A 102,559-nucleotide genomic window follows, 5' to 3' on the forward strand; every position below is an offset into this window, starting at 1 on the left:
ACACTGGAAGTACTTTGGAAGAGGAACAGATGTCTATAAATAAATCATAAATCAATAAGTTTTAATGAATCAAATCATGTTAAAATGTACTTACACACAATTCCATTAATTAGAAATACTCAATAATGTTACAGTATTAAAGTCATTGGGAAATATTTCACAAAACAGATCTTTCATTTCAGCTCTTGAATCATATTTATTATTAGCAAGGCTACGTTACATACAGAGTTAACATCATTCAGACCAACAAGAACACACCTGAAGGGGCAAAGGTAAATCAGCAAAGTAAATGCACTTTGTTACAAGTACAAGTTCTAAAGTACTATAAGTGAAAGTGCATACTTACACCAAAATACTTACCTTGAAAGTCAAAGCATTATGCGAAAAAGCTGCTGTCAGAGTTAGAGTTTGAAAGTTTTTGTTTTAAATAAAAAAAACAATAGTAACTCCAGATAACAGATTGATGTTATGTAGTAAAAAGTAAAATTTTCTCTGACATGTAGTGGAGTGTAAAGTGACCCAAAGTTTAGTACTTGAGTAATATTTTAGGCTCCTTACTTTCCACCACTGATATAAAAAGTTCTCCATAGAGTATTTTAACCATGTTTCTATCCTTCCGCGAAAAAGCCCAAAAATATTATGTAATTTTTACCTGTTTCTTTATCATTATGCAAATAAAAACATTGGTATTTATGCATTGAAATAAGATTGCATTAGCTGAAGTTAATAAGAAGATTGTATATAGCAGTACTGCTGTGATCGAATGCAAAATTTACATTAAGTGTTTTGCATTGCATCAGGAATAAAAAAGGTGACACACATGCAAAAAAAATACTATAGCAACATATGTTGTTACATTATACAATTTTGTACAATAGGAATCATTACATAGAAGTAATATATCTTTAGCTTTCCTCTAAAATGCAATAAAAGATATTAATTCAGTAATCAGTCTTATTGTAACCCTGTGGACTGCAGCTCACTGTTTCTAATGCAGGCATGATCCCTGTACTCTTAAAGTTTATATTGACAAAATAGGAGATAATATGTAAGCTAAAACGATATAAAACACAAAGCAGCACAATGAACAATGGACGTTTTGCAGTGTTTCTCAGTGTAAACATGTTAGGCCTGTTTTCCATTTGGCACTTGAGAAAATTATCCTTCTTCTGCAGCAAAGGGGAGAGAAAGATGACAATTTGATGGCATAGCAGGGATTTCAACTCATCAACTATGCCAACATCTTGCCTTCCTTCCCAGACCCACGTTCAATTTCTGTTAAGATGGATTTCATGACCCGCTGAATGTATTTTGGCAGAGGGGACCTTCATCCAGGAGGGTTCACGATCAGCACATGGCTCTTCGTGCTGAAATAACGTGGAGAGGAAGCGTGAATTCAGCTGCCCTGTGTGTAACTCACCATCGCCATCACCACATTTTAAAATTGTAAATGATATTAAATAATGGGGAGTTGTCTGATAGACACATCATCAACAAAAATGGCTACAGTTTACAAATTACAAAATATACATAAATAAATGTAGGGAGCGTTTATAAAATAGACAACTGTAACTGCCTGCTGTCTGCCTTCACCCTGTAGGTTTATCATTACGTTACCTGTTGAGGTGTGTGACCTCTCTCACATCCTGTCCTGGGTCGTGCGTCCTGGATCCGTGCGTCCTGGCGTCGGGCGTCAGCTCAAATGAAAGCAGGCTGACCGAGTGCGGAGGAGATAAGTTTCCCCTTCCACCGCCCACTTCTGCTCAGCCGGAGTCACACGCTACATGTGCAGTAGGTGTGTCCTGGGGTTCGGCAGCTGGGCCAGAAGCAGCTGGGCCGCGGCTTCCTGCACCTTTGGGCGCTGACGAGGAATATTGACGTAAATTCAACAGGAGGAGGAAGAGGCACATCCCCTGTATCCTACTATTACGTAACAATTAAACAGAACTCATAAATGATTATTCAGAATTTTTACTTCATAATTTTTATGTTCAAATGTACCATGCCTAATTGAACGATGTATAAATAACTTTTTAAATGGTTACAAAATGAAAGTATTGTTTTATTAAAAATGTAATTGTTTCATAAAATATATCTATATTATGATATTATACACAAACATGTTAATATAATATAGTATAATATATAATGTTATAATATACAGTTTAACACCAATATTAAACTATATATTTTCTAATTAGTAAGTGTTATTTATTTTATATGAATTTAGTATACATTTATATATTGTAAAGAGTGTAATTGTAAACATTTAATATAGTTATTTATACATTATTTTAAATAAAAGTGAGGATAATATCCTATAAATATCATAGAAAACCCCCCAGAATTATAAATAAAGGAATGGTATATTTACCCACAGAAATATGTTTCTTAAATATTATCTAGTCCATGAAATCAGTCATTATCCTAGTTGTTTTTTTGTATATTTTTATTGCTTAAAATGCCCCAAAAAACCTCTGTCCAGACTAAGCGAGTGATGTCCACAAAAACATGTAAAATGTAAAGTGCCAGTGTATCAGAAATCAGACTTGCTGATCCACACACACAATTAACCATGACTACAGGATCCAGTTCATTAATGAATCACACAGAATGATTCAAAATGTGTCTAGACCAGAAAGTGCTGGGCTGCGGAAACATCTCTGAATGAGAGGATTCTTTATGACCCTTAACCACGACCAGCTCCACCAGGCTGCCACTTTCTGCCTTGTATAGATACCATCACTGAATTACAGCTGCTGCACTGATTCATGATGGTGAAGAGTCACCGGCCCAAAGAAACTACACATGTGTCCTTCCACCACAGTGAGCAACTACTCAGTCAGAAGTTTTTAGGAACTTAAGCTGTACTTGAATGTTTCCATTTTTAGACAAATTTATACTTTTATTTCATCACATTTCAGGGATAAATATTACACTTTGTACTCCATGTATGTGTTAGTGGGCAGCTACTTTTAAAATTTAGAGTTTTGTTAAAAAACATCCATTAATAAATATTCATCTTGGCTTGTGATTGTGTTTAAACTTCTCATATTGTTTTATTTGAATAAAATCCCAAAGTAAAATGTTACTTACGTGTTATAATGTCACATGTAATAATAGATCACTCATAATGGTCTTTGTCAAACAGAATAAATACTTTTACTTTACTTTTGATGCTAAATCTTCTGTATTGAAGGTAATTTAGTTTTTATACATTGTTGTGTGGGTACGTTTACTTGCAGGACCTGAATGAAACAGGTTCCCCTCACACTATCTACCTTTATTTGTCATTCTATTTTTAAACGTCAACTAAATAGTCTGTCCTGCATAGTATTTATATAAACATTACTGCATTGTGGTTTTTGTAGATCCTTTCAGTCTTTAGGGAAACGTTTAATGATCAGACCGTTTTCAGCCGACCCACATATCAATCTTCCTTAGGAGAAGACACCCAGATTATAGATCTGAGCTGATGAACAAGGCATATTTCTTTTTCTCTCAAAACAATTTGACAATCCCAAACTTGATTTAGGCCCATTCGGCATTTATGACTAACTTCCTAAGGTGTCGACACAGGCCACACCTGTTAACTCCCTCAGAGCAAATACGCAGAAGTAAAAACAATAACAGGACCTGACAGGGTTAGCATTTCCATTACGTACATTAAGCATTTGTTTATCATGGTAACCGCTTTGTAAACAGAAAACAAGGGGCTGTAATCAATGTGACGGAGTTTGGCCCAGTTTTCATTCAAACAGGTAGGCCCACATCGGTGAAGACACGCCTTTCTAAGAAGAAGTAACAACTACAAAGCAGAAAGTTCAGTTCCAAGACATATTCATGACAGTGCAGTTATAACAAAAAAACACCAATTAAATCTGTCAACGTTATTGAATTTGTTCTCCTGGGAGTTGTGTGTCATAATCCTGTACGATACACAGTAAACAATTTCTGAAATGTTATTGTTACACTGAATATGCATTTGAAACTTTGTAAAAATATACTTACATGTCTAAAATAAAAACAATTAAGTGAGTGAAATGACAAAATACAAGCAACCCATATAACACTACTGTAAACACAACAAAAGGGGCCATTTGCCTTTAGGTGATGGCAAAGGAAAGTGGAAAAGACACTTGTAAACACAACAACAGTTGTTTTCGATTTGAAAATGGTACAAAGCTTTATCTTTACTGATCTTTTTTAGAAGTTGTTACTTCTGGAGCAATACGGATATCAAGTGATAAGATATTGTCCAACAGGGCAGATATAATTATATAAAGTTTGCTGTACTAATCAAAGGTGTGTTTTATTGCTGGAGACTTTTAATTCAAAGTCATGACATTTTTATTCACGATCACTTAAAAGTAACAACGGCTTTTTTAACACTGAATTACTTATTTTTATTAAAATAACTGTTCAGAAAAGGTGAGACCAATTGCTGTTGTTCCACAGCGTCTGACTATTCAGTAATATAAACGATCATCATGACATATCAGGGCTAGACAACAGTTATTGTGCTGATTTCCTCTCTCAGACGCTTCCCAGGCTGAATCACACATCGCGAGTGCCACATGTGCAGCACTCGCTCTCCACACTGACCCTCCTATGAGTCACCTTCGGTCTCAGGTCCCACCTCCCTCCAGCCTACCAAAAAACAACCAAACACGGCAGTTTTGGTGATGACTCGCCTGAATCTGAGATATTTTGAAACAGTTCTCTCCCTCTGCAGCCTAAGACGAGCCCTTTCTACAACCCCACACTTGCAACAGGGCCGAGTGAGTGTGCAGGATTTTTTGGGGGGGCCTCCTCTGAGATGTTTTTATACTGATTCAAACTTGAGCACACACCCTGTGACAGCGAGCAGATGAAGTCACCGGGCAAAGTCTGGCCGACAGTGAAGCCGACTGGCTGAGAGAGAGACACCCCTGGTGCTCGGGACCATGTGGAGTTTATTAAGTGCTGGCACTGGAGTTTGAAAGTGTTGTAAAAAGCGAGCTGGTGGAGGGAAAATCCCCACGGACTCTGACAACACTGACACTGACTCACAATTTAAAAAAAGATCTTGGTGGATCAGTATAAATTAAACCTCTTGACTATTAGAGTTGATTCAACTTCACATGAGTCTGTTCAGAATATACTATGATTATCAGTTTATGCATTCAGACGGCATATTGTCTATTGACAAACTTGAACATTTGAAATTCACCTGAACCAACTACAGGTGTGGTGCAAACCATTCGTAGTGAAACTAGCTTTCAAAAGTGAAAATAAACAATTGAGCTCTGAATGAAAATGAACGTATTTTTGTAAAAAATCCACATTACACCCCAATGAGGGAACTTAAATCTTTCACAATAGATATTTTAACATGACACAGAGTTGAATAATCAAATTTGGCCCAAGGCTCAAGGCCCATTAGTCCCTTTTAAATTCAATCAAGCTGCACCAAATTTAACACACTTATCAATATTGATTCCCCAAATGTACGGGATTCGTTCTCATCAAGATCCATGAATTGTTCCCTGGGAAATTAATGGAAATGTCAAAAAAAAAAAAAAAAAATCGAATAAAGAATCCTGGATCTGCCCTCTGATCCCAATCCGCAACAAAATGTTATTGGTTCTTTCGTAACACTTTCCAAATCCTTAAATTAAGCTCAAAGGGATGCCAACAAAATTGTATAATGTTCACCGAAGTATAAACACAAATGTTAGAAGAATAAATCAGATAATTAATACAAGTTTGGAAACATAGAGAGTAAGGATTTAAAAAAGAAACATTTCACAAAATGTAACAGTTTGTAGCTGTTCACTCGAAATTTCAACTGATGGAAATAAGCTGTTTACTTAAGCTGCATCTACAATTTGTATTGATGCCTTTCATATTTTACGTAAAGCACTTTGAATTTTCTTGTTGTTGAAAATCGGCGTAACTCTGAAGTGTAAATCATAATTAAAATCATTTGGTGAAACTTAAAACTTCTCTACAGCTCCTCTTTACATGACGTTTCCAGAAAGAAAAGAAAATCAGATGCCGATTTTTGATGGAAAATAGGAATTCAATCGTCGTCGCGCTGGTCAACAGAAAGCAAACTTTTTTTTTTTGTTTTTTTTTAATATTTTTAATTAAGAGGTTAGGCACAGTAGGTCAGGAATCAATGTCAAATTTACATTGGGTATCACAAAATCTCAGCACGACAATCAGCAATACACAGAGACATTAACACCACAAAAACACTGCGCATCTTGATGGATCAAGAATAGTATATACAGTCTTCCTCCTAGAATGTTTTTCTTATTTTATGGACCACATGAACGTGGTCCAGTGAACAACACATTACACAACTCAATGAAAACAACAACAATAATGATAGATAGATAACTGAAAATTCTATTAAGTAACAATTAAGTATTAAAGCTGCACAATATAAACAAATTAAAAGGAAAAAAACAAAACAAAAGGAAAAACAAAAAAAGAATAAGTAAATGAATGAATGAAAAGGAAGAAGAAAGAGAGAAAAGAGAGAGAGAGGGGGTTGTCCGTCAATCAGGGGGCAGGGACTGGAGAGAGTGGAAGAATGTAAGAAAGGGAAGCCACTTACTATAAAATTTGTTAGAGCTACCTTTCACTGAATATCTGATCTTTTCCAGCTTTAGAAAAGACATGGTGTCGTTGAGCCACTGAGTACTGGAGGGAGCTTTAGTCGACTTCCAGTGGAGAAGAAGGTGGCGTCTTGCCAGTAAGGAAGTGAAAGCTAAAATGTCTAATTGGGTAGAGGTAAACCGGTTATGGTTCTCTGGGAAAGCAATCATGTTTAAACAATCTTTTTTTAATGACATTAGTTTTCAACTCACTGAAACGGGACGTGTACGATACAATGATGTGAATAATAATGTGACTTACCTCACAGCTGTTTGCACCAGAATCAGTTTCAATTCCTGTGAAAAGGGCAGAAAAGCACCTGGCTGAGGGATATAGACTTCTGAGGAAAGCACAGAGATGGCATGGTAGATCATTAAAGGGTTTGTAAAGTCCTTAAAGAACTGGAAATGTGGGAATATCTGTGGGGGCGGCCTAAGTGAGTTTGTTGGAATACTTTGACAGGGCCATCAAAGTTTGTTTAAACAATGTCATGCGTGTCTTGTCGTGTTTTTAAATCTTAACCCTCTGCGACCTCACCCACATGCTGCTGCCCCTCGTTGTCTAAAACCTAAAGTTTACCGGCGCCTTTGCCCCCCCCCCCCGTCCCAGCCGCCTCTTCAGTGTCAGAGAAACATTCTGATGTCTCCTGACTCAAGGCCGGATCACCCAAAGAGTCCTTTACTGGTATCGCCCCTACCTTGGAAACATACCCTGTCTGTTATCTCGCATCGATTGAAAAACAAAACATCAAAAACAGTGAAGGCGGAGAAAAGGTCAGACGACTGACTCACGTTGTGATATGTTTCCCGTTAATTTCAAGGAATTATACAGTTTCATGTTAAACTATGAGACAACAGTTCTGTGGAAAGGGGAAAAAAACACTTGTGGGTGGATTATCTGAACACCACCTCTGGCTCTTCTAAATGTGATCCCAAGATGGCGCCCTACCCCACATAAACTCATCCTCCGACACAGGAACTCCATGGGAAGTGAACAAAAAGCGAATCACTGCCCTTGTAAGGAAACACAACATGGAGGATGCTTCACGTCATCACTGGGGCCACCTGCTTTGGAAATGATGTGTTTTCATTGGAGCTGAGTTTGCTTTCTGTTTTGTTTCTTTGGAAGCAATCATACATGGAAAGTGCAGGAAGAGTCTTTCTTAAAGGAAATTCAAAGAGGACAAAAAGGAAAAAGCTGACTAAAGATTTGGCCAAGTTTGCATCCTGCCGCACAACTTTGCACGACTTGGAAGTGACGACACAGATTCGAGCATTTAAAAGATGCTCTGAATTCTCCAAGATGAGTTGGGCCTGTGTTCTGGAGGAGTTCCTACTTGTGCGTCACTGGATTAATATATGATACGATTAAATAATGCACACATGGAACAGTGCACATTAAACTCACAAGAGACCAATTTTTAAAAAGAATGGTCAGGATTGATACAGCACAGTTGGAAAAATGCTGACTTTTATTTTGTAGTACTAAGTCAATGTTGCTTTTCCTGTAATGCAAAGCAATTTTTGACTGCTTTGTTTCAAAATGGTTTATAAAAAACAATATTTTCCGCAGATGTAACGACATTTGGGTGTTGATTGATTTAACTATCAACTGCTCGAATACAATGAAACATGAGACAAATCATTTCACAATATGAGATAGATTGAAACTCTTCAAAACTTTTACGAAATAAGTCAAAATATATATGTAAATGTGTGCGAGTAGTGATGGTAGTATAAGACCAGCAGACACATTGTTGCATATTTCAATTGTCTTTATTTGATATATTATATACTTTGTGTTTTTACATAAAGAGACATATTTCTTTTACACATATAGATTATATATCGGTTAATTTGTATCTGTATATATGTACACCTTAAATAAATCTTACATTAACACCGAGAAAATAAAACATTTACAGTGCAAGAATGTTCACAAGTGGCCAACTTTCACGGTCGCTTACCCTGGAAACCACAATCAATGCCAAGCTCACGTGCTAAACCGGTTTTAGCTTTTTTTCCTTTTTTAAATTCTCACCATTCATGCTCACACAAAAAACTTCATGGAAACTTTAGAGAAAGAAAGAAAAGTGTTGTCGTGAAAGGGTTTCGTGCACAGATACACAGAATGCATATGTGACCGTAGAAGGTCGACCATACTTGAACAAATGATCTCTTCACTTGTTTCAGCAATAGTTGTGAAAAGTTTATTCACTTTCTCGCCAAAGGTCAGAAGAAAAGACTGAGGCCACTGTCATGTCGGCATGCAGGAAACAGTGAAAGAGCTACTTTGGTTTCCTCCTGTGTCCAGTTCTTCAGCTAAGCTAAGCTAACCAGCTAACTTCGTATTTATATAGACATATTTTATAGACAATAGAGTGCTAATGTCCTTACGACGGAGTATTATGACCTTATTTAAGTATAAAAAAGCCTGGGATTTCAATATTAATGTTGTAGTTGAGTATTTAAGAATGAAGTCTTATAATTACGAAAATAAAGTCGTAATTGAGAATAAAGTAATATTTTACGAGAACAAAGTTGTAGTTTTACTAGAAAAAAGTCATATTATTATAAGAATAGGAAATGAGCAGCAAGGAGAACCCTTGCTAGCCAGAGTTTCACTCATTCTGGATCCAAAATCTTGACTAACCAATCACATTAATTCTTGAGAAACTACAAAAACCCTTGAATAGCACACATGTAATTGTTGATAGCCTTATAGTTGACCACGGCCAAATATTTCATCTTCCACAAAGTCCTGATACTTTTAGTAATATGATACTGATGAGCCGAAAGATGAAGTACTTTATCATTTGAGAAAAGCTATAGTAACTATATTAACTTCGTAATTTCAATGAGTTTACGACTTTATTCTTGTAATATTACATCTTTATTCTCCCTGGGAGTGGCCCTACTACTCCGTCCTACTTCTAACCTAATATTTGGCAAAACAAAGTGAATAAGTGCATTTCCCAAACTATTCCATGTTCGACCGTGTTAAGAAGAGCGTGTGGGCACTCTGAAGGTTTATTGGCGAATGACCACAGGAGAATTTCACAAAGCACATGAGTCATCCTGGAGGCCCTCGGATGAATTGTTAAATCCTGTTGGTGGAAGATGTTTGAGGAAATCTACAAAATGAGAGCACACAGTGAATAACAGTTGAAACATACGAGTTTGCTTTGTGCAGGGATCTCCATTTTGTTTTTCCTGTTCTTTTTGCAAACTGTAGCAAATGTCAGAAAACCACGGTGGCAGCATCACTTCTGAATCCGAGGTATTTTACACACTCCTTTCTCACCAGAAACTGAATGGGCACGTTTACAGTTTTATGTCAATCGGATGTCGAGAAGTCTAAAAAGAAACGCTTGCGTGTTGTGTTTTGCTCACAATAAACAATAAGTGAATTCAATACATGTTGGTTTATATTTACAAAGTAGAACCAATGCGTTTTAGCTGTTCATCTCTGAATGGATGCATAAAAGTGAACATACATAGTTGGATAAGCTCGGCTGTACAGTCGGTGGGTAACCAGCCCAAATTCCTTGCATGCATTTTTTCCTCACGCACTCGGAGAATCTATTTACTAGTATTTTACAGTTACAGTTACAGTATTTCTACGAAGCTGCTGTACAGTGGCTGTGTTGAGGTAAAGCGGGTGTTTCTGGCCACGTAGCTAAAAGGAACGGGGTTGTAGGTCCGATTTAGGAGAAATGGTCGGGGGGGAACAGGGGGGGGGGCCTTGTGGACCACGTCGAACAGCGGGGGACAGACGCATGGGTGAGGGGCCGGGGGGTGCAGTTTTCAACAGGGACACGCACAGTATATTGCTGTTAAATCGGTGTTCTCCACACTCTATGCAGCTTAAAGAGAGATTGTGATTATGGTTTCTAGATTTCTTTTTTTCATGTTTTCTTTGTGCAGGTAGTTGCAGCATCGCGTCTACTCGTAGATACATCGAAGGAATGGTCGTTGTGTGATGACTCCGAACGCACACATGCACACAAAAGCACCTTTGATCCGAGAAAGAAATTGCACAAGTTCGATAGATATCGTTGACCACACGTGTTGACATTTTCTACACAGAGACTGAGCACTGGTTTGCATTAAGATGTCGATTAAAATGTTTGGTATACGACTTCTCAAATGTTGATTGGTTTGCGTGTGTTTTTTCTTTTTTTCATTTTACATGCAGTTGACTCCTTGAAACTACGACCCCAGGAGCTTGAGTTGAGCCCAGTTCTATCGTGAACAAAGCACTAGACATTTACTAATCTAAACCAACCATGACGCTTAAACACTGTTAAGTTCTTCTCAAATATGTTATTTTTGACATCGACTTCATCATGGAGCTTTAATGAGCCTGAATTACTCAAGCTTTTTTTTATTTTCCCCCAAAGGTATCGAAGGCTACTGTATATTTCGAGAGGCTAAACGTCGGTTTTCTCACTGTTATCAGTCGGTGTGTGTGAAGCATGAAAACGTCTGTACAATCAGAATGTGTGTGTCCAGGGCGAAAGAAAAAAAACAACAGAGGAGCAGATTGTCAAGAGGACTCTACACCGTCTAATACTGCTACAGTACAACTACTGCTACTTTTATATATTTCATGAAAATGAATCCAAAAAAATTAAAGGGAATCCTCCGAAGAAACATTCAGCGGTGAAAAACAACATCTGGCGGGGAAGAGGGGAAAGCTGAGACCCGTCACTCAAAAAGAGCACGGATTCATTTAAGGAAGAAAAAAAAAGAAATAAAGAAGAATTTTGTCTGCCAAGCAACAGTCTTTCTTCCCTCAGGTGCGAAGCCCACAGGTGAATCTTGTCGCTGAATACCGTCTGACAGGAAACACAAAATGTTCATCCACGCCGTCCGTCATTCTCCCAAACTCCTCTTCGCTCTTGCAGACAGCATCTCAGTCTTAGTTCCAATATGCTCAGGATTTCAGCTCAATCACGGCATTTAGAATTAAGAGTTTTATTCAGTGGATCTTTAGTTGTTGTTTTTTACCCCCAAAGTTCGCAGGAGGTCGTTCAGGCCTTCTAGTGACACTAATGGCATGCATAATGTTTCTATATTTGGCGGATACACCCATAATCCCCCTCACCGGCCAATTGAATAAATATAGTAAATAAAAGTCCACTCAGGTTCGGCCTATGCTTAATCAGCCAGGCCAAAGTCTTGTGCCCTTTTTGGTTTAACCGCTCCCCGCCACCACCTGCCTCCTGAAAATATCAGTCCGTTCCTTTTTCTTGCTCTATATTCTTATTTGAATCTCTCATCCAGTTCTTCTTTAATTCAGGGGTTAAAGGATCATAAAGGTCAGGTGAGAGTGATTGCAGACAATAAAGATGGCTGTAGTGGTGGTGGTGGTGGTGGTGGTGGTGGTGGTGGTTGTGGCGGCGTGGGAGAGGAAGTCGGCCCCCGCTCGTCCCTCAGACGGACACCGGACAGGCAATGACCTTGTCCTCCAGCATGACACTGACCACCAGGAAGACGAAATACAGCATGAACATGATGAAGCCGAGCAGCTTGCTCATGCGCCACTTGCACGCGGCGATGGAGATGATGACGAAGAGGAGCATGAGGAAGAGGAGCACGATGGCACAGAAGAGGCCGTTGGAGCTGACTTGCACCGGTTGCATGCCGTTGAAGAAGGACCAGAGGAGCCAGGGGAACGGCAGTCTGCAAATACACAAACACACAAACACACACGTGTCACATGTCCCCCTCTCTTCATTCCAAAGCATGATCTTTCACTTTGCAACCAGGACTTTCCTAATTTAATTTGGAATCTAAGTTCATTAAGTTGCTCACATACGCTGTGAGGTATAATATCTAAGCGCTATATAGCAAGATCCTGTACAATACATTTAACTATCTAACTAAACAATGTCTCCATGCTCCCAGGATTCATAATATTACTAAAATAGTTCTTAAATATAAACATTTAGCTTTTATATGTGATGCTGGATTTGTTCTCATAATAGACCTGAGGACAGGCCGCAAGGTAAAAAAGGATCTCATTTCCTTTCATGCTTAACCTCCAGACTCCTTAAAAATAGTAAGACGCTGCACGGACTCGTACCCGACGGTGATGTCGAAGATGTTGGAGCCGACGGAGCTGGAGACGGCCATATCCCCCAGCCCCTTGCGTGCCACAATGACACTAGTGATGAGGTCAGGGATGGAGGTTCCAGCTGCTAATATAGTCAGGCCCATAATCTCTTCTGTAATCCCAATGGTCTCTCCAACCTGTAAAAAAAAAGGAAAAGAAAACAAGGAAACTAAGCTTTGGGGGTAAATAAAATCTAATCTTTTATTGCAGCTATTTTCAATTTCCTTGTGATGCTCGGGAGCGGATGGAGGTGACAAAAGTCTGGGCTCCGCCAACCCATCTGTTTTGAATAGGGCCGTTGCTATTATTTATTAGTGGGTGGATTATAGAATGTGCTTCCATTTTAAATGTCAAAGATAGGAAATTGGGATAAAAGACAGCTGCATCTTTTTTGACTTGGATTTTGTCTAAATGAGAAAACTATTTTTTGCTGTTGGACTGCTGCCATGACCGCACAGTATTAAATCATTTTTACAGTGCCGTGTCCTCAGTGGCACACAGGCCTTGGAGAGCTCAGTACCTGGTGAGCCCACCACACCATTAGATACGAGAAGCCTGCGATCCAGCAGATGGAGCCCACGAAGCTGATGGGGAAGAACTTCTTTGCCGTCTAAAAGACAGGAAGAAAATGCAGAGTCATCCAGATTGTTGGTTCCGAGAATATAATTTGTCTTAATCACACACATGCACACACACGCACCGGTTTCCTGACGTCAGGCAGCGTGAGCCACAGGGGGAGGACGATGGGGATGATTAAGAGGTAGGTGAGGCGCTTGCGGTTGGTGTCGGGCCAGGACAGACTCAGAGGCTGGTCCTCTTCCTCCTCATCCTCGGCCTGAGACGAGACACCAAAGAGAGGGAAACAAAAAGATAATATGCACTTTAGTTTATTTTTGGTCTGGAGCTGTCACACGCCGTCGCCATGTTCACATCATTTTATTTAACAAATGGGAATGTCAGACAAAAATAAGGCTAAGTTTGAGCTTGAGTCGACTTTTTGGGGATCCACCTCACGATAGCAGCTATCCAGTGCGTCAGGAAGTGTGCGGGCAACACAAGCACTTCAACACACAGCACAGGGACCTGCAGAAATAGATGGCAGGACCTCGATGTGCGTTTGCTCTGTAGTAACTCTGAGACAGAGGAGTCTGATGACTGTGATTTGGGAGATTGCACTGAGCCTGAAGGGCTCTGGCTCTCCTGACCCCCGGGGTCTGATTGGACCTGCCACTGGAATGCCAAGTGAGTTCAGGACCCGTCACCTGTGTGCAGATCAGCATCAAGTAAGCTACCACTGTCTGACGCTGAGGGGCAGTCAAGCACTGAGGGGTGCTTTTCATTGACCCGTTTGGCTTTTGTGCCGACTTATGTGAAAGCAAACTTCTCTTTAAAACATTCTGGTACTTGTGAACTTTAATGGTACAACAACAAGGCCCTCTGAGATTGGAAAGATGACTGGCATCCCTTTGAATCCAATTAAATAGGATGCTAGGAGCCGTGGGGACCTGCGGAGAACAGGTCCACACATGCAGATCCAAACAGGACACACTGATGAACTAGAATTTGTCTCTTGCCCTTTTGAGGGAGAGCAAAGAGGGTAAAAAAGCAGAATGGTGCAAAAGACATAAAGGGGATAGGAACACATAAAACAGGACAGATGTTGATAACAGATGTTGCTCAGTTAACAATCATTTTCTCAGGAAAATCATTTAAGTCTTAATAGCTTCAATGGCATCAGCTGAGCGTGCCCAGAGAGTGAAGCAGTCAAAGATCATTGAAGATGGCTTCTGCACAATTCTTGAATCATATGAAGCTTATCCTACTGTGACAGCTACTGCTGTCGAGTATTGCCTGGTAACCTTGGTAATCAGAGCTGCCAAACAAAAGGCCGTGCTTACATTACTTATCCTCAGCCTCCTCATTTCTCCTCTTCTCCATAACCAGATGGCTGCATTGTTTTCTGTTAAAAGGCCTAAAACCAGAAGCCTGAGGCTCGGTGAAGATCACTTCTGAACCTCATCTGTTGCTTTTCAATGATGTCAAGGAACCAGAGGCTTTCATTAGTGTGATGATGCACTGACTGCAGTGTTTGCCAGATAATAGCAATAGAAGCTTCTTATTAGGTCCACACGGGTAAAGCTGCATATATATTGCATTGCAGCTTTTTTGTGGATATGTCGACTGCATGTAGTTGAGTCCAGGTGTTTCTGGCTAATAAAGCCCACTGTGAGACTGTCATTTGTGCGTTTATGATTTTCTTTACCTGCTTTCCGTGCTGAAGTACCCCATAGAGCTGGTGTTCCCTACTCTGACTTGGTTACCAAATGCCAGCCCCTTGGGGGCCTTTCCTGCCCTGCGGTGCCTCAGTTGGCAACACAGCCAACTCCGAGCTTAAAGGGACTGACTTTTACCGCAGCACTGCGAGGGGAGGTGTGACATTTGCTTTATTCTATTTTTTTGCCTACCCGAAAGGGAAGCACTGCCACCGGCAACTGGTGTAAGGCACTTCAGCGACAAGAGGTACAAATGGTTAAAGAAGTGTCGTTAAAGGTAGGGTTGGTAAGATGTTCTTGCAGCATTTTTTATGTTAATATTTAAAATCCTCTTCACGTCACAATCAAAAAATAAAGTTGTCTGAAAGTGTTTATTACCATTAGCAACACCAGCTTTAAGCATCAAACATGATGTATTACCTTGTTGTAACACACAGAATATGGTTAATTAAAATAAAACTCTTGTCTTCCTTTTAACACATGACAGTTTAATCTGTTTGGAGCATGTAGTGCAGAAACAGCTGCCATGGTGAGAATATAAAAATATCTTTTGACACAGAGGCTCAATCTGGATCTGAAATGCTCAGTTTAGAAAGAAAAGGAAATAGATACAAAAAAAATGTTTGATGTAGAATAAGTAGGATGAGTCACAGGATCCTGCTGGTTGTGGTTTCCCTGTAAGTTATTTAAAGGAACGATTACAGGAGATTTACATCCTCATGAATAGTTAAAATGTGAAAATCCATGTTTTTACAGTATTTGCTATGAGTCATATGCAGAATGCGCTCCTCTCAGTACTTTAAGACGATTATAATATAAGATCTTTTCTGTTAGCCTCTCAAGGGTTTTAACAACAAAAAAAAGAGTAGGGAAATTGAGCAGGTTTTAATCTGACCTTAACTATATCCCCTTATTCCCCCATCTTGGTTGCCAAGGCATCCAGGAGGAATTGGACAATTAGTATGACAGGGCCTCTGGCGGCGTGTGAAGGTGGGAGCTGTTTCCAGCTACTTCCTGGCTGACACAGACAGGTGCACTGTGGGACGGACCTCTAAAAATAGCAGCATGTGAGAACCAGGCGTGCCAATAAACGTCCAGCTTCTTTTTCTCATATTCCATCCATCAGCTTACCCACCTTTCCCCTCAAACAAAGTTTTGAGGTGATTCTAGAAATCTGCGGCGCGTTGCCTTTGTCGTTTTTTTACAGACACAAATATTTCAGCCTCGGGAGAGTGATGACAGTTTTATCAGCAAAGACTATTTTTAACCCAAGAGTGAGAGATCAATCTGAAAACAACTCCGTGCAACGGAACAGATCAATACACACCTGGTCATGCTTCAAATAAGAGCTCATGGCCTATTCTGAGATCCTCCTATTTGCATCCACACGAGTTTGTATTTACAGATGAGTGTGTCTATTATCTGCTCCGTCTTACGCAGGAGGGATGTCAAAGTGCTGCAGCATCGACAGTATTTTTCGAGATGCAGAAATATCTTAGTCTTTGAAGAAATTGCTTGGTTCCAACAAGGATCGTGCAAGATAACTATCTGTTACATAAAAACCTTTGTACGGAAAGCTACGGGCCATATTACATTTATTACAGTTCATTTGCAAAACCTTTACAAATCCCTGTTACACACGAGAAAAAAAGAATAATCTCATAGTGGGTGAGTAGCTTGAATCGAGGTTAACTGCACAAGATTAACCCAGAAAGCAACTGGCTGCTGATATCTGAGATGAAAAACGAAAATGGTTTTAAATAGTAAAACTGAGGAATCATTTTGAATGAAAACTGAAGCAGCGTTTGTGTACAAAACAATATAGTAACATTTAAATTTGCATCATATCAAACCTTATTTTGAAGCTATTTATGATGGGTATTTTTATGAGCTCTATAAACAGATGCTGCATGTGAATGGACAGAATCTGAAGCCTCCTGGTCTCTGGTTCTAGCTCCAGTTTGTGTGATGCAATGCAATTCTTTACCGCAGGTGAGAACATATCTTTCACTTTTTAGTTTGTGTATCCGTCACTTAGAATCTGTTGCTCGTGAGGGTGACCTTCCTGCATGTGCACCCCCCGTTAATGAATTGATTGAATTGATTCTGTGGGAATTGTTGTATCCACTGTCTGCACCGGAGGCCCGAGATATTGGCTGCTGCTCCCAGAGGCTAGTTTGTGGTCAGACTGTAGCCAATGATTGATTCTGCTGAAACCTTCAGATGTATTTATACATCTTAGTTCCTTTTAATAGATTAAATGAAGTATCCATGCGTTGTGCTGGCACAAGTATGGCTGCAGCAGTTAATAAACAACACAGTGCATCACAAGTTATTCTGTTGTATTTTTGACAGAGTTCACTTAATTTATAAATTAAACTCCCAGAATGATTGTGATGCACTTAATCACCATAGCATGGAAACAGAAAATAATTAGTTTTAAACTAATACATATTTCCGCCACTAAGATGAGATCAAAATGCAACTTTTTTACTCTGTATTTTACTTTTACTCAACGTAGTCTTGGCAATATAATTACCAAGAATGAGGGGCATGCTATTTCTCCTCTGCCTGCTTCCCTCTCAGTGTGCCCACTTTGAATCGCTGCCCTCTTGCCCCAGGACCGTCTGCTGGCCCGGCGGGTCTCTGTATCCCACCTTCATGGCTCATGCCAGCACAACAGCTGCAGGTGCCATTCCAAGACTCACTCTGTCCGGGCAGTGCGTCAAAAGTCTGTGTGTGTGTGCATGTGTCTTTGCGAGTCGGTGCTGAGGCACATTTGAGAGCAGCGCCCGGTCGCAAAAGCGAACTAAGAGGTTGCTTAGGGCCCCCATGGCCACCAGAGGGACCCCAAGAGGCCTTGAATACTCCCACAAGAAAGATAGAGTGGCTGCAATCATACAAAAACGGACTGACAAGTTAATAATCTGGTTTAATCAATAACTGCGTCCCTGTCAGAGATTGAACATGTTGCGGTCCATCTATCTGAGCGGTTAATGTCCTTACGGGACCTTAAGTGTCTATTACATTTTAAATTGTCTGTCTTTTACATTTGCCTTTATATTTATAAAAGACGCAGTATATCTTAACTTGTTTAAAATAAATGCATTGCTGGTTTATTTTGCTACTTTGCAGTACAACACAGCCAGTAGACCACTCAGTACTTTGAATATTAAAGTGCAATTAACACTAGACCACACTTGGACATTTGCTAGCTATTAAGAATAAAAACCATTGAAGTATAGCGGCTTACTGGTATAAGCAACACAGCAGGAAATAATAAAATTGTCAATGTGTCAATGATCAAGAATTTGCAATGGTCAATAGCGGCAATGAGGCGGGGGGAGGGGGGTCCCAATTCAAATTCTGCTTAGGGCCCCAAAAAGACTAGGGCTGGCTCTGTATGCGAGTTGGTTTCCAGCGACCAGCGGCAGGGAGCAGCTGCTGAGTGAGGAGTGTGATTGCGGAACTCAGTGGGATTGGGCAGGTCTTTGGCAGGTCTGCCTGAAGATGGAAGAACTCGCCCGAGTGCATGCTGGGAAATTATCAGCAGCAGTCACCTGTGCCATAGTGAATGCAACCTTTGCATCAATCACACCCAAGGTGGAACACAGACACAGATGAGAGGCATCAAATATTTATAAATGTCTCTCTGACTTTGATATTAGTCTCTCACTTTTTGTCCCCTCCTCATAACTGGACCCAATTGGCTGGCTCAGGCATATTAGGTTCTTGTGTGTGTATAAAACACGTATGAGTGCTGCGATTACTCACCGTCTCTCCCTCTTGCCCTGCCGTTCCGTTCATGGGGGGTGTCACTTCCACTTCCACGCTGGAGCTGTTCGGAAGGTTCTTATCTGCGGGACATTTGAAGTATAATTAACGTGAAAAAGCATTAAGGAGGAACAAAAGCTATCAGTGCTCGTAATAGATAGTGTTAGTTGTCGTGACGCGCAGAGAGTGGTGGGAGGCAGCATGAGAGCAATGGTAAGGAGATAACCCCTTGAAAATCCTCTGGGTGCCTGTATTGGTGCCTGTTGGATTGGAGGAGTGTCAAAAAGTTTTAATGACAATTTCAGGTCAATATATTATAGGCTCCATTAACATTTTCACTTTGAATTAAGGTTAAAAAAGATAAAAAGTGAGGACAGTGATTTAAATCCATATAAGAATCACATCCTTGTATCGAGACTCATTTTAATATTGAAGCTTTTGAAATCCCCTCTGCACGTTTCTATCCTCGCTCTCCCTCCTCGCTTCCTGGTGGCGGGTAGGACTCCATTTCATTTGAGGCCAGACTTACTTAACAGCGCTTATTAAAATACAAAGAGCCTAAAGCCATGTAATCAGATGATAAAACTATACCAGCTTTAATCCGAGTGTGGTTGTGCCACAGTTAGTACGATTCCTGGATTGTGTAATGCAACCTGCTATCGCCCTCTTCCGACACGTGACCTTGCTCCTTTTCTTGGATGCTGCGATATTAGGTATAAAGTACGATATGAATCTAATCACATGCGTATAGGAAATCCTCTTCTGTTTCAGACACCAGCGACTAGATTTAAGATGTGCTGCGTGAAACACCAGTCATGAATTCTGATTGAGATGGTAATATGTTAATAAGGCCCAGTTAGCATAATTTAGCCTTGTTGATAAACATCTAAGTCTCGCTTTGATTCTGCTGCTCGGACGACATCGAGGGCCATGAAAGCTCTTCGACTGGCCTCCTGTTTATCCTTTGGTCCGGTGCTCTTTCAAGTGAAAAGCGCACATAAATAACACTTGGCAGTGACTGTGATTGATTTAAATACTGCTTGAAGACAACACTTGCAATCAATTTGGCAGTTCTTGATAATGCCATGCTTGTTTAACATCGGATGTGATGCCCGTTAACTCTGTGAGGGAACAATCCAGTAGAAGCAATATAAAGCAACAGCAACAGAAAACTGATGATTCATAATATAATATGCAACTAAAGTAATAGTTGAGAATAAATATATGACGACAATTGACTGGAATTATGCACAGGTGTAGTTGTTTATTTAATCTGAACAAAAAACACAAACTACTGCTTTTATACTTTGCTTTTGTAGGAATAAAACAAACAAGTAGAATGTTTTAATAACGTGACAACACTGAAAAGTATTTTCTTATCGGATATCCCTATTGGCAGAATAACCTCATTTGTCATCACCCTCCAAAACTGCTATAATGCTTGTTTACAGTTATAGATAGATGCACAGAAGCAGACACAACCTTTCTGATCTATGAGCAACATAAATGTAGCTGTGACTCTTTTACCTGAACGGCTTGCCACTCCATTAGCCTTCTCACTGTCTTCCACTTGGCATTTCTTCTTAGCGATCTTGTGAAGGATGGACGCCTTCTCTCGGAATTTACCTGCAAAAGAATCGCCACAGTGGTTATAGAAGAAACACAGCAGCCTCTTCAGGGCGCCCCTCTGTCCCCTTTGACCCCAGGACGGGTCACATTTCCAAAAAGCACCGTTCAAGCAGGGCAGGGGTTCACCCAAAACTGCCATCGAAACAGAAGCAACAGTCAATATAACATAGCATATCATATACTGATGATTCTGCAATGTCCTGGTCCTTGGAGGAGACGCCAGCAGGGTGAGATCTGCCTCCTGGAGGTCAGACACACTCCCGTTCTTGTTCAGTTCTAAAAATCAAAAAGTCAAGTGATGTCAATAGCCGGGGGGCAGCACTTAAGAGAAAAAGGAATACAGTGAAATGATAGCTGTATCAATTTATTAAATCGTTATCAAAGCTATTATGACTTATACTGTTAAGATGGAGAATTTCGAAGAGATACTAAATAAATAACAAACGTATTTCCTGGTAATATTGACGGGTTCCAGAACCTCAGTCATACAGTGCTTAGACGCAGCAGACTGAATTAAAACCAGTCATCAATTGAACAACATGACCTTGTGGGAAGTTGTGGCTTACATAAGCTGCCCTTTTGAGATTATAAATAAAAGCTCCAGGCAATTCTGCTCATGACGTAATGACTAGCGATGACTGACCGCTGGTTTGTGAAACAACTTTCCACGAAATACCCGCAGCCCAAAGTCCCCCTGGCGAGACACTCATGAACAATGAATCTAAAGCTGACACAGGAGGAAACGTGACTCCGAATGGAGCACAACCATGGGATGCAGGTTTTCAGGTTCTCGTGTGATACAAGATAGATTTGCAGGATTGTTTTCATTTGACACCAAAGAACTCTGACGGACCTATCAAGCTATTTTGGTGTAAAACACTCCTGTGCATCCATATTTAATTTCACCGACTTCCTGTGCGTGTCAGTCTTTGCATGCGTGTCCTGCCTCGTCCCAATCAGCCCCGTTGCAATCAATTTGAAAGATTTTTTTTTTCCGTTTTTCATTTTAAGAGGGCACGGCTGATTTGTCAGTGCTTGACACAGTGACGCATCAATACGTACTCCACCCAGCCATGTCAACACTGTCTGTGACCTTCTGGCAAAATCATTAACCACCCCAAGTCACTGCTGGCCTTCCTCCCGTCTCTTCTATCGCACTCCATCGTTTGTGTTTCTCTGCTCATCTATCTCAGGCAAACACTGTCTTTCTCTGCCTTTGTCTCCTGGATGTTTGGCAATGCACAGCGCTTCCCCACCTCCCTGTCTTATTTCAGACGCACACAAAGACACACACACACACACGCACACACACTGTACATCTTCACGAGACGGCAGCACACATTCCTCTGCCTTGACATCACTCACCTTAAGTGCTCATTGACGGTTGGCTGTGTGTGCGGCTGCGAGTGTGGGTTTTGCGTGTTTATTATTACAAATGTGGGTGTGAGGTACGGCTCGATAATTGTCACGGTTGGGCTTTCATTTGTAGGTATTCAAAGGAAATTCTTTATGTTGAAGAACCCTACTCTGGTATGTGGTTTCAGGGCAGGCTGGGGAAATATTTCCACAAAAAAAAACATTTATATATGCTGTGATATCCATTTAGTGGAACAGATTCAGATAGAGTCCGGTCTCAATGCATTTTGACTGAATACTCGGCTTTCCTACGGCATTTAGCCTTTTAAGGGTATATTAAAAATGATTTTATGCTTAAGTTGTACGAGCAAACATCTGTTTGATCTGTTGAAAAATCTTGTCACAACCTCACAGTTCCCTAAAGCAGGGGTTCTCAAGCCAAGGGTCCTCGAGGGGTTGCAGAGGGTCCCTGGCGAAAAGGGGGATCATTTTTTTCCACTATATTAACAATATTTTGTTCATCCATATGTTACACACTGACAGAATGTTCAACTATTTTGGTCCTGAATTTCATACATTTCCTGTAGTCAAACACTGAGAAGCAAAAAAACTAGTTTTGCTCTTTTTTTTCTTTATTAAATGGTTGTCTTCACTCTGTGTCGTACAGTACAGAAAAAACATGGAAGGCCCACTTAAGGTGCACGAGTTGTTTAAACAGCACAATTTGCATAATAATGAAGCAATTTCAAAGGCGTCTTTACAGAATAACTGAGTCCCGGCCCTGCTTGAGTCGTTCGTTTCCCCCGTCAGCTCCGCCTGTTACACAACCGCTGGGTGGATGAGTCACTCCGGTTTGCACAAATTCAGCAATGTGGGTCTTACGTGTGCGCACCCGCTGCTGGTGCAAGTGAAACCTCCGAGTGAGCGCTGAGGCGTGGATGATGTATTTCTCAGCGACGCAGAAGGGTAACAGGGCCAAAGAAAGAATCGGGGAGGGGGGTTGGGGGAGGAAAAAGAAAACCTTGTGCTTCGTGTTTTCTCAGAGTGTGAGGAGAGGTGGCTGGGGTGGTATTACATCGCATTTGAATGTGTGTTGTGCTTTTAACTGCCTGAAAGTACCTTCATTTTCATCGAAATCCACAAAAGCACTACACACAGTAACACACAATATCTATGGGCATAGATTTAAAACAAACCAAAAAAAATTAGAAGAAGGTAAATAAATAAAATTAAAAATGGCATGGCGACCATGATTTGCACTTATGCCAGTGAAATCTCAGAGAGGTTGTGGGAAAAAAAAGAAAAAAAGAGTGCAACTGTACGTCACGAGCAAACTAAAAAAAATGAGGCGGGGCGACGGATGCTTCATGACTGAGATGGAGGAAAAAACTGAACAGAAGCGGACTCACAGAATCAAGTAGTGAAAACTTTCAGGCTTACCTTCCTCAGTCATTGAGTGATAATATTTTAGTTTCCCATAAGTCCCAAGCTCTACAACATCACAGCAAAAGACAAGGGTAAGGCAACGGACACACAGAGAAAAAGGAAAAGAGTGAACATGACAGGAGAAGAAGAAGAAGAAGACAGGTCTGCTGGTTCTACAGTCGCATGCTGTACACTCACACAGGCACAACGTGACACACACAAACACACAGACTCTTCCAGGTCGTCACTGCATAAGTGCAAAAACAAAGCAGCAAAGGATTGAATTACAAGGAAAATACATTACAGCCTTACAGTAATTCAGTCTGATAAAGAGCCTGCCAGTGGCCAGGCTGCGGCTATTAGAGCAGATTTGTGAGAGTAAGGGAGGGAGAAGGGGCGGTCGATATATTACCCTAACAATAATAATAATAATAATAAGAGGTTCATACAATGGTATCATTCAAAAAACAAACAGAACAGGAAAGTCAGAAGAAAATTTACTGGGTCACCATGCAACAAAAAGATGAGTCCTCCTCTCCTCTGCACGCAAGCTTATTCAAAGGCTCGATGATTCAGCGATTTATTTCCACAATGAAACCCGAACAATTAATTTGATTCCCTTGCTGTGGCAGTTTCCCGTGCGACTGTAAATAGACGGTCAGCACATCTGCACATGATGAATTAGCGTGGAATTCAAACCTGCAGCAGAGCAGCTGAACGCGAAGCACAGAAGACACCGGGCCGCAAGGGTCCGCCTCCCACAATGCACTGTGTGGTGGAAAAGTAACCCGCGTTCATAGCACTTCTCTTTCCAGTTTCCCCTCACTCATACCTTGTCGCTACATACTAAAACAATCAAAGTCTCTCTTTTACATTATATTTAATATTATAGGTGGAAAATACAGTGCCCACTGTAAAAGGTCAGTTCATCGAAGCTCTTTTCTTTTCTCAACAGCTATAACCAAGGTTCCACGATAACCTGCTATGAAATCTCTGCTTCCACTTCAAAACAGTGAGGGTGAAGGAAATTATATTTTAGGTGCTCATACCCATAAAAGATTATAACTACATATTTTTAAAGACACTATAGCTGCTTTCAGACATGCACTGAACTCCAGAGCTTATCCGCACTTTCTCTATGGATTAGCTGCGGACTTTCTCCACCTGCCCCCCCTAGTATAAAGTCCGTGGAAGGAACATTTTAAATAAACCAAAAAAAAAACCAAATGTCTGAGTTGAAAGTGGTGCCATACAAGTAGAAGACACAGATGAATGTGTCAGACGAGTTTATGCTGATAAGAGCCGACAGCGGTGTTCATGTGTCTCAAAAAGACGCCGCAGCGGAATGAATACGTGGCTTCCTGCCTCTGTCGGCTGCGACCGGATCCTCTCTCCTGAATAATGCGGAGGATTTGTTGCTGTTGTGAATGCGTCTGTGCAGAGAACCTCCAGCTGCATTGTGCGTGTGTGAAAGGCAAAACACGGGGGAATGTCCGCACCCAATTCTCCGGACTTTACTGGCAGGTCAACTAATGACACATTGCTTTGAGCCATTAACTTTACCACCAAAGAAGTAGTCCCTATAAATATGCCTTGGAATAATTTACAAGATGGACATAATTTTAGCACCCCCCTCGTGGCAAACACCGTGTTCAAAAACCATGTCATGACAAATTTAGCTGTTTTAAATTCTCAAGCTCTCTCCTTCTGCCACTCAGCTTCTGCGTTTATGTGGTGCGTGTGTGACTCTGTGTGTGATTCTGTTGAAACAAACGTGAAGCAATTCCAACGCGTTTTATAATCATAGTCACTGTCTTCTGAAGAGTTTTGTGCGTGTAGTGGGTGTGCAACATGAGTGCTGTATGTATGAGCCCACATGCCCACTCGACTAATACTCGCCTCTGCCCAACAGTGGGCGACCGCCCCACTCACATGTGAGAGGATTATGGTGCCAATCTCAAGCCAAATGCGAGACTTGGCCGCCCTGAAAACACAATCTAATGAGATGAAGAACACAACCCGCTCCCACCGCGGTGTCTTGCTCGGCTCCCAGACAAGAGCCGCAAACCCGTGTGATTAGGTGACTTGGGTTTGAAGTGCACTCTAACTGGTGCTACTCTAAGGGGGAATTAACCCACAGCCCAATCACCACCCGCACAGCCGCCTGTCTGAGAGACAGAGAGAGAGCGAGGGAGACTTGTTGTTGTTGTTTACCACGGGCCCTCTTGTCCTTGTTGCGTGACCTCTAAACCTCTGGTGAGCCGTGTACGAGACAGTGTTTGCGTGTGTGTGCATGCCCGGCCTGTCTGCTGGGGGTTGGTGTGACAGGAAAATTCACAGTCTGTGCTGAGGCAAAAAGGCTTTTAACATTGATTTTTTTTTTCACCCGCCCAGCACAGGGAGGCTCAAAGGGGCTGGGGAGATGTGTGTGTGAGTGTTGGTGTAGAAGTATGGTTGGAGGGATCATGAGTTACTAAGTGTAGTCGGCTGGCCACAGTTACATAACATACCGGAGGTGCGATTATCTATCAAAACAAAATTTAAAAAATGGGAGGGCAAGGTTATCAGGCAATAAGGGAGTCCCCTTGAATATTATTATATATTAGAGGAATGTTTTTTTAAGAAACACACCTTATTTGCGGTCAGAGTTAAACAAGAAGAAGCATTCTTCTTTCATACATGTTCCTTTAATATGAAGTTGGATACAGCAGTGGCTTAGCTACAAGGACCTCTCTATAAAGTATAGCTTTGCAAAAGTTTGTGGAGGTGGTCGGCATAGCTGTTTTCCTTTTTGCCAGTTACAGCTTAATATTTAAAGCACAGATAATATAGTGGTACTGACCTTCAGCTCTATCTCTTAGCAATAAAAGAACATTTCCCATTTATATAGATTCATTGTTTACAGACTCCGACAAACAGAGTATTTAATAAAACTGATATTCTCTTTGTCTTTAAGAATATGCGACAAAAGAAAAACATTATAGATTAACAATGTATGAAACAAGGGCTCATTAATGCCCAATTACAATGCAAATTCAGTATATAATTTTTAAATACAAATGAAGATGCCACCATTTCACACACTTGGTGTCTGGGTCATATTTAATGTACTGTACAAAAGTATGAAGAGAACAGTAAATGGAGCATAAACCTACAGCTGCATATCAATATATCTACATAAATGGAAAATATATATCCGTTGCACAAGGGGTTGGTGGTCAGCGACATTGAGTGCATTATTGAGCTGTGTGATCAATGGGGCCCTGGGTCACAGACAGTACTGCTGGAGAGAGGAGAAGGGAACAGTACGGGGCAAATTGGAAATGCTGGCTGGATTCATAGATTTACTTCTAGCACTAGATGGATATTCAAATAATAAAAAGTCATGGGTGAGAATGCGCAAGCCATCATGTAACGTTGGGTTACATCTCTTTTTGGTGTAAATTACATCATATGAGCAAGATAGAGGCATGTTGTGTTCTTTCTGTTTATTATTAAGTCTGAAGAAGAGGTCGCCATTGATTGTATCAGATTAGGCAACAAAGTTTACCCTTTAAACTCCAGAGATGTTTTGTGAACTTTTGTGGACATCTGCATAGTGCTGCATTTTCTGTGAACTATCCCTTTAAAAAGGTTGGATCATTCGAAAATGACCCGATATCAAAAATGTTCCAAGCTGCATTGGAACGTTGAGCAATCCTTCCAGGACATCTCAGTGAGATAATGATCTGCAGGGAAGCATCCGATGAGATGGCTGCTCGGCTCCGCCATTTTTATAATGCCGCACTGCGTTGTCACAGAGCTGATATCTGAACTCAATAACAGCACCAGCTCATAATGTTATCTCGGTTCTTATTAAATATTTATACATTTCATTTCACACAAACCACTCGCTTTACTTAAAACATTTCATACAAACCACTACGTTGAAAGGTGTATATAATGTACATACTCTGAAATTTCTTATTGAACTCGTATTTTGTATCTTTAATCTACTGCCTGTTTATATTTCTTTATTGTCTTGGCTTCGTCATTCTGACTTGCCTGCTGCTGTAATGTGTGTGGATCAATAAAGTTGTATCTTATCTCGTTTCATTAATTATCCACGACTAAATGTTTTGCGGCCATACACAGGCGGTCATCTACTTCCATGAGGTAGACTCCAGTCTTGGGTCGCCATAGAGATCAGATCGTGGGATGAAATCTTTCTATTGGGGGGTTTGAGCCAAAGGCGTGAGCGCAGCCTGAATGCTGAGTGCTGTTTAGGGGCCCAGTCATCCACTGAGGGCTCAGACTGCAGACTGAGAGCCACTCTGCCCGGCTCCCTCCCCAGCTCTCTCTGTGGTTCAATATTTTATGCCACTCATAAGCTATATTGTCTGTAGCTCCACGCTGATGGAAAAAGAGATGCGGGAACTTGTACCTGGAACTGACTGTACCAGACTATTTACAGTGTTCTTGCCGACAAAAAACATGCAGGATTGAAGGTCTCTCATTAAACTCAACTTTTACCTGAATGGATAAATAGTTGAATGCTGAATAAACATCTGTTTCTCAGCTAATTGTGCAAGAAATTGATTTTATTCCATTGGCATTAAATGCTCTGTAGAGCTCTTGCTGATAGAGGTCCTCTGAAGAACCCAGATAGCACACAGAGGCGGCCCATCTGGTCTTATTGTGGCCCATACAAAATGGATTGCAAGCCTAAAGTTGCCTAATTGTTGTAAAAATACCAAATGTGCCCAAAATATCCCAAAACAAATGTGGGCCTCTTTGGGCAAACACATGGTGTTCTAGGCAAGGTGTAAACTGGATGTGAACCTATAGTGGCCCATGTGGTAAATAGGGAATGTGGCCCAAAAATGACAAAAGTAGTTTAGGCAACCTATAGCCCCTTTGGTTGACATGTGGTATTGCTATGGCGTATTTGTAGCCCAGATCTGGCAAAAAGGAGAAGACTACACAAGTGGCATCATTCCATGGGATATTTGAGCCGGATGACGGTGTTCAGTGGTCTAATCTGGGCTAATATCAGTTTTTCTATGTAGGAAAACAACTTTTCACTATACGTTCCCAATGCATCAGTTCCTTAACTAAGGACAAAAATTGAGAATTCTCTTTTCAGACTCAATAAATGCAGTGTAAAAGACCTTCCAGAATCATCAAGGACATAGAGTAGAGGGATGGTGTTGGCAGGAAAACTCAAACCACTTGTCTCAGGCCTCTACCTGTGTCGCAGAGAACAGTAACACCAAGCTAGAACAACAAGCAGTTCACAGGAGGAGAGAGAGGATTAGGGATAATGAAGAAAATCAATGCTGAAATGGTCACAGAGGGTTTCCAGGGAGAATACATCCACAGAAGAGAAGGCGATATTTGAAAGGAGTCTGCAGGGATGGACAGTACAGAGTTGACATACAGCACAGCGGCGCTTAGGGAATGTATACATAAGGGACACGTAGGGCGAGAGAACTGTCTCCAGGCTGTTGGAATGAGAACAAACAGATCTTTCTTTTTTTTTTTTGCGGAGGGAAGGTTGGGGATACAGAAATTAGAGGAGTAACTCACCAGAGTCAGCAAATTCTGAGGGGACAGTAGAAGAAAGAGAGATAGGAAGACAGAAACAGAGAAAAAATAAATCCAGGTGATCTTTAGTTTGATAGGGTACATTTAAGCATTGATATGTATTATACAAGAAATGCGAAATTAAAAGAGTCAATAGCACATTTTATTGTGCTGGTAAATGTAATAAATGATTCAAATTTTGAATAATAATTTGACATTTTGCAGGAAAAGGATTTTGCCTCCTTAATGATATTACCCTCATGTGCTAAATATGAAGTTTGGGCAATAATATAGTTATAGCTGAGCATAAAGACAGCTAACAAGGCTGAAATAAAACCTGTCAACCAGCACCTTTGAATTTCACTATGAAAATGCAAGTTGCAAGAGATCAGGACATAGACTGGAACGTAACCTCACATAGAAAAGAAGGGGACACGAACATGTTTGCAATCCAACCTCTGCCAACATAGAAGAATAATACTGTGACGAAGGAAACCTTTTCACTGTCTTTGGTAAGACACAATATAGATTAATTGCTGCAGGAGGAAGGGAGTAATGAAGGAGTGAAGAGTATTTTGGAAACACAAAACACACACACACACACACACACACACACACACACACACACACACACACACAGGCATACACACCTCTAACTACGCCCACTTTAAAAGCCTAACAAGAGAACGGTAACCACTTCCCAGCAGTAGCAAAACAACCCTGGACTTTGCCTCAGCTCAGAAGCGAAGATGACTTTATTTCGAGAAACGGCCCATGAAAAATGCATGGATGGAGTCCTGCCAGCTCCCGCGTGGCCCTGCTGAGCTTCACTTAGAGCCTAAGAGCAGGCAAGGACAAGCAGCACAGCCTCCATCTTTGATGGATGCACCTGTTCCGGCTTCCTCCACGCTGCGAGCTCGCCAACAAAGTGCTCCTCTGCATTAATGATATCTGTAACTGCGCATAGGACACGGTCACTAGGACCACGCAATCAATGAAATTATTTAACGCTTCAAAACAAATACGGCCCCGTTATGAGTCCGTCGTTCCGTGTTCACTGGAGCAGGTGAAAACTTTCCAATGTGCTAAATGGAAATTTCTAAATAATATATTCCGACCAAGCTGGGGCCCGGAGGGTTTGCTTTTGTTCTCTGCGGTAATTAATTAAATCCTCGCTTCATGTCACACTGCAGTCGTTGTTTCAGTGCATTCATTGCCACTCTGTAATTTGCCAAAAGACTCATCGGTCAAATGTGTTAAACTAACATCCTCACATTTCGGCTGTTTTCTCACTGAAGCAGGGAATGGCCCTTTTGACCATTTTAAATCCACATTCAATTCATTTTTATGACGTCAAACAAGTAGTAAACGCGTCACTCTGACATTATCAGTTCATGATGGATGTGCCTGTGGAGACCCTGTGACAAATGGCTCTACACGGAGCAGCAGGCTGGGGGGTGTATAACCCTCTGCTGTACATTTACAACCAGCGATTCCAACTTCCATTCCGACTTCCATTCCCCAGCAGGCTATGATTTACATTTTAATCACTCAGATGGAAAGATGAATACACTCAGACGGGACGCCCTGGATTCTGTGTACGACAATGATTTGATGCATGTTAATGGGCACTTCAAGGTCCGTCTTGGCACGGCGTATTCATCTTTCCTGAGCTGACTCATTTCAGGTTTGGCTTTCAAGGAATGCAAAGTCATTTCAGAGATAGCCCCTGCCAGAGGGGCAATACAGAGTCTGACTACAGAACACAGTTTTATGCTCATCACTGGCTTTTGGACCTTGTCCTGTTTGAGAATTTGTTGTTAAGCAACACTGATACTTTAAAACACTGAGCATACATTTCTGCTAAATTCGACTGTAAAAAAACGACATCATCCGACATAAGCTGGTATTAGCTTTCAACATTAATATTCATTCATTTTTAGGGATTAGGATTCTTCACATCGTGAAATTTTCCTTCCGCAGTGAATTTAAACACCTTTCACCGAAGCTAAAAATCAAGACTCTCTAACGACAAATTCTCCAAACCCGCCTTTAACCGCTGTTGCCCATCCCCCCACCCTTAACGTACAGTTTATTCTTTCATCTTTTTCATGAGTGGGATGACACTGCACCTCCCCTGCCGTATTAACATATTCATCCCCTGCTCCGAGCACTGACACTGCCGTTTTACATTTCCTCGAGCTAAGCTAATGGGCCTTCATCTTGGATTAAAGGAAAATGATCTTCCATCTCTGTACTCTGACACAGCACTAAACTCGTCTTGTCTCGTGTGGACCGTTTTTTAAAAATGGATCAATCAATGTTGGCATTCAGCAAAGGGGCTAAATTTTGATGGTGGAGCCTCTGGATTTTAAGGGCTCATGGTGGTATTTGGTTATGATTGAGGCTGATATTTCTATTTCCATTGGTTTCTGTAAGTATTCAATACCTTATTCACATTTCCATTACATCTGAAAACAGAATACAGGTCATTTCAAGGGAGAGAGAGAGAGACAGAGAGATGGGAGGAATATCTGCACTGCACATTCTGGTGTCTTTGAGACTTGAAGGGTTGTGTCGTCTGTGTGTGGTTTGACCGTCTTACCTTCACTTAGAGGGTCTAACGTGTGAATCATCAGCTGGAAAATGCTGTTCCTCATCAAGCTGTTGTGCAGGGAGGCGGAGCTTCCCCCCCTCTGCAGCCGAGGCCTCGCCTGCGAGAGGAGAAACAAGGTGTGAATCAAACATCCTGCTGCTTAAGATGGGGCTCTTCAAGCGTGGCATGCTTTCTCCTCTTCCAGTAACTGGATCTATTATTCATGTCAAAAAGCAAATTAGCCAATCTGAAATGCTACTTCTTGTTCAACAAAAAGGAAACCATGCTTTTAAAAGTTAATTTGTATTTACATTATAAAGTATGATCATTTTACATACGTGTGCTGGACTCGTGTTCCTTTAGAACATTTCAAGCTCAGAGATGAGGATTCACGTTAGTGCAACATTTGTTCATGCATGTGCTCCACCACCTCCAGGCATGCTGCTGGTTGGAATAAGATTCTCTAATCCTCTTTTGCATAAAACCTCTAAGCAGAAGTAAAACGAGCACAAAGCACCACAGCATCTTAGAAAACATGAGTCCCATGTGTTGACACGGGCATCTGCAGTTAAAGTGGCTTTTTCTCGCCGAACCAAGGTCACACCTGCAGTTCAAGCTCATCTCGAGAACTGTGGGAAATTAGGCAGCGTTGCAGGCGGCAGCTGCTTGGAGTGTGTGCGCCTTTGGTTGCCCACAGGAGCTGCCGGGTGCTAATTCACAGGCCCATATGGGTAAAAGAGGGAGGGAAGGGGGGCATGTGAAGTGGCATGGCTTGTGTTTGGGTCTCGGAGGCGTGGCTTCTCAATGTGACCCTGGCGATTCTCCTTCTGCTGCTCCGTCTTATTTGCTTCCTTGACGAGGCAGGTTCCAATTTTTTTCCCCGAAGCATTAGAAGAGTCTAAAGCTTTCTCTGAACATGCAGCTTCCTTGGTTGTCTTTAGCTTGCTGTGTACAAAATGTAATTGTCACATAAAACGGGTTCAGAAACCAGACGGAGCTGCTCTCTGCACACGGGGAGGCTGAAGGTTAGAGATAACAGTGCACGTCTCGTTCACAGTCCGGTGGGGGGGGAGAAAAGACAAGTTACGCTACTACATCTACATAGAAACGGGGACAAACATCGAAGCAGACAGGAAGAGTGTCAATCAGACAGGACCTACCGACAGCTTGCCGTCATCCTCTGGTGCCACAGGACTTGCCTTCTCATCCAACACAAAGAGAAGACGAAGTAAAGGTGGGAAGAGGGAGAGAAAGAGAAAAACAGGACATAGATGTGAAGCATACCACACAGACAAGACGAATAGATGATAAAGAGAGACATTGCGACACACGGCTACAGAGATGGAGATGACTGACTGTGATGGAAGTGGACGAGACTTGTGGGACACATTCCTCCCCACTACTGTGTCAGTCGCGAGCTGAGCGAGATTGGACCGTGTCGATTTGCATTTTGCTTGAAATTCATTCAAAATGTCGTTTCAATTTCACTCATTTGACTCAAGGATGTTGACTCATATCAATTCCAGGCACATCACAGTAGCTGTAAAAGTAATGGTGATGATGAAGAACAAAACTTTATAATAGACCCAAGATTTTCGGTACAGTTGTGAAAATGGAAAATAACATTTGATGGTTTAAAACGTTCTGCCCCTGGATCCGCCCCTGTCTAGTTCATTAGTTTCTTTAATCCATACTCAAGCTAATAAAGTCAAAGTTTTGGTTTTTAGTTAGTCAGTATTTAGGTAGTCAGTATTCTATCTTTTTTCCTTCTCCGTTTGTATTTTATCTTCTTGTCTTTGGTATTTTCTCCTTATTGTATTGTGTTGTATGGATTTACAGTAGCATTTCCTCAGCGGGCACCGTGTTTATTGCTTTTGTTCCGTCGAGCCCTTTGTGTTACATTGTTTGCATTAAGTATGCTACATGAATCAAGTCTGAATACTGGCTTCTTGCTCAGCTAATGACGTGATTCTTCTTATCTTATTAATTCTGTCTCAAGCTGATGAACTGCCTCAAGAGTCGAATGCTGTTAAATGGTAAAAACGTGAGAACTTTGCCTGTGAGAGTGGGTGAAGTGCCACATCATGTCAAACTGACTCCAGACTGTTTACAATCACTCAGTTCTCTGCCATCGTTCTCAGCGGGCCTTTTTTTGTGTGTGTGCGCCATGTGCAGCACAGTAACACGGTCTATTTTTGAAACAAAAGCCTTTCACCAACTGTCTGACTGAACTGCGCTCACTTAATCTCCAAAAAACACGAGTGTTCCTCTGTTTTCAACTACAAACACAAAGCTTTTGTTCAGATCTTAGCATATCCAGGCTTTGTTTTCGCAGCCTACACAGGTTTCAGACAGTAATGTGTAGAAACGTGTGGATAAAGTGGATTAATGCTAAATAAATGAATTCTAATTGATCCTGTGGATTTTTTTTAAACGCAGGGCAAATATACAAATTTGACAACACGGCCTTCGGGCTTGTCAAGTGATTCATCTGCATGCTAAATGACGGAGCATCGCACTGAATCGCAAATCTCTCGATAACAGGACGGGGGAGAGCGGTGTTAACTTCAGTCCATGAGGTGGAAGCTTTCGTGGGTGTTAACATTCCTCACGACTGATTTCTGGATTTAAAAACACAATGTCTATTTGGGCTCCTTTTGTTGCCTCATCAAATCAAATGAATCTCAATTTGTAAGAACATTTACTGGGGAGCTGGTTTCATTGTGAACATCAGTACCCATTGTGCTCCACTGTTTAACAGCTTGTCATTTTCTATGCATTAGCTTATGCCACTGCAGAGCTGCACATCAGTTATAGGAATGTTGGAGCCGAAATTGAGCTAATCCAGGGATTTTCCATGCAGCGATTTCACTATAACCTCATACTCCGCCTATTTTATATCTCCAGGGAAATTCCCAGCACACTCCAGGGATAATAATTCAGTTTTATCCCCAACCACCATTCTCAAAGGAAAGTCAGTAGGGTTAAAGGGGGGACAGGTGAATGTGCCAGATTGAGATTACGCCAACGGGCCGATCATTAAGCCAGCGTTAAATATTATGACTAATAATCACAGAGGGAGATTAGTATGTTCCCGGCAGTTTGTGTGTTCCCTAATTCCAGCAGCTCTGACGTACAGTTCTTGCATAATGTCACATCAGAATCGTTCTTGGAAGCGGATCAGCTGAGGGAAATAAATGTTCCTCTGCAGCCGCATTCATGTAACGACGGGCTACAGAGAATTATCGACCGACAGTGTGGCATCAAGCAGAAATACTTCCGCTTTCAGCACTCAAATTGCCCACAGCTTAAAAAAAAAAGAAAAAGGAGGGGGTGGGGGGTCAGGAGGAATCGAAGCGCGCTGCTGAAACGCTGAGAGCGGAGCTGGAAGTCCTGACTTTCGAGCATCAGCAGCGGATTATACATCTTCTCCTATGAAATCTGACGGGGCACAAAAGGAGTCTATTTCTGGAGGAATTTGATTTGCATTTTCCTTTTATGCCCTGACATCCAAGCCAAATTACTTACGAGAATAATAGCCTCTAGTTTGCCAATGGTTGATTTAATCCACCATAGCTGTGCTTTATCCCTTAAATCCTTGATTTACTCCTTAATATATCCCTAGATATATTAAAATATACAGGAATAGTACTTAGCCTTACTATTCATCAATCTAATCGAGCCACTTCCACCACGTCTGTTTCAGTGCTACTCGGTTCTTCGGAGTTTGCGGTTATCAAATGAAAGCAAGGGATGCTACTTCTAACTGTCACTCTAAATCCAACTGTACTGTAATTTCCAGAGCATTAAATCAAACTTCCAAAAACGACACAGAATCACGTTTGAATGTTTTTGAACCGATTTATCTCATTAAAACAATAAAGTAAAAGTTGCTTTGCTTACTTTCTAACTTTAATTGTACTCTATAACCCTATTTTTTTCAATTTTGCCATATTGTAATATATTGTATTGTATATCTTAAATTCATTTTCAAGAGATGTATGAGAAAGATTAAGCTATTGCTGGGATAAAGGGAGTTTAGCTTAGCATTAGCAGTGGCAAAAGGCAATGGTATGATCACCTGCTCTAAATTTATTTTAAACTAGTGCAGCTTTCTTTTTAAGACTGTAAGAGAGACCTGCAGTAATTGAGTCACGGCATACAGACAGATTTCTGGAATTATTAGAAACATTTAGGGTTTAATATTTATATTTCTTATTTTTTAAGATTTTAAATGTGCAAGTCAAACAGTCAAAAACAAAAAATGTATTTTAATGGTTGTCACAAGACCATGTGGAGAAGTGCACAAGCCAAGCATGAATCTGAATTAACAGGATAGTAGGGATGGTCTTGCATGACAAATCGTATTGAAACTTTTGTGGCTGTGGATTTACTATAAATAAGGCATGTGTCAGCCTGCGAATGTAAAGATCTGTGAAAACCACATTGCCCGGCTTGTTACGCAAACTGGAAAAGGGAAATCTTGCACAGCTCCGGGCGTTTGCCTTCACGTGCGCTTACAGTCGGCAGCCTGTCTGTCAGAGCATGACAGGACGCCCCTCGAGATTTGTCCATCTAGATTCATCGCGTTAGAGCTAAACTGTTGAGCAGCACGACGAAGCAGCATCTCTACCTCTCTCTCTCTCTCTCTCTCTCTCTCTTTCCCGTTTTGCCTGGAGACGATAATGATGATCTTCGAGGAAAAGGAGGGAAAAGATGCACAACAAGTCAAGAAGCCATCCTCTTGCTAATTAGTAACCCCTTCATTTTTTCTAACAAGCAGAACTAATTACAGGAGCTGCCACGACGCTGATTTCCCACAAGGCAGTGCTCATCAGGACTGAGCCAAAATTGCTTCCTCTTACCCCCCCCCCCCCCCCCCGCCCGCCCTGTGAACCAATCAGACTCAGGCTTTTGGGGGACTAATGGGAGAAGAAAAACTGCTGTGTCATTTTTGCAACTGACTGTAATGACACAAAGCGGAGTTTGAAACGGGAAGCCGGTTACGTTTCCCCTTGCCTTAATGATAATGCTACAAATGTGGTGATGCTTCAGCGGAGCGAGAACATGAAGTGGAGTAATGACCTCCTGATCAAACCCGCTGTCCGCCATTCCCGTTAGATCAGCGCTGGGTTTCGGCGGTAAACAACACAAGGACGGTGTCTTCTCTGCTGTGGATGAGGGAAGGTTTCACCTGTAAATCTTCATTTTTATCCTGCACCTCGTCGAACGCGCTCCCACTGCGTCACACTCTGCCCCAGATCTTTTATTTAGCTGCCCTCTCCTGTTTGTCTGCACGCTTCGAGAATAACTTACTTCTTGTTTTTGGTTTATATGGTGCTGCTATTTCCTGATGCTGAGACTTTCGTTTTACAGAGAGAAGGACTTTCTCAACAGCAACAACCACACCACACTCCATTGATGGCATGGTCCAAAACAAGTTGCCCCTAGGCATTTGGGGCAACAGTACTACAGGACCACTACAGTACATTACGGCTTTCTCAGTATTTCTGCAGTCTTTGTTTAGCCTGCCATTCACTGATGATGTGATCCGCTAAGGAAGAATGATAAGGGGAATGGAAGAACACATAACATTTTTGTATGGATCCAGAAATTAATTTCCCCCCTTCTTTAATTTTGTAAGATTTTTTTCAACATTGTTATTTTTATTTTAATGGCATTATGTGGATAAAGCTGTGGATCTCGTGGATTTAAATGTGGCGTCAAAGGGATCCATTCAGTGCTTCTTTTGACACCTTTAGAAAACAAAAGTATATTAATATTAACGGCCTTATCCTTTAGTTTTAGTTCAGTTCTGCAGTTAAATCCTACTTAAATATCATGGCAACCTGGTAAAGTCCAGATCCACACGAGATGCCGTTTAGAGGTCATTTTCCCATCGAGACAGCAACCACTACTTTTATTCCACATCACCCACATAATCCTGACCAAAGACCAAAGGCTTTGTTCAGTCGTTACACTGTCAGCACATACCGTAGTCACTTCCGATCGAGTGAAAGAGCTCACACACGCACACACACGCACACACACGTGTACACACACACACGCGCACACACACACACGTCACACCACAGACCTCATCTTGGAAATGAGCTGGAGGTGTGTGTTTGTCCAAAGGAAGCTTCCTGCCCGCTGGCCCCTTACATTAAGTACATGACGGGCTAATATGCTGATAGAGCCCTCCTCTGGGGTCACCTTGGTGGGCTTGAGTGTGGCCGGCGCTGGGTAAGGGGGAGGGGGGGGAGCCTTGTGCATCTCGTGCATCATTCTCATCAGTGGTGGACGTGACACGCTCAGACGATGACAGAGCGGGAAGAGCCTCTCAGCACATTCACTACACCACCAAGCGTATTCTAATTAGCTCATTAGAGACGCTCTGATTGCAATCACTTCCGTTTTTTAAGAGTTTCTCTCTTACATTTGGTTTTCAGCTCCTCTGTGGTTCTCTGTGTGGCTGCGTGCGTCTGCAGCTGGGAGATCTATACGCCAGATGATGCGCAGACATTATCGCCATGGATTTCACAAATTACGGGTATTACAGGAACCATGACTATCGGAGCTGATGTAATGGTCAGCTGCTGCGGCTTAGTAAGGCTGATGTTGAGGGTCAAAAATCCCCCCGAGGAAGGGGCTATGTATGTATATAAGGCACGCCAGTACTCTGCCACATACAGTATGCACCGATTCTATCTTGCTGGCCTGTCATTTCATACACCCAGGAGATAGAGATCTCTGTGCCCTTCACATGATGCTTTTACAGTGCTGTTACATTCGATAATTTGACCCCGCTTTCAAAAATAGCCCGTGGTCGATAAGGCTTTCATTTTCTTGCAAGCCTCAACATTTCACCTTCAGGCTCTCCCTCAGTACAAAGGAAAAAAACAAAGGCTCATTTCAGGTTCGTCCAGAATAGCATTTTTTGGGCCATCTTCATAACACTGACATCCTGGTTTAATTTGATGAGGTTAATGTGGGAAAATTAATTAATTCCAAGCATTAAATAAAAAAAACCTTCGTCTGACCCTTTAAGACCACAACAGTTCACATCATATACGATGATCTAAAACAACACTCAAGTCCTAATGGCCTTCGATGAGGACAGCAGTTACAGCTGGAGCCAGAGCGGTTCAGGCTGTCTCTGCCACATCAAAAATTGGTTTCATGACTGGGCCTGTACCGAGATCAGTTGCTCCGCCTGGGCCATAAAGTGTAAGAGCTTTTTAAAATCCAATGTCTCTATCATGCAGTTAAGTGAAGGTGCCCTCTCGGGGGGAAAAAACTCTGCGTAATCCGTTTCAGGAAAGCACCCTCCACTTGTCCCGACTCTCTCCTTTAACCCTTCCCCTTGTTTTAGATTTGCATCAAGTGTGGAGTGGCCCTCAACAAAAAAAAAGACCCTCACATCAGTAGTGGTCAGCCAATAATGACTTCTCCACCCACATCACCGAAACAAACGAGACCTAAATGAACACTGATGACAAGGATGTTGAGGAGTCCTCTACTAGAGCGGAAAACACAAGGCCTGTTGCTGCATTATTAGCTCTTTGTCTTATTAACAGGGTATTATGGGTGGCCCTGCATGAAAATTGGCACGACTACATTTAAGATAACAAAAGGAGAGAAGGGTGCAGGGGTGCTGTCCATGGTGCTGCACCAATGGCAGAGATTGGGCTCAATGTGAACACGCACAATAATAGTTTGGGAATACATTTATTATAAATGTTTTCAAGATGGGCTCAGAGTTGCAGCAAACGGATGCTTTACTACCTTAATCTAGGACGCAAGTGGGGTAGAGTGGGTTGTCCTCTAACCAGAGGGTGGGCGGTTCGATCCCAGTCTTCCCCATGCCGAAGTGTCATGAGCAAGATACTGATTGGCCCTTATGGCTGTGATGTTAGATAGATGCAATATATGAATGTGTGTGTGCTTTAAAAGACCATCAAGATTAGAAAATAACTGATCTTAGAAGCTGGCGGGAGGAAGAAATACTTCAAAATGGTGATGCATATGGATTTAAACCAAAAGCTCATTTAATGCTCAATGTAAAATACGTAATAATAATTATCTTGATTATCAAAATTGATACATTTTCTCTCAATTGAAGTAATCGTTTCAGCTCCAGACTCAGTATAGAGTGTTGGCGTCAACAATCCATGAACTGCCGAACAAAATACATCGCACTGTAAAAGACGAAAAATTGTCTTTTTCGTAAAAATGTAAATATTGACGATATTACAAAATGAAATTAAGAGTGAATTTCTGTGCAGACACAGATAATGAGCAGCTCTTTTTTCTACTATTGGACAAAAACAGTGTGCATTGCTTTTCAAGGCAGACGACGCTGTGCTCTTACAGGACTACACAGCTGGGATAAGTGACGGGGTGACCTTCAAAATCATTAACAACACTGAGGAGGCAGCAAAGAGCCACGGCCGCCTCCGATAAGAATGAAGAGGGGGAAGCCAAATTGTTCAACAGCCAATTAAGGAACAACATAAGAAGCAACTGTCAGCTCCCTGTGATGCAAATAAGAACTTCATGTGTGCAACTGTTTCCTTTGAATGCGATTAAATTAGGTTCGGACAAAAGCGGGGCGTCGGCGGCTAGCGACACAGCCAAGAGAGCTTGTGGAATAATTGCAGACAATAGAGGCAGAGAGGGTGAAAGACGCAACGGTCTCAGCTCTGGGTTTATCTGAACAATACCTTTATTTCGATTGACTGGTCAAACAGCCCGACAACAAGGTAAGAGCTCCGGAACAGGAAAGCTAATTATAGGGTCTACAGTAGCGCTCATTTCCTTTCCCTCCTCTTTAGAAAGTACGCCACAGCTGGAACAGGTGATAAAACCTTCTCATCGTCATGGTGAGAGCCAAGTCACAAGATTTCTATTGTTTTATTTTGTGACCCCGGGCTCCCTGTTGTCACTGGCCAAGCTTAAGCTACAGAATGGAGTCCATGCTGCACATGTTTGCTAAGGTGCGCACATATAACATTAAAACATCGCAAAGACCCGCACACATCAACAAGGACAACTAAGCAAGGCTTTTTTGCGATTAAACTTAGAGCATCAAAACATCAGTGAACTTGTTTTCCTCTACTTCCTTTCAAACTCTGCTCCTGTAGCTGTGGAGGGTTTTTATTGTGCTCTCTCCATCCACCACTCAGTAACCTTGGCCAGTACATTTTTTAAATTTAGCTTTAAACCAAGGTCACTACTACAACTTCTCTTTTTAAAAGGATACAAACGTTCATAACGTCACGTCACTGCTTCCACAGAAATACAGAGCTCAGATCAAGGATGAGGGCACTTACCACACAGAAGGCATGGATTCAATTCATTTGAACCTCAACATCCCTGCACTGAAAAGGGAGATTTATATTTTTGTGTACTGTTCTTTTATCGTTATTAAAAATGGGATTTCCCTCCAATTAGCTTTACAACTGCTTTTAATATCCAGTCAAGCCCAAAAGGAGGAGTTTATCTGTGCACATCTGGATTTATGTAAGATAATCCCATGCACGCGTCACCCACGACAAAGATAAACAGGTAACTCATGTGGCGCAGCCTGCTATTACAGTGTGCGAGGTGGGAGTTCACTTGGATAAAAATGAAAAGCAGCACAGCCAGCAGCAGCATACAACAACTGTTTTTTTTATGTGTGAACAGAAGGTGTATGGCATCAGCACTGGTGCTCAAATGCCCAAATCCACAGGGAAGAAACACAAGCAGTCTGCTCCCAGCACAGAATCAGGTTTGTAACCGATCTTTGAAGCGCATCCTGATGGAAGATCTCGCCTCTGTGACGCTATTTATAGATTGGTAATGCATCAGAGGTCACACCTTCCATCTCAGCGGAACCAACATCTGCCTCGATACCCGCTGGCTTATCCAGGCTCGATGATAGCAGGAATCTAATATTGTGGTTGGATGCAGAATCTTTCCTAGACACTGATCTGCACACAAGTAACCATTACGTATCATTTCAATCGATTACTGATGTCACACTCATGATTTCATGTAAAGAGCTACCACCTTTGCTTCAATTATTGTTTAATGAAACCAACTATTCAGCTACTATGTGCTGCTCTTTTCTGAGGATGACAAACTGACGTTGGCTTCATCGTCATGACTGACAAACAACTGGTTTTCGGTACGTCACGGCGATCACTACAAGTAGGAGGGGGTGGGGGTGTCCCTCCTCTGTCTTTCATGAAGCCACAGTGCACAAAGTGCTGGCTAATCTGATCTGTCTGAGCCCGTATTTTCAAAAGCAGCCAGTCAGTCCATCAGCCAAACAATGAGAGGCCACAAGATAACAAGATAAGCCCGGGCCGGCCTGGTGAGGTGGGCCTGAGGAGGGGGTGTGCAGATGATGAAAGACCCTTCTAATGCCATGTACGGCCGGAGTAAGCCTACTCTGCAGCGCCTAATAAATCTGACATCATGCCGTGTCAGGCCTGACCTCTTTCAGAGACACACAAGGTTTTGAAATGATCAAATCTGTAACAATAGGTGTGTGAGGAAAAGAAGTCCAGATTGGAATGGGAAAATAATACCACACTCATTGTGGAGCTCTTGCGCAGAAGTCAGCATTGATTGGCATGGTTTACTGGGCCCTTCCTTTTGCATGCAGAAAGAAAGAGTTTGGACAAATGGCTGCTCCAGTGGAACACCATCCGCATGCAAAGCCAACTCTAGTACATACACATATGTTGCTTCTCCAGTGACAAATGCTCAAATCAGAGATTTTCGCACTCCTCCATCTTGTGCTGCCATGATCATTCGAGCTGGTGGCTCCTCTGTGACCTTGAGCTGTGCCTCTGCAGCGTGTACAGTGGGGATTCACAGAGTGCGTGGGCGTGAGATGCGTGCATTCAGATGTGGGCATGTAGGGCATCGGGGACGTTGGGCACACGCAGTGACCCAGGGCTCAGTAATCAGACCTTTGTGCACAGAGCGTGAGTCGACTCTGTCCCGTTAAGTCACCGACCACACAACTAGACTAAGAGGCTTAACTGTAACGGAACGTGCAACAATTAAAGACAGCGATATTATATAGTGAGGCCGTCTTTGACCTACGGACCGCTGCACGGCAAAGATGGCTGACATTCATCTCACCCTTTGGCATTAACGCAGAGGGGGCTGACTTGTGGAAGCACGATAGATTTACTGCAAGCAAACAAAAAAGACGCTATTGGATTGAATCACACTGCGATGTGTTAATGTTACTTTTTTCCAGACCCACATAGCATAATTTTTTTGGCCCAGATTTAGCCCACATCCTACACATCTCACATCTGGCCTACATACCACGTGGCATGATGGGAATTGGGCTGTCCGATCCCGTTTGCCGGATCTGGGCCAAAGGAAGACATAGCAATATCACATGTCAACCAAAGGTGGCTTTAATTTGTCTTGTGCTATTTGGACCATATTAGCCATATTTACCACGTGGGTTACTTTAGCTTCACATCCAGATTACAGCTTGCATAGATCACTGCATGTTTGCTAAAAAAAAAGGCTTAGGATTGTTTGGGGATATTTTGTCTACATACATTTGCTATTTTACAAGTTGACAACTTTAAGTTCTCATCCCAGGCCACAAGAAGGTCAGAAGTGCTGCATCATTGCCTAAAGTGACCAACATCAAAGTGCTATCTGGGGATGCACCACTTTTGAAGCCTCATTATCTGAAATTACTAGTTTAAAGTGACACCATTTCCCCTCAACCTGTACATTTTTTGTCATTTTTGTCTTGTAAATGGATTTAAATTGATTTTAAAAAGAAAATTATGATTTTAAACGGGAAAAAGTGGATGACTGCCACAGATTACAGGGCCGTGTCTCATAAGAGTCACGATGGCAGAGGTGTTATCCCTAAACAAAGGTGTTAACCACCAATCAGACCATAATTAATAGATAAATATTTTCCCTCCAACACTTGCTACGGTCACTGATAACCAGATGAAATCACATCATGCATGAGGATCAAGTGAAGTGATTACAAGATCCTATTACTGTATATGAAACTGAATGATTGAGCTGTTAGGTCAGATTTTTGTGTTATACTTTGAATTCTCTTCACATTTTGAGTTATGTAGTCAAAGTTTAAGCAATATTTGTATATCCTCACTGGGTAAAATGAAAAAAGACAACTTTTAAGCATATATTCAGCCGAATTACTTTTTTTGAAACTTCTGACAGAAAGAAATTGCACTGTTGTGCACTGATGTAACAGGCAATTGTTTTCTGGCCAGACAACCGTATTCCTCTTTCACAGCGCAGGTCATTTAAATGCGGGTATTGCCAATAAAAGGAGGCAATTAACTATTTTCTCATTACCAGGAGAAGAGTGTGCCTTTCGTTTGTTTCCCCTCGGTGCACCATGTTAGATTAACATGGTTAACGGGTCGCTAGTAAACACATTCAGCAGCTAAGAGATAATTCCTGAAGGGTTGGAGGAGACCAAACTTGAGCAAAAGGGAGAGTGAATTACACACTTGCACTCATTAAACTCAGTTTAAATTGTCAATTTTATGTTTTAAGCTTGTTAGTGTTGCCAAAAAAAAACAAAAAACGAATTAAGGTAAAATTAGTTGGCAGTGCATTAAGCAGTAAACCTAATATTTTATTTAATTATAGTATGGTATTACGTTTAAGTAGTTCAAGCTCAGTTTATTTCAGTCTATTTTCCCCAATTTGTCATTATCATCATCATTAATAGTTTCAGTGACAGTAAATTTCACGAGGATTTCAAATCAGCAGGTGTTTTGCTACAGCCAAGATTCGAAGCATTTAATCACACCTTGAACCTTGTTGGGAAAATAAAAAAAACTCTACTATGCAATTTTGCCGTAATTCCAAGTCAGTCGTAAATGCACAGGATTATGTAGCACTCACGGTTGTGTTAAGTGGATTGAGAGATTATGGCAGATTTCTTTTTGATTGATGAGTTTGACCGTTGACCTGCTGATTTAACAATGACTTTGAGGAAGCCAGCATCCTCTGTGTAGAAGAGGGATTTGACAGTTGTCTTTGCATTGAATTCATAATGTTAGGCGTCAAAAAACAAATAAATACATTTAAGAAATTAAAACATTTAGTTTTACACTTGTTGCACCAAAGAAACCTTTCAGAGAACGAGAACACAGCAGTAGCGGTTACGCAACAACACAACAGACAGCGGCCGCAGACTTGACCGGTGACTTCTAAATGCAGAACATCACACGGACGACAAGGCACCCCCTCTCCTCTGCTGCTCACTGCCTGTGCAATGTGACACACAACAGGGACATCCCAATATCATAATGCACAAGGTAATCTCAGGGAAGCCCATTTTAATCAAGTGTTCATTTCAAGGGCACAGCATCAACGGAGAGAGACGCTCAAATTATCAACTTGTAGAAAAGCTGCTCTCGGCTCGTCAAAACATGGAGGGAGTACTGTCGCTCCGAAAGCACTGTCGCGAGCACATCACGACAATCCTTGCTTCACTGGCTACCTGTTAGTTTTGGATTCAGATTTTAAGACTTGACTGCTTGTATTTAAAGCCCCGAATGGTGACTCCTGCCAATATCTGATCTGCTCACTCCCTATGAAGCTGATCGCTGCTTTAGATACTCCGGCGGGGGGGCCCTACTCACGGCTGCAAAAAGCTCGACTCGCCACTGAGGGCGACCAGGCCTCTGCTGTGGAACTCGTGGAACTCGTGGTTTTACAGGCAACCCGTGTTTCGAAACGTTCTCTATAAATAATAGTTGTGACTGCCACCTGAAAACACAGAGAAAAAGCAGTGCCGAGATTTTGTAGGTAAATCTCTCGCTTATCCTTGTCCTTGCCCTCTCTCGTTTTACTTTACACTGTTCATGTATGAAACACGCACATGCCTGCGAAATTGCCAATTAAATCTCAAAATAACACTCTTGCGTCTTGAAATATACACGCGTCCCCAAAGCATCAGAGCTTGATTAAGAAAGGGTGTTTAGATGATCCTATTCTAATAATATTTGTGCCTTTCTGGTTCCATTAACCCTGTAGACCCTGACACTCAAAAAGGAGGTTAACAGGAAGTAGTCAGTACCTGGTGAAATAATTTGATGTTGTATGCGTTTTCAAAGCAGGCCGCTCAGGGGTGCGGCCAAGGGATTGTTACCCACAATGCATGAGAGAGGAGAATCTAAATGTGCTTCAAGCAATGTGGGAGATGAGACATGATGGCAGGATCTGATCGATTCAACTGTCAAAGTTTGTCTTTCCACACACACACACACACACACACACACAGAAACGCACACCTCTCTCTTGGCCAAAGTACCCAGAATCCATTGCACCTCAAGGTCACCTCAGTCTCTCTCTGGCACTCAGCCCGTGAACCTCACATCTCGCTCGTCTCTGAATCAAAGTAATGCAGCACAAATAGGACAGAGAGAAAAACAACTGCTCTTTAGAAAGAAGAGAGCGCGTTATTATTTTTAGCATTTTTTCGTGAACACGCTGAGGAGCAAATGGCAGCGTTGGTTTCTTCCAGAGTTTCTCTCCACGTTGTGCAACCTGGCGTTTCGATATCCTTTATGTACCGAGAACAAATCCTGGTTTAATGAAGGCTTTACAATATAACTTTCTCTAAATTTCATTTCCATCTCATGTCACAAAGAAATCTAAATCCGTCCGGATAATCTCTACACCGGTATCAAATTGCACTGCAGCGTCTTTTGCCCTCAAGTGTCATTGAGGTGGGGAATGTTATGTGAAATAATGCAACGCTTTCTGCTGTTTGACTGTTAGATTGTTTCTTTTTAAGTAAATTACTGCACTGACTGTCTGTAAATAGCCTGAAGAGAATAAACACGGAGGAGAGCACGGGCCAAACGAGACGATCGCAGCCAACCTGAACCTGTTTACTATGTGTGGATCACCTCATCAAGCTTCATGTGGTTTACATGTTTACACAACAATTTCAATACAGTGTTTATGTGAGAAATCTTTAACTGGGGGGGGGGGGGGGGATAGCTCCTGAGATTTCCCAAGGGATTTGTTTGTCAGACTGGGACACAATTTGTAGGGCTTAACCCAGAATTACACATTTGACTGTTTTATTAATCCCACAGTGGAATACTGTATGCCAGCGCTGCTCCAGCCATGTTAACGCACAATGGTCTGTTTAGCTGTTGAAAGCAAGTTGGAATTTCTCTTATTTTCCTCATGCTAATGTGAGGAACATATATCACATACAGTAAATGGTCAGGAGTAGGAGATCTGCGAGGATTTCCTTTTGAAATTTTAATTTGGTTGCTGAGAGACAAAAAAGTGTGGAGTTGAAAAACATGTCTCCGCTAACAACTTAGGTTCATTCTCACTTTTGGCTCAACTGGAACATGTATCAAAGCAAGTCTGACAAAACAACAACTTAAGAGACATTTGAGGTCATTTTCTATAACCAAAATAATTAATTGCTCCTGCCCACCTACTGGAACTTCCACATAGTCTGACAATTTATACATGATTATATGTAAGAGGAGATGGTGGTGGAAGGTGGTGGGAGAAATAAACATTAAAAGATTATAATACGGATCAAGAAGCCAACTCACCTTGGGCTGCACCGCTACTTCTACCACTTGATTCTTGTTCATGCAACCTTTGATGAAGCCCTCCATACTGCTGTTGAACTTCATGAAGATCACGTAGGCGGCGTAGCCCGAGAGCAGCGTTATACTTTCCCACATGGAGATGATGTTATCCAGGAAGAAGATGATGAGCAAGATCAGATCCAGGATGTAGAAGGAGACGTCGCGGAACAGCGGCCACCATGTCAAGTTGAGGATCTCCTTGGAGAAGATGGCGCACATCCCGATGACAAAGAGAATATTGAAGACGGCCGAGCCCACGATGGTCCCGATGCCCACGTTGCTGTGTGAGATGAAGACGCCGATGATGGAGGTGAAGAGTTCTGGGGCTGAGCCACCCGCCGCCATGAAGGTGGCGCCCGCCACGTCATCCGAAATGGTCAGCTTCTCGGTGATGACTGTGAGCGCCGGGACGAAAAACTCGTCGCACACTATGGCTAAGGCAATGAACATGTAGATCATGCCAAACATGTGGAAGGCCACCGCCCCTTGGCGCCGCTGCTCAAGGGTGAAAGCGTCTGGTGGGTAATCCCCCTGGCTGTGGTTGCTATTTTCTGTCGATTTCATGGCTATTGGCGTGTCTTCTGACACATTGGGGTCCATCTGGTGTTGGCTGAACAGCAGAGTTCTGTGGGGGGCCGACTGGTGGAGATGCTCCTGGGGGAGCGCCGGCTCACTGAGATCACCTGAGCTCCAGGCTAAGGCACTGAAGGAGACAGCACTTAAGGCCACAAGGCTGACCATTAACCCCAAGATTCGTACGGGCCTCAGCTTCTTCCGCAGACACCGGTGACCCCGCCGCTTGCAGGCAGCACCCAATATGGGTCGTCGCTCTTGTGTATCCATGCAGCCTTTATCTGAACCCATGGCTATGCAGCTCGTAGTGTCCTCACTCTCGGTGGCTAGGTAGGAAGAGGGTGCGGGGGAAGGTTTTACTGGAGACAAAGCATGGTGTTGTCTTCAGTTTCGAACGAGTTGAAAAGATTGCAGGTGCTTTCCAGGGTCTGGTTTGCCAAATGATGTCTTCATATTAGCCTCTGCTGGCAAATGTCAAAAGAATGAAGAAGAAAATATTATTAAGTTAGGTAATGAAGTCAACAGAGTAGAAAAGTAATTATAATACTGGTTGAAATATTGCACTATTACACTGGAAAGTTATATTTCCAATATTCCTTTAAATACATAAAAAGTTTAAATTTAACAAACAAAAGCCAAATCAATTATTATCCTCGTCAGCGTCCCTGTTGAAGAGATGACAGTATATAAATCAGGGATAATCTACTCCTGACCACAGCCCAAAGAGATCGTTGTAGATTAATCCAAATATTAAAGTAAAAAATGACCAGTTACATGTGGAATACTCAGATTAAAATTCATATTTAATGCGTGCTATTGCTAGTAATCAAATAAGGATCATTCTCCCAGCACGCTGAAGTTAATCTCTATATCACATAAAATGAAAAATCAATCAACGTCGTAAATCTGAGGATAAATAAAGAGGATCTAAGTGAGATTTGCAGTCATTACAAAGACTCACAGTAGCTCCATACTTTCAGATTTGGTTTTTTTTCTACAGTGCAAGTAAACTGAAACCACGCCAGACACCAACATAGCAGAGAAACTTGCTGCCTGGTCAGAGATAATGATGATGAAGGTTTAACCGATAGAAATATTCTGTCCCTTTAGACGGATATTTCAAAATGTGCAATCTCCTGCCTGTACCTGGTGAAACTGGGACGGAATGTGAAGGCCGACGGTGCACGGACAGCACTTGGCTGCAGTCAGTGGCAAACGGAGGACGCTGTGACGATGCCACTCAGGTGAAAGCATCAGATAGAAAAATATAGAGTCCCGTCCTGCACCACCCCTCCGGCTCCACTCACAACTCCGTCCACCCTCCCAGTCTGCCCTTCACTGGTGCCTGCGCCCTTACGCAGCGGCACCAGCACACAACAAACAGCTCACCACCATCAGCACCATCAGCACCATCATCATCATCATCATCCCCGACCACAGCAGCCCAGCATCAGTCCCCCCCACCCCTGGCGAGGCGCATGACCATGATGCTGGACGCGGTCATTGCCTTACCTTTGACAGAGGCGAGGAAAAAGCAGGATGCTCCGGGCACGGCAGCGGCGCGTTGAGATTCGGAAATCCTCTCTCCTCTCCTCTCCGGTGCCCTCTTGCTCTCATTGAGCAAAATCCACACACAAAAAAAAAAGCTGTGACCGCTCTCCGACGACAGAGGAGGAGCTTTGGAAGAGGAGGAAACTGCGCTCACCTCTGTGCCTCCTCCTCCTCACAGCAGCAGCATCAGCAGCATCAGCAGCAGCATCCCTCCCGGGTCGGAGGAGAGAACATTACCACAAATAAGATAAATCACCGTGTAGCAGAATATGTCTGAAGCCAGGTGAGCTGCAGACGGCGCATCCCTTCCGTGCTCCGTTCACGCGGCGGGGGCTGTGGTGACGGTGCGGATTGAGGGAGGAGTTGCCGTGGTTACACAGCAAAGGAACTATTTATTTATTATTATTATTATTATTGTTATTATTGGGATTATTCCTCTGGTGACGGAGCAGGTGGACGTGCCACAGCTCAGCAGCTGCTGCATGTGAGAAGAGCTCGGGTCATTTCAAGGTTATGCATTGCACGGAGGTGGATCCATTTCTCAAAGCTCACCCTGCAACGTAGTGCTCCCCCAATACACGCACACGCACACGCACACGCAAACAAACGCACACACACTTTGTAAGATTCTATATATTAAAGTTTATATATTAAAGTTTAGTTGAATACAACTGTTATATCATATTGTTAACTATTGTGAACTATATGATAATATAAATAATAGGGAGAAGAATAGAATAGCTCACTTTGTATGGCACCTTTCTAAACACAAGGTGCTTTACAAGTTGAAATGAAAACTTGAAAAGCAAACAATAAAACAATGTTAAAGCAAAGATTGGTGGCTTCTGGTGTTCCTAAACCCCCTGGTGCTCTTCGAAGGGAATCAAATTTGAAAAAAACGTACGTATGAAGAATCAAGGTCCAGGCACTCCAAGTGGTTTTGTCTAGGTTATTAGCATAAGATATTTTAGACACAGAATCTTTATGACCCTTTCCCCTGAAAATCTGGAATGATCATGACCAGTAAACCCTCTAGATAAAGGAAATCAAAAGTAAAAGAATATTTTCAAATACACATCATTCAGTCTATTTAGTATATGCTGTTCTATTTCGAGTTTTATTTGTTGATCTATAGCTATGGTTAGCTAGCCAGAAAAGAATACATCCACAGCTAAGTATTTGACTTCTCTTTCGCACTAATGGATTGTAAAATAAGACAAACATGCATCAGATGTGCTAAAGCAGCTTTGTGGAATGTGTGGAAGGTGTTCCTCAGTGAATAAATACTGGATGGGTCATTTTTGACGTACGTGTGTAAAATTGGTGTAGAAATACAAAATTGATGTTGGTTGATAAGTAAGAAAGGATAACTAAACAATGATTTGTACTGTAAAACAAGATTTTTAGTGAATACCTTGAATATTCAATGATAGAATATATTTATATCCAAGTCATAGTAAAGATATACTGCCATGCATGAAATAACATAGGAAATGAATACATGTCACTTTTGACCCTTGCTGTGTATCAAAGGGTTAACAACAATGGTGTTCTTGACAGCCAGTGGGGGGACTTTCTCCATTTTGTTGTGTCATGCCCCTAGAGGCCAAGAAAAAAGCTAAAATGTGGAAGGACCTTGTCAATTCTATTTACTATATTGTATTTATCGTAAAAAAAAACCTAGAGGCCAAGTACAATATTTTATATTTTCACCCTGCACACCTGTAGTAACTGACATTTCTTTGTCAGTTTACCCTGATGACGTTGGTGTATTATAATGATTCAAGCCCATTTAATTAAAGGCCTTTTACATTTTTCAAACCACTTTGACTTCCTGGACCTGGATATATGTTTTACTCAAGTCTGTGGACAATTTAAAGGCCATTTGAAAATCACAGAGCTATAGAGATCAGATACAACTCACTAACTCAAAGCTAAGCTATATAAGCTAACAGCTTTGAGGCAGTATAGTGGTGTCAATCCTCTTCTCTATATCATAACAAGAAAGCAACTAAACAAATTCCACAATATTTGAGCGTTATTTAGTACCAATGGAAAGAGTTGTGCATTCTTTATGTGTTAGTTTGCTTCCTTTTGAATGTGTCATCAATACCCAGGCTACATCTGACATAATCGTCATCCCTATAGATCCCTGGGCTGCATCATCTCCACTAAAGTCAAATACCCCCCCTCCCAACAACTTAGCATTAGTCGGCGGGTCAAACCCTGCTGGGGAGACGCAGACATCCAATCTCTACACAGTGTGACAAAGTATGTGTGACACAAATGGCCTGGTGCTGTATGATAAATCATGATTCACTGACCTCATTGATTGCCCCCTCTCTGCTCTGCTCTGCTCTCCACAGTAGCCGCCCCTCTTGTTACCTAACAGGGAGCAGAGCATTATTTTCGAATTATCTTAGATTGTCAATAGTCAGACGTTTTGTTGAGCGTGCAAAATTAGCTGATTTGGTAGTTCTTGGTAGCCATAAGAAAATGTGCCGTCTGAATGTCTATTAATAGTTGATGAGATCCTATAAATACATCATGCATCACAGTGGATGTGAAAGCTTTCATCACAGCACATAGTGGCTTAAAGTAGTATTTTTGATATGTTGGGGAACATGCTTTCCAATTTATTAGATAAGAAGATTGTTTACACTGTCAAATAGTATGTATATAAGGCTATATAAGCTTATTTTAGCCTTCACACTAGAAATAGGAGGAAAACTGCTGTTGTTGTGGTTTTGCGAGGGTCTCCTCATCTTAACTCTTTCCGACAAGGGAATTCTCATTTATCTAATGTCATAATAACCCATGAAGACTTAACCTTCATAGACTAAAGTCAATCATATTTCCCTATCACCAAACAAAAGTGCCCCCGAGTGGAATGCGCTCGCACCCAAACGTCCAGACGACTATTAATTCTGCTCAAATTAGTTGAGATCAATTGCTACATCCATAATGCACTGGTTTTCACACTGGAGCTTTTGCCACTGGGCTTCCTCACCAACCAGGCCCACGTTTTTTTTTCCACAAGAACAAGCTGGTGGCGACTGTCAAGCTGATTATAAAGAGGATCTGATTGGTGAATGAACACATAAGTAGGTTGCATCGATCAGATGGCCGGGGTTTGATAAGACTGGACCGAGCAGCTGGGTTTTTGCCACCACCCATCTGTCATTTTGAAGAATTAAAGAGCATTATGTCAATTTCACACACAAAGTTCAGTTTACTTTTCAGAACGAGTATTTGAACGTCCTTTGTGGTTGGGAGAGAGTTTTTCAAACTAAGATTCAACAAATAACTTGAGAAGTGGGGTTTTAATAAAGGGTTAAGGTTAAATCAGAGCCCAGGGGGGGTCATGAACAGCTCTCTGTTGGGATATTCATGACCTGTGACTTGTCTGTCAACATTTTCAGAGGCAATGGAAGTTTATATTTTGCTGAATGATAAGTTAAATATATAATATGTAAGAATTCTTCTTTAAAATGTCTAAAAACCACAAGACGCTACACATTTTTTTCCCTAATGCACTGATATTATCCCAAATGTTTCCAATCATGTTCACACCAAAAGAAATTCCCAATTTTATTCAAGGTAACACAACATGCTTTATCCGGAGCTTCTACTTTAACTTCCAGGGCAAAAGAAAAACACTCTGCTAGCCAGTTAGCCAATTAGCTAGTCGGCTGTTAATCACTAAAGCCGAGTGAATTAGGGGATATGTTGGGCCGGGAAGGATCCACTCAGACAATCAGTCTACGAATATGAATTCATTTTAAATTCAATTTATGTAATTTGTGAGTACCTCAACTTAATACTAATACTTACTAATTCCATTTTAACTTCAAAGAGTGAGGACGACACAATATGAAAAGATAAAATCTAATTTGGGATTAAGCCCAAATATCTGTATGTCGACCCCGTGTTATAAACCTGTCTGCAAATAGTGAATCAAAAAGTGTGTTTGAATATTGACTCTTCTTCACACACACACTGTCACAATATCAGATTGGTTTGTGTTGATATAATTAGCTGCATGAGCTCATGCATCTGATCGGTAAACAAAAAGTGCCCGTGAAACCGGCTCTTCGACTTAGATCTGTCAATATTTTTGCCTATCAAATGAGATCCCATCCAGGCCGTCAGCTCTTTTTCAACAATGCCCCCCCCCCCCCCCCCGAGTGCATACGCAAGCCTCCGCTGCACGCCACCGCGAGGGCCGCCCAACCTCTGGCAACGTTTCCAGCCGAAAAGTGATGACTTGTCACCGGTCAGGTGGGTTGTGGTGGGCAGGAAGGGGGTTTGGGGGGGGTGTTGGCGGCAATTGTTTTGATTTGTCTGAAATATGTGCTCCGACAAAAACAACAGAAATTTCCATGCTGGCCCTGCCCCCCACCCGGCCCACCCTCGCTCTGGCCCGACAGCTAAATCCGAGCCTTTGTGCCCCACATAGTTGTATGGATTTGTCAGCAATGGGGCAGGGGGCAGCGGGGGAGAGACAGGGTGATGATAACCAAGCAAGTTTTTTTTTCCGGTGGAGAGGAAAGGACAATCGACTGAAGCACCGTGTTGATTTATTTCTATTAAACAAGGACATTTCACTGACGCTTAGATGAGGGAAGCAGTGAAAGTGGAGGACCCTGGGATAAGAGACTTTTCTAAGAGACTGGCTGTGGATTAGATGTTGAAACCCTCATATTAGCAACCCCCCACCATCACAGGTCTCCACAAAGAGGCTTGGACAGACCACCTGCCCCTTAGGAAAATGCAGTCAGCAAAACAAACTGTGCACAGGCACCAATGGGATGCTCGCAGTGTAAATGGTGAATCAATGAGGCCGAGTTAATTTTCTCTGAAAGGCAAATGGCCTGAGTACTAACACAATAGCAAGACTGTTCAAAGATAACATAGGGAGACCATTTCAGCTTAAAAACAGGGGGGGGGAGTAATCATTTTAGCAGGATTAGTAGCTCTCAAAGAAATTAATGATGATGATGATCCACTGATCAGTAGGACCCCGCTTTGACTGGTGGTCCAAGTACACATTTATATAGTGTAGTGCAGCCAGCATTTTCAAATGACTGAGGTAATAGGTTCAAACTAATTCACACTTGTCGTCACTGAATACACTTGCAATTGCATGGTTCTACTGTTCTTTGTGTTTTGTAATTGTTGGGTTTCCCGTAGCACATAATACATTTACATAATATATGTTCTATCTACTCCGCCTATATTTATACATGTTTGTAAAATTGAAACATTTCAGCACATTCATCCCAAAGTCTCAGTTTGCAGTTTGCTTTGCTTTTACATAATGATGTTTTACATGGTCACCATCTTTGTTTAGTATGTCAGCATGCTAAAATGTGATAATTAGCAATAAATACTTATTATGCTGTAATTAAACTTGCAGGTATTGGGTCAGGAACCAATTTAACTATTGCACGTATAGATTCTGACTCGATGGCGCCATATAAAAAAAGTCAGGGTATCTGCCCCCTGGTGAAATGTCTGAGTGAGCCCATATGAGAATTGAGCAGGAACGAGCCCATATTTAGGGATATATGTAGGGTTAACCTCTGTACTACCTTTGCATTTCTGATTGATCATGTTAATTACAAATTAAACAGTGGTCTCCTAATACCAAACATGAACCTTTATACAACATTTTGAACTGCATACAACCGTTTAATCCCCATAGTCTCAACTGCAACAAAAAGATTTATCCATCAGCTGCTCACATGTTAACAGACAGTCACTGCTGAACTAGACCGTAAACCCTTGCAGGGAGGAGGTAATAGAGTGTTTTGTCTGAGGTGAGACTTCTCACTCAAAACGTGATCGCCTTCGTGAGCCTTTTACATCATCAGCAAACACTGGAAGTTCCGTAGAAGCTGCAGAATCAAACACTTCACGTCCATATTATACATTTGGTTTAAGGCTGTTAAGCTACAGTATTAAAGTAGAATACATTATCTTAAAAAGATTTCTCTGCTGGGGTCCTGAGCTTATCCCAAGTAAAAAATCCAATCAATCTTTGCCCTCTATAACCATACAGCATTTAACTGTTGCAGGACAGGACAATGCTATGGAAGGACAAACAGGACAGAGGAGTCTTATTGATCTGCTCGCTCCATCCTTGACTTCACATGACTAAAAGCAGGCGGGACAACATGTGCGGTTTGTCCTTATGACCTCTGGAGGCTGTTCCTCAATATTTCACGGCTTTGCATCCATGAGACAAGGGCAAAAAGTAGAGATTTGATTTTGCAGCAAGGTCTTCAAGATCCGGTCTAACAACGACCAGACGCTGCAGGATATTTTCTTTGGCCGCCCTCGGTCACGGAGAAGTCTGATGGGAAGAAGGACGGCATTGATACAGGATGTGTGCTGCATTATGAGGTTAATCCTCCCGTCGCCAGTCCCACAGATGGGCCGACCTGCTGGGCTGCATGGATGAGTTTTTGGAAGCAGGGGAGGGAAATAAGTTGAAAATCGCCGCCGCCCTTAAGTTGAAGGGAGCGAGTGAACGAGTGAGTTTGAGCAATGACCAAAAAAAAAAACAGATGAATGGAAAAAAAAAAAAAAGTGGAAAAATGTTTCATGCTCTGATGTCATTAGGAAGGCGAAAGCAGAGCTGTAATCCTATTTTAATCGCAGTGGATTTATTAAACAGGAGCAGCAGGTTTAAATCTCAGCAGATTACACAGAAGGCCCAAGGAGATATGGAGGGGTGGGGGTTTGGGGGCTGGGGAGGCTTGCATAACCAAGTGCACTTAAGGTGATGTGGTTCATCTTTGACTAGTCTGGACTGACGGAGTGGGGAGGCGACGTGGGGCTTCCTCCAAATTTAAAGACAAAAATCCTCTAAGATTATCTAAGAATCGTGAATTTCTTGGATTAACATGGAAATTACACTCTCCATTGAGATGTGGTCTGAGTGTCTGCGGGCGATACTAATTATTTGTACCTCAGTGTGCCCCGGAGTTGGCTGAAATCTCCTTGACACCCTTTGTCGGAGACCTCTCATGTACGACGGGTTAATCCCAGGTCACATCACATCTGGATTTAATCAAATCAATCCCTTACCAGATCGTGTAGAACTAGCTTCAACCTGTAGAGGTCACCGGTAATAAAAAAAAATGAAGTTTCCAATTGGAAAAGTGACATTCTGTGTATGAGGAGCTGAGGGTCATTTAAATTATATATAAAAGGATAAATAAGGTGCGTGTAGTCAACAAGCTGTATTCGGGTTTTAACTGTGCAGTACTCATTTTTCTAAAAGGTCTTAAATATAGCTGAAAATAGTACATTTGAGTCCAGGTGTCCCTTAAATTAATTTTCCCCAAACAAATGTCAGGTAGCACATTCACTGCTCACACAAATCAAGGGGAACACTTAATCGTGTATAATAATCATCTGTATAACACTAAGTCAGTGAAACTAAACAGGGATATCAATGACGATCAGTTTCACCTGCTTTGATGCATGTGAAGGTGACTACAGGTGCAATGGTTTAACATGTGCTGGCCAAAGACAGCTGCTCTCTCTTTATCCTTCCTGACTGATTCTTCTTCGACCCAGCAGCAGGAACGGTATCTGCTCTTTTGTGCAAGGAGGAGCAGGAGGAGCACTGCCAGAGAATTGCCTGAGCACTGCAAAATGACCTCCAGGAAGCTACAGTGGGCCCTAGGTTCCTCCTGGGCCCACTCGTCAGGAGCCACTCATTAGGAGCCACTCGTCAGGAGCCACTCGTCAGGAGCCACTCATCAGGAACCTGCCCAGACATTGTCGGGAGTGCACCCAGGCACACGGAGGTCATACACACTACTTGGCCAGGATAACATTCACAATAGATGGATCCCCAACGTGAGACTAATTTAGACCAAAAAAAAAAGCCAGTTCTTTCTGCAGTTAACTTGAAAAACGTTAAATAAAAATTAAGAGTCGCTGATTGCAGGTATGATGATTAATAGACAGACTTGTGTCCGTAATGCCTTTGAGAGACTTTTTTCAGAATAATGCTATGAATAACAAACTTAAAAACTGATAATATACATTAGGTGTCATGTACTATCTCGGTTTAACCAAAAATCGGAATAATCATTGCGCCATATGCAACACACATTTAAAGTAAGCTTTGAAAAATCACGTGTCATGCATCATAAGTGTTGATCATGAAACAATAAAAAAAAAAAAACAGTGTAAAATAATAACATGTGAAAACCGAATGCAGCCCATAATGACTTCAGACTAAGTGAAGCACAAGCCAGACAGGTAGTGTCTTCCATAATAAAAGATGAAATGTGGAGACACACTGTACAGTACAGAGCCTCGTGTTGTCACTGCTGACCATCTGTTAACAGAGCTTCGTGACACAGCCCGTCTTTGATGACGGGGAAGTTTCACTTATTTTTAGAGAGGTTTGGAACGCTAACGTTTTCATTACCTGGACATGTCAGCATGAACTGTTTCTTTTACAAATAACTGTTCAAAAGGCACAGGTGCTTTCCCCGCACTTTAGCTGAGTAATGGTCATTTGAAAACTGCGTTGAGGAAAGCCCCAGCTAAGATAATTTAGAAGGGTTAGAAGGGATTTAAAGCAATAAATGCCTCATTCCTCGCCTCTCTCTCTGCTGTGATAGATAGATAGATAGATAGATAGATAGATAGATAGATAGATAGATAGATAGATAGATAGATAGATAGATAGATAGATAGATAGATAGATAGATAGATAGATAGATAGATAGATAGATAGATAGATAGATAGATAGATAGATAGATAGATAGATAGATAGATAGATAGATAGATAGATAGATAGATAGATAGATAGATAGATAGATAGATAGATAGATAGATAGATAGATAGATAGATAGATAGATAGATAGATAGATAGATAGATAGATAGATAGATAGATAGATCGTTTATTTTCATTTGCACAGGTACAGGAGAAAAAAGATATGTTTTCCGTGCAGTATAATGAGATATTGACATGACAACCCAGAGATTGTGAACTTCAGCCACCCACACTGTGCTGTCCTGCAACCTGCCATCTGCTGGACGACTCAGGTGTTGTCTTTAAAATACGTTTCCTCGCCTGTAGAAAAAGGTGGGACTCGGTCATTAAGTGTGAACAGGTTTTTCTCCATGTTGGACAGTTTGACTTGTCAGGCAGAAACACTACCCCATGACAACACAACATGGAGGACGGCCATTGTTGTATAAGCCGCATTATAGATGAAACGCCTATGCTTCCTCTGCTGGGACACGTACAAAAAGAGCCGCTCACCCCCTGAGACAACACTGTCTCTAAAATAATTCCTCACACTTTCTTGTATTTAAAGCTACACTATTTAACTTTTATTGAGAGACAGCGCCCTCTGCAGCCATGAGTGGTGATTAATGTTACTCGGCTTTGTGTCTGAGCGTTAAAGTGGTTTTCATTTGGAGAAATAACAAATCCTATCAATCTTTTGACCGGATCTCTGACTGTGTAAGTCCCACTGTGTGTACTGCCCATGATCCCCGGCTTCCTGAACCAGAGAGAGCTGCAGCTGGAACAAATCCACCAAACTCTGTTTAGAATTCTTCATATTTTAAACGTTTCCTCACTGAATATTGGAGATGAACGCTGGTTTTGAATGACTTCTAGGTCTTCTTACAGCCTTTATTTTTTTCCTCTACATAAAAATAGAGGGCGCTTTTGCTCAGTAAAAGTCACATAGTGTTGCTTTAAATGGGGCATCCATTTGTCTGATGAGTGTTACAAAGCAGGTCATGATCTAACCAAACGTGTTGCATGTGCAACATCAAGGACGTGACCTGTGTTGCAAAATACATGAAAGAGGCTGTTGGTTTGATTTTTGTGACACAACACTAAGGCTGAATGTGGGATGAATTAAATCTGATCACCTGACAAAATTACTAATTCCTTATGTTTCGATTGATTAAATTACTTTTTTTACACCTAAACTTCCCTAGTGCTAATCCAACCATTAACATATACGATTTCCTGTGTTTTGTATCATTGCAACAATTCCTGCAGAATTGTTCACATTTTCATTTTTAGGAAAATATCTTAATTCAAATCACTTGTTTATGTATGGAATTTAATGTTACTTCCTACTACAATCTCTCAAATATATAACCCACATGCATGTCTGTAGTTAGATTTTATTCAGAAATGTTTGTCAGATTAAGTGATTTATTACTATTAGTTGGTGTTATATTGATATCTTATAATGAAACCATTCTATAGTTGACACCCACTGTAACCTGTCCTGATAATAAAATGGCCTTACTGACTAAATATCACAGTTTCTCTTGAATTGATGCCTGTGAGGCTGTCAGATTAGAACTGCCTTTATTTACTCCCATTTAGAGTAAAACTGAAAAATGTCCCATAAATGGCAAACTTCCTCCCCCTGCTGGACACACCTGAGAGTAACATTCAGTACCGGAGGACTCCTCCAATAGTCTCATTAATGGGCAGCGTTAATACAATTAAGACGGTTGTCCTCTATTAAAATATAACCATATTCTATGCGAGATACTTTTTTAGAAAAACAAAACAATGACTGCAACCTTGTACATGGACCCATAAATAAGTTGCCTTTTGCTGCACCACTGAAAATAGTCTGCCCCCCCCGCCCTCCCTATTAAAAATCTTAATTTTCCACTCCATCAAATATCAATATCTAAAAACATATAAAAGCATTTAATTAAGTTTCTACACTCGACAGGTTTTCATACTGACCTCGTGTATGTTGGTGGAGGAACCCAGAGCACCAGCAGGGGGCAGTGTTAGCAGCGGCGACGGTTCTTGCCGGTGGCGAACTTTAACACGTGACACACGCTGGGCTCCTTCCTCTTCCGGTTTCGGCGTCAGCAGGTATGGCGGCTTCTGCTTTCCTCTCAGAGATTATGGTCCGAAAATCCACCGCAATCCTCCGGTTTTAGAAGTAAACGTGTCAAATAAAAGTGTGTACATCCCTTAGAGAAACTTCCCTGTCCTCTACGATGTGGTGATTTTTGTAGATGGAGGTTTTATGGGTATTTTTTTAATCATGCCGTCCCCGGTCTCCGAGCGATGGAGATTAGCTGCAGCGCACAACTACGTCAATAATGGACGTATTTAACGTGTAGTTCAAGCTGTAAATAGGGTTCCTGCTGCAAAAAACAAACAATGTAATGAAATCGTGTCATGTTTTGGTTTGTAACGGTGACTTCGTAGCATGGCTAGCCGAGCTAGCGTCATAGCATCAATGCTAACCGGGAGCGTTTTGTCTGTTTACAGCTTCAACATGGTGCAGCGCCTGACTTACCGCCGTAGGTTGTCCTACAACACCGCCTCCAACAAAACCAGACTGTGAGTGAGCATTGTGTTGAAATCTGTGGATGTGTGGTCGTGAAGCTGAAACAGCGACTGTAAACTAACATCACCGTCTCGTCCCGCAGGTCCCGGACACCAGGTAACCGCATCGTGTACCTGTACACCAAGAAGGTCGGCAAGGCCCCCAAGTCAGGATGTGGCATCTGCCCAGGAAGACTGCGTGGAGTAAGTTCAAGAATCGTAGTTGGGCCCAGGGTCCTTGTTCTAGGTGTGGGGGTGTGTGGGCTGGGACCTTTTACATACATGTGGGTCTCCTGCCTCAGCTAAATCAGTGTCAGATATGACATGATTAGGGTTGCAAAATTCCGGGAATATTCAAAGTTGGAAACTTTCCTTGGGAATAAACTGGAAATGTTGTGGGTAATTTATACAAACTGTATTTACCTTGTCATATACAGACATGAATATAAACATTTTGTTGTGTCGTGGAAACTTTGGGCACTTGACTATATGCTTCTGCATCTTTGTGTCATTCTTAACATAGGTCTTCGCACAGTATTTGCAAATGTAAAAAGCCTTTCCTTCTACATTGGATGGGGTGATATGTCTCCACACAAGAAAGTGCACGTGGCATTGTTCTGTAGAATAAGATGAGAAAAAAGTTTGTAAAAAACACTATTGCAATGCCAGATATATAAATAGTTAGCCAATCAATTGGAATAGTCTGTAAAAATATTTTACAATTGATGGATAAATTAATGGAAATAGGCTAGATGAACAATCCTCAATCAGCATGCTAATATATTTTCCTGAGTAATATCATGGAAACTGACCTGACTAGTCCTGCACACTACAGCAGGCCTCAATAGCCCTGCTGTAGTGTGCAGGATGCTGGGAGTTATCTGTGCATGTGATGGAAGAATGCACAGTGGAGGGTTGAAATTCAACATGCATCGTGTGCTGCATTCCATACATCTTTAAAATAGTGTTTTGAATGATGTTTTTATTGCTCAGCGTTTAATTTGCATAGTTTTTTTTTTTTTTTTTTCAAAATTCCCGAGCTTAATATTCCCGTGGAAAGTTTCCGGAAATTTACCAGAAACTTTCTTCCCCTTTGCAACCCTAGACATGATGGTTACTCATGAGCCACAGCTACCTGACCAACTTCTGCTGGTTCTCCAGAGTTGAATCCTTGCATACAAAACCTCAATTTCTAATTTAAATTTGGCAGTAATTATTTGTGATGGATGACAAAACACTGAATCCTGCCTCCTAGCGCTGTATTTCATTTTCCTTTTTAAAGTTTTGTAAGAACAATGTAAAGTTGACTCATCAGTTCTCACAAACACATTTAACTAGTTTATCAGTAGATGCTACTTTAAGACATGCACTGGACTCCAAGGATCCTCTGTCTGAGTGAGACGCTCCGCAGTTTCTACAGACTTTACCTGCCTGACCTAGTATATTATATACAAGAAATCCAGGAGAAGTCGATGTGTGAACACAGCAGGGGATCCCTCGCTGCCTTCCCTGTGAGTGGAGTTGATGGCGCTCCTAACACCTAACAGATGGGAAACTTAAAAAAACAAATCTTCGTAGATACACAGAACACAAAGATGTGTGTCACAAGAGTTTGAGTTGTTGAAGAGCCACAGCAGAGTCGATGCTGTTGTAAACGTGTCTGTGCAGACAATCCCACTTTTCCACTGTTGCTAACGAGTTCTGATCGCGGCCGTGTTCTTTGTCCCACAGATCCGGGCTGTTAGACCTCAGGTTCTGATGAGACTCTCCAAGACCAAGAAGCACGTCAGCAGGGCATACGGAGGCTCCATGTGCGCCAAGTGTGTCCGTGACAGGTAAAGGGATTTCTCATCTCCTGACCCTCACTGAGAAACTGGATCAATGTTAGTGACAAGAGCTTGAATGATTATTAATAATTTATTCATATTTGCCTTTATTTGCAGGATCAAGCGTGCTTTCCTGATTGAGGAGCAGAAGATCGTCGTCAAGGTGCTGAAGGCACAGGCACAGAGCCAGAAATCTAAGTAAACTGTGTATTTGTATTGCCACAATAAAAAAAACGACAAACAAATCCATTGACTGCTGTTTTCTTTTTTTTATGCTTCAAAATAGCTAATGCAACAATTACTATTTTTATGTTGAATTAACATCATGTCAAACAAGGGGTTTAATGCTTGACTGAATTAAAAATAGTGATGGCTAAATGAAGCTTCATGAAGCGTTGAAGCTTTCCATCCAATATGTTCACTCATGGGCCGAAGCATCATGGGGCTTCATTTGCTCTACTGCGCCATCAAGTGGACATTAAATGTAAATGTAATTATAATGACCATGGATTTGGTGTGTGAAGCTTTGAAATGAATGAATGTTTGTGATGCAATACATAAACGATTATTATTAATATGGTGTATGTCTTTATGATACAATGGCGTGGTGAATGTGGAAACAAATTAGTGAGAGGGTTGTGATGTGAATGTACTTGTGTTATTGGGTTTGTGACTGCTTATGTGTGTGGGGGGACAAAATGTAACACGTACAATAGAGATAACGGTTTATTAATTTTTATTTAAAAACAGCTTTTCAACAGTACTGGGTTTCAGGTTTCATTTTTTTGAAATAATTTCGCCTGCTTTAGAAAAGATCCTTTCACAGGACACGGATGAAGCTGGGGTACAAAGAAAAGATACCGCAAGTTTGTAAATGAATTCTCCCCCCCCACCCCCCCAATACTCTAGAATATATTGCAAGCAAATGCACAATCGTCCTCAACACGAGCCTCGATACACGCTTCACAAAAACCATCCTGGATTACTCGACACACGCTTCGAAGCCTCGACACGGGAGGACACATTACTACTTAAAAAGTGAAGGTACCATGATGGTGTTTAAAATCCCACAAGCCACATACGGATAAACAGTAATTTGTGTCAAGAAACACGTCGGAGCAGCATGGGGAGAAAGAAATATAAAAAACAGGAATTATATGACATTGCCACAGCGAAGCATCTTGAGGTGATAAGAAACATTTAAATGGAAGATAACACTATTAATACTGGAGTAAATTCTCTTGCCAGTTTGCTCTAAAATCCAGAATAAGTGAAAATAAAAGTGTATACTGAGTAATGCAGAATCTATTTGTAAATTAGAATGGAAACAAAAATGTAATAAGTAACATGAGACAGAAACTAATACCACACAAGAGTGGAAATGGTAAGTAACACAGGATCTTGCACATGATACTGAAATAAGGGTGAAAAGAATATTGCACATGTACTAAATAAATCAAACTGAGAAATTATTAATGATGTAGTAAAGTTAGACTTTACTATTGACATTTCTTGTCATCGATGCCCCTACCTATAACGCCCTGTGAGTCTAATGACCGCCAACAAAATAATACTGCAGGTAATCTAACCAAAATAATATTACATGCCAACAGTAAACATAAATGGCACCTACATAGACTTTCAAAAGATGAACACACTTTAAGGTACAAGATTTTTATGATTTCACAAATTTGTCATGAATTAGAATTTATCCACGGCTCATATTAAAACAAATTTTGGATTTCAAAGTGAGATCGACTGAGTATGGCTTCAAAACTACTTCTAAAAGTTCTAGAAAAGTGAATAATATTTTGTTCGGCCACCATGACTTCATTGAGCAGTACGGACGACGAAAAAAATACACCAGAGTGTATCAATCGAAAAGCAAACATTGTTATATGCATATTACTTCAGTCAAGCAAGAGGAGGTCAATTATTTCACCACCACTTGATGAAATGAGTACATGATGACGAAATACAATTATGTTTTGCCAATTGCAGAAAGCTGCCGAGTTGAAGGAAGACCAAAGTATTCTGATCAGTGGTGTATAAAGTACTTGAAAGCCATACTTGAGAAAAAGTACGGATATCTTACCTGAAAGTGACTTGGGTAAAAGTAAAAGTCACCCGTCAGAAAATGACTTGAGTAAAAGTCTTAAAGTCGCTCATATTAAGAGTACTTAAGTATCAAAAGTATCTGGTGTTGAAATGTACTTAAGTATCACAAGTAAAAGTACAAGTACCAAAATTAAAAATGCAAAGTGCTTTTTATAGTAGTCCTATACAGACACAAAACCACCCAAAAAGTTTCTCCTCAAGATTTATCTCAACTGACTGAAAAATGACAACAACAATATGCATATTATGTATATAATGTATAATTTTACAAATTTTGAACCCAACATGCTGAGGTTCAAATAGAAATGGACCAGTGCATCTGCACTTCTAGAGACCACAAAGAATCAACTCTACACAAGTTCCTCTTGAGTCTGCCAAGAACATTAATAAACCACAGTATAACCACTAAAACATTCTGTAATCCTGAACATGGACCTCTCATCAGTAGCAAGAGTGATACACAATGCCCCTTATGATAACCGAGCAGGAAAGCGAGACCCGTCGCATCCGGACCAAATATGCTGCCGCTCAATTGTTGCAGTAGAGCTTCCGTTCTTGTTCTCAACTGTGCCGACCGATATTAAGGCTTTGATGCCACTCATGAGTGTGCACATGTTTTTTTAATTTAAGACAGTACAAGTTATTTAAATATTGATCTTTGGGCCTATAATGGGCATATTTCTCCTTAGGCAAACTGCTTAATTCATTCATTCATTAACCAATAAAGAAGTTAAATGTTAGTTGCAGTTACTTGCAAAGAAAATATTCTGGAAAAAAAGGAGCTTGATGGTGTTTAAAATCCCACAAGCCACATACGGATAAACAGTAATTTGTGTCAAGAAACACGTCGGAGCAGCATGGGGAGAAAGAAATATAAAAAACAGGAATTATATGACATTGCCACAGCGAAGCATCTTGAGGTGATAAGAAACATTTAAATGGAAGATAACACTATTAATACTGGAGTAAATTCTCTTGCCAGTTTGCTCTAAAATCCAGAATAAGTGAAAATAAAAGTGTATACTGAGTAATGCAGAATCTATTTGTAAATTAGAATGGAAACAAAAATGTAATAAGTAACATGAGACAGAAACTAATACCACACAAGAGTGGAAATGGTAAGTAACACAGGATCTTGCACATGATACTGAAATAAGGGTGAAAAGAATATTGCACATGTACTAAATAAATCAAACTGAGAAATTATTAATGATGTAGTAAAGTTAGACTTTACTATTGACATTTCTTGTCATCGATGCCCCTACCTATAACGCCCTGTGAGTCTAATGACCGCCAACAAAATAATACTGCAGGTAATCTAACCAAAATAATATTACATGCCAACAGTAAACATAAATGGCACCTACATAGACTTTCAAAAGATGAACACACTTTAAGGTACAAGATTTTTATGATTTCACAAATTTGTCATGAATTAGAATTTATCCACGGCTCATATTAAAACAAATTTTGGATTTCAAAGTGAGATCGACTGAGTATGGCTTCAAAACTACTTCTAAAAGTTCTAGAAAAGTGAATAATATTTTGTTCGGCCACCATGACTTCATTGAGCAGTACGGACGACGAAAAAAATACACCAGAGTGTATCAATCGAAAAGCAAACATTGTTATATGCATATTACTTCAGTCAAGCAAGAGGAGGTCAATTATTTCACCACCACTTGATGAAATGAGTACATGATGACGAAATACAATTATGTTTTGCCAATTGCAGAAAGCTGCCGAGTTGAAGGAAGACCAAAGTATTCTGATCAGTGGTGTATAAAGTACTTGAAAGCCATACTTGAGAAAAAGTACGGATATCTTACCTGAAAGTGACTTGGGTAAAAGTAAAAGTCACCCGTCAGAAAATGACTTGAGTAAAAGTCTTAAAGTCGCTCATATTAAGAGTACTTAAGTATCAAAAGTATCTGGTGTTGAAATGTACTTAAGTATCACAAGTAAAAGTACAAGTACCAAAATTAAAAATGCAAAGTGCTTTTTATAGTAGTCCTATACAGACACAAAACCACCCAAAAAGTTTCTCCTCAAGATTTATCTCAACTGACTGAAAAATGACAACAACAATATGCATATTATGTATATAATGTATAATTTTACAAATTTTGAACCCAACATGCTGAGGTTCAAATAGAAATGGACCAGTGCATCTGCACTTCTAGAGACCACAAAGAATCAACTCTACACAAGTTCCTCTTGAGTCTGCCAAGAACATTAATAAACCACAGTATAACCACTAAAACATTCTGTAATCCTGAACATGGACCTCTCATCAGTAGCAAGAGTGATACACAATGCCCCTTATGATAACCGAGCAGGAAAGCGAGACCCGTCGCATCCGGACCAAATATGCTGCCGCTCAATTGTTGCAGTAGAGCTTCCGTTCTTGTTCTCAACTGTGCCGACCGATATTAAGGCTTTGATGCCACTCATGAGTGTGCACATGTTTTTTTAATTTAAGACAGTACAAGTTATTTAAATATTGATCTTTGGGCCTATAATGGGCATATTTCTCCTTAGGCAAACTGCTTAATTCATTCATTCATTAACCAATAAAGAAGTTAAATGTTAGTTGCAGTTACTTGCAAAGAAAATATTCTGGAAAAAAAGGAGCTTTCAATTTGAGCTATATTGCATTTATAATCAGACTTTTGCACATAAAATTGAAAAATGGAAATTAAAGAAAATGTGTCTGAAAATGTCAAACTTCTGTCTCATTTCATAACATTTACTACAGATCCTAGTTTTATTGATATTTGTTAACCATTGCATAAATGTGGGTGACTGGCCAGAACAACAGTAAATGCAGATTATAAAGCTGATGTGATCTGCACTGGTATCTATGACACTGTAAGACATGTTTTTCTTTCGCTCTGCTATTATGTGAAAAACAAAGAAAAGGCCTGTTCACAGGTCTGTCACATGCACATTGGATATTCTATTTTGAGGGTTTGAATTTCATTTAGTTATTTACTTCTCCTTTAAGAATCCATAAAAAAAAGCCATTAACCCTTTATACAGTTTTATGAAACATTGCTGAAACCGACCGCGGCCTTGTATCTTATAAAGCTGTATCGCCACCATCACTGGTTTTTACCATCGTCCTCAAGGATCGACGGAGGATTAATGATTATCCCTCATCCCCCATAAGAGTTAAAGCAGAATCCAGGAATCTGCTGGATCAGCTGCCGGGCAGTGGACTGGAATCTGTGGCTGAGTCTGTGAGACGTTTGATGCTGCAATCCAAGGATTCTTGTCCTGGGCAGTAAAAAACACAAAAAAACAGAAACCTCGCGCTTACCAGTGGCTTTTACGTAGGGAACAGGAAACTGGAAAATCCCAGTTTTCAATATACAAAACGCAGATTCCTGTATTTACTCCCTAGGCCCTTGCCCTTGGCCATAAAAGGCCCCTTAATCCCCTGGTACACCTTCTCTTGTTATTGCACCATAAACAGAAATATTACAAATACCACTTTTCCTACATTTCGGCAATAAAGTAATTTATCTTATGCCTCCATGAAGTGAACTCTAATGGATGATTCTACACTCCCTTGCTCTGGAGCCAAATGTGACTCAGTGGTTGACAGTGAGGACTGAGTGTCCTAAATCTGTTATTCCTTATTCTGTTATGTACAGTTTTATATATCAAATTTCATATTTTTCATAATGATTGTTTTTATGGTTGATCAGTGTTGTTTTCATTTGTGGAAGAATGAATGAATGACTAAATGAATGAATGAATGAACGAACAAATGGTCATGGGTATAAGTACAATTACTGCCTATTGATACAAGGAAGGAGTTTTATTTGTCACATACATATAAATACTAACGTAAAGCATGTAGTGTTTGGTGTTAAGCTTTTTCTGTTTGAGTGTGAAGAAAGAAAGATGAAGAAATATTTTTCATAAATAGCAAGAGGGAGTATAACGTGAAGTGTGTGTACAGTCCATGTGCAAGTGTGAAAAAAAGTGTAATTGCAGTTTATATAGTCATTGTGTGTGTTCAGGATACGGAATGCTTGAGGAAGGAAGCTCCTCCTCAGTCTCTCTGTTCTGGTCTTGTAGCAGCAGAGACGTTTGCCTGACCTCAGTGTTTTGAAAAGTCCATGGTCATGTCAGGACACTTTCCACAGCTGATGGGTGCTGATACTTTGAACTTCCTCAGCTGATGTAGGAAGTACACTCTTTGCCTTGATTTCTTCAGTGTGTGCTGGGTGTTCACAGTCCATGTTCGATCGTCAGTAAGTGTATTCCCAGGTATTTCAAACTTGATCTAAATGCCTTAACATAAACATAACATTATCGTATATTTGCCTCATTGTTCTTCTTGGACGCGGCTATGTATACGGGTCAATGACGTATAAGGATTTTCAACAGGCCAATTTTAAAATACAAAAAATAATAAAATCTATTATAATTGTTCAGACGTTAGGAATGTTGTGTACACATAAAATCATATAAGAATTTCAAATGAAGTGATTTTAGTGTTTTTTCACCTAGATGAATTGGCCGTGGCCTTAAAAAATATAATTTGGTGCGACCATGATTTCTTAAAATTAATTAATTTCCTTAATATGCTTAACATTTTTTTACAATTTTTCAATACTTTAAAGTCATTAGAAACAAAGTAATGCATTTCTTTTAAGTTTTTGTAAATAATTATCTCATATTTTTGTTCTAAAATGTCACAGTCCCCTTCTTATAGTTAACAGACTTATTTTTCCTGTAAAGCGCATAAAACTGACAATGTAAAAAAATTCCATTCATTTTAGCATATTGTATCAGTGATTAATCTTTCAGCCACAGAAATTCAATATTCCACTTAGAATTAATTACAGGTCTTGCTATTATTGGTCTCACCACATGAGTGGTCGCTCCAAATGATATGAAAACCTCCTATTGTTTAAAGAGACCAATTAACAATAAATTCCATTAAAAAAATGTATTAAAACCCGATTTTATATAAATTTGATAGAACTTTTATGAACACAAACATTATATATACATTTTTCTTTAACAAAAACTCACAAACATTTAAGTGCAACACACATTGCTGTGAACAAACATTTCATTTAACTTGACCTGTAAATGTGATGCACTTGGTTTAAATTGCAGGCATTTCTTTAACCCCAGACCTTTTTGAACTTTGCCCAATCTTGGATGCCCAACCTAGAGCAGTGTGAGGTTGCTGGCTCAGGTTCTGAAATAACAGCTTGGACATTTTGCTTATCATAGAAAATTACATCTGGAGTTTGTGGCCAGATAAATAAGTTATTTTCACCATACTGACACATGGAGCTAACCTGAAATAACAGCTTGGACATTTTGCTTATCATAGAAAATTACATCTGGAGTTTGTGGCCAGATAAATAAGTTATTTTCACCAGACTGACACATGGAGCTAACCTGGACTTCCTCTCCCACAACTTCAAGGACCTGGCCTACATATGGAAGCTCATCATAGGTTACAATCACATTGCGTTTTCTCATTTCTGCCATCTGTTTCCTCAGATGTAAGACCTGCTTTTTCATTTTACAATTGTCTTTCTGCAGTCTTTTTGCCATACGTCTCTGCTGAAGATGTCTTCCTTCGCTTTCTCTCTGGTGTTGAGGACACTGGTGGATTAAATTCATCATTTAGGGGTATGGGGTCTACCACAGCTTGACCTGCATTTTCTGGATGCTCTTGTACTACATCCACATCAACCAGTTCTAGTGGAATTTTCTCCATTGATGGCGGCGTAAGGTCTAGCAAAGCGTTTCCCATATTTGTCCTTTCCCTGTACGCACTGGATGAAGCCCTCCATTTCTCTCTCTGTTTCTTTTTCTCGCTCTATGTCAGCTCACTTGACTTGGCATATGGAATATTTCCCTGCCGTTTTCTCCTCTGGTAGCTGAAATCATCATGCCATAAATCATAAAGTTGTTTTGGACTAATGATAGATGACAGCAGATGAACATTTTAAGGAAAGAATGAAAAAAAACATTGAATCTAACCATGGTGAGCCGCCATCTTGCCTCATTGGTGTAGAACAATCACGTGTCGAACCGTGCCACCACTTGCGACCAAAATCCTATTACGCTCTGAAGAAGCTAGTTATATATATAACATAGACGCATCGACAATCAACAGGAATTTCAGCGACAAACTTTGTTTTGGTAGCTTAGCAAAACTCGTTCTTTTTTATGAGCTAAAGATTGTGTAGATGCCGCACTGTGGAGCAAGAACTATAACAGGGTTCACCTTAGGGGCTATATGACTCCACTTATGACGAGTTAATAAGACTTTTCGTCTAAATGTCTCACCACACTGGGCGCAACTAAAGGGTTTCTTTTCTGAATGAATTCTCATATGATTAATTAAATGACCACTTTGGAAATATCTTTTATCACACTGAGTGCAACAAAATGGTTTCTCTCCTGTATGAGTTCTAATATGTACAGTAAGATCGCTCTTATAACTATATATTTTACCACACTCAGAGCAACTAAAGGGTTTCTTATCAGTTTTACATCTCATATCACTTAGAGGCTGTTTGTTATTTCTTATACTTAAGCCAGGCCCAGGTTCCCTGGTCGGAATCCAAACATCATCCCTGACTTCAGTCTTGTCCTCAGGACCTGGTTGTAAATGTCCATCAGGACCTGAGCTCCTGGCTGGTTCTGGGCCTCCACAGTCTGCTCTGTTCTCCTCAGTCTGACTCTGATGAAGCTGTGTCCACTGAGGTTTCTCTTCGTCTTCTTCACTCTTCACAGCGACAGGAGTCAATGTGAACTTCATATCAGCCTGGTCCAGTTGTTGAAGCTGCACTCCCTTCTGATTGGTCCACAGTATATCCACTTCCTCTTTAATGTGGGGGGGCTCTGGGTCCTCCTGGTCCACAAGTGGGCTCCACTGCTGCTGCTCAGAGGGAACCTCTTCTTTAATCACCACCACTTGCAAGATATCTGCAGGGAGAGTAGAGAGGTATGATGTATTGGGTCTCAAGCAGTGTCACAATACTTTTCCCATTCTGATAATTTATCGATTTTTTTCTGAAATAAGAGAGTTGAGAGTTGCACCAGGCTTCTGTAGTTTGATAGAATGATATGTAGTTTGTGAGGCTACAGTAGTGTGCATGTCAATCCTGGGTTTTAAATGCCAGAATTACAATGTAATTTATGTTCCTTATTTCATGCAGAAAAATTGAAAATATTTCATGTCCGCGACAACTTTCACTTCTTTTAAATCAAGTCTTTTCTGTTGGTCGCTGCCTTTTCTTGAGTCACATCCGAGGCTTTGCATTCAGATATTGACTGACTTTCATTCTCCTATTTTATCTCATGCTACTTTTTATATTTTCTATTCTTTGAACTGTAATGAGGATTTTTAATTGGACCTGTTTATATTTGGGTATTCTACAGTTTGTCTTAGGTTCATACACATTTTGACCAATTGATTTCCATGACTTTAAACCAAATTTCCATGACCAAACATTTTGTGAAATCTCGGTACATAAAAAAGGGAAATTTTTTGTATTTAAGCTAACAATGAGAACTGCATAGTATGAAGTATACCTTACTGCAGTGTTGTGCATGAACAAGTTCAAAACGACGCATTCATTCAAATGAGGACGAAGAACTGAACACAACTTAATGACAAATAATGAATTTTAACGGTGAACACGTTCATATTATCTGAGGTCTAGCTAAAACGTTATGGAATGTTTTCCTTCTCCTGAGGAGAGACGCTGTCTAAATCAAATGCTTGCACCATGTCGCTGCTGTGCCAGTAATATTTTTCGCGTTGTAGCCTAGTGATTCTCAAACTGTGTGGCGCGCTCCACCGAGCATAACAGATGGGGCACGCGACCGGGAGGGGGAAATTCGAGGCGGATCAAATATTATGGCCGAACTGATGTTTTGACATCCGCATCTCTTTAACGGCGGAGCAGTAAACAAATCGCTATTTGGCCGTAGCCCGTGGGCAGCAACCCGCAGCTCTGGAGCCGCATGTGAATCTTCAGCCCCTCTGCCATGGCTCCCTTTACAGTGTTGTGCATGTCGCGCATATTTTTCGCTATCAGTGAACTTTACGAATAAGTTTCATATTTTGAACTTGAAAGTTAGGGAACATCATCGTATCAGGCCAGCATTAAATACCAGAAAAAAATAAATGAATGAATAAATACAGAAAAAAATAAAAAAGGAAAAACATAAATTAATACAGAAATAAATAAATAAATAGGTTAATAACAACAGAAATGTCTAAATAAATGTCTTAAATATATTTGCACATTTATTTATTCCCTGATTTATATTTTTCACGTTTTCAATCACCTTATGCTAATGAGAAAGGCGGGCCTAACATGCAGGATTGGTCACAGGAGTGTAATTACCCAGCCTTTCAATGCTGACTGGTGTCCAGTAGCTGTTTGCAGTGTTGAGCCAGTTCACACTTAAAATGAACTAGTTCCTACCTCATTTACATATGAGACAATTAAATGTGGAATTAAATAAATGTTGAAATACATAAAAGTTGCGATAAATGAATAAATGTATTAAACTTATTCCCACATTTATTTCAACTTTTATTTTTTTCAACACATTTATATTTCAACATTTACTTGTCCATATGTAAATGAGGTAGGCGGTCCCAAACTCAGTCTCAAGCAGGATTGGTCAACTGAGCTATACACACACGTACACACAGGCACCTGGGCTCCGCACCCCTCAGTGCCACACACTCACACAGAGACAGAAACTGAGACTTGAGCTCGTCACCGCAATGAAGCCGCTCAGGGACTTTGTAAAACAGTGAAAACACAGAGTTTCTCTGGTCACATCTGCTCAGAGATCAGCTGCTTCATGGGCAGAGCAGAAGCTGCAGGCTTGTTTTTTTCCGAGCAGGAGTTTCTGCTTCCTCCTCCTCTCTGCTCTCTCCTTGTGCTCAGGAGAACACAAGACGTGACGCTCACAGTCAGGATTACTGACGCCTTAATCATCCCAATAAAAAATAACCTGAACTAACCCTCTGAACTTGAACTAGTTCATTTTAAGTGTGAACTGGCTCAACACTGCAAACAGCTACTGGACACCAGTCAGCATTGAAAGGCTGGATCATTATACTCCTGTGACCAATCCTGCATGAGACTGCGGTTAGGCCCGCCTTTCTCATTAGCATAAGGTGATTGAAAACGTGAAAAATATAAATCAGGGAATAAATAAATGTGCAAATATATTTAAGACATTTATTTAGACATTTCTGTTGTTATTAACGTATTTATTTACACATTTTTGTATTAATTTATGTTTTTCCTTTTTTATTTTTTTCTGTATTTATTCATTAATTTATTTTTTTATTTATTTATACTTAAGTCATGTATGGTCCTCCATAAGCAGGCACACACACAGAGATAATGGTAGGGTAGTGATGGATAAAGTTTTCTTTACAAAACAAGTTAAGTCTTTCATTCTCACTTTCCACCTTAAAACTATGAAATTAACTGAACTTTGAACTAGTTCATGAGAGGGGTGAACTTGCACAATACTGCTTAAATGACACAAATTAACGAGACAATAGTTTGATTAAGATTTATGTCTGTTGTAACCCATGGCATGTACTTTTCCATTTGTAGCCAAGCCTGGTTAGATCTAAACTTCCCTGGCATAGTGCATTATCCCGCCTGCTTCCCCACCGAACTTTTCAATCAGTATGAAAGCGTATGCCTGCTTATATTTTGAGTGCATTTCTTTTAAAAGCATATGAATTATTTAAAATTCGGCATAAATGAACGACATGAAAATATGAATATAACAAATTTCCATGACATCTCCAAAACTTTTGGGACTTTATTTTTTTTCAAACACTTTTCCAGGCCTGAAAATAAACATTTTACAATTACACGACTTTTCCAGGGTTTTCATGGGAAAACCTGGAAAAACCTGTGATAGCTAAGCTCCACTACCACAGAGCAGTTTAACTCCAGTAGATTAGCTACCACAGAGCAGTTTAACTCCACTAGTTTAGCTACCACAGAGCAGTTTAACTCCACTAGATTAGCTACCACAGAGCAGTTTAACTCCTCTAGCTGTGCTAGCACACAGCAGCTTAAATCCACTAGCTTAGCTACCACACAGCAGTTTAGCTCAGCTAGCTTTCCGGCTCCAGTGAGCAGGGACTGACCTGCTCTGTGCAGCCGGACTTCGGGCTGCATCACGGCATCGAGCAGCCTCCTCTGGCGGCAGATCTCCAGCTCGGACTGCTCCACTCGGTCCTCGTACTCGGCCACGGTTTCCTCAAGCACTGCGAGGATCTCCTCAGCCGCCGCCATTAGCCGCTCGGTGAGCATCGCTCTCAGCTCCGGGACTTCAGCCTTTCCTCCTTCTTTCTCCACCTGCAGCAGGAAGTCTTCAGCGGCAGCGCTGATCCGCTCATGTACCGACACCCGCAGCAGCTGCACGGCGGACATGTTGCTCCTTTAAGAGCACATCGAGGCTCGGAGCGAGCAAAGAGAACCAGCGACAAGTAAACAAACACACCGAGTTGAGAGCCAACAGTGACCCCTGCTGGCCTGAAGGACGACGAGGTAACTAAAGTACTAATCCTGCAATGTAGAAATAGTCTATCAGAAGTACATGTTAAACAATTACTAAATTATAGGCAACAAATTCCTAACCCTGAATTAAAAGTAATATATATATATATCCACAGATGCAGGATGAATCTATGCGATGTCTTCTGCTTCTTTGGATTTTTCAATGTGCTGTTGTAGAAATTCAAGCCGCTTAAATTAGCCTCAAAACACTGCTTTATGATCTGCTTATCCTATCATAGTTTGTCAACTGTTGTCATTTCAAAGACTGAAATGTTGTTATGCTAATTCACATGCTCTTGCAAAAAAATAGTAAGTAAGGAGGGACTTGTGGCTTTTTGTAATCCAATCAAAATCAGTTTATTTTTACACGAGGGTCTGAAGTAAGTCTCATGCATGTACATTGTCAAAGTTACTGGAGAGAAAAAAAACGAAGATAAGAAGTTAAGTTCTATTTTAAAATCCTAAATTACATTACATGTCAGCGGACGCTTAATCAAGAGCAACTTACATTTAGTGGATTCAACATCTATGGAGGGGCCATTTAGGAGAATCCATCTCCTTGTAAAATTATTTTTTGGGGCTTTGACTATCCAGAATGACTTGAAGGGGGTCAGTCGGTACCCTCAATGTATGAAAACAGTCACTTCGCAGACTTTTTCTCTCAGTCAATTCTAAGAAATATTTTATTGAAACGTGGTGTTTCGTACTTCCTCTCCGTATGATGTCATCAAGAATTCACACTCTTTTCTCGGCCCTGAAGGCTCTAGATCCCATGGTTGTCAAACGGGCAGGTGGTACAGTGAGGTGGAGAGAAGATGATCGGAGAACTGACTTCCGACCGTCTATCAAGGCTCATTTTAGTCACGTGGACAGGTCCTGGAAGATACTTATGGCGTCCTTGCACTTTAGGAACCGATAAACAGAACAGAAATAAATCCCAAAATTGAACGGGTACACTGTCCATGGCATTTTGGATTCAGATCTAATTTGGAAATGAGTTTGGGTTCCCAGCCTTAGGTAGGTCATTGTTAAAACCACGTACGTACAGTAACCTTATTTCAATTACGTTCAGTCACTGCATATGAAGACTCCTCGTATGATGAGTTAATGGGCCCCTTTGGCTAAATGTCTGACCACACTCGGTGCAACTAAAGCAATGACAATGTTTTAACCGCGGAGCAGTAAACAACTCGTTAGCGTGACGCAGCCGGTCAGGGACAAACAAGAGACAGTGTTCAAAAACCAAGTTGAAAAGAAAGTAAGATGAAGCCTATCTTGCTCTTCGTTTCACAGTCAATTCGCTAGGACATGAGGATGGGCTTTATCATCTTTGTAACAAAGTGATTATAATTGTGTAGTAATGCAGAGAAAGGCCTACCTGCACTAATCCCCTAGGGGGAGGTAACGTTGGGGTGAAGGTATAAGACACGGGGTTAGAGGGACAATACGAGAGAAGAAGTGAGGCCGTTGCTATGCTACCCTGTCAGTGTGGAGTGCTTAATAAACAAACGTAAACAAAGCATCGTGTGGTCGTCAGGATATTACAATTGGCGACGAGGATCAAAGCAAGAATTCAAACGGGACGAAAAGAAAACTGCAAGTGGGGCAGACTGGTCGGGGGAGTCAGACGAGGAGGACAAAACCTCCGAACTACTAAAAAAGGAAGCTGCAAGAGTGTCGGACTTGTCGGGTGATTCAGACTAGGACTACAAACCACCAAAACGAACGAGGATGTCGGTGATCGGAACGGTAACTGCTTTCGATGTTGCGTCTCAGTCGTGGGAGGAGTATGCGGAGATGTTGGAGATGTTCTTCGAAGCTAACGATATTGACGCTGCAGAGAGAAAGAGAGCTGTGTTGCTAAGTGGAGTGGGTGCAGCCACTTTTAGTTTATTGCGAAGTTTAGTGAGCCCACAGGCACCCAAGGAGAAAACATATGATCAGCTCACGGCTATTCTGAAGGCTCATTACGACCCGACACCGAGTGAAATCGTGCAAAGATTTAAGTTTAACTCACGCATACGGAAGAGCAGTGAGTCTATAGCGGAATATGTGGCGGCATTGAGAAGATTGGCCCAACATTGTGTCTACGAAGATTCACTGCCACAAATGCTGAGAGACAGATTGGTGTGCGGAGTGAACGACGACAGAATGCAACGGAGACTATTGTCTGAAGTGGGCTTGACGTTTGATAAGGCCCTGAAGTTGTGTTTGGCTATGGAATCAGCGTCAAAGGATGTGAAAGAGATGCAATGCCAGCTAACAGAGGACACGGCTCAAAATGAATGTGGGATGAAATCTCAGACAACTGTCCACAGGATGTTTTCAGACAATGCACAACGTAAATTCCCCAGTTGTTACCGCTGTAAAGGACAGCACACAGCGGATGAATGTAAATTTGCTACAGCGCTCTGTTTCAACTGTGGGAAGAGGGGACATATTAGCAAGGTCTGCAGATCTAAAGCAGCGGCGTCTAATGCATATAGAGGCATGTACAAGGGTCAGAGAGGCGAAGGCAGAGGCCTTAACAAAGAGCGCCGTACACATCTGTTAAGAGAAGGCGAAGGAGAGAGTGACACAGAGGAAAGTAGCACTCACACCATCTACAGTGTGTCACAAGAATTAGCCAAGGTGGCTCCCATCACGCGCCCGGTGTCAATAAATGGAAAAGAGGTTATGTTTGAAATAGACACTGGCTGTGGGGTGACCATAGTAAGCAAACAACAATATGTGCAGCTTAGGAAGAAAACAGCCATATCAGAAATGAAGCCGTGTTTGCTAAAATTGAAAACCTATACTGGAGAGAGGCTCAGAGTGCTAGGCAGGGTACAAGTGCTCGTGCAGAACGGAAACACAGAAAAAACATTGCCTGTGGTGATAGTCGAGGGTGATGGACCTAACCTACTGGGGCGAAGTTGGTTAAGGGAGCTGGGCCTGGCAGATCAGTTGGTAAACAAGGTGGATTCAGCACCTCCTTTTCAGCTGGAAGAGTTACTCCAGAGACATACAGAAGTGTTTAAGGAAGGGCTGGGACAACTGAAAAATTTCAAAGCAAAGATTAATGTAGACAGGGAGGCTCAGCCAAGATTCTGCAAACCACGGCCTGTGCCATATGCAGTAAAGCCGCTAGTAGAGAGAGAGCTACAGAGGCTGCAAGATGATAAAATCATAGAACCAGTGCAGTATGCAGAGTGGGCAGCGCCCATTGTCCCAGTCAGGAAGCCGGACGGGTCAATTCGAATATGTGGGGATTATAAACTCACAGTAAATCGAGCATCGCGGCTGGATCAGTATCCAATTCCTAGGGTGGAGGACCTGTTTGCACAGCTGAATGGGGGACAACACTTCACCAAATTAGACATGAGTCATGCCTATCAGCAAGTTGTCCTGGAGGAAGAATCTAGGAAGTATGTCACTGTCAACACACACAAAGGCCTGTTTACCTACACCCGTTTACCATTTGGGGTAGCGTCAAGTCCTGGGATTTTCCAAAGAACCATGGAGGGCATCCTGGGTGGCATCCCAAACGTGGCCATCTACTTAGATGACATTCTGATCTCAGGGCCCAATGAAAAAAAACACCTGGAACACCTAGAGGAAGTACTCTGTAGATTGGAGAACAGCGGCCTTAGGCTAAAAAGAAGCAAGTGTGAGTTCATGGGAAAAGAGGTGGCGTTTCTGGGACATAAAATAAATGCCAGTGGGTTGCGTCCGCTGACAGACAAGATGGAGGCTATCGCTGGAGCCCCTCAACCACAAAATGTCAGTGAGTTGAAAGCTTACCTGGGGTTGTTAAATTATTACCACAAATTCCTACCAAAACTCTCCACGCTGCTGGCCCCGCTACACACACTGTTAAAGAAAGAGGAAAAATGGTCATGGGGTTCAAGGCAGCAGAAGGCATTTGAGGAGTCAAAAGAGCGGCTGCAATCCTGTAGGGTGTTAGTGCATTATGATGGAAACAAACCTCTCCTCTTGGCGTGTGATGCCTCGCCCTATGGGGTGGGGGCAGTACTGTCCCATCGAATGGCTGATGGCTCGGACAGACCGATAGGTTTCGTGTCAAGGACCCTCAATCCCGCTGAAAAAAACTACTCCCAGCTAGACAAGGAGGGACTAGCCGTGGTGTTTGGAGTAAAGAAATTTCATAAATATCTGTACGGGAGACAATTCACTATTGTGACGGATCATAAGCCACTAATCTCACTATTCAGTGAAATGAGAGCAATACCGCAGATGGCATCACCCCGGATACAGAGATGGGCAGTCACACTGGCAGCGTATGAGTACACAATTGTCTACAAGGCAGGCCGAGACCACACGAATGCGGACGCTCTGAGCAGACTTCCACTGGAAGGGAAAGAGGAGAAAATGTCTGAGGGAGAAGAGAGAGTAATGCTGTTTGAAGATGTAGAAACACCTCCAGTTAATGCACAGCAGATAAAGCAATGGACTGACAAAGATCCGGTGTTGGCTAGAGTGCGAGAATACATCCTGCGAGGGTGGCCAAGGGAAGTGGAAAATAAGGCATTCACACCATATACCCGGCGTCAGGATGAGCTCAGCACACAAGAAGGATGTTTACTGTGGGGAGGACGAGTGGTTGTCCCTCCACCGGGAAGAAATGCTTTGTTGAGGCAGCTTCACCAAGGCCACCCAGGCATCACTAGGATGAAGGGGTTGGCACGCAGCTACATGTGGTGGCCGAACACATGGATGCTGAGGTGGAGGAGCAGGTGAAAGCCTGTGTGACCTGTCAGGAACATAGAAACAGTCCTCCAGTGGCCCCCTTACATCCGTGGGAAGTACCAGACAAGCCATGGGAAAGAATCCATGTTGATTATGCAGGTCCATGGAAAGGGAAAATGTTTCTGATTCTGGTGGATGCCTACTCAAAGTGGATTGAAGCGCATGCGGTGAGTAGGTCCACATCTGCTGTCACGATTGAGTGCCTGAGACAGAGTTTCAGTCAACACGGCATACCTGAGGTGATGGTGTCGGATAATGGTAGTTGTTTCACCAGTGAAGAGTTCCGAGAATTCATAGAAAAGAATGGCATACGTCACATCACTACGGCACCATATCACCCCTCTTCTAATGGCTTAGCGGAGAGGGCAGTGCAAACCTTTAAGTCACTAGTAGAGAAGAGCACAGGAGATTCAATAGAAACCAAAATTGCACGAGCACTGTTCAGCTACCGTATAACTCCTCAATCCACCACGGGGAAATCCCCAGCTGAGTTATTGTGCGGTAGGAAGTTGAGGTCAACGTTAGACTTAATACACCCAGACTTCCATGGCAGAGTGAGCGGGAAGCAGGAGAGACAAAAGTATTACCATGACAGGCATGCCAGAGCCAGGATGCTTGAGGAAGGAGACCTAGTCTTCACCCGTAACTACAGCTCAGGACCAACCTGGATACCTGGGGCCGTAACAGAAAAGACTGGTCCTGTATCCTGCAAAGTCACACTCGGGAACGGACAAGTGGTGAGACGACACATTGACCGAGTCCGCGGCAGAAGTTCCCCATCGCCAAGGAAACCTGAGGCCTTACCTGAGGCTTCCCTTGTGTAACCACCAATCGGACCTGAGACATCTTTCTGCGCTGATGATGACGGCCAGGCAGCAGAAACAGCTGATGAACTGACAGAGCCATTTCCGGCAGAGGAACAACCAGCAGTGAGAAGGTCTACGCGAGATAGAAAGCCTCCTGATTACTTCAAAGCAAGCTAAAAAAAAAAAAAAAAAAAAAAAGACTTTGAATGATTGGAATGGCTATGAGTAGTTTAGTAGTGAGTTCCACATCCACAGGACAAGAATGCGTCCTGGAATCTCACTGGGATGAGGTAGTCCACCCGAATCCCTAGCTTAAAGATGTTCTTGAGGATTGTATATAGGAAAAAAGAGATTTAGATATGTATAGTAAAAAAAAAAAAAAAAAATGAAAAAAAAAAAATGTGTTCATGTGTTTAATGAATTTGGGTGTTAGCTTTTACTAGTTTTTCTCTGAGGGGAGGGAATGTAGTAATGCAGAGAAAGGCCTACCTGCACTAATCCCCTAGGGGGAGGTAACGTTGGGGTGAAGGTATAAGACACGGGGTTAGAGGGACAATACCAGAGAAGAAGTGAGGCCATTGCTATGCTACCCTGTCAGTGTGGAGTGCTTAATAAACAAACGTAAACAAAGCATCGTGTGGTCGTGAGGATATTACAAATTGAATATATTTTTTCTCTATTATTGAAAAAGTACAGAGTGATGGAGGAATGTAGTGATAAATGTCACCAAAAGTACTTCAATTAAGTTGATTTTAAGCAGTTATGGCACTATTTTATGAAAAAAACGACAAATGTCACAGAAAGTTGTTTGAAAAAGGTTTTTTATTTGCACATCAGAAATTCCTGAAAGTAGTGTGGATTTAATGTTCATGTGTATGTTATGTAAATACACATGTTAAACTTGGACCATTTTGTCATTGTAACAGTCCCCCGGCTCATCCAAACACATCGCAAGTAGTTCCTAAATTATGTCACGGCTCTTTTTTGTTTCACCTCATCGTGGCGCCATAAAAACACTGTCAAACTAAAATGACAGTAAATGCAACATAATTATTCAATAAAAGTCAAATACAACCGTTAAAATACATTAAAACAAAAATAACCACATGAGACAAAGTTTGGCGAGTTAACGTTTTTAAGCGAGGGGAGTCGCTGCATGTGAAAAGACAACAAAGTACTGACTGAAATAACCCAACACGTAGTTTGACATAAAGATCAAAAAAAGCCCAACCCAAATAACAGAATAAAACAGTCTGCATAACCTGGCAGGTTAAGCAGAAAGTTGCAGTCATCATTTTGTTAGGGCAGGGGAGCGGGTGAGGCGTCACAGAAAAAGTCTGAGAACCACTGAATCAAAGGGCGTCTCTCCTGAATGACTTCTCATGTGTGTAGTTAAATGGCCACTTTGGCTAAATACTTTATCACATTGAGAGCAACTAAATGGTTTCTCTCCTGTATGAATTGTCATATGTACTTTAAGAGTGCTCTTATGACTAAATCTTTTACTACACTGAGAGCAACTAAATGGTTTTTCTCCTGTATGAGTTCTCCTATGTATAGTAAGAGTGCTCTTACGACTAAATCTTTTACCACACTGGGTGCAACAAAATGGTTTCTCTCCTGTATGAGTTCTACTATGTTCAGTAAGAGCACTCTTATGACAAAATCTTATAGCACACTCAGAGCAACTAAAGGGTTTCCTATCAGTTGTACATCTATCACTTAGAGGCTGTTTGTTCTTTCTTATATTTAAGCCAGGCCCAGGTTCACTGTTCGGAATCCAATCATCCTCACTGTCTTCAGTCTCAAAAGAGTCTTCAGTCTTGTCCTCCGGACCTGGTTGTAAATGTCCATCAGGACCCGAGCTCCTGGCTGGTTCTGGGCCTCCACAGTCTGCTCTGTTCTCCTCAGTCTGACTCTGATGAAGCTGTGTCAACTGAGGTTTCTCTTCTTCTTCTTCACTCTTCACAGCGACAGGAGTCAATGTGAACTTCCTATTAGCCTCCTCCAGTTGTTTAAGCTGCTCTCCCTTCTGATTGGTCCACGGTTCCTCCAGTTCCTCTTTAATGTGGGGGGGCTCTGGGTCCTCCTGGTCCACAAGTGGGCTCCACTGCTGCTGCTCCCAGGGAACCTCTTCTTTACTCACCACCAGCTCTAAGATGTCTGAAGGGAGAGTAGAGAGGTATGGTGTTTCATGGTCTCAAACAGTGTCACAATACCAACAATTTATTGACTCTTTAATATCTCTATAAGAGAGTGGCTCAATCTGAGACAGTGGCACCAGGCTTCTGTAGTTTGATAGAATGATATGTAGTTTGTGAGGCTACTGTAGTGTGCAAGTTCATCCTGGGTTTGAATTCCAATATTACAATTTATGTTCATTATTTCATGCTGAATAATAGATAATATTTGATGTCTGTTAAAACTTTTACTTCTTTTAAGTCAAGTCTTTTCTGTTTGTCGCTGCCTTTTATTAAGACACATCCAAGGCTTTGTATTCAGTCATTGACTGACTTTCATTCTCCTATTTTATCTCATGCTATTTCTTATTTTGTATTCTTTGAACTGTAATAAGGATTTTAAATTGGACCTAATGTTTATATTTTTGTCTTCTACACTTTGTCTTAATGCTTATAAAGTAGGGCTGGGCAAGTTAACTCGTTTCAATCGAGTTAACTCGAGTTAACTCGAGTTAACTCAAGTGATGAGTTAACTCGATTAATTATTTTATCTCGCATTCACTCAGGTTTGATTATTTATTGTTTTATTGTGAAAGTCAGGCTTTTATTTTGTGAAAGTCTGTTGCTGACTGCTGCAGAACAGGAAAAAAGAAAATAATGCTGCAGAACAGGAAAAAAGAAAATAATTGGCGGATAAACAATCGAGTTAACTCGATTAAAACGAGTTAACTTGCCCAGCCCTATTATAAAGACTTACTTAAAAATTCAGATCAGCTTCTAGAAGCAGTTAGTAACAAGCTGCTCTGCTCACATTAAATAGATTTTCTAGCCACAACTCACAAATGTTTCTACCGAGGAAAAGCAAGCTCCACTATCTTAGCTAGCACAGAGCATCTTAGCTCAACTAGCTTAGGTAGCACACAGCAGCTTAGCTCCACTAGCTTAGCTAGCACAGAGCAGCTTAGCTCCACTAGTGTTGGGATTTCAAACGTTTAACTTTAGTCTGAGCTGACAGAATTCTAACCAAATAAAGCTAGAGATAGTTTTAGCTAGATATTAGGCATTCAAACAAATGATTTTAATAATAACCTTTTCCTTCCTAGGGTTTAATCTACAAATTAAGAATGAATGTTTCACTTGTTCTCATTTCTCGTTCTGTATTAAAGCATAATTTCCTTAGCAGCATTCAACATTATATAGACTTCCAGGAGCTGTCTGATAAAGTTCTGGAGGTCGAACAGAGCGACTTTGTTGACTTCATTTTGGGACATTGTTTGGGTTCAGTTGTTGCAAATGTTTACACAGTCAAGTTTGTTTTGAGGAAGCAGAAACACAATAATATTTTCTCCAATTACAATGGCACTCACTCTTTGCAATAAAGGCGGGAGGGGAGGTAGGAGCAGTTTGAGTCAGGTATAATACCTTATACAAATCATTATTTTAAACCTTTCTCTTATCATATTTAATATTTGCTAGTAATGTGTGTGCGTCACAACGATGGTCAGTCTCACAGCTGTCTTGATAAGAGAGAGACGAGAGTGTTGTTATGGTTAAGTTGGAGCAGCCAAGATGGCTGGAGCATGACATTTTTTCTACTCAAGGCTACGTTAGGAGGCAACATCAGACTGTCAGGGAAGGGAGAGTTGCCTAGCAACTATCAGAGTAGTAGGACCGTCACTGAGAGCGGCTCCCTGTCACTTCCTGGATTCGGTGACAAGAGGCGTGGGACTGCGGCTGGACCAATAAGGGAGATCCGAAGTGATTTGCGGTGACACCCCTCCAATATTGTATAACCAATCACATCAAATCTACTGTTTTAATTATATCAAACCCCTGCTGTTCGGGGCCATTGTCAACTTCATTGACAATGGCCCCGCCCATTGACAATATGGGCGGCTGTGGCTGAGGGGTAGAGTGGTCGTCCTTCAACCTGAAGGTCGGCGGTTCGATCCCCAGTCTGAACCATCTGCATGCCGAAGTGTCCTTGGGCAAGATGCTGAACCCTCAATAGCCCCCCATAGAATAACAAAGTGCTGCAAGTAGATGCATTGATGAATGTGTGTGTGAATGGGTGAATGTGAAACTGTACTGTAAAGCGCTTTGAGTGGTCTTCATCAGACTAGAAAAGCGCTATATAAATACAAATCCATTTACCATTTACCATTCCTACTGCTAACTTAATTAGCATGGGCTGTGATAATTGTCCATAGCTTTGAATAACTCTTCATTGTATCTAAATAAAACACTTGATTGGACCAAAACCTTGGATCGGCTTCTCTCATATTTAAGGATAAACCAACACTCCTGACACTAGCTGAGCTAGCACAGAGCATCTCAGCTCCACTAGCTGAGCTAGCAAAGAGCAGCTTAGCTCCTCTAGCTCAGCTAGCTTTCCGGCTCCAGTGAGCAGGGACTGACCTGATCTGTCCAGCCGGACTTCGGGCTGCATCACGGCATCGAGCAGCCTCCTCTGGCGGCAGATCTCCAGCTCGGACTGCTCCACTCGGTCCTCGTACTCGGCCACGGTTTCCTCAAGCACCGCGAGGATCTCCTCAGCCGCCGCCGTTAGCCGCTCGGTGAGCATCGCTCTCAGCTCCGGGACTTGAGCCTTTCCTCCTCCTTCCTCCACCTGCAGCAGAAAGTCTTCAGCGGCAGCGCTGATCCGCTCATGTACCGACACCCGAAGCAGCTGCACGGCGGACATGTTGCTCCTTTCTGCGCTCATCGAGGCTCGGAGCGAGCAAACTAGAACCAGCGACAAGTAAACAAACACACCGAGTTGAGAGCCAACAGTGACCCCTGCTGGACGACGAGGAAACTAGAGTACTAAAACTGCACAGTAGAAATAGTACTAAAGTACTAAAGAATAAGCAAAAAATACCTAACCCTGAAGTTAAAGTACTATATATATATTTATCCACAGATGCAGGATGAATCCTTCTTCTGCTTCTTTTGATTATTCAAAGTGCTGTTGTGGAAATTGAAGCCGCTTAATTAGCCTCAAAACACTTCTTCATGATCTGCTTATCCTATCAGTGTTTGTTAACTGTTATAATTTAAAAGATTGAAATGTTGTAATGCTAATTCATATACTGTTGCCAAAAAAATAGTTGGTAAAGGGGGGACTTATGGCTTTTTGTAATCCAATCATAATCTGTTTATTTTTACACTAGGGTCTGAAGTAAGTCTGATGCATGTACATTGTCAAAGTTACTGGAGAGAAAAAAAACGAGGATAAGAAGTCAAGTTCTATTTTAAAATCCTAAATTCCATTACATGTCAACGGACGCTTTTATTAACAGGAACTTACATTTAGTGGATTCAACATCTATGGAGGGGCCATTTAGGAGAATCCATCTCCTTCTGGTTGGATGACGACCGCTGAACCACTATGCCACAACCGCCCCAAATTATTAATTTGTTTCCATATCTGACGTCAAAGCTATACACTGACAGAAGAAACATGTTTTTTTGAGTCTAAACAGCATTAAAGGGCCCATATTGTGTAAAATTATTTTTTAGGGCTTTGACTATCCATAATGACTTGAAGTGGGTCTGTAGGTTCCCTCTATGTATGAAAACAGTCACTCTACACACTTTTTCACTCAGTCCATTCTAAGAAATATGTTATTGAAACGTTGTGTTTCGTACTTCTTCTCCGGCTGATGTCATCATGGAATCGCACTCTTCTCTCAGCCCCACCCAGCCGGAACCAGTCCCGCCTCCAAACTATAGACTTTATATAAACTCCACACTCACCACCCCCGCTCCGAACCAAGCAAGACACCAACCAGATGTGTTGCTGAGTTAGCAGCTTGTTAGCTACCACAGGCTAACCACAACGAACAGCACTGAAGAAATACTGCAGGGATGCAATGAAGAGAATGTGTCTGTGCACCCTCCTCCTAAGAAATTAAAATTTTAAAATACAATATTCGGAATTTCTTATCATAATTATCAATGGTGGTTGACGTTGGAATGTCGTCCAACTTTCATCATAGTATGGAATAACTGGCAGCAATGGCTAAATTAAAGTTCACTAAGATGTGGTTTCAACATCCCTACTAGTTTACTTAGTTTAAATGCATTCTATTGCATTATATTCATCAAGCTATTTGTGCTCAGATTTCAAACATGATCTGGAAACTAGAGTAAAGCAAAAGTATGAAATCCAAGAGTGTAACATATGTGGGGGCCCTGTGATCTGCCAAATTAAATAAGGTTTTATTCATTAAACTTAGCTGCCAAGTATCGTTTGTGTATATGTTAGTAAACATCAGTGTTGGAGAAAAAGGTCTAAAACCATAGTTTACAAACCTACTGGCTAGTTATTTACAAGCTACAGATTTGATAATATAAACAAACCACTAATTTAATCATCAAGGGACTCAGTTAAGGAACGATTGCACGGAAACAGGCATTTTACACAAAAGGCTAAACGAAAGTGGTCAAGGCAGGAGGGGAAAGCGGTTATAGAGACTCCGATCACCCTTTCGAAGGAAGACACAAGTGAAAATAAGATTGTGAGAGGTGCATCGCTGCTTCCCCTCAAGCCCCAGCTGAGCATGACTGGGGAGAGGTAGAATTCTATGTTCACAATATAATTACCTCAGACCAGAGGCTGTAGTTGTGGATCAGGCTTAGAAAGGTAATGTCAATCCAGTGACACTCACTGTTCCTTCCAGTTGCATAAATCACTTAGGATACGTCTCCTTATCTAACCAAACTAATATGACATGCCAACAATAAACATAAATGGCTCCTACGTCGACTTTCAAAAGATTCACAAAAATTAAGGTCCCAGATTTTTATAATTTCACAAATTTGATCATTGTTTTACAGAACATTTTAATGTTTTTCTCTGTGAAGTAAGGTTAAATCGTTATTTGGGAATTTATCCACCACACACACAAAAATACATTTTGGATTTCAAAGTGAGATCAACTGAGTATAGATTAAAAAATCCTTTTAAAAGTTCTTTAAAAGTTAGTTTTATTTAGTTTGAAGGGTAAACTATCCCTTTTTTTGTTTTGTTTATTTATTTTTACTGCTTTATTGTTATATTAGTTATTTATGTGTGCATTGGCCTTCTGGGGGCTTCATGCTATTAGACTGCTGAGTAGGTTTTTTAAATAGGCTTCTCTGCTAGAATACTACTGTATCTGCTGATTGAGGTTAACTAGATTGCTTGTTTATACTGTTTGTCTTACCTTGAATTGTATAATCTAATATATTGTTTCACTCAAGTGTTTGAGAGCTTTACACCTCTTCCGCCGCAGACTAAAAACACATCTCTACCAACTCCACCTTGGATTGAATAATGAAAAAAAAGATTCAGTTTAGTTTCACTTACATGTAGCACTTAGTAGTTTGGCATTTTTGAAGCAAGTTGTACTAACATGATTCTCAGTGTTCTGGGTTTGTACCTTCATGGTTGAATGCATTTATTGTAAGTCGCTTTGAATAAAAGCGCCTGCTAAATTAAATGTAAAGTATTGTAACATTAGGGATATGTCCTTTTAAAAAGAACTACAGACAATTAAAGGCGTAACTCTTTGGTTCAAGCTCAGCGTTTTGCATGATTATTGTCTGAACATTTCAGAGTGGAGATGTGGGGTTACAGTGACAGGCTCTCAGTGATATTACGCCACCGCAGCTGCACTGATGTAAACAGGGTTGTATATCTTTTCCTCTTTTTCCTGAAGTAAAAAAACAGCTACTTGGTTTTGCTCAAGTTGAGCAGCACATTGTTCTCTGCATCACAATGTCAAAATGTAGACCAATTAAAGTTGTTTAACCCGACTTTGACATGATTTTTTCATTTAATCATTGAAACAACTTGACAAATTGATTACCTCTTGACATGAATTTTCATGGCTGTACAGTGTTAACAGAAGGGGGCTGAGTACACAGCCCTGGGGGTCTGTTTGTGAGGAAGTCCAGGATCCATTCTGATGTAGGTGATATTTTCGCCCAGAGGTGTGTAAACTGAGTGGAGGGCAGTGGAGATGGCATCATCTGTGGATCTGTTGGTTTTGAAGGCAAACTGATGAGGGTCTGGGCTGGTTGGGATGTTGCTCCTCTTCTTTGATGATCAAGTTTTCTCACATGCATTCATAATACATAAAATACATCGTCTAATTTTTACAAAACAACATTTTTTGTCTATCATTTTAGAGCAGTCGAGGTCACCTTACACAGAAGAGATAAAAACACAACAAAAAACAAGTCATCAAAAACATCCATAAAATTAACAGTGAATAAAGCATGCAGTTTGCAAATGGAAGACAATCAAACGGAATATGCCTGTTTAAAATGCTGAGTTTTTAGATGACATTTTAAAATGGAGAGAGAGTCAATGTTTCAAATGTCTGGTGGTAGGGAGTTCCAGAGGGGGGAGCAGAGCGGCTGAAGGCTTTAGGTCCCATGGTTGTCAAACAGGCAGGTGGTATAGTGAGGTGGATAGAAGAAGATAGGAGAACTGACCTCTGACCCTTTATCGTGGCTCATCTTGGCCATGCATGGTAGGTTGCGTCTGAACAAATGGACAGGCTGTTGGGTGGTGTGACATAGTACGTAGACAGGTCCTGGCAGATACATAAGGCGTCCTTGCAGTTCGGGAACCGATAAACATAACTAGTAACAGGTACAGGGTACATGGCATTTTGGATTTGGATCTAATTTGGAAATTAGTTTGGGTTCCCAACCTTAGGCAGGATATTGTTAAAACAATGCAACGTGGGGGTAAACTTATATCAATTATGTTCAGTCACTGCATTAAATAAAAATGAAGAGTTGCCCAATCCGCATCGTGATGCATCTAGGAATCAAGAATTGTTGGCACCTCTAATGTTTCCTCATATGTTTGTTTAAATCGGACTGACGGTAAAAACTTTGACCACACTGAGTGCAGCTAAATGTTTTTTCTCCTGTATGACTCCTCATATGATGCGTTAAAGAGCCACTTTGGCTAAATGTCTTACCACACTGGGTGCACCTAAAGGGCTTCTCTCCTGTATGACTTCTCATATGTACAGTTAATTTGCCTTTTTGGCTAAATGTCTTACAACACTGGGTGCAACTAAATGGTTTCTCTCCTGTATGACTTCTCATGTGTGTAGTTAGATTGCCGTTTATTCTGAATCTTTTACCACACTCAATGCAACAAAATGGTTTCTCTCCTGTATGAATTGTCATATGCTTCTTTAAGTCAAAGTTTCCTATAAAGCTTTTCCCACACTGAGAGCAACTAAATGGTTTCTCTCCTGTATGACTTCTCATATGTACAGTTAATGAGCTACTTTGGCCAAATGTTTTACCACACTGAGTGCAACTAAATGGTTTCTCTCCTGTATGAATTCTACTATGTACAGTAAGAGCGCCCTTATGACTAAATCTCTTACCACACTCAGAGCAACTAAAGGGCTTCTCTCCTGTATGAGTTCTACTATGTTCAGTAAGGAGGCACTTATGACTAAATCGTTTACCACACTCAGAGCAACTAAAGGGTTTCTTATCAGTCCCAGGTTCACTGGTCGGAATCAAATCATCATCACTGACTTCAGTCTCAGAAGAGTCTTCAGTCTTCTCCTCAGGACCTTGTTGTAAATGTCCATCAGGACCTGAGTTCCTGGCTGGTTCTGGGCCTCCACAGTCTGCTCTGTTCTCCTCAGTCTGACTCTGATGAAGCTGTGTAAACTGAGGTTTCTCTTCATCTTCTTCACTCTTCACAGCGACAGGAGTCAATGTGAACTTCATATCAGCCTCCTCCAGTTGTTGAAGCTGCTCTCCCTTCTGATTGGTCCACAGTTCCTCCAGTTCCTCTTTAATGTGGGGGGGCTCTGGGTCCTCCTGGTCCACAAGGGAGCTCCACTGCTGCTGCTCAGGGGGAACCTCTTCTTTACTCACCACCAGTTCCAGGATGTCTGCAGGGAGAGTAGAGAGGTATGGTGTTTAATGGTCTATACAGTGTCACAATATTTTTCCCATACCTATAATTTATCGATTCTTCTCTGAAATAAGTGAGTGGCTCTATCTGAGCCAGTGGCACCAGGCTTTTGTAGTTTGATAGAATGATATGTAGTTTGTGAGGCTACAGTAGTGTGCAGATTAATCCTGGGTTTGAAATGCCAGAATTACAATGTAATTTATGTTCCTTATTTCCAGTGTTGTGCATGAACGAACGCAAAAGAACGCATTCATTGAACACGTTCACTTTTATGAGAACGATGAACCGAACGCAACTCAATGACAAATAGTGAACACGTTCATATTGTAGCGTCCTCGCTTATAGACAACAGGAATCTTCTCTCTTTATGTGTAACTTTATTAAAGTCCAACGAATATGACACACTTCTTGTGCGTAACTCCACCACTCCTATGATCCACCACCGTATTCTTTACTCCACTTCCTCATTCACCCTTGACACGCCAACTCATCAGCCAATGACAACCTGCAATCCCCCAAAACCCTACAGCCGTTGGCCTAAAACTCTCACATGCCCCGCCCCTACCTGTTCACTGACCCTCAGGACATTTCAATACTTTCTCCTCAGGAGAGACGCTGTCTAAATCGAATGCTTGAACCATGTCGTTGCTCAGTGCCCTTAAAATGTCTGCGGTGTAGCCTAACCTAAACCAACTAACTCAACTTCGCACTACGTTACCCATGATTCATCACACACACGTAGACCAAACAAGCAACGTATTCCAAGTGTTTTCTTCTCTAGCCAGTGTCTCGGCTCCGAGCCGTAGTTGGGAGATCAGCTCACTGGTTGGCTCGCTGTCTGACAGCCGTCCGGACCTCTCCGTGGATAAGGAGGAGGAGACGTTTCTTTACTTGGAATGCGGTCACTTTATTTCTCGGATATGCAGCAGGAGCAACACTAGGTGGTCCATCACTTCTCGTTATACATACACTTGAGGGTCTTTTCCCACAATACGCAGGTGCACTACGTCACACACTACACACTTTCCTTAAAGGGGCTGCAACACAACAGCTCTCGGTCTCATATACAAATGGCAAGAGCAGAGACGCAGACTCAGCGATTACATCCGTTGCACCTTATTATTATCTGAGGGATTTTTACACACTGTCTGATAAAGATTCCGACAGTAAAGGCAAGGGGTAGTGATGGATAAGTGAAGTTAAGTCTTTCATTATCAGTTTCCACCTTAAAACTATGAAATGAACTGAACTATGAACTCGTTCCGAATTTAAATGGTGAACTATGAACGTGAACTATCCATGTTTACTTGTATGAACTGAACTTTGAACTAGTTCATGAGAGGTGTGAACTTGCACAACACTGCTGAAAATTAGAAACTATTTCATGTCTGCTACAGCTTTAACTTCTTTTAAATCAAGTCTTTTCTGTTTGTCGCTGTCTTTTCTTGAGTCACATCCGAGGCTTTGTATTCAGTAATTTACTGACTTTCATTCTCCTGTTTTATTTTGGACCTGATGTTTATATTTGTGGTTCTACACTTTGGCTTAATGCTTTTAAAGATTGAGTTAAAATTCAGATCAACTTCTTGAAGCAGTTAGTGACGAGCTGCTCTGCTCACATTAAATAGATTTTAGAGCCACAACTCATAAATGTTTCTACCGAGGAAAAGCAACATCCACTATCTTAGCTAGCACATAGCCGCTTAGCTCCACAAGCTGTGCTAGCACAGAGCAGCTTAGCTCGGCTAGCTGAGCTAGCAAAGAGCAGCTTAGCTCCACTAGCTTTTCGGCTTTCCGGCTCCATTGAGCAGGGACTGACCTGCTCTGTGCAGCCGGACTTCGGGCTGCATCACGGCATCGAGCAGCCTCTTCTGGCGGCAGATCTCCAGCTCGGACTGCTCCACTCGGTCCTCGTACTCGGCCACGGTTTCCTCAAGCACCGCGAGGATCTCCTCAGCCGCCGCCATTAGCCGCTCGGTGAGCATCGCTCTCAGCTCCGGGACTTGAGCCTTTCCTCCTCCTTTCTCCACCTGCAGCAGAAAGTCTTCAGCGGCAGCGTTGATCCGCTCATGTACCGACACCCGAAGCAGCTGTACGGCGGACATGTTCCTCCTTTCTGCGCACATCGAGGCTCGGAGCGAGTAAAGAGAGTCAGCAGGAACTAAACAAACACACCGAGTTGAGAGCCAACAGTGACCCCTGCTGGACGGGAACACGACGAGGAACGTAAGTACTAATACTGCAACGTAGAAATACTCTGTCAAGAGTACATGTTAAAAAATTACTAAAGTATAGGAAACAAATACCTAACCCTGAAGTAAAAATAATATATATACATAGATGCAGGAGGAATTAATGCGATGTGTTCTGTTGCTTTTGGATTATTCAATGTGCTTATTCAATATAGAAAGCCAAGCCGCTCAATTTGCCTCAAAACACTGCTTCATGATCTTCTTATCCTATCAGTGTTTGTCAAATGTTTCATTTCAAAGACTGAAATGTTGTAATGCTAATTCACACGTCCTGCCAAAAAAAGAGTTGGTAAAGGGGGGACATATGGCTTTTTGTAATCCAAGCAAAATCTGTTTATTTTTACACTAGGGTCTGAAGTAAGTCAGATGCATGTACATTGTCAAAGTTACTGGTGAAGAAAAAAACGAGGATAAGAAGTTAAGCTCTATTTTAAAATCCTAAATTACATTACATGTCAACGCACGCTTTTATCAAGGGGACCTTACACTTAGTGGATTCAACATCTATGGAGGGGCTATTTAGGAGAATCCATCAACCGACCTTTGGGTTGGAGGACGACCGCTCCACCACTAAGCCACAGCCGCCCCAAATTATTAATTTGTTTCCATATCTGAAATCAAAGCTATACTCCGACAGAAGAAACATGTTTTTTTGAGTCAGGAGGATCAAGCGTGCTTTCCTGATTGAGGAGCAAAAGATCGTTGTCATGGTGCTGAAGGCACAGAGGCCGAAATCTAAGTAAACATGTGTTTGTATTGCCACAATTAAAAAAAAGACAAACAAGTCCATTGACTGCTGTGATTTATAATGCTTGAAAATAAGAAATGCAACATCATTATTTTTATTGTAGAATTTACATCAGGTCATACAACATAGGTTTAAATGCTTGACTGAATTAAAAAAGTTAAGGTACTGTGAGTGTTTAAAATCCCACAAAAGCTTCAAAACAGTGGAGCATGCATCCGACCAGCAGCAACCTATAGAGTGCATTGCATTATATTTAATTTAGCTGACACTTATATCCAAAGCATCTTACAATCAGTGCATTCAACCATGAGGGTAAACCCAGAACAATAATCAAGAAAGTAAACATTTTCTTCAAGACAAACCCAAACTACAAAGTGCTATATGTAAGTGCCATACAAGTGCTACTAAACTGAATCCTTTAATTTTTTCAATCGAAGGTATAACGTCTTTAGTCTGCAGCGGTAGATGTGTAGATTTCTGCTGTCTTTATGTCATTAGGGAGCTCGTTCCACCATTTAGGGGCCAGGACAGCAAACAGTGGAGATTTTGTTGAGTGGTTAGCTCACAGTGAGAGAGGAACAAGCCGATCGGCAGATGAAGAGGGGAGTGAACAGGCTGGGGTGTGACGTTTGACCATGTCCTGGATGTAGACTGGACCCAATCCGTTCGCAGCAGGGTACGGCAAGTACTGATTTGTAACGGATGCGGGCAGCTACTGGTAACCAGTGAAGTGAGTGGAGGAGCGGAGTAGTACGAGTGAATTTAGGTAGGTTAAAGACCAGTTGAGCTGCTACATTCTGGATGAGTTGAAGAGGTTGGATGGCACCAGCAGGTAGACATGCAAGGAGGGAGCTGGAATAGTCTAGGCGTGAGATGACCAGAGCCTGGACCAGAACCACCTCCGCCTTCTGAGTGAGAAGGGGACATATTTTCCTGATGTTGTGTAGCATGTATCTACATATATATATATATATATATATATATATATATATATATATATATATATATATATATATATATATATATCATGTTGGACGTACAGTTACATTTTTTGCACACTAAGTGCAAATTAAGAGTTCCTCTCCTGTATGACTCCTCATATGTTGATTTAGAAGGCTCTTATATCTAAATGTTTTACCACACTGCGTGCATCTTAATGGTTTCTCTCCAGTATGAATTCTCATATGTTCAGTTATCTTGCTCTTATCATTACACTTCCTACCACACACAGAGCAACTAAATGGTTTATCTCCTGTATGACTTGTCATATGTCTCTTTAAACCAGCAATTGCTCTAAATGTATGACCACACAGAGTGCAGCTAAAGGGTTTTTCATCTGAATGACTCCTTATATGAATATTTAGAATGCCCCTATTACGAAATGTTTTACCACACTGAGTGCAAGTAAATGGCTTCTCTCCTGAATGACTTTGCGTATGTTGAGTTAGAAGGCCCTTTAGTCTAAATGTTTTACCACACTTGGAGCAACTGAATGGTTTTTCTCCCGTATGAATGCTCACATGACGCTTTAAGTAACAATCATGGGAAAATCTTTGATCACAGAAAGAGCAACTAAAGGGCTTCTCTTCTGTATGACTTCTCATATGTGTAGTTAGATAGGTCTCATGTCTAAATGTTTTACTACACTCAGAACAACTAAAGGGGTCCTCTCGTGTATGAACCTTCATATGCTTCTTCAGATTGTAGTTTCGGTTAAATGTTTTACCACACTCAGAGCAACTAAATGATTTCTTATCAGTTGTACATCTCATATCGCTTAGAGGCTGTTTGTTATTTCTGGTATTTAAACCAGACAGAGGTTCCCTGGGCTCCATCCAATCATCATCATCATCAACACTGACTTCAGTCTCAGAAGAGTTTTCAGTCTCAGAAGGATCTTCAGTCTCAGAGGAGTCTTGAGTCTTGTCCTCAGGACCTGGTTGTAAATGTCCATCAGGACCTGAGTTCCTGGCTGGTTCTGGGCCTCCACAGTCTGCTCTGTTCTCCTCAGTCTGACTCTGATGAAGCTGTGTCCACTGAGGTTTCTCTTCGTCTTCTTCACTTTTCACAGTGACAGGAGTCAATGTGAACTTCATATCAGCCCCCTCCAGTTGTTGAAGCTGCTCTCCCTTCTGATTGGTCCTTGATTCCTCCTGTTCCTCTTTAATGTTGCGGTGTTCTGGGTCCTCCTGTTCCACAAGGGAGCTCCACTGCTGCTGCTCAGAGGGAACCTCTTCTTTAATCACCACCAGCTGCAGGATGTCTGCAGGGAGAGTAGAGAAGTATGATGTATTGGGTCTCAAACAGTGTCACAATACCAATTCTTTATCGATTCTTTTCTGAAATAAGAGTGGCTCAATCTGAACCAGTGGCACTAGACTTCTGTAGTTTGATAGAATGATATGTAGTTTGTGAGGCTACAGTAGTTTGCAAGTTCATCCTGGGTTTGAAATGCCAGAATTACAAGGTAATTTGTGTTCATTATTTCATGCTGAATAAATTGTAGAATATCTAAAGTGTTTTCTTGTTTTCTTTAATGCATGCAAGTGTTTTTTTTTACACCGGCTAAGTAGCCTTCATTTTAAGGTATGTTGTACTTCCGTGGTACTTACATGTACTTGTATGTGCACTGTTCTGTGCACAGTTCATAGCAGAATTTACAGAGAGAATCATCTTTCAGCACGGGTAATGTTTATTTTTTGAATATGACAGTGAGTACAAATGCTAAATGAAAACAGTGTCGGGAATGACAACAGTCAGTTGAAAAATCCATGAAAACAGGTTTTTTACTGAGTTTATTTTCCCACAAGAATAAATAGAAAATATTTCATGGCCGCTACAACTTTTCCTTAATTAAAATCTTGTCTTTTCTGTTTGTCGCTGCCTTTTATTAAGTCACATCTGAGGCTTTATATTCATTCACTGACTGACTTTCATTTAGCTAGTTTATCTCATGCTACTTTTTATGTTCTATTCTCTGAACTGTCATAAGCATTTTTATTTGGACCTGACTGTTTATATTTGTGTCTTCTACACACTGTTTTCTTGAAGCATTTAGTGATGAGCTGCTCTGCTCACAAATAGATTTTAGAGCCACAACTCACAAATGTTTAATGTGTCCGTCTAAGAAAAGCAACCTCCACTAGCTGAGCTAGCACAGAGCATCTTAGCTCCACTAGCTGTGCTAGCACAGAGCAGCTTAGCTCCACTAGCTCCACTAGCTTTCCGGCTCCAGTGAGCAGGGACTGACCTGCTCTGTGCAGCCGGACTTCGGGCTGCATCACGGCATCGAGCAGCCTCTTCTGGCGGCAGATCTCCAGCTCGGACTGCTCCACTCGGTCCTCGTACTCGGCCACGGTTTCCTCAAGCACCGCGAGGATCTCCTCAGCCGCCGCCATTAGCCGCTCGGTGAGCATCGCTCTCAGCTCCGGGACTTGAGCCTTTCCTCCTCCTTTCTCCACCTGCAGCAGAAAGTCTTCAGCGGCAGCGCTGATCCGCTCATGTACCGACACCCGCAGCAGCTGCACGGCGGACATGTTGCTCCTTTATGAGCACATCGAAGCCCGGAGCGAGCAAAGAGGGCCAGCGAAAAGTAAACAAACACACCGAGTTGAGAGCCAACAGTGACCCCTGCTGGACGACGAGAATACTAACCACCTCAGAAAAAGAAACTGATTTAATCCAGAGTATTAAACTTTAAATTGTCTTTTGTGTTTTGTGTTTTAAGGGTCCGAGCACTAACAGGCACTGACAGACAGTGAGTCCATATATAAATTGTGCGGACTATTATATTATAAAAAAAATTTCGGCAATTGAATTGGCTTTTTGAGGGCTTTAACATGCTCAAATTCTTACCAACATTTGCAGCAAGTTAGAAAGTGGTGAAAATGTACATATTTTGGATGAATTTTGAATGGGCGTCGCAAAATGGCTCAACAGTGGCCCCCGAGACCCTCGGAACGTGTTCACATTGACTATCACAAAAATCAATACACAGGTGTATCATGACCAGACAAACAAAAAAGTCTGCTTTCCGGTGATTTCTCTCGGTATTGTGGGGCATGAAACCGGAAACTAGACTCCGGACATGATGTAGTAAGCAGACCAATCACAGCCTTGCGGGCTGCGTGAGGCTTGCGTAGCTTTGTCGTATAGTGAGACAAATTGGCGGACGCACGCAAGCCGCAAGAGGGGCTACGCAAGGGGCACGTTGCGTGTCTTGCATGCCTGCGTGCCTGCGTAAAATCCGACTTTAAATCGGCCTTCTAGGTGCAATTGGAAAAACGCAGCAGGAAGCCTGCTATTTAGCATTTAGTGGCCATTTTTACTTTGAGGTACTTGTACCAGGACTTACATCATATCAACTTCAAATTGAGATGAGTGTCATCACAACAAGATGGAGATACAAACTAACTCAAAGATCAATTTTTCGTCACATGGTGTGACCCTGGCGTGGCGTCAAAGTTTGATTACACGGCATTAAAACACAATGTTCTTTAATGCGGACAAACATGGGCTATAAATCCTTTGATGCTGAGCCGTAAACAAACAACTCTACTCCTGCAGTGTCAGTGGTCAAAGATCGAAGGAATCTTTACTTCTTGCAAAGGTGACGTCTCTCTCTCTCCCTCTCTCAGAATTGGGACATTTCCTGAAACCGGTTAAACATTGAGGTACGGCGAAGGTTCATCCTTTGCGAAAGGAGACGATGTTGTCATAACTCCATTGATAGGAAGTTTGGTGGTCCTATCACCACCAAACTTCTGCCTCATGATCAGAGTCCAAGCCGGAACAGCTCTATGTGTCAATATTTCCTCAGTCATTATTTATTTTTTTCAGGCAAAACGCATGCAACGCTTCAGAATGCATGTGCTCGGGCCCGCTCAGTGCTGCTTTGCAGTCTTAGAAATTTTAGGAATTGTATTTTATAGCTGTTACTTTGGGGTTGAGCAATCTTGGTTAAACATGAATCTGTTAATCGACTAATGGACGAGGACAAGGACCAAATATTGACATTTTGTAAAAACTGCTGTAGTAGTCTATTATTTTTTATGATATACGAATATACATTTACCCTTTCTCGTCTTTAATTCAACTCAATTTTATAAATTAATTTAACTCAATTTCATAAATTAATTTAACTTAATTTTTTTAGTTAATTTAACTCAATTATTTTAATATAATCTAAGTCACATTTTTTATTTGATTTAACCTCTGTTAAAATTAAATAAAATCGATGAAATCTTTTCGTATTTCACTGTTAAATGAATCTTAAATAACGAGTTAAATTAAAATAAAAATTAAGTTGAAATAATTTAAAAATGTTAGTTAAAAATTTCAAAAATGTTAAATAAATACATTTAAAATGTTAGTTAAATTAATTTAAATGAATATAAATGTATGTTAAATTAATTTAAATGTTGGTTGGATTAATTTTAAATGTTAGTTAAATTTATTTTTTATTATTAATGTATTTCTGCAGACCAAAGACCCACACTCTAGAAAAGTAGGTGGCGGTAGTGCGCCTTCAACATTAGGTGCCACCCGCTATTAAACAAGAAGAAGAAGAAGAAGAAGAAGAAGAAGAAGGAGCAGAAGAAGAAGACAAAAAAAATACAGCATATACTTCCGGGACACGTCAACAGAGCCGCTGGTTGGACGTCACGTTAGCAACAGCATCAGCAGCTGTGGTGCAGCGACAGTTTTAGAACAAACATGGAGACTTTATACAGTATGCCGTTCTCTGTGCTCGAGTGTCCCAACGTTAAACTGAAGAAACCCTCATGGCTGCACATGCCGTCGGCCATGACCGTGTACGCGATCGTCATCGTGTCCTACTTTCTCATCACAGGAGGTAAACGAAAGAGCTAAGCTAACCTCTCGCGGCTAGCTGGCTATAGCTAAACCTGTTAGCATTACATTAACTACCAGTGTTCTGTCATGTGCTGCTGATAAATGATAGATCATCACGTCAGATACTGTTTGCATTGGTTGTGTTTGTTTGTGAGCTTGCTAACGTTAGCGCTAGCACGTATGCTAATAACAGCTTTCTGGCTAGGTTAGAACAAGATGTGATGGCATCTGTGCTAGTGAATACTGTTCATCGATTGTAGCTGAACACAATCTCGAGATCGATGTGTCGCTCTGTTGTCATGTTGAACATTATAATAATGATGATTAAACGCACTTTTAAAAAACTGAGATTACAAAGTGCTTTGCCACTAAATCAAGAAAAGTAAATATAAGAAATCACAATCAGCAGGATGCAATGTGACGAGGATGTTTAGGTGGTCTGAAACACTACCTTGTGTTTAAGTGAAATGAATAAATATAATGTCTCATAAAAGCAGTAATATGACAACGAGAATAAATGAACAAGTTAAAAAAAGGGTTTAAAGAAAAAAGTAAAAACACAACACCATGTGAACACTAGATAAATGGGTTAAAAAAGTGATTGAACACAGGAAGTTGCGCTGTGGTCTGATTGACGCCTAATCAAAACCCTTTTCTCCCTGTAGGTATCATCTACGATGTTATTGTTGAGCCGCCCAGTGTGGGTTCAATGACGGACGAGCATGGACACCAGCGACCAGTTGCCTTTTTGGCATACAGGTATGATACTCATCATACATCTCAACCATTTGCTGTACATGAAGATGGACGACATGACAGAGTCCCAAAAGTGAAGCCAAAGCGTCTTGATTACCCCCTGGTGGCTGGCTGTAGTAAAGGTCATAAACCCGGCCTTAAACAGTCAAAGTACCCAACAATTTTTTTCCCCCAAAGATGGTTTCTGTCATTTTGTATTTTGTCTGGTTATTTGTTTGATGTTACATACATTGTTCGCACTTAAATGGCACTTACTTATAGCATTTTGTAGTTTTGCTTTATTTTTGAAGAACGTGTACTTTCTTGATTCTTGTTGTTCTTGGTTTGTACCCTCGGGGTTGAATGCACTTATTGTAAGTCGCTTTGGATAAAAGCGTCAGCTAAATGTAATGTAATGTACCCACGATGGGTCAAACAGGTCTATCAGCACTCATATCTGGGATAATTTGGCTTGATCACTGGATAGTGGGAGAAAGCGAAGACGCTTTGTCCATCTTTATATTCTGTCTGATGATCTCAACATATTTACAGCACAGAAAATTGGTATGAATTAAGCAGAGCTAAGGCAGACATTTGTTTTTGATTTGCAGGGTAAATGGCCAGTATATCATGGAGGGACTGGCCTCCAGCTTCCTCTTCACGATGGGAGGGCTGGGCTTCATAATCCTGGACCGCTCCAATGCGCCCAACATACCCAAACTCAACCGCTTCCTGTTGCTCTTCATTGGCTTTGTCAGTGTCCTCCTCAGCTTCTTCATGGCCAGAGTTTTCATGCGCATGAAGCTGCCGTAAGTTTGAACACGTTTGGTCTTTGAGTTTTACTCGTCTGAACTGCCAGATGTTTGCCGTTGTCATGACCGGGTCTTTACAAGTTTGTTTTTTGTCTTTTCAGAGGATACCTCATGGGCTAAAGACACACACACACCACACTTCAACAAAAATAATTCGGATTGGACGGATGAGATTCGACATTCGGGGGCTCAACAGAGATTCAGCAAAAATTATAGATAAACTCAACCTGACTGAAAGCACTGACCTTGCTGAAGAAATACCTCCCAGCTGCACTGACTCACGCTGGCTATGTCTCGTTAGTGTGCAGTGACTTCCTCCTCTTTTCTTAACAAGTTAATGAAACAGATTCAAAACAGACATCTCATTATTATCCCAGTATTTCATTTTTCCTTTGGGAGAAGTTTAAAGTTCTTTGCAGTGGATGACATACACTGGAGAAGACCGAGGAAGTTACTGGACACTGTTGGGATGGAGCCATTGCTTTAAAATCTCTGAATAGTTCAGAGGGGGTTCTGAATAACGTCCAAGTTGTGTGTAGTTGTCAAGAAGTCATTGAGAACCCTTCAACCCCTCACAGATACATTTGTTTTGTACCAGGTTGTGAAATAAATCATCCTTTTCAGAGCTCTTTGCTATGACTGTCATACTTTATCAGAAACATCCATTTCTGCTACAAAGCATAGAGGCAGAGTATAATGACTTCACCCGTTGTAAGGGATATAAAGCTAAGTTGATCTATGGTCTGCTTGCTTGGTTTCCACAAAAACAGGGTCATTATCCTGCCAGAAGGTGGCGTCATTGATCCAGCAAGTGGCATCAACAAGCTACAAGAGCCTTAAAGATTCAGATTTTAGCCACAAATGCAGCATTCAAATGAAGGCCAAGGATTTTAGAGGTTGTTATAAACTAACAGTAGAAATTACTGGGTTGTCAGATACAGATAAAAATCTGATTCACAGATTGTTGGGTACAGTTTATAAGGTTTGGATTAACACTGCTTGTTGTGTTAAATACAGATTCTTAGATTCCCCAGATCCAAAACTATTACATATATATATATATATATATTTCTATATTTCATAATCCCTTAAAGAAAGACATCATGAAGCACAGCATCTACACAGCTCAAATACAACAGGGGCAATACTCGCATCATTTTCTTGTCAAATACACATTTAAAGGAGCTTATATCGAAAATGCAATAAAGACTAATATTAATACTGTAATAATACTAATATTTATCTTGTTTTCTAATGTGGAAAGACAAAACTTGTATTTATCAAATAATGCACACTGAGTGGTTCACTTGCTCCTCTCCTTTGTATGGAGAATTAACCCTGAGATCAACTCTGAGGCAGATCTTGGTGTCAGAGCGCAAATAACAAGTTGTTAGCTTTTGGGAACC

At 41.3% G+C, this 102,559-nt stretch overlaps 6 protein-coding genes across 7 annotated transcripts; 2 read left to right on the plus strand and 4 right to left on the minus strand.

The window, feature by feature from the left end:
* Positions 1-12,085: 12,085 nt before the first annotated feature.
* Positions 12,086-47,924, minus strand: LOC132996080 (sodium/potassium/calcium exchanger 2-like). Its single transcript, XM_061066397.1, has 11 exons — positions 46,999-47,924; positions 32,547-32,595; positions 31,396-31,504; positions 28,794-28,808; positions 23,241-23,291; positions 20,343-20,441; positions 18,816-18,898; positions 13,469-13,603; positions 13,289-13,378; positions 12,739-12,905; positions 12,086-12,335 (listed from the first exon to the last, which is right to left on the minus strand). Exons 1-11 carry the CDS (start codon positions 47,898-47,900, stop codon positions 12,086-12,088), a joined length of 1,950 nt encoding a protein of 649 aa, XP_060922380.1. The 5' UTR covers positions 47,901-47,924.
* A 12,084-nt stretch (positions 47,925-60,008) lies between these two features.
* rpl34 (ribosomal protein L34) lies at positions 60,009-62,596 on the plus strand. Of its 2 annotated transcripts, none has more exons than XM_061065996.1 (5): positions 60,009-60,063; positions 60,469-60,540; positions 60,630-60,729; positions 62,257-62,360; positions 62,469-62,596. In XM_061065996.1, exons 2-5 carry the CDS (start codon positions 60,476-60,478, stop codon positions 62,551-62,553), a joined length of 354 nt encoding a protein of 117 aa, XP_060921979.1. In that variant the 5' UTR covers positions 60,009-60,063; positions 60,469-60,475; the 3' UTR covers positions 62,554-62,596. The 2 variants fall into 2 exon arrangements, with proteins under 2 accessions (XP_060921979.1, XP_060921978.1); XM_061065995.1 differs by lacking the exon at positions 60,009-60,063 and adding an exon at positions 60,101-60,152.
* Positions 62,597-69,484: 6,888 nt separating this feature from the next.
* LOC133028791 (zinc finger protein Xfin-like) lies at positions 69,485-85,530 on the minus strand. The gene is made up of 9 exons (XM_061095826.1): positions 85,224-85,530; positions 81,954-82,788; positions 81,115-81,127; positions 80,624-80,712; positions 80,492-80,525; positions 79,361-79,420; positions 77,567-77,617; positions 74,659-74,935; positions 69,485-71,441 (listed from the first exon to the last, which is right to left on the minus strand). The coding sequence occupies exons 1-9, from the start codon at positions 85,528-85,530 to the stop codon at positions 70,678-70,680; spliced, it is 2,430 nt and encodes an 809-aa protein (XP_060951809.1). The 3' UTR covers positions 69,485-70,677.
* Positions 85,531-88,608: 3,078 nt separating this feature from the next.
* Positions 88,609-92,875, minus strand: LOC132995905 (zinc finger protein ZFP2-like). The gene is made up of 2 exons (XM_061066149.1): positions 92,573-92,875; positions 88,609-90,730 (listed from the first exon to the last, which is right to left on the minus strand). Exons 1-2 carry the CDS (start codon positions 92,856-92,858, stop codon positions 89,652-89,654), a joined length of 1,365 nt encoding a protein of 454 aa, XP_060922132.1. The 5' UTR covers positions 92,859-92,875; the 3' UTR covers positions 88,609-89,651.
* A 1,906-nt stretch (positions 92,876-94,781) lies between these two features.
* Positions 94,782-97,320, minus strand: LOC132995904 (zinc finger protein 771-like). Its single transcript, XM_061066148.1, has 2 exons — positions 97,004-97,320; positions 94,782-96,016 (listed from the first exon to the last, which is right to left on the minus strand). The coding sequence occupies exons 1-2, from the start codon at positions 97,287-97,289 to the stop codon at positions 94,812-94,814; spliced, it is 1,491 nt and encodes a 496-aa protein (XP_060922131.1). The 5' UTR covers positions 97,290-97,320; the 3' UTR covers positions 94,782-94,811.
* Positions 97,321-99,356: 2,036 nt separating this feature from the next.
* On the plus strand, positions 99,357-101,778 carry ostc (oligosaccharyltransferase complex subunit). The gene is made up of 4 exons (XM_061066433.1): positions 99,357-99,607; positions 100,272-100,365; positions 100,953-101,150; positions 101,255-101,778. Exons 1-4 carry the CDS (start codon positions 99,469-99,471, stop codon positions 101,271-101,273), a joined length of 450 nt encoding a protein of 149 aa, XP_060922416.1. The 5' UTR covers positions 99,357-99,468; the 3' UTR covers positions 101,274-101,778.
* The last annotated feature ends 781 nt before the right edge of the window (positions 101,779-102,559 follow it).

Source organism: Limanda limanda, chromosome 22, assembly GCF_963576545.1.
Source record: "Limanda limanda chromosome 22, fLimLim1.1, whole genome shotgun sequence".
In the NCBI taxonomy this organism is placed as follows: Eukaryota; Metazoa; Chordata; class Actinopteri; order Pleuronectiformes; family Pleuronectidae; genus Limanda; species Limanda limanda.

What these genes read in the sequence shown, in the direction of transcription:
- LOC132996080 (XM_061066397.1), bottom strand. Translation starts at nt 47,900, where the DNA reads ATGGGTTCAGATAAAGGCTGCATGGATACACAAGAGCGACGACCCATA. An exon ending in AGGATGACGGCAAGCTGTCG is followed by an intron (nt 31,505 to 32,546) that starts GTAGGTCCTGTC and finishes CTCCTCTCGCAG; the next exon opens with GCGAGGCCTCGGCTGCAGAG. An exon ending in TGCCTGACGTCAGGAAACCG is followed by an intron (nt 13,379 to 13,468) that starts GTGCGTGTGTGT and finishes CCTGTCTTTTAG; the next exon opens with ACGGCAAAGAAGTTCTTCCC.
- rpl34 (XM_061065996.1), top strand. Translation starts at nt 60,476, where the DNA reads ATGGTGCAGCGCCTGACTTACCGCCGTAGGTTGTCCTACAACACCGCC. An exon ending in GCCCAGGAAGACTGCGTGGA is followed by an intron (nt 60,730 to 62,256) that starts GTAAGTTCAAGA and finishes TTTGTCCCACAG; the next exon opens with ATCCGGGCTGTTAGACCTCA. An exon ending in GCCAAGTGTGTCCGTGACAG is followed by an intron (nt 62,361 to 62,468) that starts GTAAAGGGATTT and finishes CTTTATTTGCAG; the next exon opens with GATCAAGCGTGCTTTCCTGA.
- LOC133028791 (XM_061095826.1), bottom strand. Translation starts at nt 85,530, where the DNA reads ATGAGCGCAGAAAGGAGCAACATGTCCGCCGTGCAGCTGCTTCGGGTG. An exon ending in CTTTTCTGTTACGGCCCCAG is followed by an intron (nt 79,421 to 80,491) that starts GTATCCAGGTTG and finishes TTTCCCTTCCAG; the next exon opens with TGGAAGTCTGCTCAGAGCGT. An exon ending in AGTCCGGCTGCACAGAGCAG is followed by an intron (nt 71,442 to 74,658) that starts GTCAGTCCCTGC and finishes CTCTCCCTGCAG; the next exon opens with ATATCTTGCAAGTGGTGGTG.
- LOC132995905 (XM_061066149.1), bottom strand. Translation starts at nt 92,858, where the DNA reads ATGTCCGCCGTACAGCTGCTTCGGGTGTCGGTACATGAGCGGATCAAC. An exon ending in AGTCCGGCTGCACAGAGCAG is followed by an intron (nt 90,731 to 92,572) that starts GTCAGTCCCTGC and finishes CTCTCCCTGCAG; the next exon opens with ACATCCTGGAACTGGTGGTG.
- LOC132995904 (XM_061066148.1), bottom strand. Translation starts at nt 97,289, where the DNA reads ATGTCCGCCGTGCAGCTGCTGCGGGTGTCGGTACATGAGCGGATCAGC. An exon ending in AGTCCGGCTGCACAGAGCAG is followed by an intron (nt 96,017 to 97,003) that starts GTCAGTCCCTGC and finishes CTCTCCCTGCAG; the next exon opens with ACATCCTGCAGCTGGTGGTG.
- ostc (XM_061066433.1), top strand. Translation starts at nt 99,469, where the DNA reads ATGGAGACTTTATACAGTATGCCGTTCTCTGTGCTCGAGTGTCCCAAC. An exon ending in CTACTTTCTCATCACAGGAG is followed by an intron (nt 99,608 to 100,271) that starts GTAAACGAAAGA and finishes TTCTCCCTGTAG; the next exon opens with GTATCATCTACGATGTTATT. An exon ending in GTTGCCTTTTTGGCATACAG is followed by an intron (nt 100,366 to 100,952) that starts GTATGATACTCA and finishes TTTGATTTGCAG; the next exon opens with GGTAAATGGCCAGTATATCA.